Source organism: Amborella trichopoda, chromosome 11, assembly GCF_054954075.1.
Source record: "Amborella trichopoda isolate Santa Cruz 75 chromosome 11, AtrichopodaSantaCruz75HAP2 v2.0, whole genome shotgun sequence".
Lineage (NCBI taxonomy): Eukaryota > Viridiplantae > Streptophyta > Magnoliopsida > Amborellales > Amborellaceae > Amborella > Amborella trichopoda.
The window spans coordinates 26,847,927-26,992,105 of NC_142346.1; positions in this window are offsets into that span (position 1 = coordinate 26,847,927).

Consider the following 144,179-nt stretch of genomic DNA (forward strand, 5'->3'; position numbering starts at 1 on the left):
TGAACAATTAGATATGTGACACGCCCCGAGATGATGTCCAAGCAGGGATAAAAGCTAGAGTGCAGTTGCCGATCCGTAAAGAAATTATAGAAAATTCAACAACGACACGCCTCTCTCGATGGACCAAATCACGACGCTCATTCAACGAATCAAAGCTAAACCAATTCCATTGTGTGCATAGGGTCCAGGCTATCATTGGTCCGAACCATGTACATGATGGATGGTCAGATTTCATGCATGAAGTCGACGAAGTAACTGAAATTTTGGCCGCTGGATTCTAAATTTCGGCCAAAACTCAAAAGTTGTGAAATCTTCATACGGGCTCCAACTCGTGTCCCGTTTGTTGCCACGCTATCATGGTGGCATGCTTAGTGCACTACGACAAATAAATTATTGAAGAACATCAAGGAATGATCACACTACTGATCCGAAGATTTCAAGATTCAAACAAATTTTGTCTCGTGATCATGGCTCAAAAATATGATTCATGGCTCGAAGTTGATATCAAAATGATCGCCATGTCGAGCCCTACAAGAAAATAATAATCTTTCAATCAAATAGGCATCAGAGCAACCTTGGGTCAGCCACAGAAGATCACGCAAGTTATTAGGCAGCAGCAGGGACTGTTCTGCAATTCCACATGTTGTAAGGTAGGGGCAAAATAGTCCTTTTGTACTCATTTTGAAAATTTCTTTTAATTTAATTAAACCATAATTTTTAGTAATTAGATCTAATTTCTATCAATCCACTCATGTTTGGGCACAACTTTATATAAACAGGCAGTTGATGGTTTGAAAGTTGAATAAAAATTTTGATTCCTTGCTTGAACATGTGAGTACGTCTTAGAGAGAGAATTTGGCTACCACGTGAGGCCAATTATCATCCAGCCTAGTCACTACTCTGATCCTCTCGCCTGGTCGAATTCTTCTCTCCCCCAGTCTTTCTTTCTTCTATTTGAATGCACATGCTTGTGTCATCAGAGAGGAAAAGGATGAGGTTTGACTCACCTGTCCCATAACCTTTGCCATATACGTGTGTGATTGTAGCAAAGACCCCTTGTCTAGCTCCTAGGTCTTAACCTTAACAGGTGTGAGGAGGGACTTGAAGTTCCCTTGCTCCCCATCTCTTCGTTCTGGTGGAACTCCACTAAGGTGCCCTGCATGGGCAGCACTTATGTTGCCCCTCATAGCATACACCCACAGGCGCAATGACAACTTGGTTTCTTTTTGCAGAAAGGGATTGAGTAGCATTCTGGTGTACATTTCTGCACCATTGGTCTCTATCCCTAGAGGCTCAACACTTCGAGGTGGAGACCCCATGGTTTCCATCCCTCACACACATCACAAGGCTCATCGGACACCCACTCGAGCCACACGTCGGGTCAACCCTTATGTTACCTCGAGTCTGTGTATACGTTCAAACCTTCCAAGCCCAATTCCTACGCACGCTACTCATATGCATCTCACTGCTCGGGGCAATGCCATTACCACGTCAACCAGAATACACAGGAGATGACCTTCTCGTGCTATTACTCTGCACACACAAGCGCGTAAGGGGCAGGCATGTACCTGTTCCCTTGTAGACACTTGCTCGAGCATCGGTGGACCCCTAGGTCCCCAGAGATCCTTCTTCGAAGGGCATACACCCGTCGCCATCTCAAGCGTCCCCTCGTCCTCAACTCATGCGTCCTCATGAGTCAACCCTACTCCAGCCTGCTCCTTCTTCATCAAGCAAGCACCTTCAGGCTTGGTACTCGAAGGTTTTCCCCAAGAGCAGCATCCTGAACTAGACCTATCAGTTAGGTCATGTCTCTGGATCTCATAAGAGAGCTCGGGGCATGGATCTCATGGAAGATCGAGTCCTTCATCCTCCCCAGCCCAAGATGACTCCAGTTCCTGACCCTCATCCAAAGCTGCATCTAATGAAGAAAGCTCTCTTCTGTGCGAGAAGAGTTGACTTGCCGCTACCTAGATCACAGTTTTGGCACGAGGTCCATCAAAACCTCAAGGCTAAATGCGATGGAAGTCTGCAAATTTTTACTAGGGAGGTGACCAAGGCAGTCAAAAGAGCTAATTTATGTGAATCCCTTCTATCCTCTTCAGACAATGAAGCCTGAAGAAGAGCTCCATGAGCCCTATGCTATGGTCCCTGTCGTAGAAGAAGACCCGGCCACTCAGTAGCCGTGGTTCCAAGACTGTCGAGAATCGATCTAAACGCGATCTGTGTACAGGAGTCGAGTTCAGTCAGGGCATGATGACCCCATACTGACTGACCTACCACGTATGACCCGTCAAACTCGCAAGCCTTCAGTTGCCACTAACGTTGACCTCCCTAGAGAAACATTCAGTGTAATGATCGTAAGTGAGCCCGGTGATGCGCAGGAAGATCGTATGAACAAGTCAGAGAATATGGTGCACGTGATGATGGAGAAGATTGATTGTATTGACGTGGCATGCCAGTCGGCTGACCATGAGGTCAATTCCCATCACTTGGATGGTGCACCTCCACGGCAACCTCCTCTATCTACCTCACAGGACAATTCTATCCCTCATTCGGTCTCTTAGTTAGATATTGATACTATGGTCACCCATAGCCTAAAGAACAGACAAATTACGGGGATACAGGTTGCGGCGCCTTATCAAAGACCTTACCCCTCCTATGTTGATCAGGTCCTGTTCCCCTCAGACTATAAGAAAGGGAAGTTTCCCATATTCAGTGGAACCACCTCCCCAAACCAGCATATTGCCCACTTCTAGGAAGCATGTCGGGAAACATTGGTTGATGTGAGACTTCTTCTCCGATAGTTCATTGAGACCCTTGATGGCCGACATTCCAATGGTATGCCCGGCTTCCTCCAAAATCGGTGCATACATGGGAGGAGATGGAGAAACTATTCTATCAACGCTTCTATGAGGTCGAGAGAAAGGCTCAAACTATCGAACTTATCACCCTGACTCAAGGACCAGATGAACTTGTGGATCAGTTCATATCAAGATGAAGAAACTTGGCTTCTCGCCATCGTAATCCTATGCCTGAGAAGGAAGCAGTCTAGACTTGCATGAGAAACATGCGACCTTAGATATCTCTACATTTCGAGGCCTCTAATTCGACCTCGATGTCAAAGTTGATCTCTAAATCAGTTCGCATAGAAAGTTTGTCATGCTATCATGGTGAGACACGACAACCAATCTACAAGTTCAGCAGACAACCAAGGCAATGATATCTGTTGGAATAACACATGCGGCAGCCAACAAAAGGGGGTAATCAATGCAGCCACCATGGTCACTGATTCAGATAAGGCTCCCTCCCAATCTTTGGACCTCTCTAAAGGGGTAACAACAATAACAGTAACACCCAGACTGACAAGCAACAAGCGTCGTACAATCGGGTACCTCCACCAGCCAACCTTGATCGGGGTGATTATTTCACCAGACATAGGAACAAGGTCTATCCCTTCGAGAAGGAATGGGTCCCTGCACTGTTTCGATTACTATTGAAGCAAAATAAACTCCAGCTTCCAGAAACCAAGTTCCCTAAGCAGTCTGGCCTTGACACTCTGCGAATTGTTATGCCAACCATTAAAGGATCAATCATCCCATAGATGACTACTCCACGTTAAAGGATATCATTGAGGCCCTCATTCTAAAATATCGGATAAAATTGAAGATTTGAAGAAGGCCTTCGGTGCAGCTGAGGCCTCCCATGCCATAACCATTAAAGAGGAAGACAAAATGCCTACTATCCTCCATGCTTTCTTCATTATAATGCTTCAGGACGGCATAATCACATCGAAGTAGGCAAGGCAATCCCACCGCCTTGTTAAGGGGACTGAAGATCGTTGGTGCCCATTCTATCAAATAAGAGGTCATTATTTGTCAGAATGCACAACTTTCCTTGATATATTCGTAAAGAAGATGCGGGAGTGTCAAGAATTTTACAATTTCCCCATAACGGATCCCCAAATTACTTCTCCATAGGGGCAAGAAGTTCTCACAAACTATGACCTTCCGATCAATGACTCAGACTCTGTGGAACCCTCGGATTCCCAACCATGGATAAGCTACCATGGCCGAAGCAGACTCAAGTCCTTAAAACAAGAAGCAGTTCACCAAGCTAGAGCGGTTTTGCACCCCGGCGACACAAATCAAACATTACGTCAGAAAACCAAAAAGAGACAGGCACCAAGGGCAGCTCGTCGAAGTAATGTGACTGCTTAACCCATAGTCGAACAGGAATTTCTCAAGCCCCTTCCCCCGTTGCTAACCTTGCTTGACTTCATCCCTGCCACAATCCTTTTTCTTTCTTCATCCTGTCAAAAGGATGTTCCCGTCTCATTTACCACTCAGCACATGTCCGTTGAGGGTGACGACGTTAAATGGACTTCCCAACTGTCTAAGCAAGGGAAGGACCTAAAAGATCCCCTGCACCGTCTAACTTTAGCGATGATGTAAAACGCTGCCCAGATCAGTCTGATGAGGGGAACGAACTTAAAATTTCGCCACCTTCTAACCCTACTTCTCTCTCTTATCCTGCTTCTCATTCTTCCTTGTCTAGGTCTTTTGTAGGTACAACCTTGATATGTCTGGACTTCGATTCTCTCGATAGAGAACTTGAGGGATCAAACATAATAAAGACCCAACAGAAATGATTGAGAAAGACCCTGGCATAGGGAGAAGGATTCTTCACAATTGTTGACGCCCTGACAGTTAAAGCCAAGGCATAGCCATCTTCTTCAATGAAGGGCAAGAAGTCGAAGCCAAAGAAACCCCAGTGGCCCTCAAAGCCTGACTTCGGGCAAAGATTGAGAGAGTCGAGAGGGCAAAGCTTCCATTCTCAGAGAGCTTGCCACGTGGTGCAAATTTTAGGAGCAATACCCACCACGAGGCAGATAAATCTCAAATCAGGGAGGACGCTGTAGCTTCCATTACAGAAGTCGGGCCCCTTAAACTTCCCTAGTCCGCCACTGCCCCTTAATCCAAAGGCCTATCCTACCGCAAGACTGTGTCCTTATCTCATGAAGATGTTGAGGATGTTGGAAGGACATTAGTGAACATGTTAAAGGAAGAAGAAAGGCAGGCATAATTTTACCCCTAACTACTCTTCATTCCAACATCCCAACCATCATCCCTCAAGAAACTCCCTCTTTGATTGAAAACGAATCTTCATCTTCTACCCCTAGTTCTGAGTCACCTTGGTCGAAAAATGAACCAGAAGTAATTTACAAGATTGAGCAAACCATGGGGGTAGAATTCTTGGCTCCAAGGATCACCTATACGCTGGACCATCAGAAAGTCCTGCATATCCCCATTGCACTCTTGAAAGCGGAAGCAGTGCGACAACTTCCACAAAACGTTTTTCAAAGTCTAGTTGCTATAAGTATAGAGCATGTTCCTCAGACCATTGTCTAGCCAAAATTTTTACTTGTCCTCGACCTCTCAGGAGAGAAGTTTGGTGAAGGGCAACTTCCTCCCCCTCAAGGGCAGGATCCTCTAGCAGACTTGAGGATCCAAGTCCACCGTCTTCAAAGTCAATTGAAGGTCATCCATATCACTTCAAGGCATCTCAAAGAGTTTGTGCTGGAGACTAAATGCTATGATGAACTTGAAGTAAACACTCCACCAACAGAGGCCAAGGTCCCTCCTGATAGGACTGTCTATAGCAACCAGGCTCACCAAAGCATGAAGAAAATGAACTATGAGCCTTTGGCCAATCATACATTGCTAGAAAAAATGCAATGACTCTATTTCGAAGCTATCTAAGCTGTGGCAGCCCACCATGGGGCTAGACGAGGTCTAAGGTATAAGTCTCTCCTGATAATATAGTAAAGTAAAGAGAGAATGAAATCATGCAATAAATCAATCAAAAAGAGAAGCGCTTTATTCATCGGTCAAAACTTTTACAAGTACTAAAAAAAGGGGGAATGACATTCTCAAAAATGATCAATCATCTTATTGATCTCTGCTCTACGTGCTTCAGGAGAAGTCTCGGTGCCTTGAACACGTGCCTTCAGCTCCACCACTGTTTGAGTCGCCTCTGTCATCACCACAGTTTCCAACTCAATTGTGTCATCAAGTTTGGACAAATCTGCAGCCAAGGAGTCCTCCTTGACCTTCCTTTGAGCCATCTCCATCTCGAGGCCCATGAATTCTTCTTTTAGTATTAGCATTGCCTCCTTGACTTTGATCATTCTCTTGAAGCTTCGTTTCACCTCTCTCTTGAGGTCATCAAGGCTTTCTTCTCAATACAAGCATCTAACTTCTCGCGACTGCATAAGATCAACACTTCCAAGGAGGCTACCCTTTTGGTTTCTTCCACATGATGCAGCACTCCCAACCATCAGTTTTTCAACTCGTTTAGAGTTGCATCAAAATGGGAAATCATCTTTGACGTCGTCCCCATCGCAGAAGTCGCGACGAACTCCCTCAGCTTAGGCAAACCTTCTCCCAGCTCGTCGAAAGGCAACTCCCTCAAGCCCTGAAGACCTGCTCTAAACATGCCTTCAATCATGGTAGAAACACCACCGAAAACAGGCCGGGATGGTGCTACTGAGACCACCACTGCGGAAGACACCTCGACGCCAAGGATCGGGCTTGTTGAAGTGATAGCCATCTGAACCATTGGCTCCTCTGAAACAAGGGCAACGCCTAGAGCTTCCTGCCCTTTAGGCTCATAGGCGACCCCGACCTCAATCTACAATGGCTCTTCGATGCCAACCTCGCCGTCTTGACCCTCTCTTATGGGGACCTTTATTGCTGTCCCAACAAGCTGTAGAGGAGCCTGTTCCCCTTGCTCTTCACACTCCTAAACCATCAGCTCAATATCACAAAGTTCAGGAATTGCTTCTTCTCTTTGGCCTTCCTCAGTCAGCTCATCTCTGACAATGGCTTCCTCCATTTGGCCCTCGCCTTCAACAGCTACAACCTCAGCCACAAAGAGCTCTGTCCCCCCATCTTCATGACTCGGGACCATGGGAGTAGCAACCTCTTGGTACTCACGCATGTCATCCACTTCAGGCTCTTCTCCTCAAGCCATAGCCCTTGCCTCGGTCGGGGCACTAAACTCCTCATGCATGGAGGCCACATCGACAGCAAAGCCCTTATCTGGAGCAGTTGCTTCAGGGCTTTCATCCTTTTCAGTCTCCACCAGAGCCACCTCAGACTCGGGAACTACCCCTAGACTTAAGGGTGTCTCACTAAAATCTGGAGCCCCTCTCGATCAGAAGCAACGGTAATAGGCTCAGAGTTGTCAGAGTCGTCTGCCTCAGTTTCTGAAGGAAAAGAAAACATATTAGGATGGTTCAAAAAGCACAAAGAGTGATACTAGAAAAATTCTTAAAATTTCAGAAGAGGAAGGCCTACCTCTTGTTTCTGACACCACGGGAAGCTTGTCTTTCTTCCGCTCCCAATACGCTCACTAGCTGAAGACGCTGCAAGGGTGTCCGTAGCTGTCAGACGATTTCTTTTCTTTCCCCCTCCTGGAATAGAAGCTGCCACCTTAGATCCACCTCCCTAAGAAAGCCCTCCATCCAATTTTTTGTGGGGACCGCTCTCGATTAGGACGTTCAAGTCCTGTGGTGGACGCCTCTCATAACTAGGGACTTGTCGCCCCTAGAGCTAAGATTGTCGAAGACAGTCCCAATCATCGTCTTCATTGCAAGGAACTCTAAGGAGGCCTCATCAACAACTATCATGCGCAGAAGCCCAAAGCCCGTCAGTTAGAGGGATAATCAAAGGCAAACACGTTGTCGAGAGCAGGAGCATCTGCCAGCCTCCTTTGCCTGGTGGCAGTTACCGTTCACCCCTTTTCAAGGGTGATCCTTATCCCATTAGCCCTTATTGGTGACCCTCCACCAGTTCACGTATGCCCTGGTTGTTTGAACTCTCCTACCAAAGTGAGGCAACACATATTTGCTGGTCTCTATTATTTTAAGACATATGGACCAAGCAGTCTGTATATGCTTCGGTAGCCAACACTCTCGAAACGTTCCAAACACTTCTGCCCTCCGCTTATACAACTTACTCCGGTGCTTCTCGAAGAATACTGAGAAGGGGCAGCCTTGGTCAAGCCCGACTGACAAGTGAAGCAGTGGGGGAAACACCCCTTACTGGTGACCCTCCGCCAGTTCATGTATGCCTTGGTTGTCAGAACTCCCCTACCAAAATGAGGTAACACGTATTTATTAGTTTGTCATTTCAAGGCACATGGACCAAGCTGTCCGTATATGCTATGGCAGCCAACACTCTCGAAAAATTCCAAACTCTTCTGCCCTCTCCTTTACAACTTACTCCAGTGATTCTTGAAGAAAACAGAGAAGGGGCAGCCTTAGACAAGCCCGGTTGACATGAGAAGAAGTGAGGGAAATACCCCTCCAGTCAGGCACTATGTGGAGTCAGATAAGGTAAAGCTCCCCCTCTGATGCTTAGCATGAACATAAGTTCCTTAATCGTTGTTGGGGCACCATCAAGTTCCTTCCCCAATTCATCAACAAAAGCACAGTCGGTGAAGCTCCCGACCAGAAAAGGGACTCTCTCATGTTCAAAGAATCATTCCAGAACAGACCCTGAGCCTCTCCTGGGGTATAGAAGATAGCCCTCTGGTTCGCAATCTTCATCAAGAAGGGCCACAATTGTTTTCCTGAGCACTGATGCTTGACATAATTGTCAGGGAAATAAGCTCCTAGCCACCCATACACATAATTCATAGAGAACAGAGTTTTAAAATATCAAGGAAAAGCTTCTCCTCCTACGATGTTGTTCCCTCCCACTTTACCCTTATAGGATTTTCCATAGGAGATGGCCCCCAAGCCATGATATATGTTGCATAGGACTGACTGAGCAACAACATACTCACGCCCTATGACCATGTCGCATGCCACGTATAGTACCCTGGACGAATGTCATCCCCTCAGTCAGGGAACACAAATTTGAATAAGAATAACTCCAAGTAAGCAGCCAAGAAGGCACGGTCATCGTCGGTCTAGAGTTGATACATGAGAGGTGTCTCTTTTGCAACTGCCTTCCCTTTGCCCTTCAGAGTACTCTGACCGCCCTCAAGATAATCCCTGTAAAAGAAATTCACCTATTCTGTAAAGTTGACCCATTGGTAGATTGGCTTACAATCGACTGATATGCCTCAAATATCTTTGGAAGACTGGCCGGCGGCTCTTCACCCCCCAAGTTAACACCACCAAAGATGAATGAGTTGGAGGGCACAAACTCGTCATACATAGCCCCAATCATCGGGGGACCTCCAATGAAGTGAACGTCGAGTAAAGAGATTCCCGCTTCACCATGACCAAGAAGCCAAGTATTGCTTACATAGCTCCACGTCTCCAGCAATACCATTACTGTACTGGAGCAATAGTCTTAGTAGCTACCTGAACACTGGACCATTGCTAATAGCGAAGCACGCTCAAGAATGCTTTCATATGAAGCGACTACCTTGGCAGTCCAGGAAGTGTATCCCTTCATATAATGGTGCTCTCCCTGAATCTAGAGGTCTTTTGCCGACCACCTAAGGAAGCGCTTCGCCTGGACCATTCACTTCCCCAAGGTGGACAATTACTCCCCGGAAGTTATGTTCTGATGCATAAAATGAAGAAGTGCCATCCCTTCTTCAATACAGACGTTGCCATTATTGCCCTCCCATAATTCAAAGCATATGGGGTCAGTAATGAATGTAACACTAAAGGGGCCATTCTGGTTCACACACTGGCTGGGTCAGCCAATTGGGTTCACCCCTTGATAAAACTTCACCCCTAAAATCATGGGCGCAGATTTTTCCTTGCCTTGGGAGCATCTTCACACTAGGTATTCGGTAAGAAGATCCAGACATTACAAAAGGACTTAGCGGTTCACTCCCAAAAGCTACTAAGGCACTGGAACAATGCCGGTTGAGCCTCTCAAACACTTATCGTCGGGTGAGGTTCTCAATGCTCAGCGTCGGTTTCGTATTAACGAATAGCGCTGGGTGAGTTTGACAAGCACTCAATGCTGGTCGAGCTTCTCAGTACCCAGCACCGATTGAGCGCCAAACAACTAGCGCCAGTAAAGACATTCGGCACTCAATGTTGCTTGAGTATAAAAACCTAGCACTGATTGAGTCTTTCAGTGCTCAGTGCCAGTTAAGGTTGCCAACACCCCAACAACGATTGAGATTGTCCAATGCCAGTGCCTGCTGTGATCGAATCTCTCGTACGTGCTGCGAATCATAGTCGTGACACCTTGAACTTAGCTTCGCCGACTGACTACCGTCTCCACATCTTTCGGTGCCACCTCACACCTGAGCGCTTGATAACAATACGATTTCCTGCCTGTGTTTTTGGCCTGAGTGTCACCAGAACCTCATCGAAAAACTCCTGCAAACTTCCCCAAAGTTCTCGAAAACTTCTGCAACACCATGAGTAGTGCTGGAAATCCCTACCAGAAAGGAAAACTACACCCGAAATTTCCCCTCTTTCTGGAAAAACTTTTCGAAGGATTCTCCTCTCCCTGCTATACTCTCTGCAACTTCACCAATTCTAGGCAAAGTCCACATGTCGAAGGTTTTATCTTCAAGACCCTTGCCAGAATCCTGTTGTTTGTCGAAGTATCTTCCCTGCAAAACTACTACTGAAGTATTACAACTTATTGGAACTTCAGCCGGGCACACCCTCTCCTCACTGTTAAAGAAAATTATAGCTTTAATTTTTACCCTTTCTGAAGAATAAGGGGAAACGGGACTTTACGCACTTATATAGACTACGCTGCCCTCAAATGCCCCTCACAAACTCAAAATTCATGTTATGTCCAAGTGAAGCCAAGCAACAACGAGCCGGGTCAGGCCTCGACCCAAGGCCCAAGGTAACTCTCATCCCCAGTGCCGGTTGACTTAGCACCGGGTGAGTTTCCAAATACAGCCCTAACGTCGATTGACTTAGCGCCAGGTGAGTTTCCAAATACAACCCTAGCACCGGTTGACTTAGCACTGGGTGAGATCCAAATTCAACCATAGCACCAGTTGACTAAATGCCGGGTGTGTGTTTAGAAACGACCCTAGCACCTGTTAACTCAACACCAGTTCACTGAAGATAACATCACGGGTCATTCACAATGCTAGCAGAATCATTAACAACCCAGCGCCGGTTAAGTTGTGAGAACTCAGCGCTGGTTGAATATTCGCATTAGACCACTAGTGCTACACATGGCGTCAGCCGTATTTCAACCAATGTATTCCCTAACCCTGTACCCAGTGAAGATACACCCAAGCCATGATGTGTCATCTCCAGTGGAGTTACACACGGGACATTGCACCCAAACCGTAACTTCCCAAATGAAGTCTGGAGCTATCCCTCATCCCCCAGTAGGAGTCACACCCATATTGCTGCCCATTATCCCCAGTGGGCAATTCCCGATGGGTCCGTTTCACACCAAGCTATCTTATCCCAAGGGAGTCGAGTTATCCTCATAAGACAATTCTTCAAAGAGTACGCTTACCTCCTTTAAACCCTAGTGAATTCTGCCTCTGTGGACCAGCCTTCATCAGGTCACCATTTCCATCTAGGCCTTTAGTTTGTGAATGGCCATAATCATTATCCCCAGGGAGTTGGATCGTCACCCACAAACCTATTCCCCATGGAGCTCCACATACATGGTGACCCAACCTCGGTCCATGTTGCACGACCTTAAACAGCACAGCCTCGATGTGTGCTGCACGTCTTTAAACTGCACAGCCTCGGTCTGTGCTGCACGACCCTAAACTGCACATCCTCGGTCCGTGTAGCACAACCCTAAACTACACAGCCTCAGTCCGTGCTGGACGACCCTAAACTGCACAGACTCGATCTATGCTGCATGACCGAAACAGCACAGCCTCGGTTTGTGCTGCATGACCCTAACTGCACAGGCTCAATCTGTGCTGCACGACCCTAAACTGCACAACATCGGTTCATGTTGCATGACCCTAAACTGCACAGCCTTGGTCCCTATTGCACGACCCTAAAGGGAACCGCCTTAGTTCGTGCTGCACGACCGTAAACTGTACAGCCTCAGTCCGTGCTACACGACTCTAAAATGCACAGCCTCGATCCGTGCTGCATGACCCTAAACTGCACAGCATCGGTCTGTGCTGCACAACCCTAAACTACATAGCCTTGGTTCGTGCTGCACGACTCTAAACTGCACAGCCTCGGTCTGTGCTTCATGACCCTAAACTGCACAGCCTCGGTCCGTGCTTCTTGATCCTAAACTGCACAGCCTCAGTCTGTGCTGCATGATCCTAAACTGCACAACCTCGGTCTGTATTGCACAACCCTAAACTGCATAGCCTTGGTCCATGCTGCATGACCCTAAACTACATAGTCTCAATCTGTGTTGCACAACCCTAAACTACACAGCCTCAGTCCATGCTACATGACCCCAAATTGCACTGCCTCGATCCATGCTACACGATCCTAAACTACATAGTCTCAGTCAGTGTTGCACGACCCTAAACTACGCAGCCTCGATCCGTGCTGCATGACCGTAAACTGGACAGCCTCGGTCTGTTTTGCATGGCCCTATACTGCATAGCCTCGGTCCATGCTGCACGACCGTAAACTGCACAGCCTCCGTCCTTGCTGCATTATCCTAAACTAGACAGCCTCGGTGCGTACTGCATGACCCTAAACTGCACAGCGTCGATCCGTGCTGCATGACCCTAAACTACACATCCTCGATCTGTGCTGCATGACCTAAACTGCACAGCCTGAATTTGTGCTGCACGACCCTAAACTGCACATTCTCGATCTTTGCAGCACTAAAACTGCACAACCTTGATTCGTGCTGCATGACCCTAAAACTGTACAGCCTCGATCTAGAGGCACGACCCTAGATTACATGGTCCAAACTATATGACCTTTAACTGTAGCGGTGGTCCGTGCTTCATGACCTTAAACTGTAGCGGTGGTCCATGATGCATGACCTTAAACAACACAGCACCATGGTCCAAACTATATGACCTTAAACCCATGTTGCATGACCTTAAACTGCACAGCACCATGGTCCAAACTATATGACCTTAAACTATAGCGGTGGTTTGTGCTGCATGACCTTAAACTGCACAGCACCATGGTCCAAACTATATGACTTTAAACTGTAGCGGAGGTCTAGTTGGACGACCTTAAACTACATGGTCCTAGTCGTATGACTTTAAACTACATAACCACGGTCTAGTTGTGCGACCTTAAACCATAACACTCGTCCTAACCGCATGACATTAAAGGCTCAGCAACCACGATCCAGCTGCATGACCTTAAACCATAGTGCACGTCCTGCCGGCATGACGATAAACTGCTTTGCCCAGGTCATGCCTTTACGTGCACTTTCATGCATGCCTTTCCTAACCTACTTGATAGTGTGTGCACACGACTTTCATTACCTCCCCAGTGAGTTCATTCATTTCATCACCATACTTCATTCCCCAGTGAGTCTCACCCATGCTCAATAAATGGCGAACCATCTTACCATCCATACTCGCTGTAAGTTAGTGGGTCACAATTGTCTACTCACATTTCATACATCGTCCATCTCTCATAGGTAGCACTGGGCCATCTCCCCAAGTGAGCTAAACCACCACCATACTCACGCCATGGCCTTCATAGACTGCCATCCATCACAATCACGGTCCAGCTATATGACCTTAAACCATAGGGCACTTCCAGGCTGCATAATGTTAAACTGTTTGCACAGGTCCCGGAGGTGTGACCTTAAAAACACCTTCACAAAGAAAAATAGAAAAGAATAACGGGCATAGTGTATACCTGAACAAGGGAATGCTATGAGTAAATATGACGGATGGGCATGGTCATGAAAACTTACGTAAAAGAGTTCCGCGAATAAAAAACAGGCATGGTGAAAGGGCATCGTGAGAAAGAAATAAAAAAAGGGTGGACACAACCAGAAGGTCATGAGCAAAAGAACCCCATAAAAAGAAGTTGGTGAAAACCATTTTTATGGCGTCACTTCCCAAGACCAAGTGAAAAACAGCAAAGGACGCTTGGGCCAATGAACAGGTTGATGCAGCACCTGCCTCAACAGGCGGCTTTAATCGTCACTCAAAAGAAGAAAATCCCTGGTGACTAAAAAACCAGGAACCCAAAAACATGAGCTTCAAGGAAAATATTTTGATAGTCAGAGTCCAGTTGAAAAAGGACTTGAATGACAGAAGACTCGCCAAGACAAGTCTCATGAGGAAGAACATTATTCTCACGAGGCTACAATTACACTCTAAGAAACAAAAATTACAAAGGAAATAAACTGACAAAGTAAGGGGAGAACCTACTAGAGACTTCAACTCGCCTAGCCGATAGGCCCAGACCTTTGGGACCGGCTAATACTGCCCCCGATTGGACCCGGCAGTCGAGATTCACAGTGGTACTCTGAAAGTCAAAAGCAAACCTGATGTAGCAGCAAACAATGCCCACCAAAGACAACCAACAAACCCAAACCAAATGGAAACAATGCCCTTCTCCATGGCACTCAAATGCTAGATGGGCTTGATTTTGACAGACGAGGCCCGTACAAAATCCTCAAATTCAAAATCACAAACAGTCCGCATGAGGGTAAGAACTTCCATAAGATCCCTAAAAAATTTCTCTTCTCACCCTAAAGTCTCCACGGACGGACTCTCGAGCAATGTATCCCTACGTCTGAGCAGCCTAGTTGCACCATTATGTGAATCTCCTCGGTGTTCACGTGGTCCTATGGCTAGTAGGGCAAAAATTAAAAGCTGAACAAAAATTTTCAAATGATTATCCTTCTTGCTTTTCTTGAATCACAACAATCGGTGGGGCAAGCTATTTGAACGTATTTTTTAACGCCTTGGTCCTTTGTAGGAAGCAAGTCAATAAAGCCTACAAAACAGTGAAAATTCTTGAGAGTCTCAGAAAGGCCCCAAAATTGGTCACGATCTTTATCAGCAATTGAAAAGACCACCTGCCAAGTTTCATTCCCATTAGACATGTCTAAAGCAGTGAACACATAGAAACAGTTTTTTGAAAAATGGCCTCTAGCACTCTGAAACGGACCCTACAACTAGAACTACATTTTTGATGTCTAAAATCACTGTGGGACCACCACCATTAGATCTGGCATAGTTGAAAATCTCTATGGGCCAAGTTTCGGCTTAATCATACATTCCAGAACAAAGATATGAGAAAAACCTTGAAATATGAGAGGCCGCACACTATTCCCGTGTGGCCTCACTGCTCTAAAACACCATTAAAGGTGGTTATTTTTATAGTCACTTTTGGGGCCAATAATGCACTCGTTCCATGTCAGATCGCTCTCAAATTTGGTGAGCGTATTCGTCTCATCAAGACGAACAATTCAATATGTGACACGTCCCGTGACGACGTCCGAGCAAGGAGAAAAGCTAGAGAAAAGTTGCTGATCCATGAAGAAATTGCAAAAAGTTCAGCTGTGACACGCCTCGCTTGTGTGCGTAAGGTCCAGGGATATCATTGGTCCAAACCCCGTACATGATGGATGGTTAGATTTCATGCACAAAGCCGATGAAGTAACTGGAGTTCCGACCGTCGGATTCTAAATTCCGGCCAAAACTCAAAAGTTGTGAAATCTTCGTACGAGCTCCAAATCACGTCTCGTTTGTTGCCACGTGATCGTGACAACATACTTAGTGAACTACGATGAAAAAATTATAGAAAAACATTAAGTAACGAGCGCACTATCGATCTGAAGTTTCCAAGATTCAAACAAATTTCAAGTCTCGTGATCTTGACTAAAAAACATGATTCATGACTCGAAGTTGGTATCAAAATGATCATCATGTCAAGCCCTAAAAGAAAACAATAATGTTTTGATCAAATGGGCATCAGAGCAACCTCGGATCAGTCATGGAAGATCACGCAAGTTCTTGGGCGACAGCAGGGACTGTTCTGAATTTCTACACAATGTTAGACAGGGGCAAAACAATCCTTTAACACCCATTTTTAAAATTTATTTTTGTTCAATTAAATCCTAATTTTTAGCAATTAGATTTAATTTTGATCAATTCACCCATGTTTTGCCACAATTCTATGTAAACAGACACTACCTCATTGTAAAAGAGGGACCCTCGGCCTTCAGTTGATGGTTTGAAAATTGAATAAAAATTTTGATTTCTTGCTTGAGCTTGTGAGTATGTCTTGGGGAGAGAGAGAGGAGAGAGCGACAAAAAGGGTTGGTACCCTTTGGACTGGTAACTTTCTCTCTCCTCCCTCTCTCTTCTTTCCTCTCTTTCTCTCTTCTCTCTTTCTCTCTCCTCTCTTTCTCTCTCTCTTTCTCTCTCTTATTTCTCTCTTTCTCTCTCTTTCTCTCTCTCTTTTCTTTATCTCTTTCCCCATCTTCTCCTCTCATCTTTATCTCCATTTGTCCCCTTCTGAAGCACATTCGAGGCTTAGCACCTGTTGGTCTCCTCTCTCTCTATCAATCAATCGGCGACACTTAGCTCCGACTGGGCTTTCACTCTCTTCCTCTATCAGTCAGTGAGACCTAGCGGTAATTGGTTTTCTCTCTCTTCCTCTATCAATCGACGAGACCTCGCACCGACTGATCTTCTCTCTCTTTCCCTCTCTTCTCTCTCTTTCTCTCTCTTCTCTCACTTTCTCTCTCTTCTCTCTTTCTTTCTCTTTCTCTCTTCTTTCTCTTTCTCTCTCCTCTGTCTCTTTCTCTATTCTCTCTCTTTCTCTTTCTCTCTCTCTCTTTTCTCTGTCTCTTTCCTTATCTCCTCCTCTCATCTCTATCTCCATTTGGCCCCTTCTGAGACATCCGACGAGGTTTAGCATCGGTTGGTCTCCTCACTCTCTGTCAGTCGACGAGACCTAGCACTGACTGGGCTTTCTCTCTCTTCTTCTATCAATCGGTGAGATCTAATACTGACTAGTTTTCTCTCTCTTACTTTGTTAGTCGACGAGACTTAGCACCAACTGGTCTTCTCTCTCTTCTTTTATCAGTCGTTGAGACTTAGCATCGACTGGGTTTCTCCCTCTTTCTCTATCAGTCGGCGATACCTAACGTTGATTGATTTTCTCTCTCTTCCTTTGTCTATCAGTGAGACCTAGCATCGACTGGGTTTCTCTCTCTTCCTTTATCAATCGGTGAGACCTAGCGTTGACTAGGTTTATCTCTCTTCCTTTGTCAGTCTGTGAGATCTAACATCGACTGGTTTTCTCTCTTTCTCTGTCATTCAGTGAGACCTCACACCGACTTGTTTTCTCTCTCTTCCTTTGTCTATCAATGAGACCTCACGTCGATTGGTTCTCTCTCTCTTCTTCGATCAGTTAGCGAGACATAGAGATGACAACTTCCTCTCTCTCTCATCTCCAGAAACAGTCGGTAATGTTTAGCATCAACTGCATCTTCTCTCCTTTATTCTCCCTCCTCTTTTCCTTCTTCTCTGTCCTTATGTCTATTCCCTTCTCTTCAAACCATTCCTCTTCTACTCTTCTGTTTGATCAAAAGGGATTGAGGTTAGCATCTCATGGCAGGCCTATCGTCTAGCCGTAATGTTGTTGCACTAGGATCACTTGGCCCGCTTTACTGTCACGACAGACCGACCATCGTGCTTAGCTGATCGATATTAGGAATAACATCTAGTGGTGATCCCATGCGCCGGACTTCGTTATCTAGCCCATTTGGCTACCACGTTAGGACAATTATCAACTAGCCTAGTCACTGCTTAAATCCTCTCGCTTGGTCGAATTCTTCCCTCCCCTGATCTTTCTTTCTTCTTTTTGAATCCGCATGCTTGTGTACGTTCATCAGTGAGGAAAAGGGTGAGGTCTGACCCACCTGTCCCAAAACCTTTTCCTTATATGTGTGTGATGGCAGAAAATCATAAAATAAGAAGAATACAAGCTAAGGGAGGCGATTCCAAACCTATTTTATTACTGGGGGGCATTTTTTGTGATCTAAGAGGGCTCCCATGTGAGTCAACCCAAGTAAGTCCCGAGCCCACATTTAAAATTCCTTTCTCACTGGTTGGTAACACCTGCCCCAGTTTTCGAACTAGGTTTTCGAGAGGGTGATCTCATAAATGTCCCGGGTTTCCCCTGAAACCCGAGACGCGCTCCACCCAATCCTCCAGGATTTGGAGGGCGAGATCGAGGCACTTAACCACCACCTTGTTCGAACATGTATCCCCGTATGATGTAAACAGGTCAAGTGTATGGTCCATCACTACATGACATTAAACTGCTTAGAAGGCTCTATGGTTGCAGGAGTTAAAACTGCTAACCATCCTTGTTTTTCAAAATATATTTCTCTTTTCAAAATTTTCACTATATGTCTTGTGATTTCAAAAACTTTAATTCCTTTGTTAAAATCGTAGCCTGTCCCTGCTTCGGGTCCTATTTCAAATCTCCCCCTACTTTCAAAATATCTATTTTTCAACGAAGGAGCTTGGACACCTGTATATGATGAATACATAGTTGCCGTGATTGCCGTGTTGCTAGCATGTCTCTCACTTCGGATTCGACCAGATAAGTCTATTCCTATAGAAAGGCTTTCCCTATAGGAATCCTTATGAACCACTAAGGAGATCAAAGAAAATGCCAAGGTTAAAAATTAAAATTGTGAAAACCCCTGAAGTTAAGTGGCATGGCAAAAAAATACCCTTGTGTAACTCATCGACATCTCACAACAAATACCCTAGGAAGAAAATGCTCTAGGTGGGTGTGCTTGGTGAGCGCAATGACTTGGAGGGATAGTTGGTATGCCCTCCGACCACATGACTTCAGGACGAAATTAAAAATGTCTGCTTTGTCTCTGACATTCACCTGCCTCCCCAAGGATAGGTAACACCATAGTGTCTACTTCTTTGCCACTCACCTGACCCTGAAGGACAGGGAATGTCAAAGAGGGGCAACTGTAGACACCCCATTTTAAATCTTACAAATTCTATGGTGTTCTGAACCCTTAGGACCACACTTAACCTGGTAAACTTAGATCCATAGTTCACATAGCCTACCTTGTGATCTGGAAGCTGTTTGCCAGCCTGAAACGTTTCAGAAACCCTGTTTTGACCCAGATTTCTGTAAATGCCCTATTTTACCAAAACAATCATTAAAAATAGTGAAAATAATACATTTTGACACAAAGTTTCTCTGAGAGCTTCACAAGAGGCTGAGGAAGACACCCAAATTGAACAAAAGCAATTTCGAAAATTTGTGGTTTGGGCGACACGGGGCGTGCCGCTCGAGCGACATGCCCTTTGTCGCCTTGATCTAGGATCCTCAAAAGTTGGACCTTTTGACCAGAGATTTCCTTGTTTCGCATGCTTATCATTCCCAACGAATTCCCCGCCGCCCCTTTGAGGATCTTTTAGGGACCATTTAGAGGCGGACGGAGAGAGAAACAGGGGAGAATTCAAGAGGATAGAACTGTATGAGAGAGGAAACCCTAGAGACGAAGATTTAAACCAGATAGAGAACGAGAGAAAACCCTTGCTTCTTGGGGCTTTAACCCCAAAACAAAAGAAAACTAGACCTAGGGCACAACCACTTTAGATCTACCAGAGACTTGCTGAACGACATCTGGGCCAAAAAGGTAAGAGGAACCGGTTATGATACGAGCGAGCTCTAGAAGGATCGGGAATCCCAAGCCGACCGGTCCGGTCTGAAATTTTCTCTTCTCTTCTTCCTTTTCTTCTTTTACTGTTCTCATATCATTTCTATTTTATTTTGTTCCAAATGTTGTTTTAAAATCGTGTTTTGAAATGCTTTGGATCGCGCTGACTCCACCACAAATCTGAGAGCATATCTTCTCGTTTTTAAGCAAATCTGACCCCCATATATGAATTTGATTGTTCCCACTTTCTTTAACATTGCTTTTTCATTTCATTTTTATCAGTTTAAGGTGTCAGATCTGAGGGACCTTCATCGGAAGATCTCTCTGATTTTGCGTGGTAAACAGTTTTGCTGGTTCTTACAAAATTCCCGATGTGAAGACGTTTCCATGGGAGGGAGAGATTGACGTCTGTGATTTTACAAGCGAGGTTTTTTCAAGGGGTGAGCCCATTTGGCTAACCGAACCAGTATGGAAACCAAAGTAGCCCCTTAGCTTCACTTTCATTACTAACCCCATTTGTTTCGAAGTTCGCGAGGGCAATGAAGGCAACATCAGTACTGACGAATAGATAACGCTTCTTCATTGCATGCATAAGACATAGCTTCCAAGGAGAACTTGCCTACATTAGGAAAGTGAATGGTACAGGCAAAGGGATTGCTAATGTGGTAAACAAAAGGCCTCTGGATTAAAGGGGAGCACCAATAGTTGAAGGGATACACTTCCTGGACTGCCAAGGTATTGACATCATACAGAAGCACTCTAAAACGTGCTTTGTTATTGGCAACGGTCCGGTGTTCCAACACCTACTATGACCATTGCTCCAATACAGTAAACGTATTGCTAGACACATGGTGCCATGTTAGTAATACCTGGCCTCTTAGGCATGGGGAAGAAGGAATCTCCTTACTAGATCTTCACCCCATGGCCTCCACATACTGCCATTCATCACCACCACGGTCCAGCTGTATGACCTTAAACCATAGTGGACATCCAAGCCGCATGATGTTAAACTGTTTTGCACAGGTCACGAAGGCATGACCTTAAACAGGCCTTCGCAAAAAACAAAAATGATAAATAACGGGCATGGTGTATACCTTAATAAGGGAACACTATGAGTAAAAACGACGGACGGGCATGATCATGAAACCATGAGTAAAAGAATTTCTTTAATAAAATCGGGCACAGTGAAAACCCAAAAGGGCATTGTGAGTAAAAATGGATGAAGAGCGTGGACACAGCCAAAAGGTTATGGGTAAAAGAGCCCCAACATAAACAGAAGTTGGTGAAAACCATCTCTGTGGCGGCACTTCCCAAGTTCAAGTGAAAATCCGTAAAGGACGCTTGGACCAATAAACACGTTGATGCCGCACTCGTCTTAACAAGCGACTTCAGCCCTCACTCAAAAGAAGAAAATCCTTGGTGTCATAAATGCCAGGACTCCAAAAATATGAACTTCAAGGAAAAGATTCTAACAGCGTGAGTCCACTTGCAAAAGGACACGAAAGATAAAAGAGTCACCAAGATGGTAAGACAAGTCTCACGAGGAAGAACATTATTCACACGAGGTCTCAAACATACTCTAGAAATAAATACTCCAAAGGAAAGAAACTGACAAAGCCAGGGGAGAACTTGTCAGAGACGTCAGCTTGTCTAACCGACACGATCAAACCTTCGGGATTGGCTAATAGAGCCTACCCCTAACTGGACTCGAAAGACAGAAGAGTCACCAAGATGGCGAGACAAGTCTCATGAGGAATAACATTATTCCCATGGGGTCTCAAACATACTCTAGAAATAAATACTCCAAAGGCAAGAAACTGACAAAGCCAGAGGAGAACCTGCCAAAGATGTCAGCTTGTGTAGCCGGCATGACCAGACCTTCGAGATCGGCTAAAAGAGCCAACCCCTGACTGGACTCGGTAAACGAGACCTATAGTGGTACTCTGAACATCAAAAGCAAACCTCGTGTAGCAGCAAACAATGCCTACCAAAGCAAACCATCGAACCCAGACCAAATGGGAACAATACCCTTCTACATGGCACTCAATTGCTAGACAGGCCTGATTCTGACTGACAAAGTCCGTACAAAATGCTTAACTTCATAATCACCAACAGTCCACACGAGGGTGAGGAATTCGACAAAATACCTCAAAAATGTCTCTTTTCCCCCTAAAGTATCCACGGACGGACCTGCGAACAATGCATCCCTACGTCTGAGCAGCCAAGTGACACCATTACGTGAATCTCCTTGACGTTCATGTGGTCCTGTGGCTAGGAAGAAAGGAGTAAAATCTAAAGGAAATTTTCTGAATGATTGTCCTCTCGATTCTCTTGAAGCACAACATTCAGCGGGGCAAGCTGTTTGAATATATTTTTCGGCATCTTGGTCCCTGATAGGAAGTAGGTCATTAAAAGCCTACAAACTAGTGGAAATTCTTGACAGTCTCAGAATGGCCCCATAATTGCTCAAGATCATCATCAGTACATCAAAAGACCATCTGTCAAGTTTTATCGCGATTAGACATGTCCAAGGTAGTGAACACAAAGAAACAATTTCAGCGAAATCGATGTCTACCACCCTGAAATGGACCCTGTAACTAGAGAAATACTTTTAGTACGTCAAACAGCTATGGGACCACCGCCATTAGATCCAGCATAGTCGAAAACCCCTATGGGTCACGTTTCAGCTTAATCGGGTAATCCAAGACAAAGTTATGGAAAAATACTGAAATGGGGTAGGCCGCACACTATTCCTGTGTGGCCACCCAACTCTAAAACACCATTAAAGGTGGTTGTTTTCACAGTCATGGGTAGTCACTTTTGGGGCCTATATCTCACTCGTTCCAAGTTGGATCACTTCCAAATTTGGTGAGCGTATTCAACTCATTAAGACGAGCAATTCGAAATGTAGTACGCCCTGTGATGACACCCAAGCAGAGAGAAACTAAATGAAAGTTGCAGATCCGTGAAGGAAGTTGCAGAAAATTCAGCAGCAGCACGCCTCGTTCGAGTAGCCAGATCACGACCTTGTATACCCAATTGGCACAAATTGCATTAGGTTCGTCAGGTCTGACACTCTCTGGTCTGAACCATGCATATGATGAACGGTTGGATTTCGCACATGAAGGCGTCAAAGCTGCTGTAAATTTCGAACAAGAAATCAAGCTACGTTCACTACAACATGATCGTGACGGCATGCTCAGTGTGATTCAATGAAGAAATCACGAAAAAACATTAAGGAACATGCACACAATCGATCTGAAGTTTTCAAGATTCATCTAAGATTCAAGTCTCATGATCATGGCTCAAAAATATGATTCATGGCTCGAAGTTGGTATCAAAGTAATCACCATGTCAAGACCTATAAGAAAACAATAGTCTTTCAATCAAATGAGCATCAAATCGACCTCGGGTCAGTGGCAAAAGATCACGCAAGTTCTCGGGTAGCAGCAGGGATTGTTATGACATTCTACACATTTTTTGGCAGGGGCAACATAGTCACCCATTTTTAGAATATCTTTAAATTCAATTAAATTGTAATTATCTTCAATTCTAAGGCGTACACCCACATTTTAGCCTAATTCTATATAAACAGGCACTGCCTCATTGTATAAAGGACAGATTCATTCCTCTTGAATGAGTTCAGGGCACAACCACCCTGTTCAAACATCTAGCCCCATATGACATTAAAGGTCGAGTATATCCAGTTCAACATCAAACTCGTCTGATGTGAAAGAGCCAAGGCAGGTAACGTCTAGCCCCGTATGACGTAAAATGTCGGAGGTGTTCTGGGCACAACCACCCTATTCAATGTTGTTCAGGGTACAACCACCATGTTCAATGTGTTCAAGGCACAACCACCTTGTTCAAACGTCTATCCCCATATGATGTAAAAGGGTTGGGTGTATGGTCCATCACTACATGACAGTAAACTGCTTAGAGGGCTTTATGGTTGCAGGAGCTAAAACTGCTAACCAACCTTGTTTTTCATAATATCTTTCTCTTTTCAAAATTTTCACTATATGACTTGTGATTTCAAAAACTTTAATTCCTTTGTTAAAATCATAGCCTGTCCTAGCTCTGGGTTCTATTTTCAAATCTCCCCTACATTAAAAATTTCTAAAAGTATTTTAAAACGAAGGAGCTTGGACACCCTTATATGATGAATACCGCGTTGCTGCCTCGTCTCTCAGTTTGAATTCGACTCCACAAGTCCCTTTCAATAGAAAGCCTTTCCCTATAGACAACCTTAGAAAACACTAAGGAGATCAAAGAAATGGCTGGGTTAAAAATTCAAATTGTGAAAACCCCTGAAGTTAAGTGGCATGGAAAAAAAATCCAACTCTAGTTTCAAGCTTGTGTAACTCATGGACATCGCACGCCGAAAACCCTAGGAGGAAAATGCTCTAGGTGGGTGAGCTTGGTGAGCACAATGACATGGAGGGATAGTTGATATGCCCCCTGCCCACGTGACTTCAGGATGAAATTTAAAATGTATGCTTTATCTCCGATGTTCACCTGCCCCGTGAAGGACAGGGAACACTAGAGTGTCTACTTCTTAGCCACTCACCAGACCACGAAGGATAGAGAGTGTCAAAGAGGGGCAACTGTCGACACCCCATTTTAAATCCTGCAAATTATGTGGCTTTTTTAACCCTTAAGACCATACTTAACCTAGTAAACCCAAATCCATAGTTTACATAGCCTACCATGTGATCCGGAAGCAGTTTGCCTGCCCGGAATACTGCAGAAACCCCTGTTTTGACCTTGATTTCTATAAAGGCTCTGTTTTACCAAAACAATCATTAAAAATAGAAAAGAAAATCCGTTTGGACCCAAATTTCTTTGAGAGCTTCACAAGAGGCTGAGGAAGATACCCAAATTGAAAAAAAAAACTCAATTTTGAAAATTTGTGGTTTGGGCGACATGGGGCGTGCTACCTAGGTGACACGAACTGTGCCAGCCAGATCTGGGATCCTCAAAAGTTGGACCTTTTGACTAGGGATTTCCTTGTTATGCATACTTATCATTCCTAATGAATTTGGCCACCCCTTTTAGGATCTTTTCGTGACCATTTAGAGGAGGACGAAGAGAGAAACATGGGCGACTTCAGAAGGATAGAATCCTAGGAGAGAGAAAACCCTAGAGATAGAGATTGAAACCAGAGAGAGAACGAGAGAAAAACCTAACTTCCTTAGATTCTAACCTTAAAGGAAAAGAAAACCTAGACCTAGGGCACAACCACACTAGATCTATCAGAGACTTGCTAATCGACATCTGGACCAGAAAGGCAAGAGGAACCGGTTCTGATACGGGCGAGCCCTAGAAGGCTCGGGAATCCCGAGCCAACCGGCGCAGTTCGGTATTTTCTCTTCTCTTCTTTCTTTTCTTCTTTTACTGTTCTCATATCATTTCTATTTAATTTTGATCTGAATATTGTTTTAAAAATCATGTTTTGAAATGCTTTGGATCTCGCTGGCTTCGCCACAGATTTGAGAGCAGATCTGCTCGTTTCTAGGCAGATTTGACCTCAGATCTGAACTCGATTGCTCCCACATTCTTTACCATTGCTTTTTTATTCCATTTTTATCAGTTGAAGGTGTTAGATTTCAGAGACCTTCATCGAAAGATTTCTCTGATTTTGCACAGTAAACAAGAACATTTTCACTCTTCTTCTCCTCACTCCTCTTTAATTTCTTTTACAGGTGCAGCTCAACAGTACCCAGACTTTGATGCTCTAAATAGAGAGCTCGAAGGCACCAACCTCAGCAGGTCACAATGGACCCGCCTAAGAAAGATGCTGGCCCGGGTGGATGGATTCTTGACAGTTGCCGACGCCCTAGCAGCCCAAGCCAGAACCGAGCCATCTTCGAGCTCCTATTCCCATAAGAGTCACCCAGATCGAGCCAGAACCGAGCCATGATTCAAGTTCATGAAGAGTCACCTAGATCGACTCCAATACTTAGTGACCTAATCATGAGAACCATGGATTATGAGCCCCTGTCCAATCAAACGCCAAGAGGTGAGGAAGCAACTGCTCCCCCATACGAGGTCATTAGAGCCACGGCAAGCTATCAAAAGATGAAGCATGGAGTGGGAGTAGACACCCCATTTTAAATCTGGAAACTTCAATGGTTTCTAAAAATTTAGGACAACATTATTCTAGTAAACCAAAAATCCATAGTTCACACTGCCTAGCCTGTGTCCCAAAACCAGTTCGCCTGCCCAGAACCCTGCATAAACCCTATTTTGACCCAGATTCTTGTAAATGCCCTATTTTATCAAAACAATCATTAAAATTAGTAAAAAAAACTGTTTTGACCCAAATTCTCTCTGAGGACCTTCACAAGAGGAAGAGGAACACACCTAAAAAAAAATCTTTAGTTTGGACTACTTTTGAGTTGGGCCACACTAGCTGCATCGCCCAGCCTGGACTGGGCGACACGCCCAGTGTCACCCAGATTTGGGTGACACTGCCCTTGTCGCCCAGATCCGTGACCCTCAAAATTCCTTTTTTTTATAGGCATGTGTTTGTTACGTGTGTATATCCTTCCCAGCGGATTTTGACTTCTTTAAAGCCTCTTTTTCATGGCCATTCAAAGGGGTCCCTCATCTCCAGATTGAAAACCCTAAAGAAGATAGACACCATAGACAAACTTCTCCTATAAAGGCTGAAAACCCTAGGAAAGAGTTAGCTTCAGAAACCTCTTGAAACCCTAACCTTAAACCAAAAGTCTAGATCTCTATGGCACACATCCCTCGTTTTAAAACCATTTCAAGGGCTCAACAACCATTCTACACCAAAGATCTGCTGGTCAACATCCGAATCAGAGAGGCAAAGAGGAGGCTGGTGCTTATACGGGTGAGCCATAGAAGGCTTAGAAGACCCGAGCCATCCGGCCTTGTTTAGTATTATTTCTTCTTCTTTCTTTCTTCTTCTTTTACTATTTTGACTCTATTTTATTTATTTTAATATGTTAATTTTCTTTAAAAATTGTCTTTTAGTATTTTGGATCATGCTGGCTCTGCCACAGATCTGCTCATTCTCGGGCAGATATGGCCTCTGATATGAATTCGATTTGTCCCACTTTCTCTACCACATTATTTTCATAAGTTTAAGGTGTCAATATCCAATATATCTTCATCAGAGGATCTGTCAGATTTTTATCGTAAACACTTTGGCACCCACAGTGGGGAATTCCTAGCTTGATCCAATCCCCAAAATGCAAATGTTTTTCAATGCTTTTTTCCGTTTTCAGTCACAAAAAGTCCCAAGAGTAATTTGTGACCAGGATACAGGGTTTTGTAGCACGAAACCCTAATTTTTCTTGGGTGACACTAGCAGTGTCTCCTTGGCGACACCACCAGTGCGGCCCAGATCTAGGGCAACACTCCTCGTGTCACCCAAATTCAAAAGTTTCAGAATTTTCCGAAACTTTTTAGATCCGTTCTAGGGCTCCTTATATAACTTTTCACAAATTTCAGCGCAAAATAAATTTTTAAAAAATACCAAAAAAATATTTTACTATTCGATTTACACTATTCTACTTTACTCACTTTTAATTTATTTCATTAAGAATATTTTTTTTTTCCCTTTTCTTCCAAGTTTAAAGTATTATTATTTCATCAATTTTAACAATAAAAAAATAAATAAAATATTATTTTGGGCGACACTAGCAATGTCGCCCACCCTGCAAGGGCAACATCAGTAGTGCCGCCCGAGCGACACCACCGTGTCGCGTAACTGCAAGTGTCCCAAAAATATTATGGGACTGCAAATATCTATTCTAGAGCCTTTTGGATCCCCGTTGACCAAGTTTTGATTCAAAATAAAGTTTTAAAAAATATGAAAAAATATTTTTCTTTAGATAGGTCTGTGTTGTTTCTGACCCTTTTTATTTTATTATAGTTGGTTAAGTTTGACTGAAACCATGTTTTCCCTAGTGTCAACATGCTTATTTTAACTGTGTTCCATCATATTTAAAAAGATAAAAAAATAAAAAAATAAAAAAAATACATCGAGGGCTGCTTCCACCCTCCCTTAACCGTGTCCAGTTCGAGGCACCCTCAACTCGGGCCGCGCTCGACTTAGCACAGACTGTGCTTGGTCTCACCATTGTGAGTGTACCTTCGTAGGAGTTGTTTAGCCCTCCATCTATACTGTGCTTCGAGCGAGTATCACCTCGAACAACACGTCGCTAGGCATGATCAGTGCCGAGCTTTCACTTTCTCCTTTTATGTTTTATGTGCAATACGTGCTAGTGGTTAGGTGCCTCGAGCTCTCCCTCTGGATCCCTGGAGGATCGGGTGGCATGCATCTTGGGGTTTTGGGAGAGACCCGTAACGTTTGTGAGATCGCTCTCTCGGGAACCTCATTCGAAAACTGGGCAGGTGTTACCAACTAGTGAGAGAAGAATTTAAAGGTGGGTTTGGGACTTACTCTGATTGCCTCGTGTGGGCGCCCTCATAGATCACGAAGAAAACCCCCCAGTAATGAAAGTGGTTCGAAATAGCCTCCCTTTGCTCGTATTCTTCTCATTTTTTGCATTCCTGCAATCACATACATATATAGCAAAGATTATGAGACAGGTGGGTCAAACCTCACCCTTTTCCTCTTTGATGATTATACACAAGCGTGCGTATTCAAAACGAAAAAAGAAAGAAGGGGGGAGAGAAGAATTCAACCAAGCGAGGCGATTAGAGCAGTGACTAGGCTGGTGGATGTTTGGGGTAACGTGGTAGCGAAACAAGGTCAGTAACTGAGACCGGCTCATAAGATTGCTACTAGACGTTATTGCCAGTATCTACTAGCTAAGCACGATGATCGGTTTGTAATGGTAGTACAACGGGCCAAGTGAACCTAGCGCAACAACATTACAGCTAGACGACAGAACTGTCATGAGATGCTAACCTCGATCCCTCATGGTCGAATGAAAGAGTAGCAAAGGAATGGTTAAAGAGAAGAAGGGAATCGATGGAAGGAGAGAGAAGAAGGAAGAGAGGAGGGAGAAGAAGTAAGAGGAGATGCAGTCGGTGCTAAACATCGCCGATTGTTTCGGAAGATGGGAGAGAGAGGAAGCAGTCGACGCTAGGCTTCGTCGACTGTGTCAAATGAGAAGAGAGGAAGAGAACCAATTGGCACTAAGTCTCACCAACAGAGAGAAGAAGTGAAGAAAAACCAGTCAGCGTCAGGTCTCGCCGACTGACAGGAGAGGAGAGAGAAGACCAACAGACGTCAAGTCTTGCCAACTGATAGCAGAAGAAAGAGAAGACCGATAGCGTTACGTCTCTTCGACTGACAGAAGAAGAGAGAGAAGACCAACCGATGTCAAGTCTCACCTACTGATAGAAGAAGAGAGAGAAGACTAACCGATGCTAAGTCTCATCGACTGATAGAAGAAGAGAGAGAAGACCAACCAGTGCTAAGCCTCACCGACTGAAAGAAGAAGGGAGAGAAGACCAACTGGTGCTAGGTCTTCCAAGTTGACAGGAAAAGATAGAGGAACCAACTGGTGCTAGGTCTCGCTAGTTGACAAAAGGAGATAAAGAGGGCCAATCGGCGCTAGGTCTCACCAGTTGACAGAAGGAGATAGAGAGGACCAACCAGCGCTAGATCTCGCCAGTTGACAGAAGAAGATAGAGAGGACCAGCCGGTGCTAGGTCTCGCCAGTTGACAGAAGAAGATAGATAGGACCAGCCGGCGCTAGGTCTCGCCGATTGATAGAGGAAGTGACAACGAGAGAGAGAAGACAGAGAAGAGAGAGAGAAAGAGAAGAGAGAGAGGGGAGGAGAGAGAAATTTACCTACTTGAAGGGTATCAACCCTTTTCATCTCTCTCCTCTGTCTCTCTTTAAGATGTACTCACAGGCTCAAGCAAGAAATCAAATTTTTATTGAATCCTCAATGAATCAACTGAAGGCCGAGGGGTCTGTTTACAATGAGGTAGTGCCTGTTTATATAGAATGGTGCCTAATCATGGGTGGATTGATCAAAATTAGACCAAATTGTTGAAATTAAGATTTAATTGAATTAAAAGAAAATCTAAAAATGAGTGCAAAGGGACTGTTTTGCCCCTGCCTAACATGTGTGGAATTCCAGAACAGTCCCTCCTGCTGCTTGAAATCTTGCGTGATATTCTATGGTTGATTCGAGGTTATTTTGATGCCCGTTTAATCGCAAGATTATTGTTTTCTTATAGGGATCAGCATGACCATCGTTTTGACCAACTTCAAGCCACGAATAATGTTTTTGAGCCATGATCACAAGCCTTGAAATTTGTTTGAATCTTTGAGACTTCGGATCGATAGTGTGCTCGCTCATTTCTTTTTTTTTATTATTTTTTCATTGTAGTGCACTAAGTATGCCGTCACGATCGCATGGCAACAAACGAGACATGATTTGGAACCCGAACGAAGATTTCACGACTTTTGAGTTTTGACCGAAATCTAGAATTCGGTGATCGAAATTTAAGTCACTTTGTCAGCTTCGTGCATGAAATCTTGTTGTCCATCATGTACGGGGTTCGATCCAATGGTAACCCTGGACCTTACGCACATAATGGATTTGTTTCGCGTTGATCTGTTGTGCGAGCCTCGTGATTTGGTCCATCAAGCGAGGCGTGTTGCTGCTGAATTTTCTGTAACTTCTTCAATGATTGACAACTTCTCTCTAGCTTTTCTCCCTGCTCGGACATCGTCTCGGGGTGTACCACATATTGAATTGTTCGTCTTGATGAGACGAATACGCTCACAAAATTTGGGAGCAATTCTACTTGGAACGAGTGAGTTACGGGCACCAAAAGTGACTACTCGTGAATGTAAAAATAGCCACCTTTAATGGTGTTTTGATGCAGTGAGGACACACATGAATAGTGTGCAGCCCCTCTTATTTTAGTGTTTTGCTCATATCTTTCTTCTGAATTATCTGAATAAGTAAAAAATTAGCCCATAGGGGTTTTTCTATTGTATCAAATCTAAAGACGGTTGTTCCATATTGATTTGAGACACCAAAAATGTAGTTCCAATTGTAGGGTCTGTTTCAGGGTGCTAGAGGCCATTTTTCCGAAAACTGATCCATTGTGTTCACTGATTTTGACAAAACGAAATACGACGAAACTTAGCTGATCGTATTTTGGAGGGCTGATGACGATCTTGACCAATTCTGGTGCAACTCTGAGACTAGCAAGAATTTTCACTGTTTTGTAGGCTTTATTGACCTGCTTCCTATCAAGGACCAAGGTGTTGAAAAATACATTCAAACAGCTTTCCCCCCTGATTGTTGTCCTTTAAGGAAAGCAAGAAGGACAATCATTTGGAAATTTTCCTTTGGCTTTTACTTTTTTCATTTGTAGCAACAGGACCACGTGAACGTCGATGAGATTCACGTAATGGTGTAACTTGGCTGCTCAAACGTAGGGATGCATTGTTTGTGGGTCTGTCCGAGCAGACTTTTGGGGAGCAGAGGCTTTTTTGAGGGATCTTGTCGAAGTCCTTACCCTCATGTGGTCTGTTTGCGATTATGAATCTAAGGATTTTGTACGGACCTCGTCAGTCAGAATTAAGCCCATCTAACAATTGAGTACCATTTTGAAGGGCATTGTTACCATTTGATCTGGGTTTGCTTGCATCCTCTAGTGTTGAGACACGTTTTGAGGATGAAGGGTGTGCTGAAGTGCCTTATGTCGACGCCATCTGCTTTATTAATTAGTCGTTCTTTGGCTAGTAGGGTACCTCAGTATGTCAAGGTGACCAACTCTGGGTAAAACCACCCCTACCCACTGCTGTGCAGCTAGGACAATCACCTCGATTGTCGGTCCATAGTTTGACTAACCCATTATTCCTTGGCAAGTAGGGTACCTTAGTTTGTCGATGTGACCAACTCTAGGTACAATCACACCTACCCACTATTGTGCAACTAGGACAATCATTACGATTGCCGGTCCAAGGTTATAGCTGACTTAACTTCATTGGGGTGTCTCCAACATTTTTGAAAGTATGTTGATGACGTTGTGAGAATGATGCTCTTTGTCATGAGGCTTGTTTTGCCATCTTGGCGAGTCTTCTGTCTTCCAAGTCCTTTTTGCAACAGGACTCAAACTGTCAAAATCTTTTCCTTAAAGCTCACATTTTTGGATCCCTGGTTTTATGCCACTAGGGATTTTCTTCCTTTGAGTGAGGGTTGAAGCTACCTATTGAGACGAGTGTTGCATCAACCTGTTTAGTGGTCCGAGCGTCCTTTGCGGATTTTCCCTTGAACTTGGGAAGCGGCGTCATGGAGACAGTTTTCACCAACTTCTTCTTATTTAGGGCTCTTTTACCCATGACCTTTCGGCCATGTTCACCCACTTTATCCATTTTTACTCACGATGTCCTCTCTGGTTTTCACCATGCCCAGGTTTTATTCACGGAACTATTTTACTCATTGTTTCGTGGCCATGCCCATCCGTCATTTTTACTCATAGCGTTCCCTTGTTCAGGTATACAACATGCCCGTTATATATATTTTTTGTGAGGGCATGTTTAAGGTCATGCCTCTGAGACCTATGCGAAACCGTTTAACGTCATTTAAATTGGACGTGCACTATGGTATAAGGTCATGCAGTCTATGAAGGTCATGGAGTGAGTTTGGTGGTGGTTTGGCTCAATTGGGGAGATGGCTCGAGGCTAACTATGAGAGATGGATGATGTATGAAATGTGAGTGGATGATGATGACCCACTAACTTACGACAAGTATGGATGGCGTGCTGGTTCGCTGTTTTGTGAGCATGGGTGTGACTCACTGGGGAATGATGTAGGATGATGAAAGGAATGAAGTCACTAGGGAGGTAATGAAGGTGGTGCGTGCACACTAACAGATAGTTTAGAGAAGGCGTGCATGAAAGTGCACGAAAAGGTGAGTGTGCGTATGTGGTGGCACATTTATGGTCATGCCTTCATGACTTGAGCAAAGCAGTTTATCATCATGCAGCCAGGATGTGTACTATGGTTTAAGGTCATACAGTTGGACCGTGGTGATGCATTTTAAAGTCGTACAACTAGGACTATGCAGTTAAGGTCATACAACGAAACCTCCACTACAGTTTAAGGTCATATAGTTCGGAGCATGGTGCTGAGCCTCTTATCATCATGCAGCTAAGACTTGTACTATGGTTTGAGGTCATATAGTTGGACCATGGTTATGCAGTTTAAAGTCATAAACCTAAGACCGTGCAGTTTATGATTGTGCAACTAGACCTCCGCTATAGTTTAAGGTCATATAGTTAGGTCCATGGTGCTGAGCAGTTTAGGGTCATGTAGTATGGACTGAGGCTGAGAAGTTTAGGTTCATGCAGTATGGACCAAGGATGAGCAGTTTTAGGATCATGCAGTATGGACCGAGGCTGAGCAATTTAGGGTCATGCAGAATGGACCGAGGTTGAGCAGTTTTTGGGTCATGCAGTATGGACTAAGGTAGAGTAGTTTAGGGTCATGTAGCACGGACCAAGGCTGTTCAGCTTAGGGTCACATAGCACGGACTAAGGCTATGTAGCTTAAGGTCATGCAGTATGGATCGAGGCTGATAAGTTTAGGTTCATGCAGTATGGACCGAGGCGGAGTAGTTTAGGGTCATGCATATCGACCGAAGCAGAGCAGTTTAGGGTCATGGAGTATGGACCGAGGCTTAGTAGTTTAGGGTTATGCAACATGGACCAAGGCTGAGCAGTTTAGGGTCATGCAGTATGGACCAAGGGTGAGCGGTTTTGGGTCATGCAGCATGGACCGAGGCTGAGTAGTTTAGTGTCATGCAGTAAGGACCGAGGTTAAGCAGGTTTAACGTCATGCAGTATGGACCGAGGTAGAGTAGTTTGGGGTCATGCAGTACGGACTGAGGCCGAGTGGTTTATTGGATAGAGGCTGAGCAGTTTGGGGTCATGCAGTATGGACTGTGGCTAAAACGTTTAGGGTCTTGCAGTATGGACTGAGTTTGAGCAGTTTAGGGTCATGAAGTATGGACCGGGGATAAGCAGTTTAGGGTCATACAGTATGGATCGAGGTTGAGCAGTTTAAGTTCATGCAGTATGGACCGTGGCTAAGTAGTTTAAGGTCATGCAATATGGACCTAGGCTGAGCAGTTTAGGGTCACGCAGTGTGGACCCATGCTAAGCAGTTTTGGGTCATGCAGTATGGACCGAGGCAGAGCAGTTTAGGGTCATGCAACTAGACCAAGGTTGAGCAGTTTAGCAGTATGGACCGAGCAGTTTAGGGTCGTGCAACTAGATTAGGTCACCATGTAGGTGGAGTTTCATAAGGAATAGGTCTATCAATTGTAATCCGACTCTTTGGGGATAAAATGGCAAAGACTATTCACAAACTGAGGGCTCAGATGGAAATGTTGGCCTGATGAAGGATGATCAGCAGAGTTGGACGTCGTTGTGGTTTTAAAAGGGTTATGCATACTCTCTAGGTGAAAGATGAGTCTCTATAACAGGTAACCCGACTCCCTGAGGGTAAGGTAGCTTAGTGTGAAGTTGACCCACTGGGGATTGGGGAAGTAAGAATGAACCTAACTATGCTAAGGATGATGGGCCACAGTATGGGTGTGAAACTTCTAGTGGGAGATGAGGGACAACTCTTGACTCCATTGGGGAAGTCACAGTTTAGGTGCAATGGCTTAGGTGCAAGTCCACTAGGGATGACATATCTTGGCTTGGGTACAACTCAACTAGGGATACGGCCGGCGCCATGTCTAGCACTGATGGTTTATTGCGAATATTCAATAGGTGCTGAGTTCTCACAATACAACCGACACGACTCAGCTGGCATTGTGAATGAGCTGTGGTAATATTTGAAGACAATCGTCGCTGAGTTAACCAGTGCTGAGGTCACTTTGGAGACACACTCGGCACTAAGTCAACTGATGTTAAGGTTGCATTTGAAAACACACCCGGTGCTAAGTCAACCGACGCTAGGGTTGTCTAGAGACACACCCGGCGCTAAGTCAACCGACGCTAGGGTTGTATTTGGAAACACATCTGATGTTAAGTCAACCTGCGCTAGGTCAACCGACGCTAGGGTTTTATTTGGAAACACACTCGGTGCTAAGTCAATCGGTGTTAAGGTTGTATTTGGGTGTAACATGACAGATTGACCCCTTCTTAATAAGTTGTAGAATTTCATAATAGTCCCTGTGTTGCCCCAGGACTTATGTGTTCTTGCATGGCTGGTACGGGGTTGTTCTGATGCCCGATTGATCGTAAGATGAATGTTTTCTTGTAGGCATCGGTATGATGATCGATTTGATACCAACTTTGAGCCGTGGATCGTGTTTTTGGTGCACGATCATGTGACTTGAATTTTGAGTTGATCTTGAAACTTTGAATCGATAGTGTGTTCGTTCCTTGATGTTTTTCTGTGTTTTCTTCGCAGAATGACACTGAGCATGCCGCTACGATCACGAGGCACCAACGCAGCTCAATTTTGTGGCCGAATGAAGATTTTGCAAGTTTAAAATTTTTGCCAGAGTCAAGGATTTTGATGACAGAATTTGCAGTCTGTTCTTCAGCTTCGTGTGCAGAATCCGGCCGTTCATCATGTACGGTGTTATGGTTAAGGATGACCCAAGACCTTATGCCCGTAATGGAATTGGTCTCGCATCGATCAGGTTTGCGAGCGGTGTGATTTGACCACTCGAGCGAGGCACAAAGTTGCTAAATTTCTTGCACTTTCTTCAGGGATCAGCAACTTCTCTCTAGCTTTTCTTCGTGCATGGGTATCGTTACGGGGCATGTCATATATCGAATTGCTTATCTTGACTAGACGAATATGCTCACCATAGTTGAGCTCTATCCGACATGGGACGCTCAAGATATGAGCGTCAAAAGTCACTAGTTGTGAGTGTCCCTTAATGGTGTAATGTTGCAGGGTGGCCGCATGAGAATAGTGTGTGGCTTCTTATGTTTCACTCTTTCACCTATAACGTTTTCTTCGAGTATCCGTTTGGGCAGAAACTTAACCGCTAGGAGTTTTCAACCATTCCGGATCCAATGGTGGTTATCTCATAGCAATTTGAGAAGATGAAAATGTAACACTATTTATAGAGGTTCATTTCACGGTGCTAGAGGCTGATTCTGCTAGAACTGTTTCTCGCTCTGCACTACCTTAAACATGTCGGAATGTAACTAAACTTGGTAGGAGATGTTTGAGAGACCTCATGAAGATCTTGACTAGTTCTGGGGTTGTTTTGAGACTGTTGAAATGTCCACTACTTGCTAGACCTTTATTTATCGGGGGCCTCATGTTGATGAAAAATACCTTCCAACAATCATGCAATGTACTCAAGGCATGCCCAAGAAACCACATAACACTCGCTACCTTCATACCATGTTCCATACATCACATTCCATTTGTCACATAATTGGCCACACAAGCCGTATCATACAATACGTATCATTCAACCACATGACATGTATCCACCACATGACTCGTCTGAGCATTGGAGGACTTTAAAGATATTTTCCATTTGCATTAACCATCTCTCTGCTTTCTCTAGTCCCCCAAGCCCCAAGAAAGTCAGAGGAGCCAACCTCTTAAATGTTTCTATCAAGTTACTTTCATTCTGGTTAGGGGAGGGGGTAAACGAGGCCGGCATTACTTCCTTCATCATCTATGTCATGGCCCCTATGGTTTTGACAAACTCATTGAGGTCCTCGATGTTTTCATTATTGGAACTTGAATTATTGACATGCATCCTCAGCCTCTTCAACCTAAGCCACATGCACTAAGTTATTAATCTACCCAAAACTATTCTAGAGACACTTCTAAACTCCCTAAGCCAAGAATCCTATCCTGGCTGCTCTGATACCATAACTGTCACGAACCCACTCGCTAACCCCTGCCGTCCAAAACCGGAGGTGCGGGATTGCGACCGGAGGTCGCGTACATCACTCAGGTGGAACCGACATCAACACATGTTAAGAGTGCGGAATCCAAGCAAACCCCGAGAAATAAAATAAATATATATATCACCAAGCATTGAAAACTAAATAAATTATAACCATTTTATATCCATATATATTCTCCAAGGTCATCAACAATATTGCATCCAAGGCACCGAAGCTTATGAACAAAATTAAAAATCTTCACAAACAACATAGTAAAGACGACTGCCAAAGCATGCCAAGTAACCACATAACAGTCACAGTATCATAGTATCCAACTACCAATGGGTTACCCATGACGTAATGGTCAACATCACATCTGCTCACACATGCTCAGTATGCCAATGGTTATATGTATCACTTCATGAACACTCAAAAGTCACATATTCCAGTACAGTATACCCTATTACCAATGGATGACCTATTGTGTAGTGGTCATATTACAGATATCAATTTTATATAGAACAGAGTCAAAATACCCACTACTAATGGAGGACCCATTGCGTAGCGGTCAGTGTTAAAAATAACATAATCACAGTATTCACATTGTAACAATATCATATTCATAAAATAACAGTGTCTATTGTTTGAACACATTTTTTAGCACCTTGGTCCCTAACGTGGAATAAAGAGGAAGTAGGTTAATAAAGCCTCAACATACAGTGAAATTCCAGAAAATCTCTGAATTACCTCAGAATTGGTTATGATCTTCATAAGAACTCCAAAAGGCCACCTCCCACGTTTCGTCGCATTTCGACATGTCTAAGGTAGTGAACACAAACAAACAATTTCAAAAAAATTAGCTTCTAGCACCCTGAAAAAGACCCTGTAACTAGAATTATGTTTTTCAGTGATTCAACTTGTAGTGTGACCTTCGCAATTGGATTTGGCATGGTAGAAAACCCCTATGGGTCAAGTTTCGGCTTAGATGGACACTTTAAGAATATGTTATGGGCAAAAGATTGAAACAGGAGGAGCCACACACTATTCCCATGTGGCCTCCCTGCACCAAAACACCATTAAAGGTGGTTCTTTTCATAGTCACTGGCAATGACTTTTAGGGCCCATATCTAACTCAATCTGAGTCAGATCGTGCTCAAAACTTGTGAGCCTGTTTGTCTCGTCAAGACGAGCATTTCTATATATGGTAAGCCACGTGACGATGCTCAAGTAGGGAGAAAATCTAGAGAGAAGTATACAATTTGTGAAGGAAGTTGCAGAAAATTCAGCAACAACACGCCTCGCTCGAGCGACCAACTCACGGTACTTGTGCATTGGATCAACGCAAAACCAATACCCTCGTGTGCATAAGGTTCAGAGATACCATTGGTCCGAACCCCGTACATGTTGAACGATTGGATTTTGCACACGAAGGTGACAAAGTGACTGTAAATTCTCACTACCGCAGTTCTAGATTCTGACCAAAACTCGAAAGTTGTGAAATCTTCTTTTGAAATCCACATTGTGTCCCGTCCATTGCTACGCCATCGTGACGGCATGCACAGTGCACTACAATGAAGAAATCGAAGAAAAACATCAAGGAAGGAGTGTACTATCGATCTAAAGTTTTCAAGATTCATCCAAATTTCAAGTCTCATGATCGTGGCTTAAAAACACGATTCGTGGCTCGTAATTGGTATCAAATTGATTGTTATGCTGAGCCTTACAAGAAACTATCATCTTTCGGTCAAACGGTAACCAAAGCAATCCCGGATCATCTACACAAGATCACTTAAGTTTTAACGTAGTAGCAGGGACTGTTTTGATACTTCACACATTGTTGGGCAGGGGCAAAACAATCCTTTTGCACAAAATTTTAGAATTTCTTTTAATTCAATTAAATTATAATTATCAACAATTTAGGTATTTTTTGGGCATCCACCCATGTTTGGGCCCAATTCTACGTAAACATGCTAAACCTAATTGTAAAGAACCTTCCATCATTCAATAAATTTTCAATTCCTTCTTAAGTTTGCGGGTCTGTCTTGGAGAGAGAGAGAGGAGAGAGAAGAAAAGGGTTGGTACCCCTTGGTAAGATAACTTTCTCTCTCTTCCTATTTTCTCTATCATCACTATCTCTCTTTCTCTCTCTCGTTTTCTCGCTCATCTCTATCTCTCCTCTTTTCTCTCTCATCTTTATCTCTTTCTTCTCTCTTTCCATCTCTATCTCTCTCTTCTTTCTATGTCTCTCTCTTTCCCTCTCCTTCCCTCATCTCTATCATTCTCTTTCTTCATCCTCTGATTTATCACTTTTCTCTCTCCCTACACTTCTCTCTTTTCTCCATGCATGCATGACAAACCTATCGTCTGGTGCGACATTTTCTTGCTTTTGAGACATGAACAGTGAGTCGGGCCATAGCCTGCATGGCAGGCTGCGCCTCTGTCAAAATTCCCTTTTCTCTTCTGTCATACGCGGCATAAGCATATCACCGCCTGTGCGCTCTCTCTCTTTTCTCTCTTCTGTCACAGTCGGCATAAACCTATCATCACATGTGCTTTCTCTCTTTTCCTTCTGTAACAGCCAGCGGAAGCCTATCGCCGCCTGTGCTTTCTCTCCTTTTACTTCTGTCATAGCCGGCGGAAGCCTATTGCCTCCTGTTTTCTCTCTCTACCATTTATCACAGACGGCTGAAGTCTATCACCGCATGTGCTTTCTCTCTCTTTTCCTTCTGTCACAACCGGTGGAAGCCTATCACCGCTTATGTTCTTTCTCTCTTCTCTTTCTTCTGTCATAGCTGACAGATGCTTATTGCCGCCTATGTTCTCCCTCTGCTCTTCTTTCATCGCTTATCAGGGAGGAAGCCGTTGTGCGAGATATGTCATTGAAGTCGGACATAGAGTTTAAGATGTAGGTCAACTTGTACATTGGATCCCTCATAAAATTTCATCATCTCTGCCACTCACATGATAGGAATAAGTGCGGAGATAAAGAGATATGTCTATGACTGGAGTGTTAGTATTTGATCGCTGGCTGTGTTGAGGAGCTAGCACGCGATAGTGATATGTACCCACCGGTGATAGTGCATTTTTCCAATGTGGGTATGTACCCACACCAGGCCGTGATCTAAACACGTAGGGCTATTTTTTTCACCTGATCACGGGAGTGAAAAAACACAGATTATGATGTTTTTTTTCACACACGGCCCGACGTGTTATTTCACCATGTGACATAACATCGTGTACAATCACACACGTGATAACACCATGAAAAACACCGTGTACAATCACACCGTGATTGTACACGGCCCGGCGTGTTATTTCACGGTGTGTGTGATTACGTGTTATTGGACAATCACACCAGCCATGTACTATCACATGCCGGGGCGACATGTTATTGTACAATCACACCGGCTCGACGTTATTGTACAATCATGGTTGGTCATGCACTATCACACGGGCCGACGTGTTATTTCACGATGTGAATAAACACCGTGTATAATCACACACGTGATAACACTTTGGATAACACCGTGTACAATCACACCCTACCCGGATTGTACATGGCCTGATCATGTTTTTTCACACACGCCAAGTCGTGTTTTTTTCACTCACGCCGTGATCAGGCAAGATCACACACGTGATATGTACTCATGCCGAGCTGTGATAGTGATATGTACCCACTATGAGTATGAGGGGCAGCACATGATAGTGATATGTACCACCACCGAAGACACTCCTTGCCCACATTGTACTCCGTGATAGGGGTGGTTTACTCGTGGCATTACGTTGTCGCTGCCGCATGTACACTGCTGCACATCTCCTTCCCACCGTCACACGCTCCTTGCCATTGCCGCCGCCCAACCCCATCGTCGGACACTCGTCTCCTTCTTATCGCTGCGTGCTTCTCAACATCACCACGCTCCATTCTCCATCGCCACGTGCTCATCTCCTTCCTATCATCACGCGCTCCTCACCACAGCCGACCATGTACTATCACATAGCCTGGTGTCTTATTTCACAGTGTGAATAAACACCACATACAATCACACACATGATAACACCTTGGATAACACCGTGATTGTACATGGCCCGGATTGTACACGGGCTGATCGTGTTTTTTCACACACGTCAGGACGTGTTTTTTTCACGCACGCCATGAGCAGGAGTAATCAAACAAGTGATATGTACCTACACCAGGCCGTGATAGTGATATGTACCCACTGTGGGTATGAGAGGTAGCACATGATAGTGATATATACCGGCACTGAAGACACTCCTTGCGCATCATAGTAATTAGTGATAGGGGTGGTTTACTCGTGGCATTACGCTCTCGTTGCTACACATACACTGCTGCACTTCTCCTTCCCATAGTCGCTCTCTTCTTTCCATCGCCACACGCCCTTCTCCATCGTCGCACTCTCGTCTCCTTCTTATCGTCGCGCTCTAACTTCCACCGCGCGCTTACTTCCATCGTGCGATTACTTCTGCCATGAAATTTTCACTATCTCTCTTCTTCTACCGTGCACTACACCATGCCAGAAAAAATCTCAGTTCTTACACCATGGTTGTGCAGTTTAAGGTCATGCAGCATGGACCATTGCGTGGGTCACCATATAGGTGAAGCTCCATGAGGAATGGGTCTGTGGATGACAATTTGACTCCTTGAGGATAAAATGGTTAAGGTCATACACAAGCAGAGGGCTTAGATGAAGATGGCGACTTGACTAGGGATGGCAGACGAAAGTGGACTTTACTGAGGACAAGTGTGACTCCTTGGGGTAAAAGATAATACTCTATGGAGAATAGGCTTATGGAAAGTAACCCGACTCCCTGGGGATAAGATGGAAAAGGTTTTAAGTTAAGATAATAACTTGGTGCGAAACAGACCCACTGGGGGTGGAAGAGGTAAGCATGACTCTTTTTGGCATTCGCCTACTGAGGATGATGGGCTGCGACACAGGTGTAACTCCACTAGGGATGACAGGCTGCAACATAGGTGTAACTCCATTGGGGAAAGTGGTAGAACACACACGACATTAACTGAGCTCAGACTTGCGCGACACTAGCATGGACAACAGCGAAACACACGATGCTAGTCATGGGCGGCAATAGCATTCGCACACATGGCTCCAACATGGGCGACAGTTGTGCGAGCGACCCTGAGCACTTATCGACACTGGTCGACTGCGGCATTGATCACATTGGTCATTAGTCACGCGCGATGGTTATCGCACATGGTGTTGGTCTGAGTTTATGCCTCGGGCTAGGGCCCGACCCCATCTTGATCCATTTGACACTAGATGTTTGGCGCTACCTGGGAGGTGGTGACGTGTGTTCGGGCTTCGGGCCTGAGCCCAACTTGGTCCGGCCCATCGCCATTTAGTGCTTGAAATTACAAGGGTGGCAATAGACTTCTATTCGAGCCTTGTGTCTGAGCCCGACCCCGTCCAGCCTATCGTCGTTTGGCCTTCGGGGACCTGACCGGCATTCCTAATTTGTCGAGGGCACTTCCAGGAAGCGTCACCTATATAAGGGGTTTTTTACGCAATTTTATCAAAGGTAAAATGATTGTGAGCTTTAGCAGTGAGAGAGAGAAGCTTTCGGTGAGAACTCTGGCAAGAACGCAGAACATAGGCTGTTGTTAGGAGTCCGGTGAGCGGCAAGAGATTCTGGTAAAATGCTCGCAAGGAGTTGCAGTGACGAGGAGAGTGCTAAGGCGAGGAGAATAAGGGATTTGCCGGGGTTTGCTAGGATTCTGAAAGTAGTCTTAGAGTAGCAGAGAAGGGGGAAAAAGGAGTCCAATTTACAGCAAGGAGCTACAGGTGAACTACCGTTGGCTTTCAGGGATTTTTCGGTGGTGTGGACGACCGAGAATTGCGCAATAGTGGGTTCCCGACAAGTGAAAGGGTTTCCTAGTAAGAAACCGAGAGGCCGCAGACAGTGAACAGTAGCTGGGAGAGACAAAGGGTCTCGGGGAAGGTGGATAGGCAACCGAAAGGTCACAGAAACCGAAGGGTCATAGGCAACTGAAGGGTCACGGGAACCAAAGGGTCACAAGGAATTGAATAGTCATTGGGGAGACAAAAGGTCACAGGGCATTTGAACAGTCGCAAGTTAACGCGTGCGGCGATAGGTTGCACACGACACTAGTGAACATCGATAATCACGCCCACACACCTACTCGGTGATCCTTTCATGGACGGCGGGAAGTCTTACCCAACTGTGGTCGTGCTTGGCGATAAGTTGCATGCGGCGATTGTTGCACGCAGTGCTAAGTCATCCGCGGCGATGATCATGCACGACACTGAGTTGTGCGCGGTGATCACGCATGACGATGACTCGGGTAGGCAAAGGGTGGTGTCCAATGGTAAGGGTGGTGTCCAATGGTAAGGCCAGGCTTATGAAGTCTGTTGGAAGCCAAGTCTTACAGCACAATAGTGAACCCCATGTTGTTCTGTGGAAGGGTGCTCACTATGAAGAGGGCCTGCTTTGTATGTCTAATATACGCAATATAAAACCCTTCTACTTTCCTCTGATGCGAGAGTAGCTTTGTTGCCTGTAAGCGTCCTCTATTTCTTAGATGCAAGAGCAGCATTGGGGCAGCTACTCTCGATTCATGTGATTGTTGAAGGTATATTTCATCAACATGAGGCCCTCACTCAATAAAGGCCTATCAAGTAGTGGAAGTTTTGACAGTCTCAGAACAACCCAAAACTGGCCAAGATCTTCATGAGGTGTCTCAAAAGACTCCTACCAAGTTTCGTCGCATTTCGACATGTCTAAGGCAGTGTAGACCGAGAAATAGTTCTCTAGCACCCTGAAACGGACCCCCTATAACCTATCTCAAATTGTTATGGGACTACCACCATTGGATCCAACATGATTCAAAACCCCCAAGGATAAAGTTTCAGCCCAAACATACACTCCAAGAAGAAGTTATACGCGAAAGAGTGAAACAGGAGGAGCCGCACTCTATTCCTGTGCAGCCACCCTGCAACACTACACAATTAAAGGGACTGTCACAAACTAGTGACTTTCTTGACCTTCCCAAGTCAAATCTCGCCTAAATTTGGTGACCATATTCGTCTAGTCAAGACAAGCGATTCGATATGTGGCACGTCCCGTGATGATACCCAATTGCCATGAAAAGCTAGAGAGAAGTTGCTGGTTCTTGAAGAAAGTGCAGGAAATTCAGCAGGGTCCTGCCTCTCTCGAGACGCCAAATCACGCCTCTCGAGAGCCGATCGATGCAAGACCAATTCCAATGCAGGTGTAAGGTCTCGAGCCATCCCTGACCTGAGCCCCGTACACGATGAATGGTCGGATTCTGCAAACGAAGCCAACGAACAGAATGCAAATTCTATCACCATAATCCTTGATTTCAGCAAAAATTCCAAACTTGCAAAAATCTTCGTTCGGCCATGAAATCAAGCTGCGTTTTGTGCCCCATGATCGTAGCAGCGTTCTCAGTGTGATTCAATTAAGAAAACACAAAAAAACATCAAGGATCGAACACACTATTGATTCAAACTTTCAAGATCTACTCAAAATTCAAGTCACATGACATACACCAAAAACACAATCCATGGCTTGAAGTTGGTATCAAATTGATCGCCACACCAAGCCTTACAAGAAAACAATCATCTTACGATCAACCGAGCATCAGAATGACCCCGTATCAGCCATGTAAGAACACGTAAGTCCTAAGGCAATACAGAGACTGTTATGAAATTCCACAACTTGTTAGGAAGGGGCAAAGCTATCATTTTGCACCCTAATTTATTTTAATTCAATTTAATCTTAATTTTCAGCAATTAGGATTCCTTTTGATCGTCCACCCATCATGTTTGGGGCACACTTCTATATAGACGTACCATCATTGTACGTAAAGAAAACAAAAGAGAGAAGGCAGACACATACACACACAAGAGAGAGTTTTCACTTAATACAAGTTTCACATTCCTACCATTGTGGTGTTAGACTTGAGAGAGAGGGTAACGTGAGAGAATCTTTTCTTCTTCTCTCTCCCTTGTCCCCTCTCTTCTCCCTCTTCATTTTCTGAGTCCCTCGTGGAGGTCATGCACGACAGTGGCAGTGTCGTGCATGCCTCTCCCTTGGTCTCATAGGGCGCACATGGCGATGGCAGCATCAAGCACTAGTTTTCTTTCCCTCCTTCTTGTCTATCTCTTTCACTCAGTGAAGTCTGTAGATAGTGCTCCCCATCGTCGCTCACTGACGTAGCTTTGACGTCTTGGATACCTATTGCTGCCCACTAGAGGCCCTGGCAACCCCATCGTCGTCCATGAGCTTCCTCTATGCGTCTGGTGCCTATCGCCGTTCTCCTTACGTCCCATTCCTATCACCATGCGACCTAATATAAACCAGCGCGTTGTTCCTCGTCTAGCGCCATCCACAAGGGATGCACTGCCTCCCTGCATTGCCACAGTGAAGTCTATCGACGTCCGGATTTTTCCTTCTCTTCACCGTCTTGTTCTTTCCTCTCCACCTATTTCTCTTCTCACTTGATCGAGGGTAGGACTAGCTTAGCACCAATGCGCCGACCTTGGTTTCGAGTAGTACTGCCACCATGCTAGTTCAGTGAACCATGCCCCTCTTGCTATCACTCCGAGTCGGTGGCTTTTGGTTGTCATCCTAGCCTCACCTCTTTGTCAAGTTCTCTTCCCATTTCGATCTTTCATCTAACCTTGCACTTCATCACCTTCTCTCATGAATATGCATTTCCCTAAGACATGAGTGGGTCCTTTTCAACCCACTTGTCTTACAAATTAACTATAGAAGTGTTGTGCAAAAAACAAGAGGGTTACAGGTCAAGGGAGGCTATTACGAATCAATTCAAGTAGCTGGGGGGCTTTCTTCGTGATCTAAAAGGGCACCCAAGTGAGCCAGCCTGAGTAAGTCCCGAACCTACCTAAAACTCCTCTCTCATTGGTTGGTATACTTTTCCTTGCCCTTGAGCAAGGTTCCGAGAGAGCGATCTCAAATCCTGGGTCCACCAAAGACCCTAGACACATGCCACCAGATCACCTAGATCTAGAGGGCGAGATTGAGGCACCTAACTAGCTTGACGACTCAACTGGGGACTTACTACCCCTTAGTCAGTTCACTCTTGTTTGATCGATTTCCTTCTTTACATTCTGCACTCATTTCTATGGCACTTGGGTTGTTCAACCCGTTCATCTGGGTAGGGGATTTCCTTATCCCTGCACTCGTGGCTGTTCCATGGAAGCGAGCTGCTCAAGCCTCCTTCCCTACTCTTCTTTTGAGTCAAGACTCATGGTCCGAGGTTCTCACCTGGGTCAGTGAGGGAGGGGATTTAAAGGTCCTTGCCTCCTCGCTTTCTTACCTTAGTGGACTCTCAACCAAGGCCCTTTGCATGGGCAACACTTCCACTGCTGTGCACTCTGCTATTGGTAAATCTCCTACTATTCATATTGCTGCGGTACTTCAGAAGGCTGCCTCGTCCATCTCTGTGAAAGGCAAACAAACGTTCAACGCTCTTGAGATTCACCGCATGGTAAACCCCTATGCTCCTGCACTATTATGTGCCCCCACACCTGGAGGGTCAGTACACACAGGCGGTGGCCCTGAGGTCTTCACCGCTCGCACACACTCAAAGGCTCGTGGTCTATCTACTCGAGCCACACCTTAGGGTTACCCTCATGTTGCCTTGAGCTCGAATTCAGGAAGAGGCCTTCTTAGGCCAAACCCTGCACGTGTCATGCATTCGCTTTCAACAAATCGGGGTAGCCCTAACTCTATGCCCCCTCAAGCACAGGAAGATCGACCGCTCCGTATTCCCTCCCGACACACACAGCTTCAACTTGTGAGAGACATGCTCCTGCCTCATCCCTCACAAACACAAGCTCATGGGTCTCAGCCTCCACAGGTCGAACCCATTGACGGAGCCCGGGCTGGCCCCCTGGTCACCCAGAAGGCTAACCCTAAAACTGCACACACACCATATTCGCAGGTCCCTTTCGGATCCAGACTCAGAAGGAGTCACGAGCCGGCCCCTCTTTCTGCTGCCACTCACTAGACGTCAAGCAAACAGCTCGAGCCCTGGTCCTCAAAGGTCTTCCCTAAGAGTACCATCTTGAGCCTGCCTTCGGTCATCCGAACACCCTGGCCTCACAAAGGAATTCGGGCCAACGGCTTGATATCGGACAGAGGCCTCCAGCCTCCAAAATAAGAACCCAAGTTGCACTCCATCCTTGGACAACATTCCTTGCTCCAGCTCATAGACATGGCCCTCGCAGGTTCAAAGAAAATGGGGCAGTCCAGGTTTCTACAAACGCTTCTACGAAGTCCAAAGGAATGTGGAAACCATCAAGCTCCTCACCTTGATGCAAGACCCAGGTGAACCGGTTGATAAATTCATCACTCGATGGAGAGAGTGGACGACCCTTCACGCCACTCCCATGACCAAGAAGGAAGCAGTCCAGACCTGCATACAAGACATGCTTCCTGAGATCGCCCTACATGTGGAGGCATCCAATCCACCCTCCATGTCAAAGCTCATCTCTAAGGCAATCCGTATTGAGGGATTGTTCAAGCATGGCAACACCCTTCAGCAAGGCTCAAACTCATGCCCCATCAGTGGGGGCAATCAAAAGGCAGTAATCAGCTCGGCCATCACCTTAGCTGACACCAATGTATCGGTTTCTCAAACCCTAGACCTCTCCAAGGCATCGGCATCTCCGGCCAAGGCCAAGCAGCAACCATACAATAGCGTCCCGCCTCCTTGAACAAGGTCTCATCACTCCCAAGCTCATTAGGCAGCTAAGATGCCTTGCTCGAGGCACGAAAAAACTTTGGTTCCCTTATCACCAAGTGTGGGGACACGAACTCAATGACTGCTCTAGGTTCGAGGCCATAGTTGCGAAGAAAGTCCAGCAAGGTCACATCGACTATGCGATTATTCCAGAACTCGTCTAAGCCCTCGCTCTCGTTCAAGGAGAAGCCACACTGCAGGCCCCTCATAATTATGCACTGGACTCCTCAGGGCCTTCGACCTCTCAACTCTGGGAAGTCTACCTTGGGCAAAGCAGGCTCAAGTCCCTTAGACGCATAGTAGTCCACCAGGCTACCGCCTCTTGCCAGCTTGATAAGGCGGTCCAAACACCCCCTCGGGGATCCTGAAGGAGATGGCGAACACCTAGGTCAGCCCGCCGGAGTAATCATCTTCCTCAGCCGCCAGTCGAGGAAGAATTCCTCAGACCCCTTCCTCCGCTGTCGACCTTACGGGACTTCATCTCAGGCACAGCTCGCCCCATTGTATCGTCAAATCAGGCAGACAGCTCTGAGTCATCAATATCTCAAGAGCCAGCCAAAATGGGTGACAATGTTAAAAGCACCCCACAACGATCAAAGCGGGGGCAAGACCTTAAATACCCTCTGCAAATGTCCAACTCTGGCAACGACGTAAAAAGGTGCTCTAAACATTCTAACCCTTCTTCTCTTCCCTCTCCTCGATTCCTTCTACAGATACCACTCGGCGATGCCCAGACTTTGACTCTATAAACAAGGAGTTCGAAGACACCAGCCTCACCATGCCGCAATAAGAACCCCCCAGAGAAATGCTGGCCCAAGCGACAGGATTCTCAATAGTCGTCGACGCCTTAACAACCGAAGCCAAAACCGAGCCATCTATGAGCTCCTGCTCTAATGAAGCCTCCCACATGGTGCAAATCTTGGAAGTACCAACCAGCACAGGAAAAATGGGTCTAAGATCAGGAAAGAAGCAATGGCCCACACCTCAAAAGTTCAAGGTCCTCAAATTTCCTGATCCTTCACTTTCCCCTAAGCCTGAACCTCAAACCTCTACATCCCTAGTACAAATTCCTATTACTGCCCCATCAACTCAGACCGCACCAGCTGAACAACGTCAGTGTCACAAACCAAGACTCTACCAAAACCCGTCCTTAAGCCTACCCTATCACCTACACCAGTGGCTGGATCAGGAACACAGAAGGCAAAATGACGATAAAGTAAAATACGATGTAATTGGGCAGTTGAGAAAGCTTCCATCCCTTTTGAGTGTTTATGATGCCCTCTTCCTGTTTAGAGACCACCACATGGCTTTGGCCCAAGGACTCTCTAACCCCGAGGTATACGAGACTGAGGTGGAACCCATGGAGGTCGACCCAGCCATTCTTAGCGGGTGCCTGACAATCTCCTTTTCCGAAGGTGACCTTCAGTTGGGAGGAAAATTCCACAATCACCCCCTCTTCGTGAATGGTGAATTGCACGCTGACCCTCTCAATTGGATCATACTAGACGTAGGTTTAGCAGTTACCTAATCCCAAGAAGGATTGTCACCCGACTGAGATTAAGGTCTGATGACCTCACTCCTACCCACATCACTGTGCAAGGGAAGCCAACCGACATCGTGCGCCTGCACCTCAAGATTGATGACCTCAATGATTACGCTCAATTTCACGTAATCGACACGGATACCTCTTACAACGTCCTACTTGGTCGTCCTTGCCTTCACGATCTAGGGGTGGTTCCTTCCACGCTCCACCAATGTTTCAAGTATAGCTGAGATGGAAGACAACACATGGTTTATGCTGACAAAAGACCGTTCCCCGTCGTTGAGACTCACTACGCCATTGCTAAGTATTATTTCAAAGACCATCCCACACCAGAAATGTCAAAAAATGATGATCAGAAGTCTGTGAGAGAGACGGGAACTTCGTCTCATGATGACGTTGAGGATCTAGGGCAAATGATTACTGACATGTTCAAAGAAGAGGAAAGTCAAGGCAAGACCCTCCCTTTGACCTATCCACCCAAGTATACCTTGCCACCTCTCCCAGGTCATGGTATCCTCTCCCAAAGGTGAAGCTTCTCCCTCTACTTTTAATTCGTCAGAACAAAAATACGAGTCAGAAGTAGCCCTTGAGCTTGAGGAAGCCCTAGAGGTGGACCTGTCAGCACCAATGGGTCACCAACATATCAGACCAACAAAAGGTTCTGCATGTCCCCATCACCCTTCTAGGGACAGAATTGACACACCAACTGCCACGGATGGTGCTCCAGGTTCTGTCCTCCCTGAACAAGGGGATAGCCGACAGCCAAAAGAAGGTCTTACACTTCTCCGGGGTTGTCGAAGAAGTACAGGCAGACAAGAGTCAGCCCTCCAGCTCGCAGTAACAAGACCCCATGACAATGTTCAGAAACAAAGTGTGCAACCTCCAGAATCAATTGAAGGTTATGTGCGTCTCTTCAAAACACTTAAGGGAGATTGTCCCCAAGACCAAGGCTTACGATGAGCTCAAGAGAAATTTTCCTCGAATCGAAGCCAAAGCTCCCCCAGACTAGAGCATTTACAGCGAGCAGGCTCATCAAATCATGAGAACCATGAATTATGAGCCCATCTTCAATCAAACACTAAGGGGTGAGGAAGCAACTTCTTCTCCATTCGAGTTCATTGAAGCCATAGCAGGCTTCCAAAAGATAAAGCAAGGAGTGGGATATTCCTTTTCATCCCACACTAACAAAGGATGAAAGCAATAAAATGGAGGAAGACAAAGCAGTAAAAGACATGTCACACAAACACTTTAAGCAAAAAAAAAAGAAAAAAGGACACTTCATTCATATAAACACAAATGCATACAGTTATCGATGTTATTAAAATCAAGAATTGGTGTGCAAAGGGGTATAAATGAGAGCGTGCACTTAAGTCTCAAGACTAAGCTTATAGTGGCCTGTTGTGCCCACTTGATTCCATCCTTCAGGGCTGCCGCCTGAAGGAGAGCAAGCTTCCTGACCAAAGGAGGATATTCCCCAGGTACCAACTAAGGCGAAAACAAGTCCTTCCCTACCTCCCAGGCCACAACAAGCAAGCCTTCAAGATTGTTGATGTTGCGTTCAAGAATCGCCTTGTCAACTTCATTCGTAAAACATGCGATCTCTTTAACAATCGGGGGAAACTCCGAAGGAACAATCTTGAAATCCAGGTGAACGAAATCATGCATAAGCAAGTTGGTTCTAAGGTTACCCAAGTGTGCTGCCGCTGCATCTGTGAAAGTCAAAGGCCTAGTGAAGAACTTAAGTAAAGGCCTAATGGACGGATATTTCTCAATAGAAGCAGATTCTTCTAAAGACAGAACTTCTCGTGCCTGTCGAGCCATTTGAGTCACCTTTATTTTGAACAAGACTGCACAAGGGACCACGAAGTCAAAAAGGTTGTCTATCAGCCTCTTTGCTAAAGAGGGGAACATGGTCAACTCAAAGAGAGAAGCCCGGCTGAAGAGTTGATAAGCGACACTATGAAAATCGTGTCCATTGTCTACAGTGACATTTCGATGATTGAGCCTTGTGATTTGTACAGGGAAAGGCATCAGGGCCTGTGAAACAACAAAGCCTCTCCGGATGCACCAAACAAGGGGATGAATAAATTGTCCCGAAAAGGAGGTGACTACAAAACCCACACCTATGATGGATTTCCTTCGAACAAAAAACATGATTCCTTCTCTCAAGGTTGCAAGGGAAATCACCCCATTGCCCATAATTATCATATCATACTCGCTCTCACCTTCGGAGACAGGAGATTGAGGAGAGGGATGCGATTCATTCTTAGTAATAAGAGGCTTTTCATCTTCAATAAACATAAGGTCCCTATTTGAAGAAGCTTGCCTCCCGGAAGCATTAGAAGCCTTGGTCGGTCATCGAGAAGGCACTAGTCGGGGGGCACCAAATCTTGTAGTCAAAGGCAACGCTATCGTCGTCTGCCACCAGGAGGGAATTGTAGTCTCGCGATCGATCAAGGATTATCGACGTCCTGCGAACCAAGGCGTATTAATGCCTCGCTCCGGCCGTCAACACGCACTGCACGTGCGTCCCTTGAAATATGGACACACTGCCTTACAGTTGTGGCGTGGCCTGTCATTGCGTGTGCGGAGGGTGACCGATCGCTGTCCCACAACTCCTCACCTCCGCAATCGTTACAGTCTCCCAACCCTTCGGTTTTCCACCGGCACTTATTTCTACTTGTCGGGAATCCACTCCCGTCCACTGAGAAAACCCTCTCCCACCTCCTGCTTGTTATCATAGTTAGCGAAAACCACCGAAAATCCTCGAAAGCTTCACTGCAACCCTACAGGTCTTCCCCTCGCCCTGATTTCCTACTTCAGCAGCTCACCAAAGCTTATCGGAATTCGGCTAAGTTTCGATGAGCTCAATGTAGCCCCTTCTCCTTCTCCTCCAACAACCAAAGAGCTGACAAAGCTCTCTGCAGCCTCCCCTTCAGTAGCAAAACGACCGGAGAAGCACTCGAACACCACCAGGGCACCTCAGCAAATTCTGCCAAGGCCCCGAGAGAACCTATGCCTTGCTCAGAAAGCTTCGATGCTAGCAAAAAACTATTCTCAAGCATGCTGTGAAGCGTCACACCTCATGTAGTTCACCAGAAAAATCCTTAAAGACTTTTCTCCACAAGTTCTGGTCGGGAAGTGCTCGCTGGAAAACCCTCGTCAGGAGATTTGGCTCTCTCTCTCTCTCTCACACACACACACACACACACAAAAGCCCTTCTACTATTTTACCCTTTAATAAAATAGTAATGTGGGGTTTCTCCCCCTTTTATACCCCGCAGTACCGGAGACTTCCCTTGACAAACTCAGAATAACGCTTCAATCCCTAGCTCTTGATGGTGATAAGGTCAAGCAGGGCCAAGCAAGCCTGAGACCCCAAGCAGCGTCACCGCGTGCCTCGTCATGACTTCGTGTAGGGGACTAGTGTCATGCGCTTTGCTCAGAAGTTTGTCATCATGCATCTCGCCCAGAGACTATCACCAAGCGCTTCGTCAGGAGGCTATTGTCACGCACCCTGTCAATGAGTTATTGCCCTGCATTTAGCCAAGGGCTACTGCCCCACGTTTCACAAAGGGATCTAATGCCATCATCCGGGTCGAATGCTACACTTAGCGTCAAACATAGGCCATGGCGCTCCCCTTCAGACTATTGGCCCATACCCTCTTGAATTTCATTCCCTAAACCGCAATCTCACCCCTTAGCGAGCCCAGGTTTTGGTAATGGCTCCCCATGGAGTTACTTCCCCCATGGTCCGCGCTGCATGACCATAAACTGCAACGTCATGGTCCGTGCTACATGACCTTAAACTGGACCACCACGGTTCGTGCTTCATGACCTTAAATCGCACATCCCCGTTCCAAGCTACTTGACCCTCAACTGCATAGCCACAGTCCTTTTATCACGACTCAAAATTGTATGACCACGACTCAAACTGTATGACCTTAAACTATAGCGGAGGTCAAGTGGCACGACCTCAAACTGCAAAGTCCTTGTTACATGACTTTAAACTTATGACCATGGTCCAACTGTGTGAACTTAAACCATAGTGCACGTCCTGACCTCATGAAGTTTAAAGGCCTAGCACCACGGTCCAAACTGTATGACCCTAAATTGTAGCAAAGGTCTAGGTGCACGACCACAAACTGCATGGTCCTAGCTATATGACTTTAAATTGCACAGCCACGGTCCGAGCTACAAGACCCTAAAGTAAAACTCGCAACACCTGAATGGTCCATACACATAATGCCAATTAGGCTCGCATTGGAGTTAGATGCAGGTAAGGGTCATCGCATCCCATCATATCCAGAGAGTTAGAGATATCCTTCCTTCGACCCACAGTGGGGTTCATCCGTGCTCTGTCCTCTCGGAGTTCCGTGCACACCGATATTCATTATCCCTGTGGAGTCACACTGGCCCTCCTAATCCCCAGTGAAGTCTTTCTCATTAACTAGGGTCACCACCTTCATCTACATCTCTTCACACGTGGATAGCCTTAACTATCCTTATCCCCAGTGAGTCAGATTGCTATCCGCATGTTTACCCCCCATTGAACCCTACTGACATGGTGACTCATACACGATCCATGCTGCATGACCTTAAACTGTATAACCACGATCCAAACTATATGACCATAAATTGTAGCGGAGGTCTAGTCGCATGACCTTAACATGTCCGGTCCCAGTTATATGACTTTAAACTGTGTAACCACGGTTGAAGCTATATGACCTTAAACCATAGTGCATGTTCTGGCTGCATGACGTTAAACTGCTTCACCTAGGTCCAGGAGCCACGACCTTAAAGATGCCTCATGTGCGTGCACACCTTCCTTTTTTGCTTGCATCTTCACGCACATCTTCCCTAACTGGCCATCGGTGTGCGCATACCCTCTTTTTCTCCTCTCCATTTAGCCTACCTAGGCCCGTATGCCCTTTATTTGCATCACCACTCACGTGTTCCCCAACCGGCCCTTTCGTGTGTGTGGGCCACCTATGTCACTTCCATTGCCTCCCCAGTGAGTCTACGTACGTGCACACACCCTTTACGTGTATCTTCACACACATGTTTCCTAACGGGCCTATTCGTGTGCGTGGGCCACCTTCACAATCTTTCATCTCATTCCCCAGTAGGTCTTACCCATGCTCACCAAACAGCAAGACATCTCGTGGCAGCTAGTGGGTCACCACTTTTCATCTACCATACAAACAACTCTCTACAGGCAACTTCATGCCACCTTCCCAACTGAGTCAAAGACAGCCCCAGACTCACTCTATGGCCTCTACAGACTGTCATTCCTTATCGCTAGGTCCAGCTGTATGACCCTAAAACTATAGTGCACATCCTGACTGCATAAAGTTAAAAGGCCTCGTGTAGGTCTCGAAGGCATGACCCTAAAATAGGTCTTCTCTCAAAAAAGGGCATGGTGTACACTTGGACAGGGAACGCCATGAGTAAAACTGATGTATGGGCATGGTCACAAAACCATGACTAAGAGAGTTCCATGAAAAAATAAATCCAGGCACTGTGAAAACCCGAAAAGGGAATCGTGAGCAAAAATGGATGAAAAGGGTGGACAAGACCACAAATTCACGAGCAAAAGAGCCCGAAAGTAACGGAACTTGGTGAAAATCATCTTCATAGCCCCACTTCCCCTGTTCAAGTGAAAACCTGTGAAAGGGCGCTTCGACCGACAAAGCAGGTTGACGCACTTCCACAATCTCAGCCGACACCCCAGTCTCATGGCTCGTCAGGGAGTGAGAGCCTCATAAGAACTCCCTAGCAATCATGGCTCGTCAGGGAGTGAGAGCCTCATAAGATCTCCGCAATTTCCATTGCACGTCAGGGAGTGAGAGGCTCATAAGATCTCCCCAGTCTTCATGGCTCGTCAGGGAGTGAGAGCCTCATAAGATCTCTCCAGTTTTCATGACTAATCAAGGAGTGAGAGCCCCACACGATCTCCTCAGTTTCCACAGCTCGTCAGGGAATGAGAGCCTCATAAGATCTCCCCAGTTTCCATGGCTCGTCAAGGAGTGAGAGGCCCACAAGGTCTCCTCAATTTCCACGGCTCATCAGGGAGTGAGCGCCTCATAAGATCTCCTCAGCTCGCAAAAACAAGAGTCCTTGAGAGCGAGGACGATGACCAAAAGATCCCTCCATAAATGCTAAGGACCATAAAAAATGTAAGAAACTAACAAGGCCAAGGTTGCCACAGAATTCAGGGTACGTCTCGCTAAAACCCTCTAGCCAGCAAGGGACCAGACGTTCGGGGCAGATCAGAAGCCCCCGACTAGACTCCACTAGATGGGACCTATAGGAATACCCTGAGCATTAAAGGAAAACCTGGTGTAGCAATAGACATTTTTGACCAGAGGTTCGTAGGATTTGGCATTCAAAAAAGTCCCAGTTCTATACGAGGAGGTCCTGACAAAGGCTTCATGCTCCAAAACCGCGGATAGTGCTTTGAGGGTGAGGACTTCAACAAGAGCTCTCAAAATTCTTAAATGATTGCACTTCTTTAGTCTCTCGAAGCACAACATTTGATGAGGCATGCTGTTGGAAGGTATTTGTCAATAACATGAGGCCCTTGCTCAATATAGGCCTAGCATGTAGTGGAAATTTTGATAGTCTCAGAACAGCCCCAGAATGGGCCAAGATCTTCATGATGTCTCTCAAAACTCTCTTGCCAAGTTTTGTCACATTCTAACATGTCTAAGGTAGTGCAAACTGAGAAACAATTTCGACAGAATCAACCTCTAGCATCTTGAAATGGACCCCTTTAACTAAAGCTACATTTTCAACATCTCAAATTGTTGTGGGACCACTACCATTGGATCTGACATGGTTGAAAACCCTCATGTGTCAAGTTTTAGTCCAAACAGATACTTCAGGAAGACATTATAGGCGAAGAGTTAAACAGGAGCCACACGTTATTTTTGTGGCGAAAGAGTGAAACAGAAGCCGCACGCTATTCCCGTACGGCCACCCTGCAATATTACACCATTAAAGGGACAGTCACGACCAGTGACTTTCGATGCTCATATCTCGGCCTTCCCACTTTGGATGTGCTCAAATTTGGTGAGCATGTTCGTCTAGTCAAGACGAGCGATTCAATATGGGGCATGCCCCGTGATGATACGCAAGCGTGAAGAAAATCTAGAGGTAAGTTTCTGATCTATAAAGAAAGTGCAGGAAATTCAACAGCGTCATGCCTCACTCAAGCAGCCAAATCGCGCCGCTCTCGAACCAGATTGAAGCGAGACCAATTCCATTGCAGGCATAGGTCTCGGGCCATCCACCTGAACCCCTTACATGATGAACAGTCGGATTCCGCACATGAAGCCGATGAACAGACTGCAAATTCAATAGCCAAAATCCTTGATTCCGGCAAAAATTTTGAACTTGCAAAATCTTCATTCGACCATGTAATCGAGCTAAGTTCGGTGCCCTGTTATCATAGTGGCACACTCAGTGTGATTCAGCGATGAAAACATAGAAAAACGTCAAGGAACAAACACACTATCGATTCAAAGCTTCAAGATCTACTCAAAATTCAAGTCACATGATCGTGTACCAAAAACACGATCCATGGCTCGAAGTTGGTATCAAATCGATCACCATGCCGAGCCCTACAAGAAAACAATCATCTTACAATCAACCAAGCATTAGAACGATCTTGGATCAGCCATGCAAGAACATGCTAGTCCTAGGGCAACACAAGGACTATTTTGAAATTCCACAACTAGTTAGGAAGGGGTAAATCTGTCCTTTTGCACCCTATTTTCTTAATTCAATTTAATCTTAATTTTTAAAAATTAGGGTTACTTTTGATCATCCACCCATTTTTGGGGCACACTTCTATATATACATAACATCATTGTACGCAAAGAAAAAAAAGGAGAGAAGGTAGACACATACCCACCCAAGAGAGAGTTTTCACTTAATACAAGTTTCTCTTTCTTACTATTGTGGTGTAACGCTAGAGATAGAGGGTGAGGTGAGAGAAACCTTTGACCGATACCCCTAGGGTTGATGTTAATCTTCTCTCTCTTCTTTTCTTTTCTTCTTCTCTCTCCCTTCTTCCCTCACTTCTCCCTCTTCTACTTTTGAGTCACTCGCGGAGGTCATGCACGGCAACGGCAGTGCCATGCATGCCTCTCCCTTGGTCGCACATGGCGATGGAAGCGCCATGCATGAGTCTTCTTTCCCTCCTTCTCGTCTGTCCTCTTTCTCTCTATGAAGTCTATAGACGGCACTGGCCATTGCTGCCCACAGATGTAGCTTTGATGTCTCGGTAAAGAACCTAGATGGTGAAGTGTGTTGTCGCTTGCAGGAGTCGTCCTCTACTGCACATCTACCGCAGATAACGATACCTATTACAGCCTACTAGAGGCCCTGACAACACCCATCGCCGTTCGCGAGCTTCCTCTGTGTGTTTCGTCATTCTCCCTGCGTCCCACGCGTATCGCTGCGTGACCTAGAAGAAACCATCGCCGAGTGCCTCGTCAGGAGCTAGCGCCATCCACAAGGGACGCACTGCCTCCCTGCATTACTCACCATGATGTCTATCAACATCTGGATTTCCCCTTCTCTTCATCGTCTCGTTCTTTCCTCTCCCCTTGTTTCTCTTCGCACTTGATTGAGGGTAGGCGTAGCTTAGTGCTGACATGCTAACCTTGGTTTTGAGTAGCACTACAGCCGTGCTGGTCCTGTGAACCATGCCCATCTTGCTACCACTCCAAGTCGGTGGCTTTTGGTTGTCATGCTAGCCTCGCCTCTCCATTAAGTTCTCTTCTCCTTTCCATCTTTCATCTAACCTTGCACTTCATTTCCTTCTCTCATGAATGTGAATTTCCCTAATACAAGGGTGGGTCCTTCTCGACCCCCTTGTCTTACAAATTAACCATAGAATTGTTGTACAGAAAAACAAGAGGTTTACAGGTCAAGGGAGGCGATTTCAAACCAGCTCAAGTAGCTAGGGGATTTCTTCAAGATCTAAGAGGGTACCCACGCGAGCCAGCCCGAGTAAGTCCTGAACCCACCTAAAATTCCTCTCTCATTGGTTAGTATACCTGCCCTTGCCCTTGAGCAAGGTTTCGAGAGAGAGATCTCAAATTGTTGATCCACCAAGGACTCGAGACACGTGCCACCAGATCACCTCGATTCGGAGGGACAGATCGAGGCACCTAACAAGTGATGCAAGAGCAACTTTTTGGCTTGTAGCCATTCTCTTTTCCTCAGATGCAAGAATAACGCTAAGAGAAATACTGCATGATACATTTTTAACCTCCTTAATAATGGGCTTTTCACTTGTAACTTGTAACTTCTTCAATAAAAAGAATTGAGCTTTGCCCAATTGCCTTACTTGTCTTCTCTTTACCATCTTTTTTAACTCTTTCTTGTTGTGCATTGAGTCTTTTTTAGCATGAATCATGGATAGTATTTCTTTAGCTATCACACATTAATAGGGGGCAATGCCTCCTCTCCATCAGGATGTGCCAGTATGTAATCTCCATTTGGCGAGACCTTCTTATCTAGAAAGGGACCTTCCCACTTAGGTTCAAACATCCCTTTAGACAGCCCATACATAAAAATCAGCCTTTTGATGGCTGAAACCAGATCCCCACGGGTAAATGAGTGGACTTTGACGAACTTGTCAAAGGCCCTCTTCATTCTCCCCTAGTTGAGTTTAAGATTCCGCTAAGCTTCAAACCTCTTTTCATCGTGAGCATCTAACTCTAGATAATGAAGCTTAACCCTTTTGTCTTCGGTCAGTCCTTGATGTATGGTGACACAGAGCGAGGGGAGTTGAATTTCAAGGGTTAAAACTGCTTCACCCCCAACCAGGGAATAAGGAGTGGAATCGGTGGCAATTCACTTGGTAGCGCGATAGGCCCACAGTACTTTAAGAACCTTCTCCTGCCAATTCTTCTTCGACTTTGATACCGACTTCCTTAAAACGTTGCACAGGCTCTTATTGAAAGCCTCAGCTAGACCATTCGCCTGAGGGTGGTACATAGTTGAGTACTTTCACTCGAAACCAAATTAGCTAACGAAGACATCAATGTGAGGACTTCTGAACTGAGGGCCGTTGTCAACTATAATCCGGTCAGGCACCCCAAACTGGTATATGATGTGATGCCGCACAAAATTTTCCACAATAGTCCCAGGAACTTGCTTGAGGGGGAACGCTTCAGACCACTTGGAGAAATAATCTATTACCGCTGGAATAAAAATATGACCCATTACCTAAAGAGGGTTAATAGGACCTAAAATTTCCATACCCCATTGTGAGAAGGGCCACGATGCCACTCTAGGGTGCAAGGGCTCTAGAGGTTCAGGAATAAGGCTCGAGTGCATTTGACCCACCTGGGACTTCTTGGCAAAGTTTAAGGAATCAGCAGCCACCGAAGGCCAATAATACCCCAATCTACATATCCGTTCATAGAGTTTAGGGTCGGACTGGTGTAATCCACAGATGTCTGAGTGTACTTCTTTCAGCACCTTATTTTCTTCTTGTGCGTCTACACCTCTAAGAAGAATACCATCAAAATACCGTCGGAAGAGAGCATCTTCTTCAAGGAGGGTGTACTTAGTAGACATTCGACACACACGATTACGTTCGGCACAATTTCTGTACATTTTAGGTCGAAGAACTCTGGTTCTCGTTTTTGAACCTCAACTCCTTGACTTTGTGCCATTTCATGTTCAGTCTTAATAACTTCTTTCGTTGATAACAATGCTCCGAATGGGTACTGTGGGCACTCAAGGAAGAGAATTCTCTCATCATCTATGTCTACTTCGGTTCTAAGTTTAATGTGTCTCTATTCTGCCACCCAGACAAGCGTGGGCCCTGGTGAGGTCAATTGAATTGTAGAGCCTAATTTTACGAGTGCATCAGCCTGTGAGTCTAACCTCTTGGGGGTGTGACTCAAGGATACATCATCAAACTGAGACATATACATTTTTATAGATAAGGCTTGATGTTTGAAGAAAATTTTCAGCACCTTGGGTCCCCGATGTGAAATAAAAAGAGAAGTCGGTCAATAAAGCCTGAATTATAGTGGAATTCTTGACAGTCTCGGAATTTCCCCAGAACAAGTGAAAATGTTCATTAGGACTTCAAAAGGCCACCTCCCAAGTTCTGTCGCAATCCCACATATCTAAGGTAGTGCAAACAAAGAAACAATTTCAAAAAAATCGGTCTCTAGGACTCTGAAACGGACCCCATAACTAGAACTCTATTTTCTATACATAAAATTGTTGTAAAACCATTTCCATTGGATCCGACAAGGTAAAAAACCTTTATAGGTCAAGTTTTGGCTTAATCAAACACTCTAGGATAATGTTATGGGTAAAATACTGAAAAGGGGTAGGCTGCACACTATTCCCGTGTGCCCTCCCTGCACCAAATCACCATTAATGGTGACTATTTTTACAGTCTCAGACAGTGATTTTGGGAGCCATATCTCACTCATCAAGAGTCGAATCATGCTCAAATTTTGTGAGCATGTTCGTCTGGTCCAAACTAGCGTTTTGATATGTGACACGCCCTGTGACGACACCCGAGCAAGAAAAAAAGCTAGAGAGAAGTTGATGATTCATGAAAGAAGTTATACGATGTTCAGCACACATCCCTCTCGAGTGGCCATATCACGACCCTCGCCGTTCAGATTGACACGAGACTAGTTTAATCGCATGCATAAGGTCCAGCGCTACCATTGGTCCGAACCTCGTGCATGATGAACGATCGGATTTCACGCACGAAGCCGATAAAGTTGTTGTAAATTCTAGCCGTCGAAATTCAAATTCTGACTAAAAAACTCAAGACTGCAAAATCTTTGTTCGAGCACGAAATCGAGTTGTGTTTGTTGCCACATGTTCGTAACTGCGTGCTCGGTGCAATAAAGAAAAGAAATCATGGAAAAACATCAAGAAATGGGCGCACTATCGATCCGAAGTTTTAAGATTCATACGAATTTTAAGTTGCATGATCATGGCTTAAGAACACGATCCGTAGCTCGAAGTTGGTATCAAATTGATCGCCATGACGAGCCCTACAAGAAAGCAATCATCATTTTGTCAAACGGGCACCAGAGCAACCCCGGATGATTCATGAAAGATCACGCACGTTCTAGGGCAGCAATAAGGACTGTTTTGAAATTCCATGTATTGTCCAGGAGGGGTAAAACAGTCATTTTGCATCAATTTTAAAATTTCTTTAAATTCAATAAATTGTAATTATCATCAATTGGGATAGTAATTGAGTATTCTATAAATACATATTAAACCTATTTGTAAAGGATTCCCCTCGTACTTTCAATTCATCAATAAATGTTTGAGTTTTTACATTGAGTTGGATAGGATTGTCTTGGAGAGAGAGAGGAGAGAGAAGAATTAAGCTGGTACCCATCTTCCCTAAGGTAATTCCCTCTTCCTTTCTTCTCTCTTCGTCTTCTTTATCTTTCTCATTCTTCCTCTCTCTTTTCTTTCCTCTTTCTTTTCTTTACTTCTTTCTCTTCCTCTCTGTGAACATGCACGACTGTGGTAGAGTTGGACATGTTTCTCTCTTCTCTCTCTTCTCCTTCTTTCTCTTCTCCTTTATTTATTCTCTCTTTGCCTTATCTTTCTCTTAGCTTCTCTCTTTCTTAACATGCATAGCAATGATAACACCATGTATGAACTTCTCTCTCTATTTTGTTTTCTCTCTAACACACACGGTGATGACAGCACCATGCGTGTATCCTTCTCTCTCTTCTCTTTCTTCCTTTTCTCCTTCTTTTTTTATTCTCTCTCTGTTGTATCTTTCTATGTGTTTCTCTCTGTTAGAACATGCTCAGCGATGGCAATGCCAAGCATGAACTTCTCTCTCTATTTTGTTTTCGCTCTCTAACACACATGACAGTGGCAACGCTGTGTGTGTTTCCTTCTTTCTCTTTCCTCCTTTCTCCTCTGGCTCTTTCTCATTTGGCTCTTTCTTGATCTTTGTTCATCTCTTTCCTTCTGTCTCCTCTAACTCTTTCCTAACCTCTCTCCTCTTTTTTCGATTCTCTCTCTTCTTTCTTTTAATCCCTCATTATTTACCTTCCTTCTGTCTACTTTCCTTTTTTCTTTCTCTTCCCTAAAGCCTCTTTCTTCCTCTCACCCTGTTATTTTTTTTTCTCTCCTCTCCAGTTATGCACGAAAATACTCATTGCAGGGCATGACATTCTCATTCTTCCCTTATCCTTTAGAAACATGCAGAGTAAGTCGGACCTTAACCCGAGTGTCGAGCCGGGCCTCTGTTCAAGTTCCCCTTCCCCATGTTGTGCATGACAATGCTTATCACCGTGCATGACATTCCTTTTCCTCATTCTTTGACAAGGACACTGAATCGGGTCCTTTCCAGAGTGGCAGGTCCGGTCGTGTTTGAGTCCCTTATGACACAAGCGGCGATGCCTAGCGTCATGCGTGTCTTTCTCTTTCTCGTTCCTCTCTCTTGTCATGGACGGTGAAAACCATCGTCGTCAATTTTTCTTTCTCTCTCTTCTTTCATCTATCCTGAGCAACAGAACCCATTACTGTCCATGTTATTATCTCTTCTCTCTCCTTTGTCAGGGCGACCAAACCCATCGTTGTCCATGTTTTTCTCTCTCCTCTCTCCTCTATCATGGGTGGCAGAACCCATCACCGGCCATGTCCTTTCTCTCTCCCCTTTCCTTTGTCATGGGCAGTGGAACCCATCATTGTCCATGTCCTTTCTCTCCTCACTTTCCTCTGTCATGGGCGGTGAACCCATCGTCGTCCATGTTCTTTCTCTCTCCTCTTTCCTTTATCATTAGTAGCGGAACCCATCGTCGTCCATGTTCTTTCTCTCTCTTGTTCCTCTGTCATGGGAGGTAAAACCCATCGCCATCCATGCTCTTTCTCTCTCCTCTTTCTTCTATCATGGACGGTGGAACCCATCACTGTCCATGTTATTTATCTCTCTTTTTTCTCTCTTCTTCTTCTCTCACCTCTCTTCTTTTCTCCCTTCTCTTCCCTCACTCACTTCTTTTCTCTCCCCCTTCCTTATTTCCTTTCTTTTCTTTTCTCCCTTCTCTCCCTTATCGCCCTTCTCTTCTCCATCTTCACATTCCTCTCTTCTCATTTCTTCTCTCTTCTTCTCTTCTCTCTCCTTACTCTTTTGTATCTTCTATTTCTTTTCTTCTCCTTTCCTTCTCTTTTCTCTTATCACTTTTCTTCTCTCTCTCTTTCTCTCTTTGCTTTTCTTATTTCTCTTTCTTTTTATTCTTCCTCTCTCAGTTAACCAGGGGACAAGTCTAGCACCATCGCGGTAGTCTTGTCGTCGAGCAATATTGCCGCCGTACCAGTCTAAGTTATCCTGCCCATTTTGCTGCCACGTCGAACTCACCGTTGTGTTAGGCTAGTTAGTGTTGGTGTTCTGCCATCGAGTTGTATGGTCGATGTGCCTATCTTGCTACCACGTCAGGTCAATCATCATGTCAATCTAGCCATTGTGCTAGGTTAGCCACCCAGTCCAAGGTCTCTTTATTTTCTTTTGTTATCTCTTCTTCATTCTCCCAACCCTCATCTTATCATTTCTTCTCTTTTCTCCTTTGAATGTGCACACCTGTGTGCATTTGCCCAAAGATAAGGTGGGGTCCTTCAGCCCACTTGTCTTGTAAAATTAACCATGTGTGTGTGATTGCAGAAACAAGAGAATATAGGCCGAGGGAGGTGATTCCGAACCAGTTGTACGACTTGGGGTCTTTTTGACGTGATCTAAGAAGGTGCCGAAGCCAGCCAACTTGAGTCAGTCACGGACCCAGTTGAGGTGTGTTCTGCCCCACAACCAATTCCCCTCTCATTGGTTGGTATACCGGCCCTTGTTCTGGAGCAAGGTTCCCGAGAGAGCGATCTCAAATCCTAGATTTCCTTTGAGACCCGAGACACATGTCACCAAATCATCCAGATCTAGGAGCGAGATCGAGGCATCTAACCAGCATGGTGACTCCACTGGGGACTTACTACTCCTTCGTCAGATTATACTTGTTTGGCTAGTTTCTCCTTTGTTTTTTTATTTTCACACACCACATGGCTTCCTGGTTCCTTAACCCATTCATCCAGATCGGGGATTTTCTCATCCTCGCATTCACAATCTTCCTCGGGAACAAGTTCCTCGAACTTCATTCCCAACTTTTCTTTTGAGCAAAGACCCAATGTCTAGCTCCCAGGTCTTAACTTAGATTGGCACGAGTAGGGACTTAAAGGTCCCTAACTCCCCATCTCTTTGCCTTGGTGGAACTTCCACCAAGGCACCCTGCACTGGTAGCACATCTGCTACCACTCAAAGCATGCACCATGTCATCGGCAAGTTACTTGTCGGTCATATTGCTGAAGTATGCTGGAAGGCTGCTCAGTCCATTTCTATAAAAGGCAAGGAAGTTGTCGTTGCTTATGTGGATCGTCATAAGGCCATCCCCCACATTCTTACATCATCTCGGGTCTCTATGTTTAGAAACTCAACACATTGAGGAGGAGATCCTGAGGCCTCCACCTCATGCACAAGCACTAAGGCTCATGGTTCATCCACTACAGCCACACCTCGGGGTAACCCTCGTCTAACCTTGAGTATCCTTGGCCCAAAATCAGTGCGCATGCATATGCATCCCACTATTGGAGGCAGCGCCGTTGCTGCGCCATCTTGAGTACACAAAAGGTGACCACCTTGTCCTCCCTCTCACCACACACTAGTGCACCCTGTAAGGCGCAGCCCCTCCCACATTTCCTTGCAGACACCTGCTCGCACTTCTCGACCTCTTAAGGTCAAACTACCTGTTCGAGCTCGGCCTGATCCCCAAGTCACCCGAAATGCTACTTTAAGGGGCGTACATGCGCCACCTTCCTAGGACACTGCTTGCTCTTGACCTAGTCATCGTCGAGAGGCGGTCCCCTCATCCTCCACCCTTTCTCCTCCCGATGGATATCTCAAGACCTGGTACTCGAAGGTTTTCCTTAAGAATACCATTCTCAGCCAACCCCGTCAGGTTGGCTATGCCTCAGGCGCCCACAAAGGAGTTCGAGGCAAAGGCCTGATGATTGATGAAGTTCTACAACTTTCAAAGTAGCAGCCCAAGCTGGCCCCTGTCCATGGTCCACATTCACTGCCCCATCTTATGGACACGATTCTCTCATGCTCTAAGAAGGCAGGTCAACCTCGATCCCAATCTCAGTTCTGAAGAGAAGTCTACCGCAGCCTCAAAGATAAGCGAAACATAGGACTGCTGATCCTGATTAAGAAGCCGACAAAAAATGTCGGGGCACCCATCTCTAAGGGTCTCCTTCTCGAAAATGCCTTCTACCCTTTTCGAATCACAGAGACTTAAGAAGAGGAGCGAGAATCCTGCATCGTGGTCTGCATCACAGAAGATGACCTGACTACCCAGTAGTCACGGTCCCAAGACCGTCAAGAACCGGTCCTAACACGGTCGGCGTATAAGACTCGAGTCCAGTCGGGGCATGCTGACCCGTTGATGAGGATCTGCCACATGTTACCCGTCAAGCTCGCAAGCCCTCAACTACACCTAAGGCTGACCTCCCTGGAGAAACAGTCAACGTTAAGGTTGTAAATGAACCTAGCGACATCCAGGAAGAGTGCATGAATAGGTTCGAAGAGATGGTGCGAGCAATGATGGAGAAGATTTACCGCATGGAAATCATGCGACACTCGGGTAACCATGAGCCCAATTCCCATCACTCAAATGATGTAGCTCTAAGGCAACCTTCTCCCCCTGCCTCACAGGACAATTATGTCCCTCACCTTGTCTCACAGGAGGACATCGATGCTATGGTAACCCACAGCTTAAAAAGCAGACAAATTCTAGGTATTTAGGGTGAAACACTCTATCAAAAACCATAACCCTCTTACATTGATCATGTTCCATTTCCCTCGGACTATAAGGAAGGGAAGTTTCCCCTGTTCAATGGTACGACATCCCCACACCAGCACATCGCATATTTTCAAGCGGCATGTCGAGAGGTAGCAGCTGATGGGAGATTCCTCCTCTGTGAGTTTGTTGAAACTCTTGATGGCCCCACCTTTCAGTGGTACGCTCGGCTTCCCCCAAATTCAATAAATACTTGGGAGGAAATGGAGAAACTGTTCCACCAGCGTTTCTGTGCCATTAAGCTTCTCACCTTGACCCAGGATCCAGATGAACATGTGAACCAATTCCTAGCAAGGTGGAGAGATATGGCCACTCGCCATTCCAATCCCATGTGTGAGAAGGAAGCAGTTCAGACATGTGTTCGAAACATGCGACCTAAGATCGCTCTACATGTTGAGGCCTCGAATCCGACCTCCATGTCAGAGATGATCTCTAAGTCAGTTCGCATAGAGAGTTTATCACTCCACCATGGCGGGTCACAACAACATCCTTCAAGCTCGGAAAATAACCAAGGCAATGGAAATTCTTGGACGAACAGTCGGGGCAACCAACAAAATGGGATAATCAGTGCTGCCAATACCATCAGTGATCCAAAGAAGTTTGCCTCTCAAATGTTGAACCTCTCTAAGGAGTAGGCACATAAAAAACCTAGACACTGTCTCAGGGAGGCAAGCAGCAGTCTTACAACCGGGTACCCCCCCACCTGCGAACCTCAATCGAAGTGATTATTGGACTAACCATCAGAACAAGGTTTATCCTTTTGAAAAGGAATGAGTTCTGGCACAACTCCGACTATTGCTGGAACAGAACATGATTGAGCTACCAGAGATCAAGGTTCCCAATCAAGCTGGTCTCGACACGCACACAAGATACTTTGCTTATCATCGAATGTTAAACCACTCCACAGAAGAATGCTACACACTTAAAGACCTCATCGAGGCTCTGATCCAGAAGGTTCAGATTAAGCTCGAAGCAACTAAGGCTTCCCACATGGTAACAGTACAAGAGAAAGAAAAAAGCCTGCACCCTTCTGATGAGCTGTCAACAGATATTCTCCAGACTCTGTTCGATTTGATGTTCCAATAAGGACTCATCACACCAAAGCTGGCGAGGCAACCCAAGTGCCTTGCTCAGGGAATTGAGAATCACTGGTGCCCGTACCATCAAATATGGGGCCACGAGCTGAACGAATGTTATGGGTTCAAAGCTGTGGTTGCGAAAAAGGTCAAGAGAGGTTACATTGCTTACGTCGAACACCCTCAAGGCACTATTCCCATCCAGGAGGGTGTTTCAACCCAAGACTCCCAGAAGGATGCCTTTGATCCAGTTGAATCCTCGACTTCCCAGCCATGAAAAGTCCATCATGGGCTAAGTATGCTCAAGTCTTTAAAGCGAGAAGCTATTCGTCAAGCTATGTCTGTTCACAAGCCTAGCAAGATGGACCAAGCACCTTCAAAGTTAACTAGAAGAAGACGAGCACTAAGGGCTGCTCGTCGGAAGAACAAGGTTCCTTAGCCATTGATCGAGTCAGAATTTCACAGCCTCTTCCTCCCTTGCCGACCTTACAAGACTTCATACTGGTCCCCATCGACCTTATTCCTTCGTCTCATCAAGAGGATACCCCTCGGTCATCTCTTACTCGGGACACGACGAATGAGGGTGACGAAATTAAAAGCACCCTATAATGGTCTAAGCAGGGAAAGACCTAAAAGACCCCCTGTGCACATTCAACTTCGATGATGACGTAAAAAGCTGCCCAAATCGGTCTAAGGAGGGGAATGACCTTAAAAGTCCCTCACCTACCCTTCTGCTTCTTCCTCTTCTTCTTCTTCTTCTTTTTATCCTTCCTCTTCTATGTATCCTGTAGGTACGACCTTGAAATGTCCAGATTTCGAGGCTCTAGACAAAGAGCTTAAAGGAAGCAATATAAGCAGGATGCACCGGAGACAGCTGAAAAAGACGTTAGCCCAGGCAGTTGGATTCTTGATAGTTGCTGACACCTTGGTAGCTCGAGCCAAGTCAGATCCATCTTCGTCTTTAAATAAGCACAAGAGGTCAAAGTTAAAGACACCCCTGTGGCCTCCTGAGCTCAACTTTGAGTAGAGGATGAGAGAATCAAGAGGGAAGAGCTTCTTTTCTCAAGAAGCATTCCACATGGTACAGGTCTATGAGGTATCAGCTAGCACGGGGCAAGCACTGCAGACACCCATGCAAAGATCGAGCAATTCATATGATGGTGCCTCTTCTCTCACAGTTGTTGAATCTCAACCTCCCTATAACTTTCAAATCAAAATCCTACAGCCTGATATGTTGTCCATGTTTGAGGTTGACCCTTCTATTCCTCAATTTGAGAAAGGTGAAGAAATCATGACCTTCCTTGAAGCTCTATTGGTAGTATAGATGTCACGATCATGGGTCTCTGCACTTGAGGTTATTGAGAAGACCTCTGAAGCCAATGATGAGGAGTTGCAGGAGGCCCCAGAAGAATGGGAAGAAGGCAGTCAATCCACAATCAATAAACTCAAAGAGATAAATTTAGGGGATGAGGGTAATCCCAGGTCCACTTTCATCTCGACAAATATGTCTTCAGAGGAGAAAGAGAATTTCACTGCCTTCTTGAGAGCAAATATGTCTTTTCTTGACATTATCATGAGATGCCTGGTTTAGATCCGCAAGTCGTGTTGCACCGTCTCGGCATCGATCCCTCTGTCAAGCCCATCAAGCAGAAATCAAGGAGGTTCAGGCCTGATCTCTAAATGCAGATAGATGTTGAGGTGACAAAACTCAGGCAAGCAGGCTTCATTCGTGAGTCAAGTACCAAAGTGGCTGGCAAATGTTGTACCGGTCAAGAAGAAAAATGGACAAATTAGGGTCTGCATTGACTTTTGTGACCTGAATACTGCTTGCTCAAAGGATGACTTCCCGTTGCCATTTAAAGAAATGCTCATTGACTCCACAACTCACTGCCATATCTTCTCCTTCCTGGACGGATACTCTGGGTACAATCAGATACAGATGGTACCAAAAGACGAAGAGGCCACTGCATTCTTAACTCTAAAAGGTGTATTCTATTACGCAATAATGCCTTTCGGATCGAAGAATGTCGGTGCCACGTATCAGAGAGCAATGATGACCATCTTTAAAGACATGATGCACAAAGAGGTGGAATGTTATGTAGATGACTGGGTAGTGAAATCCGAAGAGAAAGACTCTCATATGAGAGACCTTGAAAAGGTGTTCGCACGGTTATGCCTTCATCAGCTCAAAATGAACCTGCTAAAATGCACTTTTGATGTGCATTCAGGAAAGTTCTTGGGGTTCATTGTTAGACACCGAGGGCTAGAAGTTGAGCCAGTTAAGATCAAGGCGATCCAGGAAATGCCATCACCAACAACATGCACGAGCTGTGATCCCTCCAAGCGCAGTTGGCTTATATCTGCATATTCATCTCAAACCTCTCAGGTCGTTGTAAGCCTTTTACGCACCTGTTAAAGAAGGATACTCCATTCATCTAGGATGAAGCATGCCAAACAGTACTTGATGACATCAAGCAATATTTACTCAACCCTCCAGTGCTTTCTACACAAGTGTTGGGAAAACCTCTCATCCTCTATGAGAGCGATCTAGATGAGTCATTCGGGGAATTATTGGCACAGAACAATGACGAAGGGAAAGAGACCGCACTATACTATCTCAGCCGCTGGATGTAAGGGGCTGAGAAGAATTATCGCCCTATTGAAAGATGTGCTTGGCCCTAATCTTCACAATATAAAAGCTCTGCCACTACTTGCTCGGTCATGAAGTAAAACTTATATCAAAAGCAGATCCTATAAAGTTTCTCAACACATGCCCATGCTTGTCAGGAATTCTTGCTAATTGGGCATTATTGCTGATGGAATTTGACATCACATATGTATCAAAAAAGGCCATCAAGGGTCAAGCCTTGGCTGATTTTCTTGCAGCACACCCTGTACCGGTAGAATCTCCCTTATCAAGTGACCTCACCGATGAAGAAGTCTTTTGTGCCAAACTTGTGCAAGCACGGGAGATTACTTTGATGGAGCCTTCCAATCTGATCGCGGACGCGTCGGGGTGGTATTCATGACCCCGAAAGGAGGAGTGCTTCTTATATCCTTCTCTCTCACTGAAGTCGATTCCCATAACGAGGCAGAATATCAGGCCCTTATAATTGGGTTGGAGATAGTGTTTGATCTAGACTTGGAGAAGCTCAAGATCTATGGTGATTTTGAGTTGGTTATTCGACAACTTAAGGGTATTTATGACGTGAGAAAGGACACTCTCAAGCCTTATCACGATACTACAAAGTAGTATATGGCTCAGCTTGAGAATGTTTCTCTAACTCACATCCCCAGGAGATTAAACTCGCAAGCTAATGCACTCACAAAGCTCGACACTACATTTCAACTATCTTCACCAGGGCCTACGCCCGTTTGGGTCGTAGAGTGGAGACACATTGAACTGAGAACCGAAGTGGACGCAGATGATGAGAGAATTCTCTTTCTTGAGGGTCTGCCTTATGCATTCGGGGCACTTCTGCCAGCCAAAGATGTCATTAAAGCCGGGCATAAATTGGCATGGAGTCAAAGTGCTAGAGCCGAAAGGCTAGAACAAGAGTTCTTCGATCCAATATGCACAGAAATTGAACAGGTAGAAGATTGGAGAGAGCCCATCATCAATTTCATAAAGCACAATAGACTGCCTGAAGATCGTATCGAGCACAATAATGTGCGCAGAATGTCTACCAAGTACACCCTCCTTGAAGGGGGTACTCTTTTTTCCTGATCTTTTGATGGAATTATCATTAAATGTGTAGATGCTCGAGAAGAAAATAAGGTGTTGGAAGATGTGCATTCAGGCGTATGTGGACTGCATCAATCCGATCCTAAGATTTATGAGCGGATACGCAGGCTGGGTTATTATTGGCCTTCGATGATTGCTAACTCCCTAAACTATGCCAAAAGATGTCAAGTATGTCAGATGCATTCAAGTCTTATCCATCAGCCTCCAGAGCCCTCACATCCTACAGTGGCATCATGGCCCGTTTCACAATGGGGTATGGACATTGTAGGACTTATTGATCCTCCTTCAACAATGGGCCATGTCTTCATTCTGGCAGCTACGGATTATTTATTCAAGTGGGCTGAAGCAGTCCCCCTCAAGAAAGTTTCGGGGGCTACGATGGCTAACTTTATGTGGCATCATATCATATACCGATTTGGAGTGCTTGATCGGATTATATCAGACAATGGTCCTCAACTTAGAAGTCATCATATTGATCGCTTGGTCAATCAGTTCGGTTTCGAGTGGAAGTACTCAACTATGTACCACCCTCGGGCGAATAGCTTAGCTGAGGCCTTCAATAAGACTCTATGTGGTGTCTTGAGGAAGTCAGTATAAAAAACAAGGAAAAATTGACATGAGAAACTTTTGAAAGCCTTGTGGGCCTATCACACTACCATAAGAAATGCCACCAATTTCACTCCTTGTTCCTTGGTCGATGGGGGTGAAGCAGTCTTACCCCTCGAGATTCAATAACGCTCGCTTCCTGTCGCCATACATCAAGGACTGGATGAAGATGAGAGGGTCAAGCTTCGTTATCAAGAGTTGGCTGCACTTGATGAAAAGAGAATGGAAGCTCAGCAGAATCTTGAGCTCAAACAGGGGAGACAGAAGAGGGCCTTGACAAGTCAATCAAGGTCCATTCATTCACCCGTGGAGATCTGGTTCTAGCTGTCAAAAGGCCGATCGCTATGCATGGATGGTGTAAAGGAAAGTTTGAACCAAAGTGGGAAGGCCCTTTTATAGTCACGAACGTCTCACCAAATGGTGCTTATGTATCGGCACATCTTGATGGAGGAGAAGCAATGCCCCTCATCAATGAGTGATATTTAAAGAAATTCTATCCTTGTTACGTGTTTAAAAGACTCAACGTGCGAAGGAGTTAAGTATAGAAGAATGAAATGATGATGAAAAGGAAAATGAGCAAGTCAATTCAATAAAGCTTAACTCTTTTTATTGAAGAAATTACAAGTTACAATCAGAAAAGCATTATTAGGGAAGTTACAAGGATATATTATCAAGCATTACTCTAGCATCTGAGGAAAAGAGAACGTCTGACCCCAACATTGTTCTTGCATTCGAGGAAAAGAGAACAGATGACCCCAGTGTTGCTCTTGCACCTTAGGAAAATAGAACGGCTAACCCTAGTGTTGCTCTTGCATCTGTGGAAAAGAGAACAACTAACCCCAGCGTTGCCCTTGCATCTGAGGAAAAGAGAGCGGCTGACCGCAGCATTGCTCTTGCATCAGAGGAGAGGACGGTTACAAGTCAAAAAAATTTCTCTCGCATCAGAAGCGTTGCTCTTGCACCTAAGGAAAAGAGGATGGTTACAGCCCAAACGTTTCTCTCACATTAGAAAAAGGTGGAAGCGCTTTGATCGAGAATATCAAACATACAAAGCATATTTCTCTTGCAAGGAAATGGCCTATGATGGAGAGCATACCCTAATCACAGTGAGGGCCCTTCCACAGAGCAACATGGAGTTCACAATTGTGCTGGAGGAGTTGGCTTCCAGCAGGCTTCATAAGCCAAGCCTCACCATTGGTTACCACCCTTTGCCAACTCAAGTCGTCGTCGTGCACAATCACAACACAACACGATTCACCGTCATTCATGAAAGGATCGTTGAGGGAACAACTACTGCCACACACGACTAATTCCATGTGCGTCGTGCTGATGACCATGGGTGACTAAAGTACCAACTAGTGTTGTGAGAGCCTATTGCTGGTCGTCTTCAAAAAGACTAACACCCGCTGTGTTTCCAAGGGTTAACCTCGGCTGTTTTTTCAAAAGACTAGCACCGGCTGGGGCTTCGAGGAGTAATGTCAGTTGTGTCTAATAAATGGCTAACGCCGATTGTGTTCCATATCACTACACGTGCTCGCTCGTGACTCTTCAATTGCTAGCAACAGTGACTATTCATCTTCCTTAAAACCCGTTGTCTCTCTGCGACCGTTCAGATGCCCAACGACTGTTCAATTCTCATGACCCTTCAGTTCCCACGACTGTTCTATTCTTGTGACCTCGGTTCCCACGACTCTTCAATTATCGAGACCCTTCAGTTCCAGAGACCCTTTGGTTGCTTATGCCCCTTCGTCTCCTTAACAACCATCCACCGTCTGATGGTTGTTCACTGTCTTGTGATCTCTAGGCTTCCTGTTGGGAAACCCCTCTCACTCATCGAAAAACTCAATGATAGACCTTCCCCTCTTCTTCTCGACTGCAGAAAAGTAGTGGAAAACTACCGAAAACAAACGAATGTTCACCAGCAGCTCCCTGCTGCCACATGGATCCCCTTCCCCTTCTTTTGTACTCTTGAACCACTGCCAAAATCTCTACAGACTTTGGCCAATTCCTATTTTTCTCGCATTGCCTACTTTTCAACTCCAGTAGCAATGACCTCGTGAAGCCCCCTGCGTAGCTCTGCTGGTTCTTTCTGGATGATGCGCTTGCCTGCAAACTCTTCCCTATAAGCTTTGTGTTCTTACCGGAATTCTAGTCGGGAGCTCTCTCACTCTTACTGTTAAAAGACTTAGTTGTTTTTACCTCCGGTAAAATGGTAAAATTGGGGTTTACCCCATTATATAGAAGACGATTCCTTGAAGTGCCCCTCACAAAGCAAGAATACCAGACAGGTCCCTAAAGGCCAAATGGAGGCGTATCGTCGTCAGTGCAATGCCGAGCATCAAATGGTAATAACCAGGGCCGGGCTGAGCCCATGCTCGAGGCTCGATCTCAGACGAACTTCACTCACAGCTAATGACACATGTGAAAGCTCGTGACTAATGGCGCATGTGAAACCTCGCGACTAACGCCACGCGTGAAACAACCAGACGAACTCCGCTTGTGACTAACGCCATGCGCCAGCGATTGCTCAATGTCGTTCGTGCAGCTGGTCACTCCATGCTAATCCCACGCATGTCTGAATCTGGTCACCTCTTTGAGTGTTCTACCATCATCCCCAATAGGAGTTACGACGGTGCCGCAGCCTATCATCCCTAGTGGAGTTAAGTGTATGACAAAAAGGTCATGCTTGCCCCTTCAATCCCCAGTGGGTTAGTCTCGTATGAAGCTACCTTATCCCTAGAAAGTTGGGTTACCTTCCATAAGCCTATTCCTCATGGAGTTTCATCTTTCACCTTAGAAAGGCGTACTTGCCCCCTAATCCCTAGTGAAGTTCGCTTCGGTTTGCCATCCTTCATTGGGCCACCATGTCCATCTAAGCTCTCTACGTGTGTATAGCCTTCATCATTTTATTCTTAGGGAGTCTGATTACCATCCACAAACCTATCCCCCATAGAGCTTCACCTACATGGAGACCCACACCATGGTCCGTGCTGCATGAATTTAGACTGCACAACCTTGGTCTAAGTGCATGACCATAAACTGCATGGTCCAAACTATAAAACCTTAAACTATAGTGGAGGTCTAGTTGCACGACCTTAAACTGCATGGTCCTAGCTAGATGACTTTAAAAATGCATAGCCATGGTCTAAGCTCTATGACCTTAAACCCTAGTGCACGTCCTGGCGGCATGACTTTAGAAGACATAGCACCATGCTCCAAACTATATGACCTTAAATTGTAACAGAGGTTTAGTTGCATGACCTTAAACTACATGGTCCTAGTTGCATGACTCTAAACTGCATAACCGTGGTCCAAGCCATATGACCCTAAACTATAGTGCTCATCCTAGCCACACGATGTTAAACTGCTTTGCACAGGTCCCGGAGGAATGACCTCATACTCACCCCCACACATGCACACATGCCCTTTATGTACATTTTCACGCACATCTTCCCTAACCGACCCGTCCGTGAGTGCACATCACGTTCATCAACTCCTCAGTGAGTCCCTTCATTACTATTCATCATACTCTAATGAGTCTCACCCGTGCTCACAAAACGGCGAGCTATCCCACCATTCATTCTCACCGTCAGCTAGTGGGTCACCACCTTTCTTCCACCTTTCATACACCATCCATCTTGCATTGGTAGCCTCATGCCATCTCCCCAAAGTGAGTCAAAACCACCACCATACTCACTTCATGGCCTCAATAGATTGTCATCCATCCCCACTATGGTCCAGTTGTATGACCTTAAAATTATAGTGCACGTCCAGGTCGCATGATGTTAAAATGGTTCGCACAGTTCTTGAAGGCATGACCTTAAACACGCCTTCACAAAAAGAAATATAATGGGCATGGTGTATGGTTAGGTGCCTTGATCTCGCCCTCTGAATCTGGATGATCTAGTGCCATGCGTCTCGGGTTTCGAGGAGAACCCAGGTCTTGAGATTGCTCTCTCAAGAACCTTGTTAGGAAACAAGGGCAGATATACCAGCCAATGAGAGAGGAATTTAAGGTGAGCTCTAGACTTACTCTGCCTGGCTCGCGTAAGCACCCTCTTAAAACATGAAGAAAGCTCCCCAGTCCTTCAATTGGTTCGAAATCACCTCCCTTGACCTATACTCTCATGTTTCTACAATCACACACACATGGTTAATTTTACACGACAAGTGGGCTAAGGGACCCCACCTTGTCTTTGTGTGAATGCACATAAGCATGGCCATTGAAAAGAATAAAGAGAGTAAGAGGATAGAATAGAAGAAGAAAGAGATAAAATAGAGGAATGGGGAAGATAAGAATTTGACCAAGTGGCTAGAATAACACAGTAGCTAGACCAGCAAGTGATTGATCCGACGTGGTAGCAAGGCTGGCATGGTAACTAAACTGACACAACGGTAATACCATTAGACGACTGAACGATCACTGACCAGCTTGACACGATGGCTAGCCAATCGTGGCAGTAAGAAGGGCACGGTAACTAAGACTGACACTACGGCAATACTGTTAGACGACGAGACTATCATGGTAGTTCTTGACTTAGCCTCCCTTGGTCAAACAGGAGGGAGAGAGAGAAGGATAAAGAAAAGAGAAAGGCATGCACAGTATACCGATGTCGTGCATGTGAGAAGAAGAAAGGGAAGAGAGATAGAGAGGAAAAGAAGAAGAGAGGATCAATGAGAAAGAAGAGAAAAGGGGGAAGAAGAAAGAAAGAAGGGAGAGAAGAAGAGGAAGAAAGAGAGATAGAAGAAAGAAGGGACATGGATGGAAAGGACATCCAGCCATCCATGACAGAGGTGAGAGAAATGGAGAGAAGCATGGATGACGATGAACTCCTATCCATGACATAGGAGAGCCAAAACATGGATGGTGATGAGCTTCTACTATTCATGATAGAGGAGAGAGAAAACATGGATGGCGATGAGCTTCCGCTATCCATGACAAAGGAGAGAGAAAATATGGATAGCGATGAGCTTCTACGGTCCATGACAGAGGAGAGAGAAAATATGAAAGTTTCCTCCATCCATGATAAAGGAGAGAGAAAATATGAACGATAATGAGATTTCACATCCATGATAGAGGAAAGAGAAAACACGGATGGTGATGAGCTTTTGCCATCCATGACAGAGGAATAAGAAGAGAGAGACAACATGGACGGTGATGAGCTTCCGTCGTCCATGACATAGGAGTGAGAAGAGAGAAAATATGGACGGCAATGAGCTTCCACCATCCATGATAGAAGAGTAAGAAGAGAGAGAAAACATGGATAATAATGTTCTTCTACTGTCCATGACAGAAGAGAGAGAAGAGAAAGAAACATCCATCCATGACAGGGAGAGAAAACATGGATAGGGGTAAGCTTTCACTATCCATGACATGGGAAAGAGAAGAGAGAGAAAACATAGACAACGATGAGCTTCTGACGTCCATGACATAGAAAAGGGAGAAGAGATAAAACATGGACGGTGATGAGCTTCCACCATCCATGACATAAGAGTAAGAATAGATAGAAAACATGGATAGCAATAAGCTTCCGTTATCCATGACATAAGAGTAAGAAGAGACAAAAAATAGGGATGATGATGAGCTTTCGCCGTCCATGACAGAGAAGGGAGAGAGGGGAACTTTGATATAGGCCCGGCCCGCAACTTAGCTTAAGGCCTGGCTCACTGTTTATGTCCCAAGAATAGGAAGACATCACACCCAGCGATGGACTCTGCTATGCATGAATAGAGAAGAAAGAGAGAGAAAAGAACAAGGAGAAAGGATGAAGAGAGAGATTAAAAAAGCGATTAAAGAAAGGGGAGATAAAAGAGAACGAAGGAAAGTGATAAAAGAGGGGAGGAGAGAGAAAGAGAGAGATGAGAGGAGGAGAGAGAAAGAGAGATGAGGGGAGAGAAAGTTTTCTTCACCAAAGGATAAAAAAAAATTTCTTCTCTCTCCTCTCTCTCTTTAAGAAGCACCCACAATCTCAATGTAAAATTCTCAAATCTTATTCACGAAATTGAAGAATGAGGGAACCTAAGGAAGAACCCTTTACAATTAGGTTTTGCATGTACTAGTAGAAAATGGCCCAAACATGGGTGTAGCCGAACAATACATGAAATAATAAAACAGTCCATGTTGCTGCTCTAGAACTTGCGTTATCTTCCATGAATGATTCGAGATTGCTCCGGCGTCCATTTCGTCGAAAGATGATTGCTTTCTTATCGGGCTCGACATGACGATCGATTTGATACTAACTTCGACACATGGATCTTGTTTTTACATGATGATCATGCGAAATTTCTATAAATCTTGAAAACTTCTGATCGATGGTGTGCTTGTTTCTTGATGTTTTTCTTTGGTTTATTCACTAAATTGCATTGATCATGCCATCACGATCACTTGCAATGAACGCAGCTTGATTTCATGTCCGGATGAAAGTTTTGTCGTCTTGGGTTTTTTGTTGAAATCTGAAAATTCGACGTCCAAATTTTCAGCATCTTTGATGCCTTCGTGTGCAGAATCCAACCATTCATCATACGCGGGGTTCAGACTAAACATAGCCTCGGACCTTACTTACATAATGAAATTAGTTTCACATAGATTGGGTACGTGAGCCCCGTGATATGGCCGCTCGAACAAGGCATGCTGCTGCTGAATTTTCTATGACTATCTTCACGAATGGCTAACTTCTCTCTAATATTTATCCCTGCTCGGGTTTTGTCACGGGTGGTGCCACATATCAAAACGCTCGTCTTGCGAAAATGAACATGCTCACCAAATTGAGTGTGATCCGACTCAAGAGGAGTGAGATATGGGTCCTCGAAGTTCCTACTCGTGACTATAAAAATAGTCACCATTAATGGTGACTTTGTGCTAGGAGGGCACATGGGAATAGTGTGCAGCCCACACTTTTTCAGTATTTTACCCATAACTTTGTCCTAGAGCCTTCGTTTAAGCTGAAACTTTACCCTTAGGGGTTTTCAACCATACCAGATCTAATGGACATGGTCCCATAGCTATTTGATGCACTAAAAATAAAATGTTAGTTACGAGGTCTGTTTCAGGGTGGTAGAGGCTTATTTTCAAAAATTATTTCTTTGTCTGCGCTACCTTAGATATGTCAGATTATGATGAAACTTGGCAGGTGATCTTTTGAAGTGCTTAAGAAGATTCTGACCCATTCTGGGGCAATTCTGATACAATCAAGAATTTTACTGTATGTCAAGGCTTTATTGATGGGCTTCGCTTTTATTCCACATCGAGGACCCAAGGTGTTGAAAAATGTATTCAAACAGCTTACGCTGCCTAATGTTGCGCTTTGAGAGAAGCGAGAAGGACAACATTCGAAAAATTTCCTTCAACTTTATTACTTTTTCTTCCTAGAAGTGGAATAAAAGCGAAGCCCATCAATAAAGCCTCGACATACAGTAGAATTCTTGATAGTATCAGAATTTCCCCAGAACAGCTTACGCTGCCGAATGTTGCGCTTTGAGAGAAGCGAGAAGAACAACATTCGAAAAATTTCCTTCGACTTTATTACTTTTTCTTTCTAGATGTGGAATAAAAGCGAAGCCCATCAATAAAGCCTCGACGTATAGTAGAATTCTTGATAGTATCAGAATTTCCCCAGAACGGATCAGAATCTTCTTAAGCACTTCAAAAGATCACTTGCCAAGTTTTCGTCATAATCTGCCAAGTTACAGCATTGCATGGATCTCCTCTGTGTTGTGCACCATAATGTTTGTGGCGGGTAGGGTACCTCGATTTATTTAGGTGACAGGCTTTGGTTATAACCCTTGCCCACTGCTCGCACTTTCAACAAGCAAGATACCTCTCTTCTTTGTCCAAGGCATCCTCTGAGAGCTCAATCCTGTTGCTGCATAGTAAGCCCAAGGTGTGGCAGACTTAGCTTTCTTGGGGCACTTTCAGCATCTTTGAAGTGTGTTCTTGTGGGAATGATGCTCTTCTTCATGAGAGCTGTCTAGCTTTTTTGGCGAATCTTCTGTCCTTCGATTCCTTTTTATGGATGGACTCAGGCTATCGCAATCTTGCTTGAAGCTCGTATTTTTGGGTCCTGGTATTGTGACACCAGGGATTTTCTTCTTTGAATGTGGGCTGAAGCCACCATAGACGCGAACGCTGCATCAACCTGCTTATTGGTCCAAGCGCCCTTTGTGGGTTTTCATTGGACATGGGAATTGGCACCGCAGAGATGGTTCTCACTAACTTCCATTTATTTGGGGTTTTTTTACACATTACCTTTTGGCCATGCCTATTTGAACACATTTTTCAGCACCTTGGTCCCTAATGAGGAATAAAGAGGTCGCCGGTCAATAAATCCTGACAAAATAGTTGAATTCTCAACAGTCTCAGAATAGCCTCATAACTGGTCAAGATCTTCATAAGCACTTTAAAAGGCCACTTGCTAAGTTTCATCATAATCAAACATATCTAAGGCAGTGAACACAAAGAAACAATTTTGAAAAAATTGGCCTCTAGCACCCTAAAATAGATCCTGTAATTAGAACTATATTTTTGGTGGGTCAAACAACTATGGGACCATCGTCATTGGATCTGACGTGATCGAAACCCCTATGGGTCAAGTTTCTTTTTAATCGGACACTCCAAAAAATTGAAATAGGAGGAGCCGCATACTATTCTCGTGTGGCCACCCTGCGCCGAAACACCACTAAAGGGTCATTGTCTTCACAGTCACTAGTAGTGACTTCGGGGCCCATATCTCACCCATCTCGAGTCAGATCGCACTCAAATTTTGTGAGCATATTCGTCTTGTCAAGATGAGCGTTTCGAAATGTCCTACGCCCTGTGACGACACCCGAGCAAGGAGAAAAGCTAAAGGGAATTTGCTGATTCGTGAAGAAGTTGCAAAAAATTCAGCAGTGACACACCTCACTCAAATGTCGAAATTGCAGCACTCATACATTGGATCAACGCAAAATCAATTTCATCGTGAGCGTAAGATAAAGGGCTATCATTCTTCCAAACCCTGTACATGATAACCTGTTGGATTTTGCACATGAAGGCGACAAAGTGACTGTAAATTCTGGTCGTAGGATTCTAGATTCCCACAAAAACTCAAAAAATTTGTGAAATCTTCATTCAGTCTTCAAATCGGATCACGTTTGTTTCCACGTAATTGTGACGATATGCTTAGTGCACTACAACAAAAAAATCACAGAAAAATGTCAAGGAACAAGCACACTATTAATCCAAAGTTTTCAAAATTCATACAAATTTCAAGTCTCATGATCGTAGCCTAAAAACACGATTCATGAATCGAAGATGGTATCAAACTGATTGCCATGTCGAGCATTATAAGAAAACAATCTTCAATCTAACAGGAATCAGACCAACCTTGGATCAGTCATGGAAGATCACGCAAGTTCTTAGGCAGCGATGGGGACTATTCTAAAATTTCATCTATTGTTCCGCAGGGGCAAAACAATCATTTTGCACCCATTTTTAGAATATTTTTAATTCAATTAAATTGTAGTTATCATCAATTTAGTCAGTTTTTAGGTATCCACCCATGTTTGAGCCCAATTTTATATAAATATACAAAGCCAAATTGTAAAAGGACTTTTGGTTCATTCTTCAACCATTCAATAAAGATTTCAATTCTTGCTTAAGTTCGTGGGTGAATCTTAGAGAGAGAGAGAGAGAGGAGAGAGAAGAAAAGGGTCGGTACCCCTCGGTAAGGTATTTTCTCTCTGCTCCACTTTTCTCTCATCCTCTTTTATCTCTCTTCTCTTTTCTTTCTCATCTCTATCGCTTTGTTCTTCCTCTTTTCTCTCTCAAATGTATATCTTTGTTCCTCTTTTCTCCCTCATCTCTATCTCTTTTTTCTTCCCTTTTTCTCTCTCGTCTCTATCTCTATCTCTATCTCTTTCTTTCGCTCTTATCTCTTCTTTTCCCTTTCTTACTTTCATCTTAATCTCTTTCTCTCTCTTCCTCCTATGGTCTATCATGTCTCTCCTTCCCTGCTCCTCTTTTTTTCTCCATTAATGCATGGAGGACCTATCATCTGGTATGATGCCTTCCTGTTCATGAGACATGAACAATGAGCTGGGCCCTAATCTGGATGGCGGGCAGGGCCTCTGTCAAAATTCTCTTTCTCTTCTATCACAGATGGTGCAAGCCTATTGCCGCCTATGTTTTCTCTCTCTTTCTTCTCTTCTGTCACAGCCGGTACAAGTTTATCGTCGCATGTGCTTTCTCTCTCTTCCTTCTCTTCTGTCACAAATGGCACAAGCCTATTGCCGCCTGTGTTTTCTCTCCCTTCCTTCTTTTCTGTTACAGATAGCGTAAGCCTATCACCACCTATGTTTTCTCTCTCTTCCTTCTTTTCTATCACAGACGGTGCAAGCCTATCACCGCCTGTGTTTTCTCTCCGTTCCTTCTTTTCTGTCCGAGACAGCGTAAGCCTATCGCCGCTTGTGTTTTATCTCTCTTTCTTATTTTCTGTCACAGACGGTGCAAGCCTATCGCTGCCTGTGTTTTCTATCTCTTCCTTCTTTTCTATCACGGACGGTGCAAGCCTATCACTGCCTGTGTTTTCTCTCCTTTCCTTCTTTTCTGTCATAGATGGAACAAGCCTATCGTCGCCTAAGTTTTCTCTCTCTTTCTTCTTTTCTATCATAGACAACACAAACCTATTGCTGCCTGTGTTTTCTCTCTCTTTCTTCTCATCTGTCACTGTCGGTGCAAGCCTAGCACTGCTTATGTTTTCCATCCTGATTCTTCTATCACAGACGGTGGAATCCTATTGCTGCATGTGTTCTTTTTCTCTTCTCTTTGCTGCATGTGTTCTTTTTCTCTTCTCTTTCTTTTGATATAGCAGACGCAAGCCTATTGCCGCCTCTGCTCCTTCTTTCTCTCTCTCTTCTGTCACAAATGGCGGAAGCACATCACCGCCTATGTTCTTTGTCTCTCTTCTCTCTTTATGTCACCGCCGGTGGAGGATCATCGCTACTTGAGTCTTATCTACCTCTTTCACATATCACAGCCGGTGTAAGCCTGTTGAAGCCATCACTGTCTGAGTCTTCTCTTTCCCCATCTCATTGCCATCTGTGTCCTCCTTCTCCTCTTCTTCCCTTCTCTCTCTTCTTCTTCTCTCATTGTTTTCTTGCTTAGTCTGCTTCTTCTTCTCTATCTCTTCTTTTCTCTTCTTTCTCTTTCTCTTTCGTTCGACCAAGAGAGGAGACTAGCATTTCATGGTAGTCCAGTTGTCTAGCAGTAATGTTGTTGTGCCGGTCAGAGTTATTGTGTCTGCTTTACTGTCACGATGGACTAACCATCTTGTCAAGCTTGTCAGTATCGGTACTGTCGTCTAGTAGTAATTTTATTGAGCCGTTCTGAGTTATCGAGCTTGTTTTACTGTCATGCCAGGTCAATTACTTACTATTTTAGTCACTGTGTCGGTCATTTTTCTTTTCCTCTTTTTGAATTTGCACGCCTGTGTACGTTCCCCAAAGGCAAGGTGGGGTCCCTTGACCCACTTGTTTTGTAACATTTTTCATAGGTGTGTGATTGCAAAAATAGAAGAATATTAGCCAAGGGAGACGATTACGAACCAGTTTTACAGCTAGGGGGCTTTCTTCGTGATCTAAGAGGGTGTCCATGTGAGCTAGCCCAATTAAGTCTCGAACCCACCTTAAATTCCTCTCACATCGGTTGGTCTACCTGTCCTTGTTTTTTAGCAAGGTTCCTGAGAGAGCAATCTCAAGTCTAGGGTTCCCTTGACACCCAAGTCACGTGCTGCTCGATCATCCCAATCCGGAGGGCGAGATCGAGGCACCTAACCAGCTTGGTGATTCCATTGGGGACTTACTACCCCTTAGTCGGATCGTAATTATTTGGCTAGTTTCTCATTTTATTTTCTGCTTTTCACACTTTTGGCTTCTGGATCTTGGAACCCATTTATCTGGATCGGGGACTTCCTTGTCCTCACATTTGCCACTGTCCCCAGGGAACAAGTTCCTCGAACTTCATTCCCAACCTTCGTTTTGAGCAAAGATCCCGCGTCTAGCTCCCAAGCCCTAACCTGGATTAGTGTGAGGTGGACTTAAGGGTCCCTCAATCCCCCTCTCCTCGCTCTAGTGGAACCTCCGCCAAGGCACCCTGTATAGGCAGCATACACGCCACCACTCACAGCATGCACCCTGTCACCGGCAAGTCACTTGTCGTTTGTATTACCGAGGTACGCCAGAAGGTTGCCCAGTCCCTTGCTGCAGAAGGTAAATAAGTTGTTGTTGGTTCAGTGGGTCGCCGTAGGTCTTGTAGACGCTATGAATGTGCATCCCACCACTGGGGACAAAGCCGTCGCTGTGCCAACCCGAGTACATAGGGGATGACTACCTCGTCCTCCTACTCATCACACACTAGCGCACCTTGTAAGGGACAGGCTTTCACCTGTTTTCTTACAGACACTTGCTCGCGATTCTCGGCCTCCTAAGGCTAGTTAATCTGCTCGAGACCGGGCTGACCCCAAAGTCGCCCGTGATCCTTCTTTAAGGGGCACACATGTGTTGCCTCCTCAAATTGATGTTACCCGCTCCTAACTGCGGCGTCATCATGAGTCGATCATTCCACCGCCCACCCCATTTCTTTCAGGCAAGCACCTCGAACCTTGGTACTCGAAGACCTTCCCCAAGAGTATCGTCTTGAACAGGGCGTATTATCTCGATCATACCCCTAGAGCCTGTAAGACAGCCTGAGGCAAAGACCTCATGAGAGACCCTGTCTTTCTTCTCCCTCGACCCTGGCTTACTTCAGTTCCTAGTCCTCATCCTTCGCCACCCTGATGGAGATAGCTCTCTCTTGCATGAGACGAGTTGATCAATCGCAATCCCGTTTGCAATTCTGGCATGAGATCCATCAAAGTCTCAAAGCCAAGCGTGACAGGGGTCTGCCAATTCTGACTAGCAATGCAGTCAAGATAGTCGGGACACCCAGATCTGACAACCTTCTTCACCAGAATCCCTTCTACCATCTTTGGAAGACAAACCTTAAAGAAGAGGAAAGATAATCCTACGTCATGATCAATGTCGTTGAAGATGACCCAGCCACCCAGCAGCCACGGTCCCAAGACCATCAAGAACCAGCCCTTACTCGCTCAGCATACAAGAGTTGGGTCTAGTTAGGGCAGGCTGATCCCCTACTGACTGACTTGCCATGTGCAACCCATCAATCACGAAAACCTTTGACTGTATCCAAGACGACCTCCCTGGAGAAACGGTCAGCGTCATGGTTATAACTGAACCTACCAACTCTCAGAAGGCCCGTATGGAAAGGTTCGAATAGATGGTTCAAGCAATGATGGAGAAGATTGACCGCATGGAGGCTGCCCAGCACTCGGCTAACCATGAGGTCAATTCCCATCATTCGGAAGATGTACCTCCTAGACAGCCTACTCCTCTTTCCCCACAAGGCTATTCTGTCCCTCACCCCTTCTCTCAGGCTGACATTGATGCCATGGTAACTCACAGCTTGAAGAACAGGGAGATCGCAAGCATACAAGGTGCGACGCTTTACCACAAGTTGTACGCTTCTTATATTGATCAGGTTCCCTTCCCTTAGGACTATGAAAAAGGGATGTTTCCTCGCTTTGATGTAACAACATCCCCTTGTCAACATATCATCCATTTCCAAGCAGGATGTCGACAGACAGCGGCTAATGGGAGACTCCTTCTTCGTTAGTTCATTGAAACCTTTGACAGCTCTGCCTTCTAGTGGTATGCTCGACTGCCTCCAAACTCAAAACGTACTTCAGAGGAGATGGAGAAATTGTTCCATCAGAATTTCTATCAGGTTGAGAGGGAGGTCCAAACCATTGAACTTCTCACCCTGACCTAGGAGCTAGATGAACCGGTGAATAAATTCATATCAAGGTGGTAAGATCTGGCGGCTCGCTATCCCAACCCTTTGCCTGAGAAAGAAGTAGTTCAAACTTGCATTCGAAATATGCGATGTAAGATCGTACTACATGTTTAAGCCTCTAACCTAACCTCTGTGTCAGACCTAATCTCTAAGTCAACTCGCATAGAGAGCTTGTCAAGCCATCATAATGGGTCACGATATCAATCTTCAAATTTTGCAAACAACCAGGGCAATGGTAATTCTCGAGCCAACGCCTAGAGAAACTAACAGAAAGGAGTGATTAGTGCAGCTATCACAGTTATTGATCCAAAGAAGTCTGCCTCCCAAACTTTGGACCTCTCCAAAGTTGTCGGCACAACAAAGACAGAACCTCAGGCAGGCAAACTGCAGCAGTCATATAATCGGATGCCTCCACTCGCGAACTTTAAATAAAGTGAATATTGGATCGCCCATCAAAATAAAGTATATCCCTTTGAAAAGGAATGGGTGCCTTCATTGCTCCGACTACTGCTGCAACTGAACATGGTTGAATTACTCAAAGGAAAATTTCCAGACCAAGCTGGTCTTGATACACACGCAAAATATTGTGTCTACCATCGAACTGTAAATCACCCCACGAAGGACTGTTATACACTTAAAGACCTCATTGAGGCTTTGATCTAGAAGGGTCAGATTGAGCTTCAGGAACTCAAGAAGGTGCTCGGGGCAACAGAAGCCTCTCACATAGTGATCGTCGATGAGGAAGATGATGCGCCTGATCTCCTTCAAGCCATCTTTATCATGATGTTTCAATTAGGCCTTATCACACCAAAACCAGCAAGGCAACCCAAGCGCCTTGCTAAGGGAACGAAGAATCAGTGATTCTTATACCATCAAATATGGGGACATGATCTGAGCGAATGCTCCAGTTTTCATGAGATAGTCGCGAAGAAAATATAGAAATGCAATGAATCATGTAACCTTCCAAAAGGGGACCCTCAAATCACTGCTCCACCCGTGTAAGTTGACCTCCCGACAAAAGACCTAGTTAACGATAATTCTAATCCTACTGAACTCAACGATAATGCTAGCATGGGCAACGTTAAATCCCTCTCATCTACTAACTCTTCTTCTTCTTCTTCTTTCCCCTCATCCTCTTCGGTGTCTCCTGCAGGTACAAGCTTGCAATGTCTAGACATCGATGCCCTTAATCAAGAACTTGAAGGAAGCAACATAAGCAGAATGCAACAAAGGCAGCTGAGAAAGACGTTAGCCCAGGCGATTGGATTCTTAAGAGTTGCTAACACTCTGGCCGCTCAAGCTCGGTCTGAGCCGTCTTCCTCTGTTGGAAAGCACCAAAGGTCCATGCCAAAGAAACCTCAATGGCAACCTGAGCTTGACTTCAAGCTGAGTTTGAGTGAATCTAGAGGGGAAAGTTCTTATTCTCGAGAAGCTTGTCACATGATACAAATCTCTGGGGCCTCACCCAACATGGGGCAAATGAGCTTGAGGTCAAGAAAGACACTACAACCCCCACATGCAACTCACTGCGGCATGCTAGCAACACCGTGCACGTCATCACGCTCACCATGCACTGATAAACGCCATTTGAGGCTGGCACTAGTTGTGTCCTCCAAAGGCTAGTGTCGGCTGTGTTGCTAACTCTCAGAGCCAGCTGACGTTTTTGTTGCCAGTGCCGACTGTGTCTTCTGAAGGCTACCGCCGTGCCTCTAACTCTCAACACCGGTTGCTTTTCTTAAGGATCAGCGCTAGCTGTGTCAGTGTCAGCTTTGCTTTTAGAAGTCAGAGTCGGATGCGATCCTAAGTCAGTGCTGCCATGACTATTCTCCTCTTGGTGACTTTTTTTTTTCCCATACCCCCACGATTTCTATGACTCCTCATTTTTTGGCTTAAGATGCTTCGCCTCCTCGATGATTCAATGATTTCCAAAGATGATCGTTCACCTTCCTGCAACTGTCTACCTCCAGTGACAGTCTGTCTCTTTGCAACCCTTCGGATTCCTGCTCAGAAACTCCCTTCAGCAGCTGGAAACCCTAGGCAACCTTCCTCCAAGTTGTCGGGAAACCAGTTACACCTGCTTGAAAGCTACCAAAATTAGCAAAAATCCCTGGGCAGCTCACTGCTACAATTCCTGCCTCTTCTTTCCTTCACCAAAACTTTCAAAATCATGGTCAGAGTTCCCCTGTTTCCCCGAAAGACTCCCTATGGGAAACATCTATAGCTCCAGTGAAATTCTTTCTCCTTTCTAGCTGGCATCTCCTAGCTCAGTCAGAACCTCCCCTGCTCACTAGCAAGCTCCCACTAACCCTCGCCAGAATACCTTACCGTTAAACAAATTTTTTTTACCATAAGTCTTTCGTGAAACAGTGAAAATGGGGGGTTACCCCCTTTTTATAGTCGAAGCTTCCCTCAAATGTCCCTTACAAATCAAGAATCTCAGCCATGTCCAAGAATTCCAACGATGATGGGCCGAACCGAGTTAAGCTCTGACCAGAGGCCCGAGCGAAGTTTTACCGTCGCCTATGAAATCCGATGTAAAAGAGACTACGACCGGGTCGAGCTCAAGTCAAGGCCTGAACGCTCACCCACACCCAGCACCAGCTATGTGATCGAAACTGCCTAGCGCCAGCTGTGTTTTCAATCCTCAGTGCGGGTTGTGTTCTCAATAACTCAGTGCTAGCTGTGTTCAAGAGCTAGCATGACTGCCCTCAGTGTCGGCTGTGTTCTTTCAAACCCCAACATCGTCTGGGTATTCAAGAAATAGTATTGGTTGGCCTCAACACCGACTGCATTTTCAAAAGGCTCAGTGACTGACTGAGTGTTTAAGAAATGATCACTACCGCACGCACCATGCCAAAGCCATGCGTGTCCTACAATTCTCATCCCAAGTAGAGTTGCACCCTAGCCGTAACCTATTATCGCCAGCGGAGTGATACCTAGGTCGTCCAAATCATGCCATGACTTCTCATCATCCAGTAGAAGTCATACTCGTACTACAACCCATTATTTCCAATGGAGTTAGAGTCATTTTTACCACTGCAACCCCCAGTGGATCTGTCTCACACCTAGTTATCCTGTCCTCAAGGAGTCGAGTACCATTTCTCACCTATAAAGGACCCACACTTGTTCCCGTTATTCTCAATAAAGTCGGTCATCCCATCTGAACCCTTGTTTGCCTGAACCATTTTATCCCTAGGGAGTCAGCTTCCCACCTTCATACTTATTCCCCACACAACTTCACACACATGGCAACCAATGCCTCGGTCCATGCTGCATGACCTTAAATTGCACAGCCTTGGTCTAGCTGCACGACCTTAAACTGCATAGGTCCAAACTATATGACCCTAAACTATAGTAGACATCCTAGCTGCATGACGTTAAAAAGCTTAGCACCTTAGTCCAAAGTATATGACCTTAAACTGTAGCGGAGGTCTAGCTGTACGACCTTAAATTACATTGTCCAAGCTGTAGGACTCTTAACCACATAGCCATGGTCCAAGCTATTTGACCTAAAACTATAGTACGCATCCTGACTGTATGACGTTAAATTGCTAAGCACAGATCCAAGAGGCATGACCTTAAATACATCCCACCACATACGTCCACACACCCATTACGTGCATCTTCATACATGCCTTTCTTAACTGACTCGTTCGTGTGTGCACCATCTTCACCGACTCCCCAGTGAGTCCACCTGTCTTCATTACCATCATCTATCATTCCCTAGTGTGTCTTACCCGTGCTAACAAAATGGCGAGCCATTCCACCATTCATACTTGCCGTCAGTTAGTGGGTCACCACTTTCCATCTTCCTTTCATACATTACCCATCTTTCATAGGTAGCCTCATTCTATCTCCCCAAAGTCAGTCAAACCACCACCATACTCACTCCATGGCCTCCATAGACTACCATCCATCACCATGCTCTATGACCTTAAACTGTAGTGCATGTCCTGACCGCATGACGTTAAACAGCTTTGTGCAGGTCCCGAAGGCATAACCCTAAACATGCCTTCACAAAAAGGAGAAATAACATGCATGGTGTACACCTGGACAAGGGAACGCCATGAGTAAAAATGACGGACATGCATGGTCACGAATCCATGAGTAAAATATTTTCATGAAAAAGAAAAAAAGAAAACAACAAAAACAAAAACTCGGACACGGTGAAAACCCTAAAGGGCATTGTGAGCAAAAATGGAAGAAAAGGGTAGACATGATCGAAAGGTCATGGGTAAAAGAGCGCACATTAAAAAGAAGTTGTTGAACTCTACAACGTCGCTTCCCAAGTCCAACTGAAAATCCTCAAAGGACACTCAGACCAATAAACAGGTTGATGCAACACTTTCCTTAACAAGCGGCTTCAGCCAACACTCAAAAAGAAAAATCCCTAGTGTCACAATACCAGGACTAAAAAATATAAGCTTCAAGGAAGGATTCCAACAGCCTAAGTATATTTATTGGAAGGACTCGATGAGCAGAAGATTTGCCAAGAAAGCAAGACAAGCCTCATGAAGAAGAGAATCATTCCCAAGAGGTTACCAACACACTCCAAAATGTTGAAGACTCCCAAAGAAAGCTAAGTCAGCCATGACTTTGGTGTGGTAATCAGGATCGCTAGGTATCTTGATTATCGAAACTGCAAAGCAATGGGTAGGGGTTATACTCAAAGCTGGTGACCTCGATAAACTGAGGTACCTTACTCGCTAAGGAATAATTGGTGCATAAAGCAGATGGCACCGACAGAAGGCCCTTCAGTACACCATTCACAAAATCCTCGAAACGTGGCTCAACACCAGAGGATACAAACAAACCCCGACTAAAGGGGAACAATGCCCTTTGACATGACACTCAATTGCCAGATGGGCTTGATTCCTATCAACAAGGTCCGTACAAAATCCTCAGCTATTAGAATCACAACTAAGTGGTGAGGATTTCAACAAGATCCCTCAAAAAAGTCTCTTTTACCCCTAAAGTCTCAACAGACGGTCTTACGAACAATGCATCCCAACATCTGAGCATCTTAGTTGCTGCATTACGTGAATCTCCTCGGTGTTTACGTTGTCCTATGACTAAGAAGAAAAAAGAAATAAAGCAGAAAGGAATATTCTGAATGTTATCCTTCTCGCTTCCCTCGAAGCATAACGTTCGGCGGGGTAATCTGTTTGAACACATTTTTCAGCACCTTGGTCCCTGATGCGGAATAAAGAGGAAGTCGGTCAATAAAGCTTGATAAAATAGTGGAATTCTCAACAGGCTCAGAATAGCACCAGAACTGGTCAAGATCTTTATAAGCACTCCAAAAGGTCACCTGCCAAGTTTTATCACAATCAGACACATCTAACGTAGTGAACACAAAGAAACAATTTCAAAAATATTGGCCTCTAACACCCTAAAATAGACTACGTAACTAGAACTATATTTTTTAGTGTGTTAAACAACTATGGGACCATCGCCATTGGATCTGGGGTGGTCAAAAACCCCTATGGGGTCAAGTTTTGACATAATCGGACACTTCAAGACAAGGTTATGAGAAAAACATTGAAACAGGAGGAGTCGCACACTATTCTCGTGTGGCCACCCAGCACCATTACATCATTAAAGGTGGTTGTTTTTGTAGTCACAAGTAGTGACTTTCGGGGCCCATATCTCACCCATCCTAAGTCGGATTGTACTAAAATTTGGTGAACGTGTTCGTCTTGTCAAGATGAGCGTTTCGATATGTGGTACGCCTCATCATGACATCTGAGCAGGGAGAAAAAATAGAGAGAAGTTTTTGATCCATGACGAATTTGTAGAAAATTCGACAACAACATGCCTCACTCAAACGACTAAATCATGGTGCTCGTACATCGGATCAATGCGAAACCAATTTCATCGTGAGCATAAGATCTAGGGCTATCATTAATCCAAACCCCATACATGATGAACGGTTGGATTTTACACATGAAAGTGATGAAGTGACTATAAATTCTTACCCTCGGATTCTAGATTCCAGCTAAAACCCAAAAGTTGTGAAATCTTCGTTCAGGCTTCAAATGGCATCCCATTTGTTTCCACACAATCATGTTGGCATGCTCAGTGCACTACAATGAAGAAATTACATACGAACATCAAGGAACGAGCACACTATCGATCCGAAGTTTTCAAGATTCATGCAAATCTCAAGTCTCATGATCGTAGCCTAAAAATACGATTCATGACTCAAAGTTGATATCAAATTGATCGTCATGCCAAGCCCAACAAGAAAACAATCATCTTTCGATCAAACGGGCATCAGAGCAACCCCGGATCAGTCATAGAAGATCATACAAGTTCTCGGGCAGAGACAGGGACTGTTTTCAAATTCCATCTATTGTTAAGCAGGGGAAAACAGTCTTTTTGCACCCATTTATAGAATTTTATTTAATTTAATTAAATTGTAACTATCATCAATTTTGTTATTTTTTTGGTATCCACCCATATTTGAGCCCAATTCTATATAAACATACAAAGCCAAATTGTAAAGGACTTTTGGTTCATTCTTCAACCATTTAATATAGATTTCAATTCTTGGTTAAGTTCGTGGGTGCATCTTGGAGGGAGAGAGAGATGACTGAGAAGAAAAGAGCTAATACTCCTCGATAAGGTATTTTCTCTCTCCTCCTCTTTTCTCTCTCATCTCTCTCTTTCTTCTTCCTTTTTTCTCTCTCATCTCTCTCTTTCTTCTTCCTCTTTTCTCTCTCATCTCTATCTCTTTCTTCTTCCTTTTTTCTCTCTCATCTCTAGCTCTTTCGTCTTCCTCTTTTGTCTCTCATCTCTGTCTTTCTTATTCCTCTTTTCTCTCTCATTTATGTCTCTATCTCTTTCTTTCTCTCTCTTCTTTTTTCTCATCTCTTCTTTTCTTTTTCATGCTTTCATCTTTATCTCTTTCTCTCTCTTCCTCCTCTGGTCTATCTTGTCTCTCTTTCCCTGCGCCTCTTTCTTTCCACATTCACACATGGTAGACCTATCGTTTGGTGTGATGCCTTTTTGTTCATGAGACATGAACAATGTGACAGGCCTTAACTTGGATGGCGGGCCTGACCTCTATCAAAATTCTCTTTCTCTTCTATCACAGTTGGGGCAAGCCTTTCGCTGCTTGTGTTTTCTCTCTCTTTCTTCTCTTTTATCATAACTAGTGCAAGCATATCGCTGCATGTGCTTTCTCTCTCTTCCTTCTCTTCTCTCACAGATGGCGCAATCCTATTGCCGCTTGTGCTTACTCTCCCTTCCTTCTTTTCTATATCAGATGGTGTAAGCCTACCACCGCCTTTGTTTTCACTCTCTTCCTTCTTTCTGTCACAGACGACGTAAGCCTATCACTATCTATGTTTTCTCTCTCTTTATTCTCTTTTGTCACAGCCGGTGCAATCCTAGCGCCGCCTGCATTTTCCATCCTGTTTCTTTTATCACAGACGGTGGAAGCCTATTGCTGCATGTGTTCTTTCTATCTTCTCTTTCTTCTGACACAGCTAGTGTAAGCCTATTACAGCCTGTGTTTTTTCTCTCTCTCTCTTTTGTCACAATTGGTGGAAGCACATCGCTGCCTGTGTTCTTTTTCTCTCTTCTCTCTTTATGTCATAGCCGGCGGAGGACCATCGCAACCTAAGTCTCATCTACCTATTTCTCATGTCATGGCTATCATAAGCTTGTTGAAGTCATCATTGTCTGAGTCTTCTTTCTCCCCATCTCATTATCATTTGTGTCCTCCTTCTCCTCTTCTTCCCTTCTCTCTCTTCTTCTTCTCTTATTATTTTCTTTCTTACTCTGCTTCTTCTCTTTTCTCTTCTTTTCTTCTTCTTCTTCTCTTCTCTCTCTTTTTGTTCTTCTCCTTTCTTTCTCTTACCCTTTCATTTGAACAAGAGAGGTGGAGACTAGCAATCAATGGTAGTCCAGTTGTCCAGTTGTAATGTCGTTGTGCTGGTCTAAGTTATTGTGCCCGCTTTACTGTCATGATAGACTAACCATCGTGTCAAGCTAATCGGTTTATGTATGGTCGTATAATAGTAATTCTGTTGAGCGGGTCTGAGTTACTGAGCTCATTTTACTGCCACGTCGTGTCAATTACTTAATAGTTCAGTCACTGTGTTGGGGTCACAGCCTGGTCAAATTCTTCTCATTCCAATCTTAACTCTCTCATTCTTCTCTTCCTCTTTTTGAATGTGCACGCCTTTGTATGTTCCCCAAAGGCAAGGTGGGGTCCCTTGACCCACTTATCTTGTAACATTTGACATATGTGTGTGATTGCAGAAATAGGAGGATACAGGTCAAGGGAGATGATTCCGAACCAGTTTTATGGCTAGGGGGCTTTCTTCGTGATCTAAGAGGGCGCCCACGTGAGCCAGCCCGAGTAAGTCTCGAACCCACCTTAAATTCCTCTCTCATCGGTTGATCTACCTGCCCTTGGTTCTGAGCAAGGTTCCCGAGAGAGCGATCTCAAGTCCTCGGTTCCCTTGAAACCCAAGACATGTGCCACCCGATCATCTAGATCCGAAGGGTGAGATCGAGGCACCTTACTAATGTCCACCCTTATTTTTCTATTTTTACTCACTGTGCTCGGGTTTTTATTTTCAAATAACTCTTTTACTCATGGTTTCGTCACCATGCCCATCCGTCATTTTTACTCATGGCGTTCCCTTGTTCAGGTATACACCATGCTCATTATTCTTCTTTTCTTTGTGAAGGAGTGTTTAGGGTCATGCCTTTGGATCCTGTGCGAAACTTTTTAATGTCATGCAGTCAGAACGTACATTATAATTTAAGGTCATACAGCTGGACCATAGTGAAGATGGATGGCAGTCCTGTGGAGGCCACGGAGTGAGTATGGTGGTGGTTTGACTAACTTTGGGGAGCTGGCAAGAGGCTACCTATGAAAGACGGATGATCTATGAATGATGGGTGAAAAGTGGTGACTGATTAGCCGACAGTGAGTATGGATGGTGGGATGGCTCACCATTTTGTGAGCACGAGTGAAACTCAATGGGGAATGATGAATGGCAATGAAGGGATTCACAGGTGACTTATGAAGTTGGTGCGCACACATGGATAAGTCGGTTAGGGAAGACGTGCATGTAAAGGGCATGTGCATGTGAGTGGGGGCGAGTTTTAAGGTTAAACCTCTAGAACCTGTGCAAAGGAGTTTATTGTCATGGGGCTAAGACGTGCACTATGGTTTAAGGTCATATAGCTTGGACCACAGTTATGCAGTTTTGGAGTCATGCAACTTGGACCATACAATTTAAGATCGTCCAACTAGACCTCCGCTATAGTTTAAGGTCATATAGTTTGGACCATGGTGCTAAGCCTTTTAACGTCATGTGGCCAGAACGTGCACTATAGTTTAAGGTCATATGGCTTGGACCATGGCTATACAGTTTTAAGTTGTGTAGCTAAGACCATATCTTTTAAGGTCATGCAACTAGACCTCCGCTACAGTTTAAGGTAGTATAGTTTGGACTATGGCTGAGCAGTTTAGGGTCATGAAGCACGGACCATGGATGTGCAGTTTAGGATCATGCAACATGGACCATGGCTGTACAATTTAGGGTCATGCAGCATGAGCCATGGCTGTGGGTCGCCATGTAAGTGAAGCTCCATGGGGGATAGGTGTGTAGATAGCAATTTGACTCCCTAGGGATAAAATGGTTAAGGCCATACACAAGCAGAGGGCTTAGATGGAAATGATGGCCCGATGAGGGATGGCAAACAGAAGGGGAATTTATAGGATTAGGGGATAAGTGGACTCCATGGGGTGAAAGATGAGACTCGATCAAGAATAGGTTTATGGAAGGTAATCCGACTCCCTGAGGATAAGATAGGAGGGGAACAATGGTTTGGTATGAGACTGACCCACTGGGGAATGAAGAGGTAGGAACGACCCTAATTCCACTAGGGATAATGGGATGCATTACGGGTGTGACTCCTACTAGGGATGAGGGACAATGGCCCGTTCCTAACTCCATTGGGAATGACAGGTCACGGCCTGGGTGCAACTCCACTGGGGATAACAAGTCATGGCCTAGGTGCTACTTCACTAGGGATAGTGGTAAGACACACATAGCGGTAGACTTGAACGGTTGCAGCACTGACATGTGCGACGCCAGCACGGGCGGCGGTAACACATGTTTCTCTAGCATGCGCAATGACGACACACGCAGTGGTAAACTTGAAAACATGGCCGGTGTTGAGCACAATCAATGCTAATGCTTGAGAACACAATTGACGCTGGGACTTTGAGAACACAGTCGGTGCTAGGTCTTTGAGAACACAACCGGTGCTAGGTCATTGAGAACATAGCTGGCACTGGGCAATCGAGAACATAGCCGGTGCTGAGTACGGGTTAGTGTTCAGACCTTAGACCCGAGCATGACCCAGTCCTGGTCTCTGTTGCTTGAGTTTTCATGGGCGGCAGCAAACATTCATAGGGGCCACGGGTCTGGCCCATCGTCATTTGGCCTTCAAGGACTTGACTAGCATTCCTAGTTTGTGGAGGGCACTTCAAGGAAGCTTTGCCTATATAAGGGGACATACCCCATTTTTATTGTTATACCGAAGGGAAAACGTCCAAGTCATTTTAGCAGTGAGAGTGAGAGAACTCCCAGCGAGAACTCCACCGAGCATGTAGAGCACTCGAGTGAGGTTTGCAAAGCAGGAGAAGGATCCAGCTGAGAAGACAGAGCACCAGCAAGAACACAAGAAGTTGCAGGGGTCTGTGGTGAAGGCTGAGTGAAAACCAGGGGGGTCCGCAGGGGAGCTTTAAAGATTTCAGCAGTAACTCGGGATAGCTAGAAAGGGGAAAAAGGGTAGAATTCATGGCAAGGAACTACGGGCAAAATTTCGTCGGCTTTCTACAAGTTTTCTCAGTGGCTTGTTTGCCCTAGGGAAGAAGAAGGGGAAGGTGTCAGAGTCAATTTCCAATGGAAGAGGGAAGTTTCCCTATGAGAAACTGAGAGGCTGTGAGGAGGCGAAGGGTCACTCGTAGTGAACAATCACTGAAAGGTAACGGCTGTCAGTCCACACGTGTGAGGACATGTGTCAGACCATGTTGTGGCCGGTAGTTGTCAGGAGGCACACCGGGGCTCAAGGTGACATGTGCACAATATGTAGTACGTGCAGTAGATTTGAACACGAGCAACAATAGTCCTTTGAAAACATAATCGGCGCTAGGCATTAGCGACAACAGCCAGCGCTAAGAAAAAATAGCCGACTCTAGGCATTGGCAGACATAGCCGGTGTTAAGTGTTAGCGAACACAGTCGGTGCTAGGCATTGACAAACACAGCCGACACTAGGCATTAGCAAACACAACCGGTGCTAGGCGTTAGTGAACACAGCCGGTGCCAAGCGTTAGTAAACACAGCCGGTGGTGGGCTTTGCCAAACACAGTCGGTGCTAGCTTATTCTTTGGTGATTCACGCACAGGAGTGAGTCCTTAAAATTTCTATGATGGCTAGGCCTTCTCACAAAATCCTTAACATGAAGAACCTTCCAAGGGGATGAGAGGTCGATGCCAGTGATTTTACTGGTGAGAGTTTAGTGAGGGGTGAGCCCATTTGGTTGGCAGAACCTATATACAAACCAAAGTGGCCTCTCAGTATTACCGACCCAGTTTGCTTTGAAGTCCGGAGGGACAATGACGGTAATGTCAGTATCAAAGAAGGGGTGGCGCTCCTTCATTGGATGCATAGGAATATAGCTTCTGGGGCCAATTCGACCACATTGGGGAGGAGAATGGTGAACACCAAGGGGTTAATATGATCGTCTTCTGGCCCTCGAGTGCAAGGGGAGCACCAATATATAAAGGGTACTCTTCTTGGACCATCCAGGTGCTGGGGTCACACAAAAGTATCCTTGAGCGTGCTTCTTTGCTAGCAGCAGTTCAATGCTCAGCCAGCTATTATGATCGGTGTCCCAATACTATTAAGGTACTGCTAGAGACTTGGTGTCATGTTAGCAGCACAAGGCACTTTGGGCATGGGGAGGAAGGGATCTCCTTGTTGGATATTCAATTCATTGGTGACCTTCCACTGATCAGGGCAATGTATGACAAAACTTGGTCATCTTTGATGGTGCCCAGCTAGGGGGAGAGGAACCACCTGCTAGTCTCCGAAAACGTTTTGAGGTTTACCAATTGCTTCTTTCCAAGTCTAGCAGTTGTCGGGTAACCTTCGCCGAATGGGTGCAATTCTTTCATGGAGATTACCCTGAGGATGGTCGAGGTACTTCAAGAAAGAAAGGGAAGGCAGTTGTAAAGGGGACGCCTCCCATCTATCAACCTGAGACCAATGGTGACTTCGTCTTCTTGGCCGCTTACCTGACCTTATTCTTATGCAAATTAGCTATTGCTGGAGGGGCGGCTGACATCTGTCCAGGCACATTCTATGTAGCATGCGATATGGCAAGAGGGTGCCAGTACGCTCTTGCTCAACCAGTCTTATGTAACATCTATCACGGACTAGAGCCATCTCGAGGGGGAAAGCCTACAAAGGCAAATAAGGGGGCAATGGCATTGTGGGGGGCGAAGCCTTTCCCAGGGACTTTAAAACACCATTTCCCATCCATTATGTGTATGGGTCACTAAGGGCCTATTTCTATACCACCTATGTCAGAAGTCAAGGCGTGGGGGATAAATGTGCCCCTTCTTGATGAGAATTGCTGGTCAAAAGGCTATCTTTCATAGCTCTAGAGAGGCACGAAACTTATTTGGAAATGACTCCTCAAGTATGTGTCAGGTCCCATTTCCATTTGGAAGCTTTACTGATCGCACTTTTATTGATGAACTGGGGAAGAGTTAGACAGCGCTTCCACGACTATTAGAGAGCTCATGTTCACCTTAAGCATTAGAGGGAGGGTTTTGCCCTATCAGACCCCACAGAGGGCCTGACTGGAAGGGTACTTTCCTCAACGCCTCGCCAGTCAGCATGGGCTTGATCAAAGCTGCCCCTTCTCTGTGTTTTTTGAAAAGCTCCATGACAGAGTAAACACCAGGAAGAAGAAAGAGCTTGAGACTCTTCGAGAAGCCTAGTTGCCAAAGCATATATGGACCGCATGGTCCATATGTTGGGAGGTGACGGAGATTAGCAAGTATGTGCTACCCCACTTTGGCATAAGGGTCCGGGTGACTGGGGCTTATGCACAATGGTGGTGGATTACCAGCTCGGGATACTAGGACGTTGATCACCCCTGGAAAGGGGAAAATTACAATTAGCGTTAAGAGATTAGACAAAGGAGGATCGTCAACACTCCCACTCTCGGTGAGGTCTTTGACTTGGGTTATTCTAGATGTAAGGAACACGATTCAATTGAGCCTCACCTCTCGCAATAGTGGAGAGAAGGGAGCCTTAAGAGGAAGAAATGCGTGCCCTTCCATGAGGACAAAAGGTGAGCATCAGCCTTATGGAAGGAGAGATGTCGTGCATGCAAGAAGGAGAATTGCCGCAGAAAGAAAAGGCTATCGCCGCGCGGAAGGCTATCGCCGTGTGGAAGGTAGAAGGCTATCGTCGTGCGGAAGGCGGAAGGCTATCACCATGTGGAAGGCAGAAGGCTATCGCCTCGCAGAAGGCAGAAGGTTATCGCCACGTAGAAGGCGGAAGGCTATCACTCAACAAAAGGGGTAAGGCTATCGCTGTGCGGAAGGCGAAAGGCTATCACTTCACAGAAGGCGGAAGGCCATTACCATGCGGAAAGCAGAGTATCGCCACACGAGGAGGAGGCTATCACCGCGTGGAAGGTAGAGTATTAGCACACGAGGAGGACGTTGTCACCGCGCGCATTAAGCGTTGAATGATGGCCAAGAGGGACAGCGTCGCACCGCTTTTGTCAGAGACACACCGTGCGGCTGAATCCTGCTACAATTTTCTTCCACACCTAATGAGTGAGCTTCACCAACTCCCACTAACCCACACGTACCATCACGTCTGTAAATAGCACCCTCGACCCATCGCTGCCCGCTTCCTCTTTCCTTCTACATTTCCCTTTTCCCTTACGCCCTGCGCGAGCACTGCGCCATCGCCGTGGTAGCCTCTAGAGCAAAGGGGTATGCCGAGGGCGGCGGATGCGCTGTGTGTAGGGATGGGAGCACTGTGAACAAGGTAAGTCGGTTTAGTGCTATATTTTTTAGGCCTAATTTGAACTTAATGGAATGTTTTCAAGCAAAAGAATGAATGGAGAATAAATTGTAAATTTTGAGAGAAATCCTAGAGCCCTTTTTGTGCCAAACTTGCTAGCTTATTCAATGAGATTTGAGTTAATTCATGAGCGTGTAACATGACTATAACAGCAAGAATTTCCAGCAACATTGACCCTCTTTGGGTAGGAAAATGACACCTAAATGCCCCAAATTGCAACCATTGTAAAGCCTCGTGAATGAATGAAAGGTTACATGTTTTAGGATTTTTGAAATTTTCTATGAATCTTGATTTATGTTTGAAAACGTATGGCTATGTCATTACTCATCCCTGTTGCTTGCTTAAGATTGCACCTCAATCTTAGGTGTAAGGAATGACCTTCTTGAGAAATGAAGCATCTAACTCTCTCATTTAGCTATTTATTGAAGCATTAAGGCTTACTGAATGAATAATAAATATGAATGCTATATGATAATTGTCATGTGCATACTACGAGATGATGAGAGTAATGCTACTTGATAAGATGCTATGTGAAAAGTAGATGATGCAATAATGTCACACACGATGAAAGCTTCATGATAATTGTCAAAACACTAGGGACGATGCTCATGTGTGAATGTCATACTATGAATCACGAGATGAATGCCTAGTGATGACTTCCATACTTTTATGATATTGTTTTAATGAGAATGCTAACCACTACGCATTGGGACCCGAGCCCATTGGTAGTGCATACTGTGTTGTTATGCTAACCACTGCGCATTGGGACCCGAGCCCATTGGTAGTGGATATTGTGTTGTTATGCTAACCACTATGCGTTGGGACCCAAGGCCATTGTTAGTGGATATTATGTTGTTATGCTAACCATTACACACTGGGACCCGAGCCCATTGGTAGTGGATACTTTGTTGTTATGCTGACCACTACATATTGGGACCTGAGTTCATTGGTAGTGGATACAGTGTTGCTATGCTGACTGCTACCCATTGGGACTCGAGCCCTTCGGTAGTTGACACTGGACCTAATGATGAGAACACTGGCCGCTACGTGGTGGTACCTGAGCCTACTGATAGTGGAGCTAGGTACACCAAGATAGTGATGTCGACGTATTCCCTAGCCTGCACAATGAAAGGAATAGGTTCGATGAGAAAAGAGGGTCACTCCCTATGATTCATGATATGAGATATGAGATCTGATTTGATGCCTTGCAAGGTAACGGCCTGTCAAACACCCAATGTGCGCTGGGGACTGTGTGCATGAGTTGAGGGTATTATGAAGTGGATTGCTCCGCTTGTCATCACCCTCCCTCCTGTGGGATGATAGAAGCCTTGAGCAATGGGATTGGCTTAGCCTGATGGATAGAGCTTCTACTAGCAGGAGTAGATGAGTTAGGGAGTGAGTATGAGATGCATATATTGAAACCATGACTTCTTTTGTATTGCTTTCCTGGTGTTGCTTATGTTGGATGCACTTTTATATTAGATATCATGTTATATTCGCTGCATTGATTTGATAACCAATATACTCAACTATTGCACTATTATGATGATTAATGACACTATTCTTTGCACCTAAGTATGCTTAATATCCATGCATAGCACTAGATCTGCTTGCTGAGCTTCAAAGCTAATTCCACTATATTTTTCTCCCTGTAGATTGAAAGTTATAGGCTACAAGTTGGAGGTATGGGCTGCAATTGAAGACTGAAGCAACTACTTTTCGAAGAAGCTCGAGAATCTTGTAGGTTTTGGGGCCCTCACCCCTGCTTAGATTGTTTCTTAGGGATTTTTTAATTATGGGCCTTGAAGCCTCGAACTTAATTGTATCACCTTTTGAACTACAATACAATGTGATATCCTTCTCAAGAATGGGCTTTGTTAAGTTTTAATTTACATCAGTGTTTACTTCCTTGGTTTGGTGATTACCATATTGAGGCGTTAAATTTACCCCCACTTGAGAAATAAACACTACATTGGGATCACAAACCCACGCCCGATCGCCTTCCGTTGTGAAGGTTAGGTAGACGGGAGCTTGGTCGTGACACTGGAATTGACAGGCTCTTGGGATTCGTCGGGAGACAGTGGCTGATGACGTCGCAATTTCTAGCCATGGAGAAGAGGACAGGGAGCCTTTTCGATAAAATCAACTCTGTCTTTGAATGGAGGGAGGGCCGAAAAGTCGCAAGTCATGAAGGGCGTCCAATCCAGGACTTGAATGCGTTGATAAGGAGCAGCCCCCATAGTGCTCTTGTAGCCAACTCTTTGCAAGTGGGGAGTTTTGAGGTGGCTGCTTCTCCTCCAACAAAAGGGAAGAAAAGGAAATGCTCTCCCCGTACCAGCACTCGTGCACCAGCTCAGGTTGTTAGACCTGCTCGAAGACATAGGGGTGCCAAGCTTCCTTTCATTTTGTAATCAAGAGGTATATCTTGCTCTTTTGAATCATTAGCTTCTCCCTCCATGCCACCTTCTGCCCTTTCTCAATCATATTCTACCTCTCCTAAATTATGTTTGACTTCTTCAGAGACTGAGGTGGATGAATCTGGCCCCTTTGAGTGTATCATCATCGCTTTTGATCGAGAAGTGACTCTGAAGCTTAGGGTGGTACCTCTAGGTCAGCCAGATCCAATTCCAATGGAGATCAATGGGGTTGAAAGTCCTGCAATTATTGCTGAAAGGGAGGAACATGAAGTTGATGGGGCCTCTGATCCTCAGGAAGTTGTTGCCCCAACTGAGGCAAGGGCTGTGATCATGGATAACGAGGGTCCAAGCATCTTTCAAGAGCAAGGGCTTATACTTTGTAAGGCTCCTGAGCATCAAGAGGCTGCTGTCCCAGAGTGTGCGGGTCATGAAGATGAAGGGTTGAGCTTTTGTGGCAGTGGTTCTTGCTGTAGAGGATGTGGGCCAGGTAGAAGAGGCCATGGCTGAGGCTGAAGTGGTGATCTTAGAAGATGAAGGCCAAATGGAAGGGGTGCCCTCTGAGGAACAAGGAAGAAATGTTGGCCTTGCACTTATTGAGGCCATGGAAAAGGGTGAGAGACGAGGGGAGGAGATTTCTTTGGAGCACACTGCGACTAGAGTGGTGGCTACAGCAAGTGAAGACCAAGGTGAGGAGGCTGAGGAGATCAGGCAAGTTCAGGCTAGGGCTGCCTTTCAATCATAGATGCCCGAGGCTTTGGGCTTCACAATTGCTTCAGAAGAACTAGTGAGTCACTTAACTATCACCCCTTTGAGCCCAGTCCTAGAAATTGAAGTTCCTTCAATGGTGGTGGACCCGGTAGTACCACTCAGACTTATCTTCAGCTTCTAGCATAATTGCAGACATGCTCCATGCGGGTCTCCTGGATTTAAGGGAACTACCTTTCACTGACCTGGGTGAGGCATTTGCCAAACTCAAGGAATTTACTGCTACAACCACTGTTTTCGGGAATGCGTCAGAAGTCCTCTCTCATCTTGGTGCTACTTTAAATGAATTGGAAAGCTAAAGGCTGGAGAAGTCGCATCATGAGGCAGAGAGCAGCAAGGTAGCTTCCTTGGAGGTGTCGATCTCATGTTGCTGTGAGGAAATAGATTCCTGCGCAAAGAAGAAGGCCGCTATGGTTGCCCATCAGCTTGAACTCAAGATGGAGGGGAGAACTTGTTTCAATAGGATGATAGGAATAAGGGCGGAGATGCGAAAGCTGAAGGACGAATTTATTGATCTTGAGAGGGAAATGATTCAGAGAAAGGCCTTGGATGCCTCCTTGGCTTAGGATCTATCATAACTCAGTCGCACTATCGAGTTGGAACCCATCTCCGTGGAACAGGAGGCTAAGATGGTGGTTGAACTGAAGGCACGTATTCATCATGTCGAGGCTTCTTCTGCAGCATCCAGGGCAGAGATCAATATTATCATTGATCGCTTTTTAAAGTGTCTTTTCTTTGCCATATGTTAACACTTGTGAAATGTTAAAACTTTATGAATGAAACGCCTCTTTTTTCTCTTTTGGCTAGTTTCACTGCATGTTTTCATTCTTCTTTTGTTTCGCTGCATCTTGTCTCCTTCTTCGGTAGGCCATGTCTCAAGGCTTTTACTGCTTCTGCCCTTTTATCGAGGGAAACCCTAAACCTTTCTTTGTCCTATGACAAACTGTTGTGATTCCAATGACCTCACACGGAGGAGCAGTTGTTTCTTGTCCTGATATTGTTTGATTGGACAAGGGCTCATAATTCGTTTGTCTCATTATTTGATGAGCTTGCTTGTTATAAATAGTCCAATAAGGAGGATCTTTACCTTCTATTCGAGGCACATTTGTTTCAAGTTTGTCGTAACTCTTGGTCTCAAGGACAAACTCCTTTAGATGTTTTGAAGCGATACTCATAACCTCTAATTGGCTCTGGAGACTGCGAACTTCACCTCTTAACTCTGCTAAGGGATCCTGTTCTTAGAGGTGAGAAGGTTGTCCTTTCTCAAACTGCTCTCCTCCCACTAAATCAGGGAAGCGCAGAACTTGTGGCTAAAAACTGGTCTGAACTGACCCTACAGTGGGATGAGGAGCATCCTCCTTGCTTATAGTAATCGGGGTTGAAGGATCTTGTGCTGCGACTAGCGTGTCATTTATGCTTTCAAGAGTGCAATAGGGACATGCAGAACTTTCTGATGGTCCAGCGTGTAGGTGACCTTTGGGGACGGGAATCCTATCCCCATGACTTGCTCAATCTCAAGAGTGACCTCTGGTGCATCTTCATGCAAAGGTGGCACTGGACTGGAAGCAGAGGGGGAAGCTTCATCTTCAGGCGAAGATGGAGCTCCTTCAGGGGTAGTGAATGGCTTGCTAAGATGAAGGGGAGTCGAAGTAAGAATTTTTTGTTGTCTTTCCTCTTCTTTGAACATGTCTGCTGGTGTTCGCTCGATGTCCTCAACATCTTCATGAGACGAAGGTTCTATCTTCCTCACAGACTTGTAATCACCATCATTTGGTTTTTAGGAGGACACTAAATCTGTGAAGTAATACTTGACATCAACATAGTGAGCTTCGGCTATAGGAAACGGTCTTTTATCATCATAAACCGCATGTTGTCTCCCATCTCGACTATACTTGAAGCGCTCGTGCAACGGGGACGGAACTGTTAGTGGTATATGACTAATGGGCTAGAAATGCAATCTTTTAAAAAATTCCCATTGTATAAAAACATAAGTGTTTAAATGCATGAGCATCTAAATACAAAACCACAATACAAATATTCCAGCCTACAAACATGGTTTATACACATTTGAATAATAAAATTTAACCTTAATAGGTCCCTTACAAATCCCCTACTTAAAAATATAATTAGCTCAATACAATATTCCAATATTCACAATGTACATCTCTACAACATAGTGCATGACTTGCACTTGTAATTTCGCATTATATCATAATTATATGATAATTTCATCTTCATTCTTTATCCTCATCATATATCATAATTTATTGTACACATCATACACTAGATCATAATAATTCGATAAGATTTGAATTTACAAAAACAATAATGCATCGCAGTAAAGTTTATGTGTCACAATTTAAATGTCATGTTCAATCTCCTTCATCCACATATTTAATCAAATATCATGTAGTTTATGTGTCAACATATCACATCATACTCACACCAATGCTTTACATACTATCTACTAGCTGCTAATTGTAGAAGTAATTCTCATCTTCAACAATCACATATTCTAAGAATGCAATGGGTATCCTTAAAAGGAAAAGAAATATGGGAACATATGGCATGACAAAGAGTACATTATTTACATGGGCAGAATGGTTGACAAGATATATGTTATGTGTTATAGTCTTCCCATCACCAATCTTATGTATCTCCTATGTATTCTCAGGTTTCCTAATTACTTTTATACATAATTCTAAGTGCCTTTTCCTGACAATTTATGCTCGTAAAGATTGACATTTATGTTCACATCTATCTTCTTACTTATTCTATCAACATTTATTCATGAGCTGAAAAGTTCACAACTCTATGTTCATATTAATTCTCAAGTAACACAGATTTTTACTTGAATTAAAGTTCATTAAAATCATGCTTTAATCTCATGCATTGTTCTCAAAGTTTCCATAGTCATGAACTGATACTTTATCCATTCAAAACCAGGGTGTGAGAGTAGTGCTTGGACCTTCAAGCATTTCACCATTCAATACATTCAATCTCTTATTGATATTATACTCGAATTAGATGGCTAGCAAGTGCCATCATGAACCTATTAATTAGATCCAATCTTAAGATCAAGAGAGGTTCAATTATACGTCCGAGTGACCAAGCACATTATAAGTTCGAATCACTTAAGATAATATCTCATGCAATGTGGCACATATCAAAGTTTATAGGATTTCTCTCACATTTAATCTCACAAATTATCTCATGATAAACAACCAATTGCATTAAGTCATATGCATATAGTCCATGCATAGATAGTCACTATCGATGTGACTAGCCCACAAAATGAGGTGTCCTTATCATCATATATCATAATCCACTTATATATATAGCTCTACATAAGGTCTCAAATTCTATTAAAAACATTTTCAATGGGCTTATGCATACTATACTAAAAGGTCTACTAGCCTTCTAGAGACCTGTAGAAGCTATTTAGTGGATCTTCTATGTGAAAGTGAATACATATGATCACCATGGCATGAAAAGCATGTATAGAGAAGTGAGGATCTATTACCATAATATCACACAATTAATCATTGAAAATTCAAAAGTTTATCAAAGAGATGCCTCACAACTCCAACAAGTGACATGTCTCTAGTGACTTAAAACGTTTCACAGTGGCACTAAATGAAAACAATAATACTTATAATGCAGCGAACGAAAATAACCCATGGATTCATAAAATGATCAATTTCAAATAAGAGATCAAACACTCATTTCGGATTTTATTTACAAATCATTCTTATTCAATGCCTCTTCCAATTTTCTCATAAGTGAAATTAATTTGAGATATAAGTGTTTCCAAAATCAATACCAAGGTTCTCTCCTTGATGATGATTTTACTACTTAGACTTATTAAAGATGTTCCCACTGAAACCAACAAAGATTTCTTTCAAAATAACTTGAATTTATGTCATGGAAAGAAGTTTACTCTTAAGTAAAAATTCAAAGTTTCAAAAAGAACTTTATTCAAAGATGGATGACTGTGAGATACTCCAAATATTATGACACACGATTATGTGGTCATACCATAAGGTTAATGAAACTCTTTAAGGGTGATCTTCCTAAATGAAAGAAGCATGGACTTTAGCATAGTCATAAATCTTTAATAGAAAGACAATACAAAGTAGCAATACACAAAAGGGGGTGGAATCCCCTTTATGGTTTCTAACATCCTCTTGTGCTAAAAAATTTTAAATATAGAAATTCTCGTTCAGAAGAACAAGTATTTAAATAAAATCTCTTTCAATTATTACAATCCATACTCAAGATACATTTTGGTTCGATTGATCTTAATTTCCAAAATAGTGAAAGACATGCTACTATAAAGGAAAATGTAATCTCATACATGAAAATCCTTTTTCATGACCATTGAGCCTAATGTGCCATATAATAATCCTCATATGTCATTCTTAACATAATACCACATTCACTTATTCACATAAGAATTATGGTGGGATCATGCATCAATAAATACTCTCAATATGATAATATAATACATCGCATTATCTCATAATTTAGGAAAGCTCAAAAAATGAAGCATGTAGCTTGAGGCACCATAAGGGCTAGTCAATGTCATATTCATGATACATCTCATGAGTTCTCAAATCACAAAGCAACTCATACATAATAAACATTTCTCACATCTCGTAATTCTCAAGTAAGCACAAGTACAATCCTTACACATGCCATATATCTTGAATTAACCATATCCATAGGATTGGTAATTTGAATCATAGATCATATATCTAGAATCAAATTACTTAAGCATATGCCATTTATCTTAAGCTTATATAAGAGTGGACATAAGCATTCAAAATCTCAATATGTAAGTATCGGTCTAATTCCAGTTTATAGAGTATGTGACGAGTCCAAGCCTTCCAATTATTAAACTCATATAATACACCAAGATATTCTACCAATAACTACTCACATGATATCATAAAACCAAAATGGTTGTTCTATAAGAAATGAATTCTCAATATATTAAAATCATGCTCATAAGTAGAAAGAAGTCGTACCTCATGATTTTAAAGTGACCAATTCATAATGTGCCAATACCTTTGTCTTCGATCTGTGATTTGATTTCACCCTTTATTTCTCTCTTTTGTAACTATGATCATTGTCTCATTCATCCACATGTATCTTTAGTCTTGTTATCAAATTCATCACACACTATCCAGAACTAGCCCAGAGCAAGACCAAGACTCGGGTATCGGGTATTAAAACTTAACACTCATGATTCGATGGGGTTTGTATAACTCTCTCACTAATCTAAAACACCCTAAGAACTCACAAAGACTTTCAACAACTTATGCTTCATATTGGGATTACAAAAATATAAAGTACCCATGCCTTTCTCACACATTGGATATAGGAAATAATGTTTTTCTAGTTTTTCAAGATGAGCACGGTCCAATTCAATGAACGTAACTTTAAATTGACACATCATTTAATCATGAGCCTTATTCTCAGATAAAATAAACTCAAAATGAGACAACTTTCATTTAGTAAGTAGCATTGAATAATGGTCAGAAGTGGATCAAAAAGCATGATTCTCATAAGGTCAATTTCTGCTTTGTGTAGAAGAAATTACAGTATGACATCCCTCAAGTAAAATGGCTATAACTTTCCAAATTTGGGGAATTTCCCTATAAGCCCAAAAGTACATTTACACTAGACTCGATTCCTCAAAAGTACAAAGTGGTCCCAACTCATTCCCATAAGTTTAGTTTGATCAAAACCCCCATTGAAAAAGATATAAAGTTCCTAGAAATGTCTTTCTTAGATCTGACACACTTTAAGGGACCATATTAGAGTCCTGCTCTGAAACCATTTGTTGGTGGTATAAGACTAATGGGCTAAAAATGCGATCTTGTAAAAACTTTCCATTATATAAACACTCAAGGGTTTAAATGCATGAGTATCTCAATACAGAACCATAACATATATATTCCAGCCTACAAACATGGTTTATACCAATGGTTTAAGAAGCGGATCGATGACCCAGATCAGGCACCTCAAAAATCAATCCGGATCGGCGAATCAGCGATCCGGATAGGGAATCGGCTGAATCGGTCAGATTAAAGCTTCAAAAAATCCGAAAAAATTATTAAAATTCATTATAAATGTTGTTTTTAAGGAATCCAATAAGAAATAAGGGTTCTACATTATTAACTTTCATTTTTTTCATCAATTTGTGAATATTGAGATGCTCTTTCCCTGTATGAACTTATGTTGACCATTAAATTTACATCACATAAAAGAAATCATAGAATTATCATGGATTAATTATATAATCATATATGGACTACAATAAATCTTGACTAAATCGATGAAAATTTGGCCACTAAAATCTCGAATTGGCGGAAAACCCTAATCCGCTAAAAAAACCCAAATTATTACAACCTAATTAACTATAATATTATATACGAACAATATTTTATAATTATTTTATTATATAAATAATAAAAAATCAAAAATATTTTATAATATCATCTAATTTAAAATGTATTATTGACAACTGCAAGAAAATAGTACGCTACATGATTTATAATACAAAAATTAATAAATAAAATAATAGATTTTGTTATCAATGTAGAAATTATTAGAATGTGTACCAATTTTTTTTAATGTTTTAGGTTTCTAGAATAAATTACTGGAAGAGATTGCTAGTAGAAAGAGAGAGATTTCAAATGGCCTCATTGTATGAATCCTATCTTTAAATTAATATTACTAAATTTATATTAAAGACCATCTTGTTATAAAAATAAAAAATATAATTAGACCATTTATTCCTAGGTTGTATGAAGACATACCTTTTGTTTTTTTGACAAGAAATAATTATTGTGCTATCTTTTATTTTTTTTTACGAGAAAAAGATGATACTTATTAATTATCTTTGTTTTTTTTTTTTGACAAAAGAAGAAGATGTTGTACTACATTTTTTTTTGCTTGTTGTAATACTTTTTTATTTTTTTTACAAGAAAATTAGAAAATGATGCTGCCAAAGTATTTTTTATGCCTTTTGTTTATTTTTTTTGCAAGAAATACTTGTTATATTACCTTGTATTTTTTTTACAAGAAAAATAAAAAATGTTGTATTATCTTTTTTATCTTTATCTTAAAAAGCCTTTTCTTTTATATTTTTTCTATTTTTTTACAACAGTATTTTTTGCCTTTGTTTATTTTTTTGACAACAAATTGCAATTTTTTTACAAGAAAAATAAAAAAATGTTGTATTGCCTTTTTTATCTTTATCTTGAAAAGCCTTTTATTTTATATTTTTTCTATTTTTTTACAATAGTTTTTTTTGCCTTTGTTTATTTTTTTGACAACAAATTTTTTTTGTATTTTTTGGTTGTGCGCTAAGGGGTTCGAACTAAAAAAAAAAACATTTTGTTGTGCGCTAAGGGGTTCGAACTCAAAATATTTTTTGGTGTTTGCTATGGGGGTTCGAACTCAAGATATACACCCAAAATTCGATGTTGTCAAACAACATGGCCTTGTCGCCACATGTGATTCTTCTAGTTTCCATAATAATATATATTCAATGATATTTTTTTAATGATTTTTTGTGCGAATTATCCCACATCGAAGGATGAGTGTTGCTTGGTTCTCTATAAAGTCATGTGTATTAAACTTTCTGTTGCGCTTGGAGAAACGTGACGAGGCAAACGTGAGATGAGTTACTACGTGTGGCCACGTGTCACTCTCGTGTAGTGGCCACATGTCACTCTCGTGCAGTGGCCACATGTCACTCATGTGAAGCTGCCATGTGTAAACCCAAAAAAATACCGGTTTTTTCAGTGAGACTCACGATTCACTATTCAGAATCGCCTGTTTCTCTCTGGATATTGGCGATTCCCAGTTTTTTCGTGGAACCGGCTCAGTAGCAGGCGATTCCCGAGTCGAACCGAGCGAGTCCGGCTCGACTCAGCGTGTTTTCAAATACTGGTTTATACATATTTGAATAATAAAATTCAACCCTAATAGGTCCCTTACTCAAAAATATTATTCGCTCAATACAATTTTCAAATATTCACAATGTACATCTCTACAACATATTGCATGACTTGCACTCACAATTCCTCATTATATCAAAATTATTTGATAATGTCATCTTCATTCTTCATCCTCATCATATATTAGAATGTATCATACACATCATACACTATATCATAATAATTCGATAAGATTTGAATTCCCATAAACAATAATGCATAGCATTAAAGTTCGTACTGCATGATTAAAGAACAATCTTAATATACACACAACATACTCAATTTAACCAATTATGAATCCATTTAACAATTATAAATACATTAAACTAACATACAAACATATATGGGGTAACCATGGTTCGAACCCCTTGTGTTCGGGCCACGAAAGTGCCTTTTGAGGACTTAATTTTGTCCCCTTGGCTAAGGCACGGGTGATAATGATAACTCAAGAAGATCAATCCAATAGGAAGAAAATGGTCAATTTCATTTAACTTTATAGGGATTAAATCATGAGAGAGACATGTATCAAATAGCCTTTCAATGTTTGAGAACGATACTACACAAAATAAGGAAGTTATAGTGAAACTACACCATGTGGTCCATAAGGGACCACACGAACTTTGCAACATTAAAAAAGGAACTCAAGGGACTATTTCATATGCTCATATACGATGAAATAAACCTCGCATCAGTTTTATATTTTCATTAAAAATTCCATAAAAATAAGATCAAGAAAATCAAGTTGAACTACTCAAGATCATGGAGTAAGCAAGTTAGCCTACACATACCATGTGTATGGACTACACTATTACTTTAGGACTCTTGAAATATCAAGTTTTCATGACCAAAAATGAAGAAAGGTACTTTAAATTAAGAATTATAGAATGCTTTGATAATGTAAATGAGGTAGGAATTAAAAATATGAGAATAAAATTCAACACCTTAATGAAGCAATAGTATGGGCTTGATCATATAAATGAGGGACTACACCATGGAAGGGTTTCAAATGAAAACTCAAGGAAGAAGAAAGTCTCATGAGTGACCACATTTTTGTCAAGGGCTCTCTCTCTCTCTCTCTCTTTGATGTGAATACTCAAGTTAGGGTTGTAATTGATCCCATAAGTTACTTTTATACCTAGATCATAAAGATGGATTTGATCTTGATCCTTGATGCCTTAGATCAATGGCACATGAGAGACAAGCCATTCATCCATATCTTATCACCAAGATCAATTGATACGCTTTTGACACCCTTCTCTCCTTAAAATCTAGGTTTATAGTCATTTTACCTTGAAGCACTTAGCTCCATGTTTTATTTTCCATTAAGTCTAAATTCATGTTTACACTTATCCCCATGGTTTTTTGAATAATTTATGAGAGTCAATAAAATACAAGGACATGGACATAAAGGTAATCGACACATGTGAATAAAATATCTTATGACATAACCAATAGGAGTTTAACAACACTAAAGTTTCACAGGGGCAAGCCCATATAGTGGTGGTACCACATAAGATATACCCACATGCTACAAAATCATGTGTGGATAACAATATGAATTAAATTAATTCTCAAAATTTCATGACTTCACACATGCCAAAAATGACACATATGAGCAAACAAAAGATTTGACTTAAATCAAATTTAAGTCATAATAATATATAACACTTTAAATAATAAGAGAACATGTTTTAACATAATATCAACAAAATAATTAATGACAAATAGGTCCCTACATGGATATGATGCCAGCATGATGTCATCCATGAGTGGGGAGGTGGGGGTTTCACATGGCATCCCTATGGCCACTTGAGAGCCATGTGGCATCCCATAGGATATCCTTGTTCGGTATTTATGTCAAACAAATTTGAAAATCACATTTTTTATTGTTTAAAAAATCTGAAATTTTTTTCCAAATATCCAAAAAATTCTCCAAATGATTTCATAACATTATTACACAATATAAAATATTTTCTCATCAATTTTAGATTAATTTGGGCCAAAGGTAATTGAGATCTCTAGACTTATAACACTAGTCGGAGTCTTCCATTGGGCTAACCCAAATGACGTTTCACCAGTGTCTCAATCCGACCCAACCTATACTCCATAGTCTGTGGTAGGGACACATAATTGGTCACATCAAAGTCGTTAAGTCATATCTTCCCATCACTGGGGGTTCATAGATTACTAGTGCACCCCTGTGAGACATGTTCCTACTCAAATATAGGGGTCCTCTCAAAGCACATGTGCACGAGCTCTTTTAAGTCGGGTAATACTATGAAAGAATGGTTTCCTCATACGACTGTGGGTGCATATGTCATGGAATGGTCTCGTGTCAAGATATACGCTCATATCCCATGAGACCACCATTCCATACAAGGCAAATACTCCAAATACTCAGGTTCTATTATTCTTGGTTGGATTCTCCAAGCTCTGGCTTATCACATCAACGAAGAGGCATTCTAATCAATTTAGTCCTGACTGGAAGGTGACCCTCACACCTCCCTATGGGTTCACACTCTCAAAACCTATTCTCTCAATACCTCAAATACTCGGGGTATATTAATCTGGGCCGCAGTGCTCCAAGTACCCAGATTTAGTATCTCTCTAACTCCCACAGAGCGTAAGACTATTGGATTTGAGGCCTTGAAAGGCCACATAACTAACAAGAACCACCCCTTGTCATGGAACCACTGGCGAATGAGAAGGATGTTGTAGGAGGTGCCATTGTCGATTGCATGAAACTGAGTGTAGTCATTTAATTCACCAATCTTGAGACGAATGCGGATGGTGCTAGCCGGTTTTTCTCTTGACTGATTGAATCCCTAGACTGTGATATGCATTGGAGTGAGATCTTCAGAACCTAATCCCAATCGAGTGAGGGTTCTCCTTGGGATAAGGTTGACTGTTGACTCTCCATCCAACATAATTCGGTTGATGGGGCATGCATGTAATTCACCAGTCACAAAGAGAGGGCGATTGTGAAATTTTTCTCCTAATTGTAGATCATCCTCTGAGAAGATGATCACCATACATCCACTCAAGATTGATGGGTCCACCTCAATGGGCTCCACTTTAGCCTCGTATACCTCTGGATTGGAAAGATCTTGGATCCGAGCCATACAATAGTCCCATGAGAGGATGAGAGCATCATAGATGCTAAGAAGGGCTAGAAGCTTCCTCCAGTGCCCTATCACATCATATTTCACCTTTTCCTCATCAGCCTTTTGTGTTCCTAGCCCTGCAACTAGCTTGGGTGGTATAGTAAGTTGAGGAGCAGGTTTAGGTGGAGGAGGTTTATTTTGGCTTGCTGGCTGACTTGATTACGCAACTGGATTAGTTTGAGTGGTAGAGGATTGTTTTAGAGGAAGGAAGGTTTGAGATTGAGGCTTAGGAGGTGGCCAGGTATATGGGACTAGCGGCAACTCAGGGAATTAGTGGATGGGTGGATTGCCTAGGGTATTTGGGCGAGGAAGGAGCCGAGGGAGTTGGAGGATGGATGGATTGTTTGACGAACACAAGTGAGGGAGAAGTGGTGGACCAGGAATTCCTGGCTTCTGAGGTGGAGGTTGCAGCTTTTTTCTCGATCTTAGGCTCATTTGCCCCTTGTTGGGTGACACTTCTGATATTTGCACCATGTGACAAACTTCCTGAGAATAGAAGGTTTGCCCTCTTGATTCTCTCAGCTTCTGCTCAAAATCAGGCTCAAGAGGTCACTGGGTTTATTTTGCTTTGACCTCTTGTGCTTCTTGCTAGAAGAAGATGGCTCTGCCTTACCTCGAGCTGCCAGGGCATCAACAACTGTCAAGATTCTAGCCGCCTGGGCTAACTTCTTTTTCAGCCTTCTCCAATGCGTCATGCATATATTGGTTCCTTCGAGCTCTCTGTCAAGAGCCTTGAAGTCTGGACATTCCAGACTTGAACTTGCAGGAGACATAGAAGAGGAGAGGGAAGAAGAAGAAGAAGATGGGGAAGATAAGTCAGTAGGTGAGGGACCTTTAAGGTCATTCCCTTCATCAGACCGATCTGGGTAGCTTTTTACGTCATCATCAGAGTTGGACGTGTGCAAGGAGTCTTTTTGGTCTTTCCCTTTCTTAGACTGTTGGGGAGTGCTTTTAACATCACCATCATTAGATGTGCCCCGAGTAGAAGATGACTCAGGGGTATCCTCTTGATGAGATGAGGAAGGGAGGAGGATCGCGTCGGGGATGAAGTCCAGTAAGGTCGGCAATGGGGGATGAGGTCTAAGAAGTTCTTGCTCGACAATGTGTGATGAGGTCTGAGAAATTCTTGCTCAACTGGTGGTTGAGCGGCCTTGTTTCTCCGACAAGCAGCCCTTAGTTCCCGTCTCTTCCTGGATTTCATTGGAAGTGCTTGATTCGTCTCGCTAGGTTTATGAACAGCCCTAGCTTCTCCTTGAGGACTAGATTCTGCTCTGCCCGTTGTTCAACATGATTTGAATCATCATTACCCAGGTCTTGTGTCGAGAGTCCCTCTCACACCGGTGGAGCAGTGACTTGAGGATCTCTTTCTAGAACGTTACAAGGCTCTTGACATCCCTGTATTTTGTTCGCGATTATATCATGGAAACTGGAGCATTCACTCAGGTCATGGCCTCATATCTGATGGTACGGGCACCAATGGTTCTTAGTTCCCTAAGCAAGGTGTCGGGGATGCCTCGTCGGTTTTGGTGTGATGAGGCCTTCTTGAAGCATCATAATTAATAACGCACGAAAGAGAACAGGTGCTCTATCTTCATCTTGGACTGTCAACGCGTGGGAAGTTTCTGCTGCCCCGAATGCCTTCTTTAGCTCTTCAAGCTTTATTTGACCCTTATGGACCAGGGCTTCGATGATGTCTTTTAACATATAACATTCCTCTGTGGGGTCGTTTATCCTCCAATAATAAGCATAATGATTCGCATGGGTATCGAGTCCAGCTTGATTAGGGAACTTGGTCTCTGGCAGCTCGATCATGTTCTGTTCAAGTAATAATCAGGGAAGTGCAGGGACCCATTTCTTATCAAAGGGGTAGACTTTATTTTTATTCCTAGTCCAATAGTCATCTCAATTAACATTCGCAAGTGGGGGTACCCAGTTGAATGATTGTTGTTGGTTGCCTGCCTAAGGCGCTTTCGTTGTGATTACCCCTTTGACGCGATCCAAAATTTGGGAGGGAGCCTTCTTTGGGTCATTGACAGTGACGGCTGCGCTAATCAGTCCTTTCTATTTGTTACCCTTGGTATTGGTCCGAGAGCTACCATTACCCTGGTTGTTTCCTAAGCTTGCAGACTGCTATCGCTACCCGCTGTGGTGGCGTTGCAAACTTTCTCTGCGAACCGACTTAGAGATCAACTCTGACATGAGGTCAGATTGGAGGCCTCAAAATGTAGAGCAATCTCAGGTTGTGTGTTTCGCACACAGGTTTGAACTGCTTTCTTCTCAAGCATAGGATTAGGTTGGCGAGTAGCCAAATCTCTCCATCTTGCTATGAATTGATGGGCAGGTTGATCAGGTTCCTGAGTCAAAGTGAGATGCTCGATGGTTTGGACCTCTCTCTCGACTTCGTAGAAGTGTTGGTAGAACAACTTCTCCATTTCCTCCCAAGTATGTACTGAGTTTTGGGGAAGCCGAGCATACCATTGAAAAGCTGAGCCGTCAAGGGTTTCAACAAACTGACGGAGATGGGGTCTTCCGTTAGCCACTGTCTCTCGACATGCCCCTTGGACATGGGCGACAGGCTGGTATGGGGAGGTTGTACCATCGAACAGAGGAAACTTCCCATTCTTATAGTCTAAGGGAAATGGAACTTGATCAATGTAGGAGGGGTACAACGTTTTGTAAATTGTTGCCCCTGCATTCCTGAGATTTGTCTATTCTTCATGCTATGGCTTACCATATCGTCGATGTCTACCTGTGAGACGGGGTGTGAGACAGAATTGTCCTGTGAGGCAGGAGACTGCCTCGGAGGTGCATCATCTGAGTGATGGGAGTTGGCTTCATGAGGGGATACATTGACTGGGGACCGCATGCTTTCCAATCAATCTTCTCCATCATTGCTTGCACCATCAGCTTGAACCTGTTCATGTGTTATTCCTGGTTGTCGTTAAGGTTTGTCACAACCATAAAACTAGCCATTTCCTTAGGGCTATCAGCCTTCGGTGCGGTCGAAGGCTCAGCATGCCCCAACCGTAATCGAGTCTTGTATGCCGATTGTGTGAGGTCCGGTTCTTGACAGTCTTTGGACTGTGGCTGTTGAGTGGTTGGGTCATCTTCTATAACACTTACCACAGTGCGAGATTCACAGACTTCTTCTTTAGGCTTCATCATCTGAAGAGGGTAGAAGGGGTTTAGGTGAAGTGGGATGTCAGAGCTGGGTGCCCCGACCATCTTGGTTTCTTCCTTGATCAGAATTTACAGACCCCTATCACGTTTAGCTTTGAGGATTTCAAGAACCTCATGTCAGAACTGTGATCGGGATTGTGGCTGGTCAACTCTTCTGGCATAAGAAAGAGTTGTCTCCATTAGGTGAATTCAAGGGTGTGGGCTAGGAACTGGGGTCATCCTGTGTCACGACCCTGCCCCCTGACCCCTGCCTGAGGGAGACAGAGCGCGGGACCGCGACTGGGGGTCACGAACGTCACTCAGGTGGGAGTGGCTCAACGTATAAAAATGCAGAATCAAGAGCAAACCACAAAATAAAACTAATATAAGTCCATACAACAGACAAGTATCAATCCAAAAGAACAGCCATCTCATTCATTCAATAGTAAAATTCTTTACAATTCTTCCAAGGCACTACTGGCCCAAAATACACAGAATAAAGTATACATCATGCCGCTGAAACCACCAAAACATACTATGAAGGTCTTCGGAAGATAGCTTTAAAAACTTCTTAATTTCAAACTTCAAACCCCAAACTGCATCCCACCTTTAACATAGATGCCACCACCTTCACTCTACAGTTATGTAAATGAAAAGGAATGAACTAACAGCCCATTAAGCAGTTCTACAATATTGCATTCCAACTATTATAAAAGTGACAATAATAGGCAATGCACATACATTCACAAGGTAAACATGATTCTCAACACTCTAACAGTAACATGTTAAGGGCTGTTCAATAAACAATAAATAAGGCATAATCATCTTAATTAAAGCAGAACAGAAAGAACATTAGAACATAGGTACAAAACTAGTAAGGCTCTACTCCGGAAGTAGAAGCCTCATCGCTCAGGCTAATCCAATCCTGTTTCTTGAAACCTCTGCCCTCATTCAGGACGAAGGACAATGACAAGTGGGTGACCCACTTCGTAATGCCCTCACACACGCACACATCCCCAGCATGCTTTGGGGTTTTTGATAGGCAGTGGCCTTGCAAGACATGACCCTCTCCTTATGCCCTTATGGCGAGAGAAATTTACACTACCATGGGTGATCCATTGCTCAGTGCTTCTATAAATCTGGGGGGGGCACAGCCCACCCAATTATTCACATCCTGAGTTCCGTCCTATCATGGGGAGTCAAGGGAAGATCGTAGCTTTTAACACCATCATTCACACAGTAGGTGCCCTTCCCATTAGGCAGCTACTAGCACCATCATTCACACAGTAGAAGCCCATTCTCATATTACATAAGCATCATCATACCATCATTCACACACTAGGTATCCATTAACATATCACATAAGTAGTTGGTTAGGTGCCTCGATCTCATCCTCTGGATCATGGATGATTGGGCAGCACGCGTCTCGGGTTTCGAGGGAAGACTCAGGATGCTTTTGAGATCTCTCTCTCGGGAACCTTGTTCGAGAATGGGGGTAAGTGTTACCAACCGGTGAGAAAGGAATTTTAAAGGTGGGTTCGGGACTTACTCAGGCTGGCTCACGAGAGCGCCCTCTTAGATCATGAAGAAAGCCCCTAGTAATGCAATTGGTTCAAAATCGACTTCCTTGGCTCGTATTCTTCTTGTTTTCGACAATCACACACTATATGGCAAAGGTTGTAAGATGGGTGGGTCAGACCTCATCCTTTTCCTCTTTGATGGACGTACACAAGCATGCAAATTCAAAAAGAAGAAGAGAAGAAAGATGGGGAGAGAAGAGTTCGACTGAGAGAGAGGATCAAGCTAACGAGTAATAGGCCTGACGAGGTAGCAAAATGGGCTCGATACCAAGATGGGCTCATGGGATCACTATTAGACATCATCACCAATACCGACCACCTAACCACGATGGTCAATTTGTCGTGGCAATAAAGAGGGCTAAATAATCTTGACACACCAACATTACGGTTAGACGATAGGGCTTCCATGAGAGGCTCACCTCAATCCCTCTTAGTCGAACGAAAGAATAAGAGAAGAAGGGAACAGAGAGAGGGAGGGACAAGAGCTGAGAGGATAAAAGAGAGAGCGAAGGAAGATACAGTCGGCACTAAACATTGTTGACTGTTTCAGAAGAGAAGAGAGAAAGCAGCCGGAGCTAGGCTTCATCGACTGTATCATATGAGAAGAGATGAAGGGAAGAGAACCACCCGATGCTAGGCTTACGCCAGTTGCAATTGGAGAGAAACAAGGGAGAGAGATCGAGCCGGCACTAAGCTTGGCCAACTGCAACAAAAGAGAGACAAATCCAACCGGTGCTAGGCTTTACTGACTGTTAAGGAAGAGAGGAGAGAGAAAACTCCACTCGATATTGAGATAAAGGAGGAAGAGGAGAGAGAAAACCCCACCCAGTGTTAAGAATGAAGGAAGAGGAGAGAGAGAACACCATTTGGTGCTGGCATGAAGGAAGAGGAGAGAGAAAACCCCACCCGACACTGAGATGAAAGAAGAAGAGGAGAGAGAAAACCTCACTTGACATTGGGAATGAAGGAAAAGGAGAGAGAACCCCACTTGGTGCTAGGAATGAAGGAGAGGAGAGAGAATCCCACTCGGTGCTGGGAATGAAGGAAGAGGAGAGAGAACCTCACCTGACATTGAGAATGAGAGAGAGAAGAACCAATCGACACTAAGAATGAGAGAGAGGAGAACCAATCGGTGCTAGGTGTGAGCCAGTTGTGATGGGGGAAAGAGAGAGAAATGAGAGGAGGAGAGAGAAAGAGGGGAGTAGAGAAAGAGGGGAGAAGAGAGAAAGTTACATGCTCGAATGGATCAGCCCTTTTCTTCTCTCTCCTCTCTCTCTCTTTCCAAGACGTACTCACAGGCAAGCAAGAATGGAAATTTCTATTGAATGATCTCGCGAATGAACCGAGGGTCCTTTTACATTTTAGGTTTGCATGCTTATATAAAATTGGGCCCAAACATGGGTGGATGCCGAAAAACTAACTAAAATTGATGATCATTACAATTTAATTGAATTTAAAGAAATTTTAAAAATGGGTGCAAAAGGACTTTTTTCTCCTTGCCTAATAATGTGTGGAATCCCAAGACAATCCTTGTTGATGCTCGAGATCTTGCACGATCTTCCGTGGCTGACTCGAGGTTGTTATGATGCCCATTTGATCGAAAGATTTTTTTTTTCTTGTAGGGCTCGGCATGGCGATCATTTTGATACCAATTTCGAGCAATGAATCATGTTTTTGAGGAATGATCATGAGATTTGAATCTTGGATGAATCTTGAAAACTTTGGATCAATTGTGTGCTCATTCCTTGATGTTTCTTTATGATTTCCTTATTGAATCACACTGAATATGATGTAACAATCGCGTGGCAACAAACGGAATGCGATTTGGAGCCCGAACGAAGATTTTGCAACTTTTGAGTTTTGACCGAAATCTGGAATCCGGCAGCCAGAATTTTAGTTCCTTTGTTGGTTTCATGCATGAAATCTGACCTTCCATCATGTATAGGGATCCGTCCAATGATAGCTCTGAACCTTACGCACATAATCGAATTGGTTTCGTGTCGATTCATTGCGCGAGCGTTGTGATTTGGTCCATTGAGCGAGGCGTGTCACTGCTTAATTTTTTGCAACTTCTTCACGGATCGGCAACTTTTCTCTAGCTTTTCTCCTTGTTTGGACATCATCTCGAGGCGTACCACATATCTAAATGCTAGGATCAATGAGATGAACACACTCACAAATTTTGAGCACGGTTCGACTCAGAACGATTGGGATATGGGCTCTGAAAGTGACATCTTGTGATTGTAAAAACAACCGCCTTCAATGGTGTTTTGGTGCAGTGCGGTCGGATGGGAATAGTGTGCGGCCTACCCCTTTTTAGTCTTTTAACCATAACTTTGTCTTAGAGTGCCCGATTAAGCCGAAACTTGACTCATAGGGGCTTTCGATCGTGTTGGATTTAATGGAAGTGGTCCCATAACTGTTTAATGCACCAAAAGTATAGTTCTAGCTACGAGGTCCATTTCAAGGTGCTAGAGATTGATTTTACTGAAACCGTTTCTTTTTGTTCACTGCCTTAAACATGTCTGACTACGATGAAACTTGGAAAGTTATCTTTTGAAGTGCTGAGGAAGATCTTAACCAATTCTGAAGCCATTCTGAGACTGTCGAGAATTTCCATTGTTTTGTAGGCTTTATTGACTTGCTTCCACCTAGAGATCAAGGTGTTGCAAAATACGTTCAACTGTTTGCCCCACCGAATGTTGTGCTTCAAGAGAAGTGAGAAGGACAATCATTAGAAAATTTTCTTTCTACTTTTATTTTTTTCTTCTTAATCATAGGACCACGTGAACGGCGAGGAGATTCACGTAATGGTGTAGCTAGGCTGCTCAGATGTAGGGATGCATTGTTTATGGGTCCGTCCATGGATTTCGGGGGAGAAGAGAAAAATTGGTGGTGTTTGTTTACTGCTACACCAGGTTTACTTTTAACGATCAGAGTACCCATATGGGTCTCGTCTATCGAGTCCAGCCGGGGGCAGGTTCTATTAGCTGATCCCGAAGGTCTGATCATGCCGGCTAGGCGAGCTGATGTCTCTGGCAAGTTCCGCCTTGGTTTTGTCTGTTTCCTGCCTTGGAAGGATGACGACTGGGCTACTTTGTCACCTAGCCTCATGGAGAGAGAGGTCCATAATAGGAGAAGGAGAGGGCATGCCCATTTCATGGATGGGGAGTAGGTTCATAAGAGAAGGAGAAGGCATGCACATTTCATGCATGGGGAGAAGGTCCATAAGGGAAGGAGAAGGCATGCACATTTCATGCATGGGGTGAAGGTCCTTAAAGAAGGGATAATGACTGAGCAACATTGTAACCCAGCCTTGAACAAGGATGTCGACTGGACTACCTGTTCACCCAGGACGGAAGAAGGAAGTCAACTAGGCTACCTGTTCACCCAAGACTAAAAAACGATGTCGACTGGGCTACATGTTCATCCAAGACTGAAGAAGCATGTCCACTGGGCTATCTGTTCACCCAAGACTGAAGAAGGAAGTCGATTGGGCTACCTGTTCACCCAGGACTAAAAACGATGTCGACTGGGCTACATGTTTGCCTAAGACTGAAGAAGCATGTCCACTAGGCTACCTGTTCACCCAGGACTGAAGAAGGAAGATGAGGGATGATTTTAACATCTACATCCTACTAGACGTTTTGATGATGAAGGGAGTGCTGGCTGAAGCTGCCTGTTGAGATTTGTGCTGCATCGACCTGTTCATTGGTCCAAGCATCCTTTGCGGATGTTCGCTTGAACTTGGGAAGCGGCACCGTAGAAACGATTTTCACCAACTTCTTTTTATTCTTGGAGCTCTTTTACTCGTGACCTTTTGACCATGTCCACTCTTTTTATCCATTTTTACTCACGATGCCCTTTTAGGTCTTCACCGTGTCCGAGTTTTTATTCACGAAACTCTTTTACTCATGGTTTTGTGACCATGCCCGTCTGTCATTTTTACTCATAGTGTTCCCTTGTTAAGGTATACATTAAGGTCATTCCTTTGGGACCTGTACGAATTAGTTTAATGTCATGCGGCCTGGATGTGCCCTATGGTTTAAGGTCATACAGCTGGACCATGATGGTGATGAATGGAAGTCTATGGAGGACATGGAGTGAGTATGGTGGTGGTTTGACTCACTTGGGGAGATGGCTCGAGGCTATCTAAGAAAGATAGATGATGTATGAATGTGAGTGGACGATGGTGATGAACTAACTTACAACGAATATGGATGGCAGGATGGTTCGTTATTTTGTGAGTGTGGGTGAGACTCACTAGGGAATGAGGAATGGTGATGAAGTGAACGAACTCAGTAGAGAGGTAATGAAGGTGGGGTGCGCACACTAACAGGTAGGCTAGGGAAGGCGTGCGTGAAGGTTCACATAAAGGCATGTGCGCGTATGTGGGTTTAAGTTTATGGTCATACCTCCTAGACCTGTCCAAAGTAGTTTATTGTCATGTCAGCAGGACATGCACTATGGTTTAAGGTTATACAGTTGGACCGTGATTATGCAGTTTAAAGTCATACGACTAGGACTGTGCAGTTTAAGGTCATGCAACTAGACCTCTGCTACAGTTAAAAGTCATATAGTTAAGACTAGGGTGCTGAAACTTTTATCGCCATGCGGATAGGCCGTGCACTATGGTTTAAGTTCATACAGCTGGATGATGGTTATGCCATTTAAAGTCATGCAACTAGGACCATGCAGTTTAAGGTCGTGCAACTAGACCTTTGTGACAGTTTAAGGTCATATAGTTCAGACCATGGTGCTTAGCATTTTATCGTCATGCGGTTAAGATGTGCATTATAGTTTAAGGTCATACAGCTAGACCATGGTTATGCAGTTTAAAGTCATGCAACTAGGACCATGCAGTTTAAGGTTGTGCAACTAGACCTCCGCTATAGCTTAAGGTCATAGAGTTCGAACCATGGAGTTTAGGGTAGTTCATCTAGACCATCGCTATAGTTTAAGGTCATATAGTTCGGACAGTGACTATGCAGTTTAAAGTCATGCAACTAGGACCATGAAGTTTATGGTCATGCAACTAGACCTCTGCTAGTTTAAGGTCATATAGTTTGGACCACGGAGTTCCATAGTGTGGGTCGCCAAGTAGATGGAGCTCTGCAGGGAATAGGTCTGTGGTTGGTAATCTGACTCGCTGGGGATGAAATAGTTAAGGCCATACACAAGCAGAGGGCTCAGAGGGAAATGGTGACTTGATGAAGGATGACTATCAAAGGCGGACCTCACCAGGGTTTACGGGGGTAAGCGTACTCTCTGGGGTGAAAGATGAGACTGACTTTCTAGGAATGAGATAACTTAGTGTGAGATAGACCCACTGGGAATTGGAGAGGTAAAAATGATCTTAACTACATTGGAGATAATGGGCTGCAATATGGGTGTGACTTCTACTGGGGGATGAGGAACACTTTCTGACTCCACTGGGGATGTCTCGGTTTGGGTGCAATGGCCTGGGTGTAACTAAGGATGGCACATCACGACTTCAGCCTGAAGTAGGTGAAAATAGGTTGTTTGTAATATAGCGTACGCCGGGTGTAGCGATCATGGTTTCTTGTGAATGTCCAACCAGTGCTAAGCTCTCAAAAATACAACCGGCACTGGTTTGCTTAAAAAAACAAAGTTGGTGCGAGCCATGACATTGCTTTAACACTACCGATGCTAAGTCAACTAGTGCTAAGGTGATTTGAAACTCCCCCGGCACTGGGCGACCGATGCTAGGGTTGTTTGGAATCCACCCGACGCTAAGTCAACCGACACTAAAGTGATTTGAAACTCACCCAGTGCTTGGCATGGATTGATGAGAGTTACCTCGGGCCCCTATTCAAAGCCCGACCATGCTCATCTTCGCGTGGCTTCCTTTAGGCACAACTGGAATTGCTAGTTTGTGAGGGGCATTTGAGGGCAGTGTAGTTTTAATAAGGGGGTAAAATCTCGTTTTCCCTCACTCTTCACTAAGGGTAAAAAAACTTAAGCAAAAGTTTTATGTAATAGTGAAGAGAGGGTGCCCAGTTGAAGTTTCGGCTAGCAGTGAGACTTCAGCAAAAGTTTTGCAAGGAAGGTTCTTCGACAGACAGCGAGATTTCGGTGGTTTTTGTAGTGAAGACCTTCAACGGTCAGACTTCACCAAGAATTCGGTGTAGTTGTAGAGAAACCAGTTGAGAAAGGAGAGTTCTCCGGGCATATTTCTAGGAAACATAAGAGGTTCTGGCTGTAATTCTTTTATGGTAAAAGAAGCGGGAAACACAGCAATGAGTATTTTCGCATGTCGTGAGTTCTCTCAGAAGCTTTTAAGGGGTTTCCCAGAGGTTGTGGTTACTTTCTGACACTGTTCATGGTGTTGCCGAGGTTTTTCGAGAACTTAGGGAAAGTTTTCAGGAGTTTTCAGTGAGGATCTGGTGACGCTCAATGCCAAAATTGTAATAGGTTTTTGACCGTAGAGCAGAAGTTCCGGTGGAAGACAAACGATCATAGGAGGTGGGTTGCACGATTGTAGGAGATGAACCGTCATGGGAAAGGCATACGGTTGCGGAAGACGATCCGTTACCCTTGGAAATTGTGTGACCATTAAGGGGGTGTGGAAACTTAAGCTTCGAAAAATGAGGAGTCTCGAGAGGCGAACAGTCGCGAAAGTGCCGACGCAAACAAAAGTGCAACTAACACTGAGAAAATCGGGACTGTTGATTTGGAATGTTGATACAACAGGCGCTGACCCTCAAGCAAAGCAACCGGCACTAGGGGTTAGGCACGCAACCAGCACTGACCTCTGGAGGACCTAGCTGACGCTAGCTTCAGTCGGCGCTGATCAGCATGTGTGGCATATCACAATGCGAAGAATGATGCTCACATGCGATGGTAAGTCATGTACGGGGTTTGCGGAGTTCGGCGATGATCTACACGTGGCGTTGTTCATGAGCCGGCAAAAATTGGCAAAGGATGTGACATGTCTTGTGATACCTATTGAAAGCCAAGTCCTCCAGCACAACAATGAGGTCCATGTTGTTTTGTGGAAGGGCATCCACTGTGAACAGGGCAGGCTTTTCGTCATAGGCCAATTCCTTGTCAGGGCAGCCCACCTTGTATGTTTGATATACATGTCGAATGAATCCCACATTGCATGTTCGATATACAGGTCAGGTGAGATATCTGACTTGTATGTCTGACATACGCGTCGGATGGACTGAGGCTAACTTTTTGGAGAGGCTTTGCTTTGTCTTCTGGCCAGTAACCATCCTCTCACGCATCAGATGAATTAAAGCTCACTCTCGAAGTGGTTCGCTTCTTCTTCATGAGGAGGGCTTCCTTTCATGGGTTTGCTTCTTCTTCACGAGGAGGTCCTTCCTTTCGTGGATTTGCTTCTCCCTCATGGGATAGGCATTTGTTTTGGCCTGTAACCGTCCTCTTATTTTCAAATGCAAGAGAGAAAGTACAAGGTTTGGTTTGTAACCGTCCCTTATTGTTAAACGTAAGAGGCATGTAACCTCTCTAGTAAGGGGTTCTTGTAACTTGTAACTCAGTTTTACTGTAATAAACAGAGTTAGAGTTTGTTTGGACTATCTTCCTTGTTTTTGTGTTCAGTCTCTTTATCTTGAATAAGCATCACGTATAGTACTTCTTTAGGTACCGTTGATAGGGGGCATCGCCTCCTCTCCATCAGAATGTGCTAGGATGCAGGCTTTATCGGGCGAGACCTTTTTACTGTAAAGGGACCTTCCCACTTAGTCTCAAACTTCCCTTTACGCCGGCCATGCATAACAATAGGCCTCTTAACAGCTAAGACTATATCACCACGGGTGAATGAGCAGATCTTGACAGACTTATCAAAATCCCTCTTCATTCTCCCTTGGTTGAGTTCAAGGTTCTGTTGAGCCTCTAGCCTCTTTCCATCAAGTGCATCCAATTCTTGATACCGGAGCTTGACTCTCTCATCTTCGGTTATTCCTTGGTGCATAGTGACTCGCAATGAAGGAATTTGTATTTCAAGCAGTAATACTACTTCACCCCCATAGATCAGAGAATAAGGAGTGGAATCGGTAGCATTTCTTGTAGTAGTAAGATAAGCCCAAAGTGCTTCGGGAAGCTTCTCATGCTAGTTCTTCCTTGTTTTTTATACTGACTTTCTTAAGACATTGCACAGAGTCTTATTGAAGCCTTAGCTAATCCATTCGCTCGAGGGTGGTACATAGTCGAGTACCTCCATTTGAAATCGAACTGGTTAACTAAGCGATCAATGTGATGACTCCTAAATTGTGGGCCATTGTCAGATATGATCCGGTCGGGCACTCTGAAGCGGTCTATGATATGATGTCGAACGAAGTAGGGTACCGCTGTCTCAGGAACCTGCTTAAGGGGGATCGCTTCAGCCCACTTAGAGAAGTAATATGTTGCAGCTAGGATAAAAACATGGCCCATTACGGAAGGGGGTTCAATAGGCCCTACGATGTCCATACCCCATTATGAGAAGGGCCATGACGCAGCCGTAGGGTGTAAGGGCTCTGGAGGCTAGAGTGTATTTGGCACACTTGGCACTTTTTAGCATAGCTTAAGGAATGAACGATCATGGAGGGCCAATAATATTCCAAACTGCATATTCGTTCATAGAACTTTGAACCGGACTGGTGTAGTCCACAGATGCCTGAGTGAACTTCTTCTAGCATGTTATTTGCTCCTTGGATGTCGACACACCTAAAAAGAATGCCGGCAAATGACCATCTGAAGAGAGCATCACCTTCAAGGAGGGTATACTTGGTGGACATTCGACGTATGATGTTGCGTTCGGCACGATCTTCCGAGAGCCTGCCATGTTTTAGGAAACTAATGATGAGCTCTCTTCAGTCTTCTACCTGCTCAATTTTTACGCATCTTTGGTCAAAGAATTCTATTTCTTGATTTCAACCCTTAGCTCTTTGACTCAGAGCTATTTCTTGTTCGGTCTTGATTACTTCTTTGGCTGATAGCAGTGCTCCAAATGGATAAGGAGGGAACTCAAGAAAGAAATTTCTCTTGTCGTCTACATCGACCTCGATTCTTAGTTCAATGTGTCACCATTCTGCCACCCAAACAAGTGTGGGTCCTGACGAGAACTACTAAATTGTAGCGTCGAGTTTCGCAACTGCATCAACTTACGAATTTAGCCTCCTGGGGATGTGACTCAGGGATACGTCTTTAAATTGAGCCATATACGATTTTGCATTATCGTTATAAGGCTTGAGAGTGACTTTTCTCTCCAAGTCGAGATCGAAGGCTATCTCGAGTCTGATTATTTGCGCCTAATAATATGCCTCATGGGAACCGGTTCGAGTAAGAGAGAAAGAAAGTGGCAATATTTCTCCTGTAGGAGTTAGGAATACTACTCCGACGCCTCCTCGTTCTGATTGGAAAGCTCCGTGAAAGTACAATTCCCACACATGAACAAGGTCAGCACATAATACTTCTTCATCAAAGAGGTTGCTTGATAAAGGAGATTCTACTAGTATGGGGTGCGCTGCGAGAAAGTCAGCCAAGGCATGACCCATGATGGCCTTCTATGGGACATACGTGATGTCAAACTCTATCAGCAATAATGCCCACATAGTAAGGCATCTCGACAAGCATGGGTGTGTCAAGAGAAACTTTACATGATCAACTTTTGAAATAAGTTTCACTTCATGACTAAGCACGTAATGGCTGAGTTTTTGAACTAAGAAGATCAGGGCCAGATACATCTTTCTATTAGGAGATAATTCCTCTGGACCCTTGCATCCTGCAGCTGAGATAATATAGTGTCGTTTCATTTCCCTTGTCATTGTTTTGCACCAGCAATACTCCGAGCGACTCGTCTAAAGAAGTTACATATAGAATGAGGGGTTTTCCCAATACTGGAGTAGAGAGTACTGGAGTGTTGAGTAAATAATGCTTGATGTCGCTAAGGTTTGCCTGACATGCGCCGTCCCAAACGAATGGGGTATCTTTCTTTAATACATGTGGAAAGAGTTGACAACGACCTGAGAGGTTTGAGATGAACCTATGGACGTACACCAGTTGTCCTTGGAGGGAGCACAGTTCTAGAAGTGTAGTCAATGACGGCATTTCTTGGATTTCCTTAATCTTAACTAGCTTAACTTCAAGTCCTCGATGTCTGATGATGAACCCCAAGATTTTTCCTGAGCGTACGCCAAAAGTACATTTTAATGGGTTCATTTTAAGTTAGTGAAGTCGCAACCGCTCAAATACCTTTCCGAGGTCTCTCATGTGGACATCTGTCTCTTTAGATTTTACCACCAAATCATCTACATAACACTCCACCTCTTTGTACATCATATCTTTAAAAATAGTAGTCATTGCTTTCTGATATGTGGTGTCAGCATTCTTTAATCCAAAAGGCATCTTTGTGTAAGGAGTTAAGAATGCAGTCGCCTCTTCATCTTCAAGCACCCTCCTTATTTGATTAGACCCGGAGTATCTGTTCATGAAGGAAAATATTTGACAGCGAGTTGTAGAGTCGATGAGCATGTCGGTGAATGACATCTGGAAGTCATCCTTAGGACAGGCGATATTCAAATCGTGAAAATCAATACACACCCTGATTTGACCATTCTTTTCCTTGACAGGAACGACATTTGCTAGCCATTTCGAGTATTTGACTTCACGGATGAAACCTGCTTGTCTAAGTTTGGTTATCTCGGCATCTATCTGCATCTCGAGGTCAGGTCTGAACCTTCTCGATTTCTATTTGACGGATTTGACCATAGGATCAATGTCGAGATGGTGAAAAACTAATTGAGGGTCTAAGCCGAGCATCTCATGATAATGTCAAGCAAAGACGTCACGGTTTACTTTGAAGAAGGAAAAGGTCATATAGTCCAGACCATGTTCGTGCAGTTTTGAGTCATGTGGCAAGGACTATGGCTGTGCAGTTTAGGGTCATACAGCATGGACCGTGACAGTGAAGTTTAAGGTCATGCAGCGCGCACCGTGGTAGTATAGTTTAAAGTCATGCAGTACGGACCGTGGCAGTGCAGTTTAAGGTCATGCAGCGTGGACCATGGCAATGCAGTTGAAGGTCATGTAGCACGAACCATGGTAGTGCAGATTAAGGTCATGCAGCACAAATCGTGGTAGTGCAGTTTAAGGTCATGTAGCACCGACCGTGGTAGTGCAGTTTAAGGTCATGCAGCACGGACTATGGTAGTGTAGTTTAAGGTCATGCGACACTGACTATGGCAGTGCAGTTTAAGGTCATGCAGCGTGGACCGTGGCAGTGCAGTTTAAGGTCATGCAGCACAGACCGTTATTGTAGTGAGGGAATGCAGCTCCATGGGGAATAGAGCCGTCACTAGGGACTGGGCTCCCTGAGGAGTGAAATTGTGGTGCAGGGTATGAACTTCTTAAGGATGAGGAACGATGGTCTGAAGAGGAGTGCCACGAGATGCGTATGACACTAAGTTAGGTCCCTTGGTGAAGGATGCATCGGCATCCCTTGACATTCTGTGTGGCGATGGTCTCTGGACGAGACGCGCAGTAATGACCCTTAGACAAGATGCGCGATGATAATCCCCTGGACGAAGTGCACAACGATAGTCCCCTGGGCGGAGCGCTTGATGAAAATCTTGAAAAGGCATGCGGTGATGACACTTAGGGTCTCGGGCTTGGCCCGCCCCGGCCTGGCCTTGTCGCCATCAAGGGATGAGGACTGGAGCATCATTCTGAGTTTGTCAGGGGTAGTCTCTGGCATTGCTGGGTATGAAAAGGGGGAGAAACCCCACCTTATTGTTTTACAAAAGGGTAAAATAGTATAAGGGCTTTTTAGAGAGAGAGGGAACCAAAGATTCTGGCTAGGGATTTTCACGAGAACTTCCTGGTCAAAACTTGTAGAGACAGGCCCTTCGTAGCGTGATTGTGAACACATTCCAACAAGTGTCACGACTTTTTGAGTAAGGCACAGGGTTTCTCAGAGCCTTGGTCGGATTTGCAGAGGTATGCTGTCGAGATTTGGGTGCTCTTCCGGTCGTTCTGCTGCTGAAGGGGAGGTCGCAGAGAGTTCAAAGGGTTCTGCCGGTCCTCTAGTTGTTGGAGAAGAAGGACAAGGGGATGCATTAAGCTCACCAGAAACTTAGCGAAATTCTAGTGAGCTTTGGTGAACAGTTGAAGTGGTAAACCAGGGAGAAGGGCAATCCGCATGGTCTTAAGGAAGTCTTCTGGGATGCATTTGGTGGTTTTTGCTAACTTCAGTTACGAGTAGAAGGCAGGGAAGGTTTTCCCGATGGAAGGAGTGAATTCCCGAAGAAGAGGAAGTGTGGTTCCAACTAAACCCGAAGGATTGCAGGGAAGGCGAAAGGTCGTAGGAAGGTGGACCATCGGCGAGGGGTGACTTTTGGGGGAACCAAAGAGGCGTCAATGCCCCCATAAAATTGGGAACATTGGGAACTGAGGTGCTTCAAAGTCACGCATGCCATCAAGTCACATGCAGTTGCACGTCCCTAGGTCACACACGGCGATAACCACACTTGGGGGCATGAGGCTCGTGACGATAGTCCCGCACGGCATTAGCCTACCCGTGGTGATGATAGGATGCAGCATTGAGTTGCGCAGGACGATGACCTCAGACGGCGATGTCATGCAGGGGTCAAGAGTGATGGAAAACGGGGAGGCCTTGCCGCCGCGGTGTGTTTGAAGCCAAGTCCTCAAGCACAACCGTGAAGTCCATATTTTTCTGTGGAAGGGCATCCTTGTTTTGAACAAGCTATGCTCTCCATCATAGATCAGTTCCTTGTCAGAGAAGTTTTCCTTGTGTGTTTGATATACTCGTCAAATGAATTAAAGCTGACTTGGAAGTGGTTGGATTTTTCTTTTGGCCTGTAACCATTCTCCTTGGCATGATCAAGGCTAACTTCTCCAAGTGGGTTTGCCACTTCTTCATGGGGCAGGCATTTCTTTGGTGGGTTTGCTTCTTTTGTACGAGGAGGGTGTTTCTTTTGGCCTATAACTGTCCTCTTATCCTCAAATGCAATAGCAACATCGTTGACTTTGGTTTGTAACCATCCTTTTCTCCTCAGATGCAAGAGCTTTGTAGCTTCCCTGACAATGGGCCCTCAGTTGTAACTTGCAACTTTTTCTAATGCAATAAAAGAATTGAATTTCCTTTGAGTTAGGTTGATGTTTCCCATCTTCATTTCTATCTTTTTATTACACACACCGCACTTTATTATCATGTTAGGGATAATGCTTATTTAAATATCGCCTGTTGATAGGGGGCATCGCCTCTTCTCCATCAGAGTTCGTCATTATATGGGCCCCACTTGGTGTAACCTTCTTAATTACAAATGGACCCTCCCACTTAGGCTCAAACTTTCCTTTGCAACTCCCGTGCATAACAATCGGTCTCTTGACTGCTAGAACTAGTTCCCCATGAGTGAACGAACGAACCTTGACAAACTTGTCGAAGGCTCTTTTCATTCTTCCTTGATTAAGCTCAAGGTTCTGTTGGGCCTCTAGTCTCTTTTCATCAAGGGCATCCAGCTCTTGGTAGCGGAGCCTGACCCTCTCGTCCTCAGTTAGTCCCTGATGTATAGCAACATGGAGTGAGGGTATTTGAATTTCGAGGGGTAGGACCACCTCACCCTCATAGACCAGGGAATAAGGTGGGGAATTCATAGCATTGACAGTGATAGTGCGATAGGCCAACAAAGCCTCAGGCAACTTCTCGTGCCAGTTCTTCTTTGACTTTGACACCGACTTCTGGAGAACCCTGCACAAAGTCTTGTTGAATGCCTCAGCTAACACGTTGGCTCGAGGGTAGTACATAGTCAAGTACTTCCAGTCAAAACCAAACTGGTTGACTACGCAATCCACATGTTGGCTCCTGAACTGAGGGTCATTATCAGAAATTATTCGGTCTGGGACCCCAAATCGGTAGATGATATGGTGCCACTCAAATTTAGCCATAGCAGTCTCTGGAACCTGTCTGAGAGGGACTGCCTCCGCCCATTTGGAAAAGTAGTTTGTCGTCACCAGGATGAAGGCATGACCCAAAGGAAAAGGAGAGTCGATGGGTCCTCAAATGTCCATGCCCCACTGGGAAAAGGGCCATGATGTCACCGTAGGATGGAGAGACTCTGAGGGCTGATGAATGAGACTTGAGTGAATTTGGCACACCTAGCATCTTTTGGCGTAGTTTTGGGCATCAGCTACCATGGAAGGCCAATAAGTGCCGAGTCCATGTATGCGCTCGTCGAGCTTGGGGCCAGACTGATGCAGCCCGCAGATGCCCAAGTGCACTTCTTCGAGTACTTTGCTTGCCTCTTGTACATTGATGCATCTAAGGAGGATTCCTTCAAATGACCAATGAAAGAGGACATCCCCATCAAGAAGGGTGTACTTGGTAGACATCTATCGTACGCTGTTGCGTTCCGCTCGATCTTGAGGAAACCTCCCATGTTTTACAAAGTCCATGATAGGCTTCCTTCAATCATCTACTTGTTCAACCCCTGCACACATGTGGTCGAAGAATCTGGGCTCCTGCTCCCCGGCCTTGGATTCTTTTCCTTGAGAAATTTTTTGCTCTGTCTTGATGACATACCTAGCCGCGAGAAGTGCCCCGAATGGGTAAGGTGGACACTTAGGGAACACATCCCTCTCATCGTTTGTGTCAACTTTGGCTCTCAAGTCAACATGTCTCCATTCAGTTACCCAGATTGGAGTGGGCCCCGTTGAAGACAATTGGATAGTGGCGTCGAGCTTTGAGAGCGCATCAACCTGCGAGTTTAGTCTTTTAGAGATATGAATCAAGGAGAAGTCATCGAAATGGGCCATGTAAGTTTTTCCTGTGTCATGATAAGGCTTGAGAGTATGCTTCTTTACATCATAAATCCCCTTTAGCTATTGGATGACCAGCTCAGAGTCACCAAATATATTTAGCTTCTCTAAGTCTAGCTCCTGAGCGATCTCTAGTCCGATTATGAGAGCTTGATACTTGGCTTCATTATGAGAAAACGCCTATGCAACTGAGGAGGAGAGAGGAATTATTCCTCCATCGGGAGTCAGAAACACAACTCTGGTGCCCCCTCTATCTGACTGGAATGCATCAAAGTACATCTACCATGGCTGAGTTAGCGCTACATAGAAAAATTCTTCATCCAGGAGATCACTTGACTGGGGAGATTCTGAAGGAACTGGGTGAGCTGCAAGGAAGTCTACTAGGGCTTGACCTTTAACTGCCTTCTATAGTACATACGTGATGTCGAACTCCATCAGCAATAGTGCCCACTTGGCCAAACATCTTGACAAGCATGGTTGGGTCATAAGGAACTTGACCTGGTCTGCCTTGGAGATTGACTTGACCTCGTGGCCGAGCAAGTAATGGCGGAGCTTCTATATAGCAAATATCAAGGCTAGGCACATTTTTTTGATGAGAGGGTATTTCTTCTCGGCCCCTTGCATTCTACAATTGAGATAATAGAGCATTTTCTCTTTCCCTCCATCATTGTTATGCTCCAGGGGTGCTTCGAGTGACTCATTGAGGGCGGTCACATATAGGATGAGAGGCCTTCCTAACACTAGCGTAGAGACTACTGGTGGATTCAACAAGTACTGCTTGATGTCCTCTAGTACAACTTGGCACACTTCATACCATAAGAAGGGAGTGTCCTTCTTCTGGAGGTGTGAAAAGGGTCTGCATCGCCCTGAAAGGTTCGAAATGAACCTCCAAATGTAGACGAGTTGTCCTTCGAGAGACCACAGTTCATGGAGGTTTGTAGGCGGTGACATGTCCTGAATTCCTTTGATTTTGACTAGCTTGATCGCCAGCCCATGGTATCTTACAATAAACCTTAAGAATTTTCCTGAGCGTACACCGAAGGCGCATTTCAAGGGTTCATCTTGAGCAAGTGACGTCGCAACCTCGCAAACACACTTTTAAGGTCTTGCACGTGCGTTGCTTTTGTTTCAGACTTTACCACCTAGTCATCCACATAGTACTCGACCTCCTTGTTAATCATGTCGTTGAAGTTGGTTGTCGTGGCTCGCTGGTACATGGCGCCAACATTCTTTAGCCCAAAAGCGTCACAGTGTAGAAAAAGACACCTTTTGGAGCTAAGAACGCAGTGGTCTCCTCATCCTCTAGTGCCATCCTGATTTGGTTGTAACCAGAGTAATCGTTCATAAAGGAGAAGATTTGGCAATGGGTGGTGGAGTCAACCAGCATCTCGGTGAACGACAAGGGGAAATCATCCTTGGGACAAGCATTGTTCATGTCACGAAAGTCGATGCAAACCCTAATTGGGCCATTCTTCTTGACTAGGACGACATTCGCCAGCCATCTTGGGTATTTGACTTCACGTATGAATCTATCTTACTTGAGATTATTCACCTCAGCAACGATCTTCATCTCGAGGTCGGGCCTAAACCCTCTTGATTTCTGCTTCATGGTTTTGATGGGTGGATCAATGCCGAGGTGATGGACAACAATCTGGGGGTTTAGACCAGGCATCTCATGATAATGTCGGGCGAATACATTCCAATTTACTAGAAGGAGGGAGATATAGATTTCTTTCTCTTTCGAGGACATCTTTGCTGAGATGAAGGTTGGCCTTGGGACGGTCTCATCCCCCAGGTTGATCTCTTCAAGCTCATCATCCGTAGCCTGCCTACCCTCTTCCCACTCTTCACGAGCTTCCTGGAGTTCCTCGTCAGGGGACTCACAAGGGTTTTCCTTGATCTCAAATGTGGCAACCCATGATCCTAACATCTCAGCCTCTAGGAGCGACATAACATGGGAGAGGACTGGTCTCTAGCTGGTTCAAGCGATGGAAGGGTCGGCATCAAGCCGGGGGTCCATGACCTCATGATTGGGATCACTTAGTAATTGCGCCAGGATGGGCGACACCTCATGTACTTGGATCATGTGACAGGCCTCGTGAGAGCAGAAGCTCGAAGGTGGTTCAGTTTTGGTTTGTGTTGCCGGGGTGTTGGCAGCTGTCGCGAATTCTGTCGCTTGGGCCAGCATTTCTTTGAGGCGCTCTTGTTGCGACATGGTGAGGCTGGTGCCTCCGAACTCTTTGTTTAGAGTGTCAAAATCTGGGTAGTGTCGAGCGGTACCTGTAGAAGAAATAGAGGAGGGGAAAGGAGGAGAAGAGTTAGAACGTTCGGGGCAGCATTTTATGTCGTCGCCAGAATTGGACGTTTGCAGGGGGTATTTAAGGTCATGCCCTAGCTTAGACCGTTGTGGGGTGCCTTTAACATCATCAACCATTTTGGCTGACTCTTGAAATATTGATAACTCAGGTCGTCTACCTGATTGGATGATAAGATGAGGTGAGCTGCACCTGGGATGAAGTCCCACAGGTCGGCAGCGGAGGAAGGGTCTTGAGGAATTCTTCCTCGACTAGTGGTTGAGGAAGATGATTCCTTCGAACGGCTGACCTAGGTGCTCGCCGTCTCCTTCGAGATACCTAAGGGGGTGTTTGGACCACCCTATCAGGCTAGTGCGTGGCCCTAGCTTGGTAGACTGCCTCATGTTTCAGGGATTTGAGCCTACTTCGCCCATGATAGACTTCCCAGGGCTGAGACGTCGAGGGCTCTGAAAGGTCCAGTGCATGCTCATGAGGGGCTTGTAACGGGGCTTCCACTTGAATGGAACCGTGGTCTTGGACGTGTCCTGAGAGAACTGCATAGACAATGTGGCCATGCTGGACTTTCTCCACGACTATGGCCTCGAACACAGTGCACTCCTTGAGTTCCTGACCCCACACTTAGTGATGTACGGGGGCATATTTTAAGGTCGTGCCTCCTAGACCAAAGCAACGCAGTTTAACATCGTGCGGCCAGGACATGCACTATGGTTTAACGTCACATAACTTGGATCGTGGTTATGTAGTTTTAGGTCATGCAACCAGGATCGAACAGGTTAAGGTCGTGCAACTAGACCTCCACTATAGTTTACGGCAATATAGTTTGAACCATGGCTATGTAGTTTAAGGTCATGCAGCATGGACCAAGTATGAATCGCCATGTCAGTAGGGCTGTATGGGGGGTAGGTATGTGGATAACAACTTGACTCTCTGGGGATAAAGATAGTTAAGGCTATACACATGTGAAGAGATGTAGATGAAGGTGGTGGCCCTATGAGGAGTAGTAAACGGGAGAGGCTTCATTGGGGATTAGGAGGGCCAATGTGACTCCACAGGGATAATGAATATCAGTGTGCATGGAACTCTAACAGGCCAGAGCACATATGAACTGTGGATTGAAGGGGTAAGATTGGCCTTAACTCTCTGGAGATGACCAGGTGAGTACGACCCTTGCATACATCTAACTCCGCTGGGGTTCTAGTTGGAGTTATGCGTAGGGACTATTTGTTGCACATCACGTTACAGTTTTAGGGTCTCATAACTCGGATCATGGCTATGCAGTTTAAAGTCATACAGCTGGGACCATGCATTTTGTGGTCGTGCAACTAGACCTCTGCTACAGTTTAGGGTCGTATAGTTTGACCATGGTGTTAAGCCTTTTATTGTCATGCAGCCAGAACGTGCACTATAATTTAAGGTCACACATCTGGACCATGGTCGTAAGTTTAAAGTCATGTGACAAGGACTTTGTAGTTTAAGGTCATGCAATTAGACCTCCACTATAGTTTAAGGTCATATAGTTCAAACCATGGCTATGCAGTTTAAAGTCTTACAGCTAGGACCATGCAGTTTGTGGTCATGCAACTAGACCTTCGCTACAGTTTAGGGTCGTATAGTTTGGACCTCGGTGCTAAGCCTTTTATCGTCATGCGGCCAGGATGTGCACTATGGTTTAAGGTCATACAACTGGACCATGGTCATAAGTTTAGAGTCATGAGACAAGGACTTTTGCAATTTTAAGGTCATGCAACTAGACCACCACTACAGTTTAAGGTGCTGCACCTGGATCATGGCAGTGCAGTTTAAGGTCATGTAGCGCAGACCGTAGCAGCGCAGGTTAAGGTCATGCAGCGCGGACCGTGGTAGTGCAGTTTAAGGTCATGCAGTGCGGACCGTGGTAGTGCAGTTTAAGGTCATGCAGTGCGGACCGTGGCAGTGCAGTTTAAGGTCCTGCAACACAGACCGTGGCAGTGCAGTTTAAGGTCATGCAGCGCAGACCGTGATTATAGTGAGGGAACGCGTCTCATCCAGCAGTCACCAGAGACTGGGCTCTCTGAGGAGTGAAATTGTGGTGCATAGCATGAAATTCCTGAGGATGAGGAACAATGGTATGAAGAGGAGTGCCACGACATACGTATGACATTAAGTTAGGCCCTTTGGTGAAGCATGTAGCGGTATCCGTTGACGTTCTGTGCTACGATGATCTCTGGACAAGATGCACGGTTATGAACCCCTGGACAAGATGCACGGTGATAATCCCCTGGACGAAGCACATGGTGATAGTCCACTAGGAAAAGAGCTTGATGAAAGTCTTGATGCGACGCGAGGTGATGACCCCTGGATGAGACGCGCGGCCATAATCTCTGGACGAGATGCACAGCGATAGTCTCGGGTCGAGGCGCTCATTAAAATTCTTGATGGGGAACGCGGCACTACCTTCTGATGAGGCACGTGACGTAAGTCTTGACGAAGCATGTGGCGATGATGCTTCGGGTCTCAGGCTTGGCCCGCCCCAGCCTGGTCTTATCGCCATCAAGAGCTGGCGACTGGAGCGTCATTCCGTGTTTGTCGGAGGCAGTTTGTAGTACTATAGGATATAAAAAGGGGGAGAAACCCCACCTTACTATTTTATCGAAGGGTAAAATAGTAGAAGGGCTTTTTAGAGAGAGAGAGAGCCAAAGCTTACGGTGAGGATTTTTTAGCGAGTACGTCTCGGCCAAAACTTGAAGAGACAGGCCCTTAGGAGTTTTTCTGACGAATTTTAGGAGGAGCCAAGCTTTGCAGCATGATTGTGAACACTTTTCCAACAAGTGCCGACTCTTTCTGAGCAAGGTAGAGGGTTTCTCATAGCCTTGGCCAGATTTGCAGAGGTACCCTGCCGGGGTTTGGATGCTCTTGCAGTCGTTCTGCTGCTGAAAGGGAGCTCACATAGAGTTCAGAGGGCTCTGTCGATCCTTTGGTTGATGGAGGAGAAGGAGAAGGGGCTGCATTGAGCTCACTGAAAACTTAGCAAAATTCTAGTGAGCGTTGGTGAACTGCTGAAGTGGGAAACCAGGGAGAAGGGCAATCCGTAGGGTCACATGGAAGTCTTCTGGGGACTTTCAGTGGTTTTCGCTAACTTCAGTAACAAGTAGAAGGCAAGGAAGGTTTTCCCAACTGAAGGAGTGAATTCCCAACGAAGAGGAAGTGCCGGTGGGAACCCAAAGGGTTGCAGGACCGTAATGGTCGAGGAGGTGAGGTGTCGTGGGACGTAAAACGGTCACCCTTAGCACGTGCGGCGACAGGCCACACCGCAAGTGTCAGGCAGCATGTCCGAATTTCAATGGAGCACGTGCGGCACGTGCTGACAGCTAGAGCAAGGCATTAATGCACCTTGGTTTGCGGGACGTCGATAGTCCTTGGTTGATGGCGAATCGGTGATTCCCTCTTGACGGTAGATGGCAACAGTCCTACATTTGAATAAGGTCCTCCGATAAATGTCTTCTCAGCGATAGGCCAAGGCCTCTAGAGCTTCCAAAATGCGGGTTTCTTCCAACAGGGAGCTCACTATTATTTAGCACGAGGAGCCTCTCATTGCTGAGAATGAAACACGTCTCTGTCCTCAACCTCCCTTTTCTGGAAGTGAGAGCGAGTACAACTTGATAGTAATGGGCAATGAGGCGATTCCCCTTCCCACCCTGAGAGGGAGCTATGCACCTTCTGCTCGAAGGGAATTTATCATAGGCTCAGCTTTTGTAGTCACTTCCTTTTCGGGGCAAGTTGTTTATCCCCTCGTTTGGCATATTCGGGGAGGCTTTGTCGTATGACAAGCTGTGATTCCTTTCCCTGCACAAGTTATCAGGCTCAATCACTGTAACGTATCTGAAGACATTGGACATGATCTTCTTAGAGCTGCTTATCAACTTTTTAGTCGAGCTTCTTTCTTTGAGCTGGTCACGTTCCCTCTTTTGGTGGAAAGGCTGATAGACAACCTTTTAGGCTTTAGTATCCCTTGTGTAGACTTGTTCAAAGAAAAAGTGGCTGAAGTAGCTCAGCAGGCTAGGGCAGTTCTAATGTTAGAAGAATCAGCTTCTATTATAAACATCCCTCTATCAAGCCTTTACCTAGGTTCTTCCCTAGGTTTTTTACTATAACAGATTCCGGGATGGCACACTTGGGTAACCTTAAAAACAACTTGTTCATGTGTCAGTTCGTTCACTCATATTTTGAGATTTCGCCTTCAGAGATTCCTTCAATATTTAAAGAAATAGCATGTTTTGAATATGAGGATGACCTGATGATCCTTGAACGTAACATCAATGATCTGCAAGTCTTGCTTACAGTAGCCCGTGAGGTAGGAAGAGACCCATTTTCACCTTAGTTGGTACATGGAGAATATCCTGCTTTGGTTAGAAAGTTTGCTCTTCTCTAGGCGGCAGCTATGAAGAATGGGATCAAATGGATACAACATGACTATTATAGGCTTAGTCTTGAAAATTGAGCTAACATCTTTATTTATAATTCCTTGTATTCAAATCCATGTTTGTAACAATCCTTGATTGATTAATGAAATAGCTCTTTCCTCTTCCATGTGTATTTCTCTCATTTCACTACTTCAGCCCATTCACGGTTTGAGGCGAGAAAGTATAGCCCACTCCTTACTTCATCTTGTGGCAGCCTAATGTGGCTTCAATGACCTCGAATGGGGGAGCAATTGCTACCTCACCCCTGAGTGTTTGATTGGAGAGGGGCTCATAATTCATGGTTCTCATGATTTGATGAGCTTGCTCATTGTAAATGATCCAGTTTGGGGGAGCTTTGGCTTCGACTCGAGGTACATTGCTTTTGGAGTCGTCGTCAGTCATAGTCTCAAGAACAAACTCCTTTAAGTGCTTTGAAGCGACGCGCATAACCTTCAGTTGATTCTGGAGGCTACGCACCTTGCTCCTCAACTCTATCGTGGGGTCTTGTTCCTGAGAACCAGAGGGATGACTCTTGTTAGCCTGTACTTCCTCGACAACCCCGGAGAAGTGTAAGACCTTCTTATAGTTGTTGGTGATCTCCTTGTTCAAGGAGGATGGAACTTGGAGCACCTTACATGGCGGTTGGTGTGCCAGTTCTGCCTCTAGAAGAGCGATCGGGACATGCAGACCTTTTGCTGGTCTGATGTATAGGTGACCCTTGGCACTGGAAGGTGTACCTCCAGGGCTTCCTCAGGCTCAGGGGCTACTTCTGACTCATCATTTTGTTCTGGAGAATTAGAAGTAGAGGGAGAAGCTTCGTCTTCGGGAGAGGATACCATGACATTGGAGAGGTGGCAAGGTATACTTGGGTGAATGGGGGTCAAAGGAACGATCTTGCCTTATCTTTCCTTTTCTTTGAACATATCTGTGACCATTCTTCTCAGATCCTCAACGTCGTCATGACATGAAGGTCCTGTCCCTCTCACAGACTTTTGCTCATCATCTTTTGGATTTTCTGATGCGGGAAGGTCTGTGAAATAGTACTTGGCATCGGCGTAGTGAGTTTCAGCTATGGGGAAGAGTCTTTTATCAGCATAGACCATGTGTTGCCTTCCATCTCGGCTGTACTTGAAACATTGGTGGAGTGTGGAAGGAACCACTCCCTAATCGTGAAGCCAAGGATGTTGTAAGAGGTATCGGTGTCGATTACATGGAAATGAGCATAATCGTTGAGATCACTGATCTTGAGGCGAAGGCGCACTGTGCCAGTTGGATTTTCTCCAGACTAGTTGAACCCTTGCACAATGATGTGGGTAGGAGTGAGGTCGTCAGATTGCAATCCCAGTCGGGTGAGAATCCTTCTTGGGATCAGGTTAACTGCAGACCCTCCGTCCAGCATAATCATTTGAGAGGGTAGGCATGCAGTTCACCATTCATGAAGAGGGGGCGATTGTGGAATTTCCCTCCCAGCTGAAGGTCATCTTCGAAAAAGGAGATTGACAGGTACCCACTTAGAATGGGTGGGTCAACCTCAATAGGGTCCACCTAAGTCTCATACACCTCTAGGTTAGAAAGAGCTTGGACCAGACCCATACGATAGTCTCTAAAAAGCAGGAGAGCATCATAGATACTTAAAAGGGCTAGAAGCTTTCTCAAGTGCCCAATTACATCATACTTTACTTTATCCTCATTGGTCTTCTGTGTTCTTGATCCAGTCACTAGTGTAAGTGATAGGGTAGGCTTAGGAATAGGCATTGGTTGGGTTCTGGTTTGTGACACTGGCTGACTTTGTTGCTTAGCCGGTGCGGTCTGGGCTAATGGGGAAGTAGCAGGGGCTTGTACCAGGGATGTAGAGGTTTGAGGTTTAGGTTTAAGGAGAAATGAAGGATCATGAAATTTGAGGACCATGAGCTTTTGAGGTGTGGGCTGTAGCTTCTTTCTTGATATTAAATTCATTTGCCCCGTGCTGGCTGGTACTTCCAAGATCTGCACCATGTGGGAGGCCTCCTTAGAAGAGGAGGTTGACTCGGCTTTGGCCTGGGCTGCCAGGGCCTCAGCTACTGTCGAGAATCCTGTCGCCTGGGCCAGCATTTCTTTGAGGCGCTCTTGCTGCGACATGTTGAGGTTGGTGCCTCCGAACTCTTTGTTTAAAGTGTCAAAATCTGGGCATCGTCGAGCGGTACCTGCAGAAGGAATAGAGGAGGGGGAAGGAGAAGAAGAGTTAGAACATTCCGGGCAGCTTTTTATGTCGTCGCTGGAATTGGATATTTGCAGGGGGTATTTAAGGTCATGCCTCGGCTTTGACCGTTGTGGGGTGTTTTTAACGTTGTCACCGATTTTGACCGATTCCTAAGATATTGATATCTCAGGGTCGTCTGCCTGATTGGATAATAAAATGAGGCGAGCTATGCCTAGGATGAAGTCCTGCAAGGTCGGAAGCCTAGTGGCTAAGGAAGATGATTCCTTCGGCGGGCTAACCTAATTGCTTACCGTCTCCTTTGGGATCCCTGAGGGGGTGTTTGGACAGCCCTATCAGGCTAGTGTGTGGCCCTAGCTTGGTAGACTGCCTCATGTTTCAGGGATTTGAGCCTACTTCGCTCATGATAGAATTCTCAGAGCTAAGAGGTCGAGGGCTCTGAAAGGTCCAGTGCATGCTCATGAGGGACTTGTAGCGGGGCTTCCTCTTGATTGGGAGAGAGGGCTTGGACATGTCCTGAGAGAACTGCACAGACAATGTGGCCTTGCTGGACTTTCTCCACGACTATGGCCTTGAACCCAGTGCACTACTTGAGTTTGTGACCCCACACTTGGTGATAGGGACACCAGTGCCTTTTAGTGCCCCAGGCAAGACACTTAGGTTGTCTGGCCGCCTTGGGGGTGACAAGACCCTGCTAGAGCATTGCCTCAAAGAGGGCCTGCAGAGGGTCTTGCTCAGTATTTTGCTGGGCTTGCATCAGGGGGTCTTCTTGCACAGGCGGAAGTGCGACCTGAGGGTGTCTTACCAGGGTCGCCCTGAACCTCTTGACATTGTTGCACCTTTACTGCTAAGATAATATGGAAGCCAGTGCACTCACTTATTTCATGACCTCGTATCTGGTGGTACGCTCACCAGAGGTTCTCGATCCTTGGAGGCAGGAATAAGGGCTGTGTTGTCGGCTTTGGGGTGGAAATCCCTTCTTCAAGCATTATAGACAAAAATGCACGAAGGATAGCGGGTGCCCCATCGTCCTCTTGGATCGTGACTATGTGGAATGCCTCAGCTGCCCCGAATGCCTTTTTCAACTCGTCAAGCTTTATGTTTCCCTTGTTGATAAGGGCCTCCATAGTGTCGTTGAGCTTGTAATAGTCGTGAGTGGGGTGGGCTACTCTCCTATGATAGGTGCAGTACTTCTCATTCGACTCCTGCCCCGGGGACTCTACAGTGGTGATCTCTGGCAACTGGATCATGTTCTGTTCTAACAGCAATTGGAGCAGTGCAGTGGTCCACTCCGTGTCAAAGGGGTAAACCTTATTCTGGTGCTGGGTCCAATAGTCGTTCCGCTTACTGTTTTTAAGAAACGGGACCGCATTGTAGGACTGCTGCTTGCCCCCGGTCTGACGTGTCAGTTCTTTAAAGAGGTCGAGAGTTTTGAGAGTCGCGCCTTTGGTGTCAGTCACGCTGATGACCTCACTGATCATTGCCTTTTGATTACCTCAACTGCTGGAGCAAGAATTTGAGCCTGAGGATTGCTGACGAGGGCTGTCGTGGTGCTTGAACAATCCCACGATTCGAACTGCCTAAGAGATGAGCTATGACATTGAGGGTGGATTGGATGCCTCGACATGTAGGGCGATCTCGGGAAGCATGTTCCATATGCAGGTCTGGATTGCTTCCTTCTCAGTCATGGGAGTGGCATGGAAGGTCACCAACTCTCTTTATCGGGTGATGAACTTGTCAACTGACTCACCAGGGTCTTTCATCAAGGTGAGGAGCTCAATGGTTTCCATGTTCTTTGGACTTCGTAGAAACGTTGGTAGAACAAATGCTCCAATTCTTACTAAGTGTGCATCGAGTTTGACGGCAATTAAGCATACCACTGGAAGGCTGATCCTTCGAGAGTCTCGACGAACTGGCGAAGGAGGATGCTGTCTCCCAGCAGGCCTCTTGGAAGTGGGTCGTATGCTGGTGAGGAGACGTGATGCCATTGAACAGGAGGAGTTTTCCTCTTTGGTAGTTCGAGGGAAATGACACCTGGTCAATGTACGACGGATATGGCTTTTAGTAGAGTGGCGTCCCCTGCATGCCTGAGACCTTGTTCTTGAGGCTATGGGCCACCATAGCCTCTATGTCAGTTTGGGAGATCCCACGAGAAGAGGAGTTGTCTTGGGA